General features: G+C 48.8%; 1 protein-coding gene, 1 long non-coding RNA gene and 7 other non-coding genes across 9 annotated transcripts; 8 read left to right on the forward strand and 1 right to left on the reverse strand.

Moving 5' to 3' along the window:
- The first annotated feature begins 8378 nt into the window (after positions 1-8378).
- Positions 8379-8451, forward strand: trnaf-gaa (transfer RNA phenylalanine (anticodon GAA)). Its single transcript has one exon. It is a non-coding gene; the product is annotated as a tRNA-Phe (tRNA).
- Positions 8452-13577: 5126 nt separating this feature from the next.
- On the forward strand, positions 13578-13650 carry trnaf-gaa (transfer RNA phenylalanine (anticodon GAA)). Its single transcript has one exon. It is a non-coding gene; the product is annotated as a tRNA-Phe (tRNA).
- Positions 13651-14096: 446 nt separating this feature from the next.
- On the forward strand, positions 14097-14169 carry trnaf-gaa (transfer RNA phenylalanine (anticodon GAA)). The gene has a single exon. It is a non-coding gene; the product is annotated as a tRNA-Phe (tRNA).
- Positions 14170-17748: 3579 nt separating this feature from the next.
- On the forward strand, positions 17749-17821 carry trnaf-gaa (transfer RNA phenylalanine (anticodon GAA)). The gene has a single exon. It is a non-coding gene; the product is annotated as a tRNA-Phe (tRNA).
- Positions 17822-21372: 3551 nt separating this feature from the next.
- On the forward strand, positions 21373-21445 carry trnaf-gaa (transfer RNA phenylalanine (anticodon GAA)). The gene has a single exon. It is a non-coding gene; the product is annotated as a tRNA-Phe (tRNA).
- Positions 21446-22031: 586 nt separating this feature from the next.
- trnaf-gaa (transfer RNA phenylalanine (anticodon GAA)) lies at positions 22032-22104 on the forward strand. The gene has a single exon. It is a non-coding gene; the product is annotated as a tRNA-Phe (tRNA).
- A 6928-nt stretch (positions 22105-29032) lies between these two features.
- On the reverse strand, positions 29033-48943 carry LOC134360033 (uncharacterized). The gene is made up of 3 exons (XR_010021234.1): positions 48874-48943; positions 47352-47434; positions 29033-29976 (listed from the first exon to the last, which is right to left on the reverse strand). It is a non-coding gene; the product is annotated as an uncharacterized LOC134360033 (long non-coding RNA).
- On the forward strand, positions 39321-39393 carry trnaf-gaa (transfer RNA phenylalanine (anticodon GAA)). The gene has a single exon. It is a non-coding gene; the product is annotated as a tRNA-Phe (tRNA).
- Positions 48944-49262: 319 nt separating the features above from the next.
- On the forward strand, positions 49263-57296 carry ran (RAN, member RAS oncogene family). The gene is made up of 7 exons (XM_063074055.1): positions 49263-49374; positions 49960-50004; positions 51763-51847; positions 53966-54091; positions 54171-54358; positions 55972-56142; positions 56894-57296. The coding sequence occupies exons 2-7, from the start codon at positions 49969-49971 to the stop codon at positions 56936-56938; spliced, it is 651 nt and encodes a 216-aa protein (XP_062930125.1). The 5' UTR covers positions 49263-49374; positions 49960-49968; the 3' UTR covers positions 56939-57296.
- The last annotated feature ends 86883 nt before the right edge of the window (positions 57297-144179 follow it).

Here is a 144179-nt window from a genome sequence, read left to right on the forward strand (position 1 = left end):
CTCAGTGCAGCTGTCAGGTAACAACCCCTCTGGGCAGATCCCTGTGGACCAGGCTATTGAAGCCACAGTGAACAAAGACACACAGACTCCTGGAGGCACATCACAGTTCAGCCTGAACACTGGAGCTATCAAGCGTTACTACATAATAGCTGAGCACCACAGTGCATTCCTGGGACAGTTAAGGGAGATGGTGCAAGGCAACAAATCAGAGCTTTGTCATGCGGAGCTACAGCAGCCAAGAATCCAGAAAGATGAGGAAGCAGTTTCAGCAGTGGTTAGCCTCATACATGAATGGGTCAACCCATTTGCAGAGAAGTGGGACCTCATTAGCATCTCTACGGTAAAGGCAGCCCCCAAGGATATTGCCTCCGACCTGATGAAGGCATATGAGATTGGTGAGCGATGTTGTACAACCTTCAAGGATGAGAGACTAGAGGAAGACCCACCAGCAAAGAATTTCCATGACCCAATGAAAACCAACAAGCTGAAAACATTCAGTGATATGTGTAAGAAGAGAGAAGTGAAATCAAATGGGAGGGCGATCATCTTGAAAGCAGACAGGTCTTTGTTTGGATGCATCACAGCGATGGCACAAGGGTGCAGTCTACGTATGGAGGATATCCTTTCTCATTCCATCGGACCATTGCCCTGGGCCCCGTCCACACCAGAAGGATTGCTGAGAAAGACAAATAAAGCTACTTTAGCCACAATCTTGCAGAAAAATGTAGCAGTAGAAGAGTAACTGCTAGGAAACTGCTACAGTGGTTGATGGAATGAACTTGGTTCAAAGAGTGATAGGTGATCAAGTTACTTTCAGAGATGTTGCCACAACAATTCTGGGTATAGCTCTGAGGGAAGGCAGTCAGGGTAGCAGAATAGATGTTGTGTTCAACACATACAAGGAGAACTCTATCAGGAATAGTGAAAGATCTCTATGGGGTGAAGAGACTGGTCATGAGTTGCAAGGTATCACAGGCACACAGATGGTGAGGCAGTGGAGGAGCTTCCTAACCAAAGTCAGTAACAAAAATCGTCTCATTAGCTTCATAGTCCATGAATGGAGGAAGGCGGAGTACAGAGCAAAGCTACAGGAGAAGATTCTGTATGCAACTGTGAATGACAAATGTTACAGAATCACTTCTCAAGACAGTGAGGAGGTGTCAGCTCTTCAGTGTCAACAAGAAGCAGATGGCCGCCTACTTCTCCATGCTGCCCGTGCCACGAGAAGGGCAAAAATCTGTACTGATCTGCTCAGAAGATACAGATGTCTTTATCATGTCTTTAGCATTTCCTGACAAGATTGAGGCCCCATTGTTCCAGAAGTGTGGCACTAGAACCCGTACAAATAGTCATAGTCATACTTTATTGATCCTGAGGGAAATTAGTTTTCGTTACAGTTGCACAATAAATAATTAAATAGTAATAAATCCATAAATAATTAAATAGTACTATGTAAATTATGCCAGGAAATAAGTCCAGGACCAGCCTATCGGCTCAGGGTGTCTGACCCTCCAAGGGAGGAGTCGTAAAGTTTGATGGCCACAGACAGGAATGACTTCTTATGACGCTCTGTGCTGCATCTCGGAGGAATGAGTCTCTGGCTGAATGTACTCCTGTGCCCAACCAGTCCATTATACCACGGTACCTGCTGAACCGTGTTTACGCCCACCTGGACAAGCCAGTGAGCACTGTGAGGGTCATGTTTTTTGACTTCTCCAGTGCGTTCAACACCATCCGCCCTGCTCTGCTGGGGGAGAAGCTGACAGCGATGCAGGTGGGTGCTTTCCTGGTGTCATGGATTCTTGATTACCTAACTGGCAGACCACAGTACGTGTGCTAGCAACACTGTGTGTCCGACAGAGTGATCAGCAGCACTGGGGCTCCACAGGGGACTGTCTTGTCTCCCTTTCTCTTCACCATTTACACCTCGGACTTCAACTACTCCACGGAGTCTTTTCATCTTCTGAAGTTTTTGGATGACTCTGCCATAGTTGGATGCATCAGCAAGGGAGATGAGGTTGAGTACAGGGCTACGGTAGGAAACTTTGTCACATGGTGTGAGCAGAATTATCTGCAGCTTAATGTGAAAAAGACTAAGGAGCTGGTGGTAGACCTAAGGACAGCTAAGGTACCATTGATCCCTGTTTCCATCCAGGGGGTCAGTGTGGACATGGTGGAGGATTACAAATACCTGGGAAACAAATTGACAATAAACTGGACTGGTCAAAGAACACTGAGGCTGTCTACAAGAAGGGTCAGAGCCGTCTCTATTTCCTGAGGAGACTGAGGTCCTTTAACATCTGTCGGACGATGCTGAGGATGTTCTACGAGTCTATGGTGGCCAGTGCTATCATGTTTGCTGTTGTGTGCTGGGGCAGCAGGCTGAGGGTAGCAGACACCAACAGAATCAACAAACTCATCCGTAAGGCCACTGATGTTGTAGGGATGGAACTGGACTCTCTGACGGTGGTGTCTGAAAAGAGGTTGCATGCCATCTTGGTCAATGTCTCCCATCCACTACATAATGTACTGGGTGGACACAGGAGTACATTCAGCCAGAGACTCATTCCTCCGAGATGCAGCACAGAGCATCATAGGAAGTCATTCCTGCCTGTGGCCATCAAACTTTACAACTCCTCCCTTGGAGGGTCAGACACCCTGTGCCGATAGGCTGGTCCTGGATTTATTTCATAATTTACTGGCATAATTTACATATTACTGTTTAACTATTTATGGTTCTATTACTATTTATTATTTATGGTGCAACTGTTCATCCTAGTTTGGCAAAAGATTAATCAAGGAAGGTAGTGCACCTGTGGCTGACAAGGGAAATTAGGGATAGTATCAATTCCAAAAAAGCATACAAATTAGCCAGAAAAAGTGGCTCACCTGAGGACTGGGAGAAATTCAGAGTTCAGCAGAGGAGGACAAAGGGCTTAATTAGGAAGGGGAAAAAAGATTATGAGAGAAAACTGGCAGGGAACATAAAAACTGACTGTAAAAGCTTTTATAGATATGTGAAAAGAAAAAGATTGGTTAAGACAAATGTAGGTCCCCTACAGACAGAAACAGGTGAATTGATTATGGGGAGCAAGGACATGGCAGACCAATTGAATAATTACTTTGGTTCTGTCTTCACTAAGGAGGACATAAATAATCTTCCGGATATAGTTGGGGACAGAGGGTCCAGTGAGATGGAGGAACTGAGGGAAATACATGTTAGTAGGGAAGTGGTGTTAGGTAAATTGAAGGGATTAAAGGCGGATAAATCCCCAGGGCCAGATGGTCTGCATCCCAGAGTGCTTAAGTAAGTAGCCCAAGAAATAGTGGATGCATTAGTGATAATTTTTCAGAACTCTTTAGATTCTGGACTAGTTCCTGAGGATTGGAGGGTGGCTAATGTAACCCCACTTTTTAAAAAAGGAGGGAGAGAGAAACCAGGGAATTATAGACCGGTTAGCCTAACATCGGTGGTGGGGAAACTGCTGGAGTCAGTTATCAAAGATGTGATAACAGCACATTTGGAAAACGGTGAAATCATCGGACAAAGTCAGCATGGATTTGTGAAAGGAAAATCATGTCTGATGAATCTCATAGAATTTTTTGAGGATGTAACTAGTAGAGTGGATAGGGGAGAACCAGTGGATGTGGTATATTTGGATTTTCAAAAGGCTTTTGACAAGGTCCCACACAGGAGATTAGTGTGCAAACTTAAAGCACACGGTATTGGGGGTAAGGTATTGATGTGGATAGAGAATTGGTTGGCAGACAGGAAGCAAAGAGTGGGAATAAATGGGACCTTTTCAGAATGGCAGGCAGTGACTAGTGGGGTACCGCAAGGCTCAGTGCTGGGACCCCAGTTGTTTACAATATATATTAATGACTTGGATGAGGGAATTAAATGCAGCATCTCCAAGTTTGCGGATGACACGAAGCTGGGTGGCAGTGTTAGCAGTGAGGAGGATGCTAAGAGGATGCAGGGTGACTTGGATAGGTTAGGTGAGTGGGCAAATTCATGGCAGATGCAATTTAATGTGGATAAATGTGAAGTTATCCACTTTGGTGGCAAAAACAGGAAAATAGATTATTATCTGAATGGTGGCCGATTTGGAAAAGGGGAGGTGCAACGAGACCTGGGTGTCATTATACACCAGTCATTGAAAGTGGGCATGCAGGTACAGCAGGTGGTGAAAAAGGCGAATGGTATGCTGGCATTTATAGCAAGAGGATTCGAGTACAGGAGCAGGGAGGTACTACTGCAGTTGTACAAGGCCTTGGTGAGATCACACCTGGAGTATTGTGTGCAGTTTTGGTCACCTAATTTGAGGAAAGACATCCTTGCCATAGAGGGAGTACAAAGAAGGTTCACCAGATTGATTCCTGGGATGGCAGGACTTTCATATGATGAAAGACTGGATGAACTAGGCTTATACGTTGGAATTTAGAAGATTGAGGGGGGATCTCATTGAAACGTATAAAATCCTAAAGGGATTGGACAGGCTAGATGCAGGAAGGTTGTTCCCTATGTTGGGGAAGTCCAGAACGAGGGGTCACAGTTTGAGGATAAAGGGGAAGCCTTTTAGGACCGAGATTAGGAAAAACTTCTTCACACAGAGAGTGGTGAATCTGTGGAATTCTCTGCCACAGGAAACAGTTGAGGCCAGTTCGTTGGCTATATTTAAGAGGGAGTTAGATATGGCCCTTGTGGGTAAAGGGATCGGGGGTATCGGGGGAAGGTTGGTACAGGGTTCTGAGTTGGATGATCAGCCATGATCATACTGAATGGCCTACTCCTGCACCTATTTTCTATGTTTCTATGTTTCTATGTAACGAAAACCAATTTCCCCCTGGGGTCAACAAAGTATGACTATGACTATGACTATGAGTATGACTATGTAGTGGATGGGAGACATTGTCCAAGATGGCATGCAACTTGGACAGCATCCTCTTTTCAGACACCACCGTGAGAGAGTCCAGTTCCATCCCCACAACATCACTGGCCTTACCAATGAGTTTGTTGATTCTGTTGGTGTCTGCTACCCTCAGCCTGCTGCCCCAGCACACAACAGCAAACATGATAGCACTGGGCACCACAGACTCGTAGAACATCCTCAGCATCGTCCGACAGATGTTAAAGGACCTCAGTCTCCTCGGGAAATAGAGATGGCTCTGACCCTTCTTGTAGACAGCCTCAGTGTTCTTTGACCAGTCCAGTTTATTGTCAATTTGTATCCCCAGGTATTTGTAATCCTCCACCATGTCCACACTGACCCCCTGGATGGAAACAGGGGTTATCGATGCCTTAGCTCTCCTCAGGTCTACCACCAGCTCCTTAGTCTTTTTCACATTAAGCTGCAGATAATTCTGCTCACACCATGTGACAAAGTTTCCCACCGTAGCCCTGTACTCAGCCTCATCTCCCTTGCTGATGCATCCAACTATGGCAGAGTCACCAGAAAACTTCTGAAGATGACAAGACTCTGTGCAGTAGTTGAAGTCCGATGTGTAAATAGTGAAGAGAAAGGGAGACAAGACAGTCCCCTGTGGAGCCCCAGTGCTGCTGATCACTCTGTCGGACACACAGTGTTGCAAGCACACATACTGTGGTCTGCCAGTCAGGTAATCAAGAATCCATGACACTAGGAAAGCATCCACCTACATCGCTGTCAGCTTCTCCCCCAGCAGAGCAGGGCGGATGGTGTTGAACGCTCTGGAGAAGTCAAAAAACATGATCCCCACAGTGTTCGCTGGCTTGTCCAGGTGGGCGTAGACACAGTTCAGCAGGTAGACGATGGCATCCTCAACTCCTAATAGGGGCTGGTAGGCGAACTGGTGACTTATAGGCTTGTAGACATCAGGAAGGTTGCTGCCACTGTTGGCATAGAGGTTTGTAGGGCTCTCATCGGGTTGCACACATATACAGGATGTGACACTGTAAGCGCTTTGCAGGCAAAGGGAAGCCAAGTGCCCTAAAACTTCTGACCAGCAACAGGGAAACTCAGGACACATTCTTAGAGCTGAGTCAGGAATGGGACCTCTCCCCAGAACTGATGGACAAACTGGAAGCATTTACATGTCTCCTGTATGCCCCAAAAGCATCAACCACCAAGGTGAAAGGGCTCAGGTATCACCTTTCCTGTGCCAAAAAAGGTGAAATCGAAAGTCATCAGCTCCCACCATGCAAGGACTGCTGAACAAAACATGCACAGCGAGCCAACTACCAGGCTGATATATGGAGAAGATGTTTGGAGAAGGACCCACGAGTGCCAAGTCCTGTTGGCAGAGGACGGAAGATGGAGAGAGAAGAGGAAGCTGAACAGTTGGTGGTGCACTGGATGGAAGGCCAGTCAGCACCCGATGCCGTCCTGAATCTACTGGCCTGTAACTGTCTGAAAAAATGTTCACTCCCAAGATGTATGTGTGTTCCAAATGAACTCAGGCGTACTGACATGTGTAGACTGGCAGATTGTGAGAACCAAGCATCCACCTCAGAGAGTGTGGAAAGTTCAGATAAAGATGTGGAAGACATCGAACACTTGGAAAATTATTATGATTATTAATAGGTTATGAAAGTATGGAAAACAGTATTTGATTAAATATATTCATTTTACAACCAAATGGAGCTTAGGTTATGGCTGTGTGGAACCCCATATTTGAATTATTGTACTGTAATTCTACATGCTATGACAAAAGCTTAAGATTGTTTTGATTTGATACAACAATATGGAAAATATCATGCCTGATAAAAACTCCAGAAATCTCTCCAAATGAGGTTTCTCTGACCTTTTGGGGGGGGGGAGATAACATTTTCTGCTGTACTGGTTAATATGGAATATATACAAAAAGTGATTACTTATTTGAATTCCTGAATAAATTCTCCAGAAATCCATGTGATTATGTGTGTCCTATGTTTTTTATTGACTTTTCCAAAATAACCAACAGACAAGTATTTTTCTGAAAATGAAATGATTCACTCTACTGAAATTGGGCACTGTACTGCGAGTGCCACAAATGACAGTTTTCAATGTAGAATTTTATAACAACATTTGATGAAAAGTGCTTGAACTCAGCTATCACTGTGACAAATTTCAATGCTGAGGGATCATGGATGACAAAATACCACTAGGTTGAATATGTATTTTGTACTTTATATTGGCCACTTTTCAGAAATGCTTATTTTAGGGTAGTGTTATAAAATGCATGATAGCACACATAAAGCTACCACTAGTGCGATGCTATCATATATTTCCTAACTATAGAGATGTATAGCTTGCCAAAAATCACTAAGAACATTAATTCCCCTCAGATGGTACCGACCAACCCCACTGGCTCACGGACTAAATGGTGAGTTACACAAGAGTGGAGAACAACAATACTGCAGTGTGTCAGCGGAAATAGCTCAGTTGGGAGAGCTAAAGGTTTCTGGTTCAATCCCAGGTTTCGGCACTGGGACTTACTTAATGGGCACCATGGTAACAGCAGTTAGTGCAACACTACTGCAGCTCATTTGATTTTGGGGTTCAATTCTGACGTCCTCTGTAAGTAGGTTTGAAGGTCCTTCCTGTGTGCGTATGGGTTTTTTCTGGGGTTTGCTCCCACAGTCCAAAGATGTACTGGTTAGTAGTTTAACTGATTATTTTAAACCATCCCACGACTGGGTTAGAGTTAAATCAGTGGATTCCTGGGCAGCATGAATCCACCGATTTAACCCTAACCTGATTGTGGGGCAGCACAGCCTGGTAGGACGGACTGGCATGTTCTGTACTGTGGCTCTGAATAAAATAAAATAATGATATTCTGTACTGGTGGGGGGGTCGAGGGAGAGGAGAACTACAATACCGCAGAAACAGCAATGGTGAGGTACAAAGCAGAGGAGTGTACAATGCTGCAGATAGAGGAATGGTCAGGTTTAAAGCACGCGGAAATACAATACTGCAGATGCTGCAATGGTGAGGTACACGACATTGGAGAACCACAATACTGCAGCTGTGTCAACCGAAATACCTCAGTTGGGCGAGCATTAAGGCTGATTTATACTTCTGCGTTCCTATACATTATTTCTGTTTTTGCATGATTTTAATCTATTCAGTATATGTAATATGGTAAATTGACTTATTTATTTATTATCATTACTTTCTTCTTCTTCTATATTATGTATTGCATTGAACTACTGCTGCTAAGTTAACAAATTTCAGGACAGGTGCCGGCGATAACAAACCCGATTCTGATTCTGAGATACTGGAAGGGTGAGGTTTAAAGAACTACAATACTGCAGAAGCTGGAATGGTGAGATACCATGCAGAGGGAAATACAATACCGCAGATACAGGAATGGTGAGGTACACGAGAGTGGAGAACAACAATACTGCAGCTGTGTCAGCCGAAATAGCTCAGTTGGGAGAGCGTTAGACTGAAGATCTAAAGGTCCCTGGTTCAATCCCGGGTTTCGGCACTGGGACTTATTTATTGTCACCGCGATAGCATAGCAGTTAGTGTGACACTATTACAGCTTGGAGAGTCAGAGTTTGGAGTTCAATTGTGGCATCCTCTGTAAGTTTGTACATCCTTCCCATGTACACAGTCCCTCTGTCCAAAGGCAGACTGGTTAGTAGGTTTATTGTATTTTTTAAACCGTACCACAATTAGGTTAGGGTTGAATCACTGGATTCCTGGGTGGAACAGCTGGGTGGCTCGTACGAGCCTGTTCTACGCTCTATCACTCAATAAAATAAAATAAATAATATTCTGTAGTGGGGAGGGTCGAGGTGAAGAGCTTTAATAAGAAGGTTTTTTCACACGAGTCGTTGATTGTAGTGCTGTGCACATACAGTAGAATCATTCCCCTTCAAGTCAGGCAAAAAGCTTTAAAAGCCCAGTCTGCATAAAAGAGGGGAGTGGTCATCATCAGAGTGGTCTGAGTCAGGGTGGTAAGTCTGTACAAAAGCGACGGGTTGCACATGAACCCAAGCAGGACCAATATTCTTGTCGGCAGGTTTACTAGAGCTGTTGGGAGAGGTTTAAACTAATATGGTGGGGAATGGGAACCAGTGTGATAGAGCTGAGGATGAGCCAGCAGGTTTACAAGTAGATGATGGGTATAACACGAATGTAAGGAAGGACAAGCCAGTGATTGGGTACAAATGCAGACCATGCAAAGAGTTCAATAGTATCACAGAGGCAAAATTGAAAAGGGTGAAGATTGCAGAACTGAAGATGCTGTATTTAATGCACTGAACATTCAGAATAAGGTGGATGAACTCGTGGCGCAATTGATCGGTATGAAGTTGTGGGCATCACTGAGTTGTGGCTGAAAGAAGGTCAAAGTTCGGAGCTTAACATCAATGGATAAACTTTGTATTGAAAGGACAGGCAGGAAGGCATAGGCAGTGGTGTGGCTCTGGTGGTAAGAGATGGAATTACATCTTTAGAAAGAGGTGACATAGGGTCAGAGAATGTTGAATCTTTGTGTGTGGGGTTAACAAACAGTAAGGGCAAAAAAAAACTATAATGGGAATCATATATAGGCCTCCAAATAGTAGCCAAGATGTGGGTTAAGATTGCACAGGGAGCTGAAAAAGGAATGGAATAAGGGTAATGTCACAATTGTAAATGAGGGCAAACTAGCCAATAATATAAAGCAGGAACAATAGTGCAGACTATTACCTAAATGGAGAGAAGGTTCAAACATCAGAGGTACAGAGGAACTTAGGAGTCCTTGTACAAGATTCCCAGAAGATTAATTTACAGATTGACAGGAAGCAGTGAATCTGTAGAATGCTCTGCCATAGACTGTGGTGGAGGACAAGTCCTGGGTATTTTTAAAGCAGAAATTAATAGAGTCCAGATCGGTCAGGGCATCAAAGGATATGATAAGAAGGTAGATGTATGGATTTGAGGGGATCCGGGATCAGCCATGGAATAACAGATCAAACTCGAGGGGCTGAATGGCCGAATACTGCTCCCATCTATTAGGGTCTCAGGCACAGAAAAGTTACAATACTGCAGATACAGCAACGATGAGGTACAAGGCTGAGGAGAACTACAGTTCTGCAGATACAGGAATGGTGAGGCACAAAACACAGGGAAGTACAATGTCATAGATACTGGAAGGATGAGGTTTTATGCAGAGGAGAACTAAAATACTCCAGATGCTGGAATAGTGAGGTACAAGGCTATTTGAATGAATTGCTTTAGCTTTACTGACGAAGGAGTGTATAATTTCAAATCAGCCATATATAGAATGTATGTCAATCTGCAATTTCTCTGGCTGTTTCTGATCTGTTGTCCTACTTTCATCTGAATCTGTAGATTAGAGAGCAGGTTTTAAGCTGGACAAATCGATTGTGGGCTTAGAGAGTCACCCAGAAAAATGTCTCCATTTATTCTGATAACAGTGTTTGTTCTTTTTTGGTTGTTAATAGATAGGGTGATCATAATGGCTAATGCTCCATCAGATGTTGTAGGAATTTGACAAGTATTGGGTGTAGTTCATATATATTCAGAACTTCAATTAACTGCCTGTCCTTTCCCAGTTTTCGATATTATTATTTCCTTTTCTTTCATTCTGAATTTGCAGTTTGTTTTCTATTCTGTTGTGTTTCTTGGATTTTTACTGTGAATGACCTCAAATGAATTTGTGTTGTATACGGTTACATATATGTACTTTGATAATAAATTTCCTTTGAACTTTGAATTCTGCCCAACCCTTTGCCCCTCACTGCTGGCCTAACCGAAAAGTTACACTGTGACTCCCCATTCGCATTTGTCTACAACAGCACTCGTTCCGCCTCCAGGGGGAAATTACTCTGAATTCCCTTTCCCCATCACTGAGAATCACCCTACTAGCCCTTCAACACTCCCCCCCACAGTAATTCACTACCCCCTCCTCTCTCCAGCTCCCTCACCTTACCTGTATGGCCTGGAATGCAGGTTCGCTTAAATGGAGGTGTTTGTTTGCCGTAGAATGTGGCAAGTTCCAACCCGAATAGTCTGTGTGCTGGACAGAGAGAGGCTCGGAGATGCTCCTTACTCTGGGGGATCACCTGGGAAATACCTGTCCCAGTCGACACTTCACTGACTGCTGCCAGGGTGTGGCTGCTGTGTGACATCACGGAGAGGGAGGTGTCCCATTGTGAGCTCACCAGAGTGGGGCTGGCTTGTGTTGGGGAGGGAGGGTATTGAGTAGTTGTCCCAACAACCCTCCCCATTGTTAAAACATAGTCTTGACCTGCCCTTTGCTCCACTACAGCATCTCCCAGTCCCTCTTGATGTTGTCCACCCCATTCAGTTCTGGAAAAGGCACGTCATTCTCTCTTCTTCCTCCACTCATCAGACAAAATCCTGAAAAAACACATACTATCAGAATCAAGGACAGTTACTACCCTGCTGTTATAAGATCATTGAACGGTCCCCTGTATGATAGGATGGATTTGACCTTCATAATCTATCTCACGATCCACCTTCCACCTCATTGTCTGTCTGCACTGCACTTTCTCTGTAACTGGAACACTTTATTCTGCATTCTGTTATCATTTTCCCTTGTACTCTCTCTTTCTTTTTCAATCTTTTTATTAGTTTCATAATAATAAACATAGCATAGTAACGTTACAAAGTTATTGGGAATACATTGTTGTAATTGACATAGTTAAATATAAACCCAGTTGACACTTAAATGTTAAAACTCCCAATCATACAGGATGCAGATGAACAATATCAAAGAAAAAAAATCTAAAAAAAATCGTGAACAAGGAAAAAAAATAAAACTATAACCCCCCCAAAAAAACTAACCTAAACAGTATTAATCAACTAAACTAAAAAAAGACATGGGCTGTTATGTAATATCATAAAAAAAGAAAACATTAGCGTCGATGACTCTGTTCCTCTCAACAAATATTACAAAGAAATAGAATAAGTTTGGAAAAGGTCAAATTACATCATATGAAAATGTTGAATAAATGGCCTCCGGTTTTTTTCAAATTTAATAGAGGGATCATAAACATCACTTATAATTTTTTTCCAAATTTAAACACAGCATAGTTTGAGAGAACCAATGAAATGTGGTAGGAGGATTAATCTCTTTCCAATTCAGCAAAATGGATCTTCTGGCCATTAATGTAAGAACCTTGTACTGTCTCAATTCACTGTTGTAATAAAATGATCTGTATGGATGGTATGCCAAAGAAAGAGTTTTACTGAACCTCAGTAGATGGAACAATAATAAAGCATTCTATATGGTTACTGTGTAGACAGAAGGAACTAGCTTAGCGAGACAACTGAGTAGCTCAGCACAGCATTGTGGGCCAAAGGGCCTGTTCCTGCAATATACTATGTTCTCTAAAAAAATGGCAGTGGAGCATACAATACCACAGATACAGCAACAGTGGGGCACAAGGCAGGTGAGTATACAAAGCAAAGATAGATGTACAAAGCACAAGGAAAATGCAGTTCTGAAGATGATAGAACGCTGATGTACAAAGCACAGGAGAAAATACAATATTGCAGATGATGCAACGGTGGGGTACAAAGAACAGGGGAATACAATACTGCAGATGCTGCAACAGTGAGATAAAGAACAGTGGAGAATAACAATACTGCAGATATGTCAGCCGAAATAGCTCAGTTGGGAGAGTGTTAGACTGAAGATCTGAAGGTCCCTGGTTCAATCCCAGTTTTTGGCACTGGGACTTGTTTATTGGGCACCATGGTAACAGCTGTTAGTGCAACACTATTGCAGCTCATTTGATTTCAGAGTTCAATTCTGACGTCCTCTGTAAGTAGGTTTGAAAGTCCTTCCCGTGTGCACATGGGTTTTTCTCCAGGGTGCTGCGGTTTGCTCCCACAGTCCAAAGATGTACTGGTTAGTAGTTTAACTGATTATTTTAAACCATCCCACGACTGGGTTAGAGTTAAATCAGTGGATTCCTGGGCGGCATGAATCCACCGATTTAACCCTAACCTGATTGTTGAGACAATAATATTACAGCTGAGAGCTACAGGGCAGCACAGGTTGGTGGGCCGGAGGGGGCTATTCTGCCCTGTAGCTCTCAGTAAAATAAAGCAAATAATATTCTATACTGGTGAGGGTCAAGGGAGAGGAAAACAATGGTGAGGTACAAAGCACAGGAAAAATATAATTCTACAGACACAGTGATATTGAGCTACAAGACAGAGGAGTACAGTATACAATACCGCAGATACAAGAATGGTGAGGTTAATGCAGAGGAGAACCACAATTCCACATTTACTGGAATGTTGAGGCTCAGAGCACAGGAGAAATACAATACTGCAGAGTCTGGAAAGGTGAGGTATGAAGCATGGGGAATACAATACCACTGATGCTGGAGCAGTGAGGTACGAGGCAGAGGAGAAATAAAATACCGCATACACAAGAATAGAGAGTTTTAAATCACAGTCAAACTACAATACTGCAGATGGTGGACCGGTGAGGTACAAAGCACATGGAAATACAACAGTGCAGATGCTGGAATTGTGAGGTACAATGTACAAGAGACATACAATACTGCAGATGCTGCAATGGTGAGGTACACGAGAGGGAAGAACAATACTGCAGCTGTGTCAGCCGAAATAGCTCAGTTGGGAGAGCGTTAGACTGAAGATCTAAAGGTCCCTGGTTCAATCCCGGGTTTCGGCACTGGAATTTATTTATTGGGCTCCACTTTAGTGTGACTCTGTTACAGCTTGTGTTGCCAGAGTTCGGAGTTTGGAGTTCAATTGCAACGTCCTGTGTAAGTGAGTTTGTAATTCCTTCCACTGTGCACATGGGTTTCCTGCCACAGTCCAAAGACATACAATTAGTAGGTGAATTGGTATTTTAAATCGTCACACGATTAGGGCGTGGTTAAATCAGAGGTTCCTGGTCAGCACAGTTTGGTGGGCCAAATGTTCCTGTTCTTCACTGGATCTCTCAATGAAATAAAACAAATAATTTTCTGTAATGGTGAGGTCGAGGGAGTGGAGGACGACAATACCGCAGATACAGCAACAGTGAGGTTTAAAGTGCAGGGGAAATACAATCCTACAGATACAGGAATGGTGAGGTACAACACAGAGGTGAACCACAAAAATGGAGACTCATCAGCCGAAATAGCTCAGTTGGGAGAGCGTTAGACTGAAGATCTAAAGGTCCCTGGTTCAATCCCGGGTTTCGGCACTGGTATATATTTATTGTCACTGTGATAGCATAGCAGTTAAGGCCAATTTATACTTGTGTGTTAAATCGACACCGTAGATGCGGTGTAGCCGCGCACCCTACGCTGTAGCCTGACGCGCACCTCCCCAAAAATGTAATTACGCGTCGCGGTGATGCAGACTGCAACAACTGTGATTGGTCCGCTTGGTAGCGTCGCATTTCCTCCAACGCTGCAATAGCTTCCCATTGGGCAACTGAAGGGCAGGGAAGGAACTCTGGCTGCAATGCTTTCCATAAAGCTTTACAGACCTCTGAAATTATAGAGGACCCTGTGCTTGACGCCAGTTTGTAGCTGGCTGCTACAGTCTGTTGACTTCCACCTGAAGCTAAAACTCGAATGGTGATTGCCAGTCTCTGAGTATACTGTGCGTACACTGATGCGAAATAAATGGTTGGAGACAATGAACCAAATTGTCAAATCTACCTGCCGACATCCGAAAATATTTGAAATGCATTTCCTCGTCTATGTCTCTCAGTGGCCGGACAAGCACAGAAAATTCACCCTCCTTCAGTTTCAGTCGCCATTGTTTGAAGTTGAAACTCAACACAGTGGCATAGAAACGCAACCGCCAACTAGTGTTTTGGCGGTGAATTGCAGAGCGACACAGACACACCAACGCACAAGTATAAATGCGTAGGCTACGGCGTAAGCTAGTTCGCACAAGTATAAATCAGCCTTTAGTCTGACACTATCCCAGCTCGTAGTGTCAGAGTTTGGAGTTCAATTGTAGCATTCTCTGTAAGTTTGTACATCCTTCCCTTGTACACAGTCCCTCTGTCCAAAGCCAGACTGGTTAGTAGGTTAATTGTATTTTTTAAACCGTACCATATTTAGGTTTGGGTTAAATCAGTGGATTCCTGGGTGGAACAGCTGGGTGGGCCGGGCAGGCCTGTTCTGTGCTCTATCTCTCAATAAAATAAAATAAATAATATTCTGTCGTAGTGAGGGACGACGCAAAGAGCTTTAATACGCAGGAGGTTTTTTCAACACGAGTCGTGATTGCAGTACTGTGCAGCTACAGTAGAAGCATTCCTGTTCAAGTCTGGTAAAAACCTTTAAAAACCCAGCTGCAAGGAGGCAGGTGTATGGAGTTGGGGGGGTGGGGGGAGTGCGAGATCCAGGATCAGCCATGGTGGAATGACAGAACAGACTCGGGGGGCTGAATGGCCTAATTCTGCTCCCATTTCTCATGGTCTAAGGCACAGGAAAGGTACAATACTGCAGATGCAGCAATGATGAGGTATAAGGCTGAGAAGAACTACAGTTCTGCAGATACAGGAATGGTGAGGTACAAAGCACAGGGAAGTACAATGTCATAAATACTAAAAGGATGAGGTTTTAGGGAGAGAAGATCTACATATGCTGGAATACTGAGATACAAGGCAGAGCGGAACCACAAAGCTGCAGATACAGCAACGGTGAGGACCCAGGCAGAGGAGGAGTAAAATACTGCAGATAGTTGAATAGTGAGGTACAAGGCAGGTGAGTATACAATACCGTAGATAGAGGAATGTTGGAGGGACAAAGCACAGGGAAATACAATACTGCAGATGATGGAACTGTGAGGTACAAAGCATAGGGAAATACAATATTGCAGATGCCGCACCAGTAAGATACAGAACAAAGGAGAACTACAATCCTACAGATGTGTCAGCTGAAATAGCTCAGTTGGGAGAGTGTTAGACTGAAGATCTAAAGGTCTCTGGTACAATCCCAGGTTTTGGATCTGGGACTCGTTTATTGGCACCGCGGTAGCGTAGTGGTTGGGGCATCTCCATTACAACTCGAGGTGTTGGAAGTTCAATTCCGGCGTCCTCTGCAGGTAGAATTGTAAGTAATTCCCATGTGCACATGGGTTTCCTCCGGGTGCCCCTGTTTACTTCTGCAGTCCTGTACTAGTTAGGAGGTTAATTAGTTATTTTAAATCATACCACAAATAGGTTAGGGTTAAATCGGAGGGTTCCTGCATGGTCTGTATCTCTTAATAAAATAAAATAAATAATATTCTGTAATGGTGAGGGATGAGTGAGAGAAGAATCAAAATACTACAGATACAGCAACAGTGAGTTACAGCCAGAGGAGAACCACAATTGCACAGATGCAGGAATGGTGAGTTACAAAGCCAAGGATATACAATACTGTAGATGCAGGAACTGTGAGGGGCAAAACATAGGGAAAGAATGCCAGAGATACTGGGAGGGTGATGTTTAAAGAACTACAATACTGCAGATGCTGGAATGGTGAGACCATACATAGCTGCTTAATGACTATCGCCCAGTAGCACTCACATCTACAGTGATGAAATGCTTTGAGAGGTTGGTCATGACTAGACTGAACTCCTGCCTCAGCAAGGACCTGGACCCATTGCAATTTGCCTATCGCCACAATGGGTCAATGCAGATGCAATCTCAATGACTCTTCACACGGCCTCAGACCACCTGGACAACACAAATACCTATGTCAGCATTTAATACCACCATTCCCACAATCCTGATTGAAAAGTTACAGAACCTGGGCCTCATTACCTCCCTCTGCAATTGGATCATCGACTTCCTAACCAGAAGACCACAAAATGTGTGGATTGGTGATAATATCTCCTCCTCACTGGTGATCAACACTGGCGCACCTCAGGCATGTGTGCTTAGCCCACTGCTCTACTCTCTCTATGCCCATGACTCTGTGGCTAGACATAGCTCAAATACCATCTGTAAATTTGCTGATGATACAACCATTGTTGGCAGAGTCTCAGATGGAGATGAGAGGGCGTACAGGAGCGAGATATGCCATCTACTGGAGTGGTGTGGTAGCAACAACCTGGCACTCAATGTCAGTAAGATGAAAGCGCTGATTGTGGAGTTCAGGAAGGGCAAGCCAAAGGAACACACATCAATCCTCAGAGGGATCTGAAGTGGAGAGAGTGAGCAGTTTCAAGTTCCTGGACGTGTTGTGGAGAGCATTCTGACAGGCTGCATCACTGTCTGGTATTTGGGGGGGGGGGGGCTACTGCACGGGACCAAAGGAAGCTGCAGTAGGTTGTGAATCTAGTCAGCTCCATCTTGGGTACTAGCCTACAAAGTACCCAGGACACCTTCAGGGGGCAGTGTCTCAGAAAGGCAGCATCCATTACTAAGGACCTCCAGCACCCAGGGCATGCCCCTTTCTCATTTTACCATCAGGGAGGAGGTACAGAAGCCTGAAGGCACACACTCAGTGATTCAGGAACAGCTTCTTCCCAGCTGCCATCCAATTCCTAAATGGACATTGAACCCTTGGACACTACCTTACTTTTTTAAAATATGCATTATTTCTGTTTCTTGCACAATTGTTATCTATGCCATATAGATAATACTGCAATATGATTTACTTATTTGTTATTACTATTTTGTTTCTATTTTCTGTATTGCATTGAACTGCAGCTGCGAAGTTAACAAATTTCATGACACATACTGGTGATAATAAACCCCATTCTGATTCGTATTATGAAATACAGGAAGGGTGAGGTTCAAGACAGTGGTGAACCACAAAATGCAGACATATCAGCCGAAATAGCTCAGTTGGGAGAGCGTTAGACTGAAGATCTAAAGGTCCCTGGTTCAATCCCGGGTTTCGGCACTGGGATTTATTTATTGTCACTGCGATAGCATAGCAGTTAGTCTGACACTATTACAGCTCCTAGTGTCAGAGTTTGGAGCTCAGTTGTGGCACCCCCTATAACTAAGCTTGTACGTCCTTCCCACGTACACAGTCCCTATGTCCAAAGCCAGACTGGTTAGTAGGTTAATTGTATTTTTTAAAGCGTACCACAATTAGGTTAGGGTTAAATTGGTGGATTCCTGGGTGGAACAGCTGGGTGGGCCGAACGGGCCTGTTCTGTGCTTTATCTCTCAATAAAATAAAATAAAATAAATAATATTCTGTAATGGTGAGGGACAAGGCGAAGAGCTTTAATAAGCAGGAGGTTTTTTCAGTGGGAGTCATTGATTGCAGTGCTGTGCAGACACAGAAGAAGCGTTCCTGTTCAGGTCCGGCAAAAAGCTTTAAAAACCCAGTCTGCATAAAAGAGGGGTCCTGTCTAGTGGAGCGGTCATCGTCGGAGTGGTCTGAGTCAGAGTGGTAAGGCTTTGGCTCATTAAGGCTTCAGAAAGAGCAGGCAGTAGCAAGCAAAGATGGTAATCTCACTGTATATAGGTATTCTCACTCCTTGTTTATTAATTAACTCTGAGAGAATGGGGATATGTCTACAGGGCCAGTGTTCTATTCTGGATGTCAAATGTGGGATTTCCAGGAGTTTATCGGTCTCCCCAATGGCCACACCTGCACCTGATGCATCGAGATGCAGCTCCTTAGAGACTGTGTTAGGGAACTGGAGCTGCAGCTCGATGATCTTCACCTTGTTAGGGAAAGTGAGGCAGAGATAGACAGGAGCTACAGGGAGGTAGTCACCCCAAGGCTAAGGGAGACAGATAAATGGGTGACTGTCAGGAGAGGGAAGGGAGAACATCAGATAGTTGAGAGCACCCCTGTGACCGGCCCCTTCAACAATGAATACACCTTTTTGAGTACTGTTGGAGTTGTGGGGGGGGGGGTGAGTGGGTGAGGCAAGAAACAGTGGCCATGCCTCTGGATCCTCTGCCTGTGGGTCAGGAGGTCAGGGAAATGAAGAGAATGGCAGCAGTGATAGGAGACTCTATAGTTAGGGGGACAGACAGGCGATTCTGTTGCCTCGACAAAGAACACAGATGGCAGTTTGCCCTCCAGGTGCCAGTGTTTGTGATATTTCTGAGCGCGCCCACAATATCCGACAAGGGAGGGTGAGCAGCCAGAGGTCGTGGTACAAATTGGTACCAATGACATGGGTAGAAAAGGGGACGAGGTCCTGAAAACAGAATACAGGGAGTTAGGAAGGAAGCTGAGAAGCAGGACATCAAGGGTAGTAATCTCGGGATTGCTGCCTGTGCCACGCGACAGTGAGGAGGGGAATAGAATGAGGTGGCAGATAAATGCCTGGGTGAAGAATTGGAGCAGAGTGCAGGGATTCAGATTTCTGGATAATTGGGAGCTCTTCTGCGGCAGATTTGACCTGCACAAAAGGGACGGGTCGCACTTGAATCTGCGGGGGACCAATATTCTTGTGGGCAGGTTTACTAGAGCTGTTGGGAGTGGTTTAAATTAATATGGTGGGGAATGGGAACCGGTGTGATAGAGCTGAGGATGAGCCAGCAGGTTTACAAGTCGATGATGGGTGTAACATGAATTTAAGGAAGGACAAGCCAGTGACTGAGTATAAATGCAGACAGAGCAAAGAGTTAAATTGTACCACAGAGGCAAAATTCAAAAGGGTGTAGAATGCGGGACTGAAGGTGTTGTATTTAAATGTGTGTAGCATTTGGAATAAGGTGGACAAACTCGTAGTGCAGTTAGAGATTAGTCAGTATGAAGCTGTGAGCATCACTGAGTCGTGGCCGAAAGAAGGTTATTGTTGGGAGCTTATCATCAAAGGATATACTTTGTATTGAAAGGACAGACAGGAAGGCACAGACGGTGGTGTGGCTCTGTTAGTAAGAGATGGAATTACATCTTCAGAAAGAGGTGACATAGGGTCAGAGAATGTTGAATCTTTGTGTGTGGGGTTAACAAACTGTAAGGGTGTAAAAACCATTATGGGAATCAAATGTAGGCCTCCAAATAGTAGCCAAGATGTGGGGTTGAGATTGCACAGGGAGCTGAAAAAGACATGTAATAAGGGTAATGTCACAATTGTAAATGAGGGCAAACTAGCCAATAATGTAAAGCAGGAACAATAGTGCAGACCGTTATCTAAATGGGGAGAAGATTCAAACATCAGAGGTGCAAAGGAACTTAGTAGTCCTCATGCAAATTTCCCAGAGTTAAATTTACAGGTTGCCAGAGAGCAGTGAATCTGTGGAATGCTCTGCCACAGACTGTGGTGGAGGACAAGCCCGTGGGTATGTTTAAAGCAGATGTTGATAGATTCCTGATCGGTCAGGGCATCAAAGGATATGTCAAGAAGACAGGTGTATGGAGTTGTGGGGGATCCAGGATCAGCCATGGTGGAATGACAGAGCAGACTCGATGGGCTGAATGGCCTAATTCTGCTCCCATCTCTTATGGTCTAAGGCACAGAAAAGGTACAATACTGCAGATAGAGCAACAGTGAGGTTTAAGGCTGAGGAGAACCACAGTTCTGCAGATACAGGAATGGTGAGGTACAAAGCACAGGGAAGACTATGACTATGATACTAGAAGGATGAGGTTTTACGCAGAGGGTAACGACAATACTGCAGATGCTGGAATAGTGAGGTACAAGGCAGAGGAGTATACAATTCCGCAGAGACAGGAATAGTGAGGTTAATGCAGAGGAGAAACACAATTCCACATTTACTGGAATGTTGAGGCTCAGGGCACAGGAGAAATACAATACTGCAGAGTCCAGAAAGGTGAGGTACGAAGCACAGGGGAATACAATACCACTGATGCTGGAGCAGTGAGATACAAGGCAGAGGAGAAATAAAATACCACATACACAAGAATAGAGAGTTTTAAAGCACAGTAGAACTATAATACTGCAGATGCTGAAATTGTGAGGTACAATGTACAAGAGACATACAATACTGCAGTTGCTGCAATGGTGAGGTACACGAGAGTGGAGAACAACAATACTGCAGCTGTATCAGCCGAAATAGCTCAGTTGGGAGAGCGTTAGACTGAAGATCTAAAGGTCCCTGGTTCAACCCCGGGTTTCAGCACTGGGACTATTTATTGGGCCCCACTTTAGTGTGACTCTATTTTACAGCTTGTGTTGCCAGAGTTTGGAGTTTGGAGTTCAATTGCAACGTCCTGTGAGAGTGAGTCCTTCCACTGTGCACATGGGTTTCCTCTGGCTGCTCTGGTTTCCTGCCACGGTCCAAAGACATACTGATTAGTAGGTGAATTGGTATTTTAAATCGTCACACGATTAGGGTGTGGTTAAATCAGAGGTTCCCGGTCGGCACAGCTTGGTGGGCCAGAAGTTCCTGTTCTTCACTGGATTATTCCGTAGATATAGCACAGTGAGGTTTAAACCTCAGGGGAAATACAATCCTGCAGATACTGGAACGGTGAGGTACAAGTCAGAGGTGAACCTCAAAAAGGCAGATATGTCAGCCGAAATAGCTCAGTTGGGAGAGCGTTAGACTGAAGATCTAAAGGTCCCTGGTTCAATCCCGGGTTTCGGCACTGGGACTTATTTATTGGGCACCATGGTAACAGCAGTTAGTGCAACACTGTTGCAGCTCATTTGATTTCAGAGTTCAATTCTGACGTCCTCTGTAAGTAGGTTTGAAAGTCCTTCCCGGGTGCACATGGGTTTTGTTCCGGGGTGCTGGGGTTTGCTCCCACAGTCCAGGTGGTTAGTAGTTTAACTGATTATTTTAAACCATCCCACGACTGGGTTAGAGTTAAATCAGTGGATTCCTGGGCAGCATGAATCCACCGATTTAACACTGACCTGATTGTTGAGACAATAATATTACAGCTGAAAGCTACAGGGCGGCACAGGTTGGTGGGCCGGAGGGGCCTGTTCTGCCCTGTAGCTCTCAGTAAAATAAAATAAATAATATTCTGTACTGGTGAGGGTCGAGGGAGAGGAGAACTACAATACCGCAGATACAGCAATGGAACACAGTACAAAACAGAGGAGTGTACAATGCCACAGATAGAGGAAAGGTCAGGTTTAAAGCATGTGGAAATACTGTACAATACTGCAGATGCTGCAATGGTGAGGTACATGATAGTGGAGAACAACAATACTGCAGCTGTGTCAGCCGAAATAGCTCAGCTGGGAGAGCGTTAGACTGAAGATCTAAAGGTCCCTGGTTCAATCCCGGGTTTCGGCACTGGGACTTACTTATTGTCACCGCGATAGCATAGCAGTGTGTTGACAGTCCTTGACGAGGATGGTATGGACACCATCCAAAGTATCTGAAACTGGAGTATTTGAAGCAAGAATCAAGACACGCTATCAAACTGCATCAAGATCTCAACAAGAGAAACGCTAGACAATATTACTAGTAGGCTTGCAAATGAGCACCGAACCTCAGTTCAGCTGCTCTTCAAATGCTCAATTCTTGGTGCCCAAAACATGGTGGGACATCCTGAAATCTTAAAGGGGTCACGCCATCTCTCCATACTCTGGAGAGTTAGTGTCTAAATCCTGGAAGCTGGCAAGTTTGGAAGTGTCTTGTAACAGGACCCTGACTCCCGATGGTTTTGGCTACTTGGAGAGATGGTGATGGTAGTCTTGGATGAGAGCCGGATCCAAGAAGTCTCCCTGAGGCACTCAGCACTTTTCCTCGGGTCTAAATCCTTTCCAGTCAATGATGTGATAGGTAGATAGATAGGTATACTTTATTGATCCCGAGGGAAACTGGGTTTCGTTACAGCCGCACCAACCAAGAATAGAGCATAAATATAGCAATACAAAAACCACAAACAATCAAACAACAAGATGCAAACTATGCCAGATGGAAAATAAGTCCAGGACCAGTCTATTGGCTCAGGGAGTCTGAGCCTCCACGGGAGGAGCTGCAAGTTTGATGGCGACAGGCAGGAACGACCTCCCGTGCCGCCCGGTGTTGTATCTCGGTGGAGTGTGGCCGAAGTCCAACAGTAAAAAGTTCAATATCCGGTCTACAAACACGTTCCTCAATCATAATATAATCTAGATTTCCCCCTTTTTTTGTTAACCAGAACAGTAAGCACCCAACTCCTTTACGCTTACCGCTCTCAGTGCACTTCCGGTCCACCCGAATCGTCTGGAAGCCCTCCATGGAAAAGTTTTGATCGGGTATGTCCTCGTGCAGCCCCGTTCCAGTGAAACACATAACACCGCGCTCCCAAAATATTCTCTGACGCCTGGCTAGTGCCGTGAACTCGTCCATTTTATTACCCACCGAACTCCTCTTCTCCATAACTCTGTTGTCTCGACCCGGTCCTCTTTCCTTGACTTTGTGATCCCCCTCTGCATCCTCTGTGTGAACACCCCAAACACAAAGTGGGCCCAAAAGTCTTCTCACCATGAAGACCTGACCCCCATCGATAAACCTGGGTGGCGGCAGGGCTGATGGTGGTGGGGCTACAGGGCTGGTGCAGACAGATTTTAATTTAAACATGTGGAAGTTGGGATTGATCTTTAGGGTCTTGGGGAGCGGCTTGTAAGCCACCAGGTTTAGTTTCCTCAGGACTTTAAATGGTCCAATGAACTTGGGCGCCAACTTTCTAGACTCCGCTTGGAGAAGCAATCTTGAGTGGGCGGCCAGACCTGGTGCCCAGGCTGCAAAGCTGGTCCTTGCTTTCTCTTTTGGTTTGCTTTGGTTTCTGCCTTCCAGGTAGAGGAGAGCAAAATCTCTCTTGCTGTACTCTATTGTAGCATTGGATGAGATCTTCAGCTGCAGGGACCGCAACCTCAGCTTCCTGTTCCAGGAAAAGCAGCAGAGGACAACCAAACTGGCAGTAGGATGGTGACATGCTGTGTGCAGAATGCCGTAAGGTGTTGTCTGAGACCTGTCCACGTCAAATGGTCTCACCACTCAAGTCTTTGAGACCAGGTATCTTGGTGTACCTTCTAAACCCTGGTTGGTCTGGTCCGCTCTGCCAGGCCGTTGGACTGAATGAAATACGACGTGAATTGTGGACCACAATCCGAGACAATGTCCACTGGGAATCCATGGATCCTGAAGACCTGGTCTAGGACAATCTTAGCCATCTCCAACACAGATGGTAGCTTCTCCGAGGCAATGAACTTGCACGCTTTTGAAAACCGATCGACAATGTTCAAGCTGACAGTCTTCCCCTTGGATGGTGGAAGATCCACGACAAAGTCCATGGAGACACGTGTCCATAGTCTGTCCAGAACAGGTCGGGGTTGGATGGGCCCTTGAGGTCAGGTATGGGGCTTCTTGTTCCGGTTGCACACCTTGCATGCCTGCTGAACCTCTCATCATTCGGGGCCACCAATACCTCCACTTGATAAACTTGATGCTCCTGGTAATCCCTGGGTGAGCGGCCATTCTCAATGAATGCCCCTTTTGGAGTACCAAGGACTGGAAGGAACTTGGGAAGGGCAGCCAGCCTGGAAGTAGTACCTGGGACCGGAAGGAACTTGGGAGGGGCAGCCGGGATGGAACTTGGGAAGGGCAGCCGACCTGGAAGACCTAATTAGTTTTACTTATTTTTTATAATGCTCACGTTATAACAGTATTTGTGTATTTATTTTTCATTTTTTTCAGGATCTACTGGGAAAGTCTCAAAGATCGACCGGTCGATCCCGAGTGACCAGTTGGTGACCCCTACTATAATCAATGCATGGCTACAGGCTCCCGGCTCCCATCCTTCTTCGGTATGAAGAAGCCACCTGCACTGGCCAGCGAGGTGGAGGGTCGAATGAACCCCATAACAAGAGCTTCCTTTGTGTGTTCTTCCAATGTGCTTCTCTCTGGACCAGAGAGCACGTGTAATCGACCATGTGGAGGACGTGCCAGGCAGAAGGTCTATAACAGTCGTAGGGCTGCTGTGGTGTAGGGGTCGAGGCCTTTCCCTTGCTGAAGGCCACTTACAGGAAAGAGCTTCAACCGGTCTGGGTGTTGCAAATTCTTCTGAACCGTCCTTCAAGGACGATTCCTGAGGCTTCTTAGGTGGCTGGGGTGGTTCAACCCACCCTCGAGACTTCTCCCTAGGTTCACTGGACTCCATAGTATCCTCTAGCGATGGCAAAGGAGTGTTACAGATGTCCCTTGAGCCCCTGAGAACAGGCTCCAATGGTAACACTCACAACACACTGGAGGAACTCAGCAGATCGGGCAGCATCTGTGGAAACGATCAGTCGATGTTTTGGGCCGGAACCCTTCATCAGGACTGAAGAGGGAAGGGGCAGTGGCCCTATAAAGAAGGTGGGGGAGGGTGGGGAGGAGAAGGCTGGTAGGTTCCAGATGAAAAACCAGTAAGGGGAAAGATAAAGGGGTGGGGGGGGGCGAAGCAGGGAGGTGGTAGGCAGGAAAGGTGAAGGAGGAATAGGGGAAAACACAATGGGTAGTAGAAGGAGGCAGAACCAAGAGGGAGGAGATAGGCAGTTGGAGGAGGGGGCAGAGTGAAATAGGGACAGAGGAAGGGAGGGGGAGGGAATTAAGGGAAGCTGAAGGATTCTATGTTCATACCAAGGGGCTGGAGACAAGTATATGAGGTGCTGCTCCTCCAACCTGAGTTTAGCCTCATCATGGCAGTAGAGGCGGCCATGTATGGACATATCTGAATGGGAGTGGGAAGCAGAGTTGAAGTGGATGGCTACCGGGAGATCCTGTCTGTTCTGGCGGATGGAGCAGAGGTGATCCTCCCTTTAATCAGGACCCGACAGCTGGATCCCTTTGGCTTCAGGTCGCCTCGCACTGAAGTCTGTCCCCTTGCTGGTTGTAGGTCTTTGGAGACTCTGGGGGTCAGAATACCACACCGCAAACAAACCCTCTTGCGATAACTGGACCAAGCAATGACTCTCCCCTCCCTGCATGGATGGGTTATACTGGGACAGCCAAGGGTAGCCAAGGGTCAGGGGCATGAGTGGCAAGTCAATACTGTAGAAACTGATGCTCCCCCGCCCCCCCGGATCCCCAATCCTCATCAGCGAGACCACAGTCTGGATCTGCCTGGTGGGCAGCCATCAAGGCAGTTGCGGGCTAGGACTGCATCAACTCTCGCAGCGGTATATCGAGCCGCTGGGCAGTTCCCAAATCCATAAAATTACCCGCTGTCCCGAGTCCACACAACAAAACCTCAATTTACCCCAGGTGAACTCTGCCTTCGGCACAAAACCAGAATCTGTGGGATTGGGATTAATGGCTGCCGTCCAGTCCTCCCGATATGGGACAGTTTCAGCAGTCCTTCAGGCGGCTGCAGCTTCAGATGCTTAGCCCGCAGGCGACCGGCTTCCCTGCAGTAATAGGGGCAGCTTTGATTCCGACACTGGGACCTCCCATCAGCGGAGAACCTTGTGTAACTGACCTGCATGGGCTGGGCAGAGGGTTATGGTCTGAGATTTGGGGTCGAACCGCTGCAATAGTTGGTATACGGTGGCCTGGAGGTCGAGTATCTCCGCCGGGAAACCCTCTCCCAGTGGCTGGCCAGTTATACTGTGACGAGAGTCCTTGACAAAGATGGTTTAACCCAAATGCTGGAGTATCTGAGGCACAGTATCAAAGCAAATCACAAACTGAACACAAAAAAAAAACTAGAGGATATCACGAGCAGGGTTACAATTGAGCATCGAAACTCACTTCAGGTGCTCTTTAAGTAATCAATTCTTGGCGCACTAAACATGATTGCCAATTAGCGGGACTGTATAGAAACCTTAGAGGGTCCGCACCAACTATCCAGTTGCTGGGCATGGGTGAGAGAGCACAAGTCCGGGTATTTTTAGCGTTTTTAAGGGGTACAGGGTTTTTTTATAGGATATGATGGATAAACAGGAATAGGGTACTAGGATGGTCAAAGATGGGAGGGTAAAGTGTGTGTGTGTGTGTGTGTGTGTGTGTGTGAGAGAGAGAGAGAGAGATTGGGTGAAGGGATTTAGAATATATGTCTAGTGCACATTCCGGAGCAGAGGGTGGCGGTAATGCACCATTAAGCTGGATGCCAACCGCCGTAAAAGAAGATACAGACAGACAGACAGCCAACTATCCATATTCCGGAGAGTTAGAGCGTCCAAATTCCGGAAGCTGGCACCGTTGGGCGCGTTTCTTATCAATTGGTCAGCGCATCTCTATAGTAGCTCGAAGTTCAGTTAGCACATCCTCTGTAAGCAAGATTGTAGATCATTCGCGTATGTACATCATTCCTCCAGATGGTCCAGTTTCATCCCACAGTCTAAGGATATATTGTTTAGTGGGATCACTGGTCATTTTAAACTGTCCCGTGATTAGGTGAGGATTAAAGCGGTGACTTGCTGGGCGGCGCAGCTTGGTGGGCGGAAACGCCTGCTCTGCTATTTATCTCGAAATAAATAAATAAATTTCCGGTGATGTAAAAAAAAAGTCAGATAAATACAATACCACAGATGCTGGAATGCTGAGGTACAACTCAGAGGAGAAGTATAATACCACAGATATTAGAATGGTGAGGTTTAAAGCACAGGAGAAATACAATACTGCAGATGCCTGAAAGGTGAGGTACAATGTGCAGAGAATCAGATTTAATATCACTGGCATATGTCATGAAATTTGTTAACTTTACAACGGCAGTACAATGAAATACATGATAAGTAAATATACGGGAAAAATCCTGAGTTACAGTAAGTATATGTACATAAACACAATACTGCTGATACTGGAATTGTGAGACACAAGGCACAAGGGAAATACAATGCTGCAGATGCTGGAATGGTGAGGAAAAAGGCAGAGGAGAATGACGGTCCTGTAGATATGTTAGCCAAAATAGCTCATTACACACCCCTCCAACCAAAATAGTTATGTCCCCATGACTTTGAAATAATTTGTCATCCTGTCATTAATAACACGGTTTTCAAAGGAATTTCATGATGTCAGAACCTCCAATCCATTTGTAAAGAGTAGTGACATATCTCACTAGGGGGATAGCCATAGCGCTCAGTTCCCCCAATGTTACATAGGCCAGCCTATGTGGGGGTCTCCTGATTCTTTGAGACCTCCTTACCCCATCATCTACTTCTTCAGATTCTGACACTCCGTGGGATATTTCTAGTCCACATGGCAAGGACTCCCCCGGTCTATCACTCGAGCCCTCCTGCAACTCAGTTCCCTCTGCCACTTGGCTCAGCCCCCCTTCATCCCCTTCACGGTCCTGCCGAAACCCAGTCTGTCCACAGATAGTCCCCCCGATTTCACATGACTCAGCGTGAGAAGGGTTGGGAATCTCTTCCTCAATCAGTGGGGAATTAGCAAAAGGCAGCATATACCACACCTCCATTTCCTCATCCTGTGAGTCCGTATCCCTCTCAGGGGCAGGTCAGGTCTAATCTCTCCTGCTGTTAGTCCTTCAGTCTCTCCATGTCACCGCAGAGTCCTCTTACCAGGTGTAGGCTCCAGGTCTGGCTCTGGGTCAACCTGCGCCTCTTGTCCCGGGGCAGAGGGCAGTTCCGATGGAGAATCCTGTCAGTCCCATTCCCATCCTCTGGTTTCACCCCGAAAACTGGTACGTTTGGCATCTGACTCTCCACTACATAGGGTGTAGCCGCCCAGCGGTCAGCCAACCTATGCTTCCCAGGTAGCCCCAAATTCCTTATGAGGACCTAGCATGAGTTGGGAGAACCTAACCTTTTGATCATACCTCCTCTTATTTTCTTGATTCTGCTTGGCAGCCGCGACCTCAGCTAATTCATAAGCCTTTTTCAGCTCCCTTCTCATAGCAGACACATACTTCAGGTGAGGCTTTGGTGGTAGGTCTTCCTCGTCAGTCGCAAAACAGAGGTTGATGGGCAACCTCGCCTCGTGCCCAAACATCAGACAATATGGAGATAATATGGTAGCTTCATTTCGTGTACAGTTGTGCAGTGGACCAGGTGAACAATATATTGACTCCACTTGTTCTGTTGAGCTCCAAGGCCCCGAGCATGTCTAGCTAGGTCTGATTGAACCCCTCAGGCTGGGGATCACCCTGCGAGTGATAAGGATTAGTCCTTGACTTCTCGACTCCAAACATACCCAGTAACTCAGTAGGTCGGGCAGCATCTGTGGAAACGATCAGTCAATGTTTCGGGCCGGAACCCTTCGGCCGACCCGCTGAGTTCCTCCAGCGTGTTGTGAGTGCTGCTTTGACCCCAGCATCTGCAGATTATTTTGTGTTTACGATACCCAGTAACTCATGTATGAGCCTACTCCCTGATCACTATGCATCTGCCTGGGGAGGTCATAGTCAATGAAATACCTCTCCCATAACACTGTGGCTACTGTGGATGCCCTCTGATCCTTGGCAAGGAAAGCTTGCGCATATCTGGTGTAGTGATCCGTAATGACCAAAACATTCACCATGTTGTTGGCATCAGGCTCTATTGACAGGAAATTCATTCACACCAGGTCAAGGGGCCCTGCACTCTGCAAATGGGACAATAGAGTGGCCCTCGTAGGCAGCGTCTTCCTCTGAATGCATCGAATGCAGGGCCTGCATTACTCTTCGACCTCCGGCTTCATTAGGGGCCAGTAAAACTGATCTCCGAGCAATCCATAACCACATACCGTAATCACTTTACTGGACAATAGTTTAACACAGACTTAAACACACAACCCACTGGATCAATGCTCAGGGCAATCACACAGCATCCAATGAAATCGATCCCGGACGAGCCCCCACGATGAAACACTCCAGTTCCATCGGCTGCGTATGTCTAGGGGGGACAATCTCCAGCCCCGTCAAACAGGGGAAATTGAGGCGCGAGCCCATCCCGAAACCCGTTTGTGTGAATGCTGCGTGATTCGTTACCCGGTTACAAATCAGTACCACAAAATGGACAGTACACCACATACAATTAAATGATTTAACTTTATAATTCTTAATTTGACTAAAGGGTTAGTAAAGAAAAAACAAAAAAAGAAAAGTGCCCATTTTAATGAAACAGTCTAGTGTGCACAAGTTGGAGCTCATGGTTTCCCCTTCGCCGATCTTCCCTCGATCTCCCCGGGCTTCGTCGAATCACGGCCCCACTCTGGGTCGACTCCTATGACCTCTTCTCTCCGGCGTCTTCTCTCTTCTCCCTTAACAAAAGCCCCAAGACTAACCTTAGTGTTCCTCACCAAAGAAACCTCCCCTAAATCCGACCATCCTAATTGGATGGTACACAATTCTCCTATCTCTTATCTTTAACAGTAACCCAAACAAGCAGCGTACACTGAACAATACAGCATAACAGAGAAAAAAATGAACCATATGAACCAGGGCATTATGTTAGGTTTGGGTTAAATCAGTGGGGTGCCTGTTTTGCGCTATATCTCTCAATAAAATCAAATAAACAATATTCTGCAATGGTGAGGGATGATGGAGGGGAGAACTAAAATACTGCAAATACCGCAATAGTGAGGTACAAAGCATAACAGGAGCAAACTACTTTAGATAACTGAATAGTGAGGTACAAGGCAGAGGAGTATACAACACCACAGATACAGGAGCAGTGAGGTACAAAGCACAGGGAAAGCCAATACTGCAGATACTGGAATGGTGAGGTACAAGGCAGAGGAGAAATGCAATACCACAGACACTAGAATGGTGAGGTAGAACCCAGAGGAAAAGACAACTGCATATAGAAATATAAAAACCTACAGCACAATACAGGCCCTTCGGCCACAAAGCTGTGCCGAACATGTATTTACTTAGAAATTACCTAGGGTTACCCATAGCCCTCTATTTTTCTGAGCTCCATGTACCTGTCTAGGAGTCTCTTAAAAGACCTTATCGTATCTGTCTCCACCACCATCGCTGGCAGCTCATTCTTTGCACGCACCACTCTCTGCGTAAAATCTTACCCCTGACTTCTATTTCCAAGCACCTTAAAACTATGCCCTCTCATGCTAGCCATTTCAACCCTGGGAAAAAGTCTCTGACTATCCACACTATCAATGCCTGTCATCATCTTAAACGCCTCTATCAGATCACCTCTCATCCACCGCTGCTCCAAGGAGAAAAGGCCGAGTTCACTCAACCTATTCTCATAAGGCATGCTCCCCAATCCAGGGAGTATCCTTGTAAATCTCCTCTGCACCCTTTCTATGGTTTCCATATCCTTCCTGTAGTGAGGCGACCAGAACTGAACACAGTACTCCAAGTGGAGCCTGACCAGGGTCCTATACAGCTGTAACTTTACCTCTCAACTCTTAAACTCAATCCCACGGTTGATGAAGGCCAATGCACCGTATGCTTTCTTTAACACAGAGTCATCCTGTGCAGCAGCTTTGAGTGTCCTATGGACTCAGACCCCAAGATCCCTCTGATCCTCCACACTGCCAAGACTCTTACCATTAATACTACATTCTGCCATCATATTTGACCTACCAAAATGAACCACCTCACACTTATCTGGGTTGAACTCCATCTGCCTCTTCTCAACTCAGTTTTGCATCCTATCAATGTCCCACTGTAATCTCTGACAGCCCTTCACACTATCCACAACACCTCCAACCTTTGTGTCATCAGCAAATTTACAAACCCATCCAATTTCTCATCCAGGTCATTTATAAAAATCACAAAGAGTATGGGTCCCAGAACAGATCCCTGAGGCACACCACTGGTCACTGACCTCCATGCAGAATATGACCCATCTACAACCACTCTTTGCCTTCTATGGGCAAGCCAGTTCTCGATCCACAAAGCAATGTCTCCTTGGATCCCATGCCTCCTTACTTTCTCAATAAGCCTTGCATGGGGTACTTTATCAAATGCCTTGCTGGAATCCATATACACTACATCTACTGCTCTACCTTAATCAATGTGTTTAGTCACATCCTCAAAAAATTAAATCGGGCTTGTAAGGCACGACCTGCCTTTGACAACCACACTGACTATTCCTAATCATATTATACCTCTCCAAACATTCATAAATCCTGCTTCTCAGGATCTTTTCCATCAACTTGCCAACCACAGAAATAAGACTCACTGGTCTATAATTTCCTGGGCTATCTCTACTTCCATTCTTGAATAAGGGAACAACATCTGCAACCCCCCAATCCTCCAGAACCTCTCCCATCCCCATTGATGATGCAAAGATCATTGCCAGAGGCTCAGCAATCTCCTCCCTTGCCTCCCACAGTAGCCTGGGGTACATCTCACCCGGTCCCAGTGACTTATCCAACTTGATGCTTTCCAAAAGCTCCAGCACAACCTCTTTCTTAATGTCTAGATGCGCAAGCTTTTCAATCTGCTGTAAGTCATCCCTACAATCGCCAAGATCCTTTTCCTTAGTGAATATTGAAGCAAAGTACTCATTAAGTACTTCTGCTATCTCCCCCGGTTCCATACACACTCTTCCACTATCACACTTGATTGGTCCTATTCTCTCACGTCTTATCCTCTTGCTCTTCACATACTTGTAGAATGCCTTACACTGCAAATACTGGAATGGTGAGATACAAGGCACAGGGAAATACAATACCACAGATGCTGAAATGGTGAAGTACAACACAGAGGAGAACCACAATACTGTAGATACGTTAGCTGAAATAGCTCAGTTGGGTGTCGGACCTCTGAGTTCAATTACGATATCCTCTGTCGACAAGTTTGAACGTCATTCACGTATGTGCATGAATTTCCTATGGATGGTCCAGTTTCATCCCACAATCCAGAGACATACAGGTTAGATGGTTAATTGGTCATTTTACAGAATGTTATTTATTTTATTTTATTTAGAGCTGTAATGAAGTTGTAGCTCTAAATGAAATAAATAAAATAAATTTATCTACAGTAACCAAATACTGCAGCTATAGGAACAGGGAGGTGCAAAGCACTGGGAAAGACAATATTGCAGATGCTGGAATGCTGAGGTACAAGACAGAGGAGAAACTGCAGCTACGTCAACTGAAATAGCTCATTTGGGAGAGCATTAGTCTGAAGATCTAAAAGTCCCTGGATCAATTCTAGGTTTCAGTATTGGCACTGTATCAGCATATCTGTTACTGTAATTTTATTTATTATATTTTATTTAGAGCTGCAACTATTACAGCTCTAAATAAAATTCTGCAATGGTGAGGGACAAAGTAAAGGAGAAGCAAAATACTGCAGATACGGGAGTAGTGAGATATGAATCACAAGAGAAATACAATACTGCAGATACTGAACTTTTGAGATCCAAGACAGAGAAATACAATACCCCAGATACTGGAATGGTGAGGCACCAAGAGAATTACGATACTGCATTCTGGAATGGTGAGGTACAAGACAGAGGTGAGCCACACTGCTGTAGATACATCAGCCGAAATAGCTCAGTTGGGAGAGCGCTAGACTGAAGATCTAAAGGTCCCTGGTTCAATCCTGGGTTTTGGCACTGGGACTTATTTATTGGGCACCGCGATAGCTCGTGGCGTCAGAGTTCGGAGTTCAATTCCAGCATCCTCTGTAAGTAAGTTTCTACGTCCTTCCCCATGAGCACATGGGTTAACTCCCCACAATCCAAAGACCTACTGGTTAGTAGGGTAATTGTTTTGGGTTAAATCAGTGGGTGCTGGGCAGCATGGCTTGATGGGCCAGAAGGGCCTGTTCCAGCTGTATCTCTAAATAAAATAAAATGACAGAAATTCTGGAATGGTGCGGCACAAGGTAGAGGAGAATTACAAACAAAGATCTGCAGATGCTGGAAATCCAAGCAACGCACACAAAATACTGGAGCAACTCAGCAAGCCAGGCAGCACCTATGGTAAAAATGTACAGTCGACGTTTCGGGCCAAAACCCTTCGGCAGGACTGGAGAAAAAAAGCCGAGGAGTAGATTTAAAAGGTTGGGGGGCGGGGGAGGAGAGAGAGAAGCACCAGGTGACAGGTGAAACTGGGAGGGGGTGGGATGAAGTAGAGAGTTGGGAAGCTGAGTGGTGAGATGAGAGAAAAGGGGATGGGAAATGGAGAAGGGAGGGCAGGTGGCTGGGGGGCATTATTGGAAATTTGAGAAATCAATGTTCATGCCATCAGGTTGGAGGCTACTCAGACAGAATATGAGGTGTTGTTCCTCCAACCTAACTGTGGCCTCGGATACAGGAATGGTGAGGTACAAAGCACAGAGGAGAACCACAATACTGCAGATGCTGGGACAGTGAGGTACAAGGCAGAGGAGAACCACAATACTGTAGAGATGTCAGCTGAAATAGCTCAGTTGGGAGAGCATTAGACTGAAGGTCTCGGGTTCAATCCAGGGTTCTGGCACTAGACATTTATTGGGCACAACATCAGCATATCAGTTAGCACAACTCTTACAGCTCAGGGTGTTGAATCTCTGAGTTCAATTATGACGTAAGCAAGTTTGTATGTCATTTCCAAACATACATGGGCTTACTCTGGATAGTCTGGTTTTATCTCTCAGCCCAAAGTCCTACTGGTTAGTCGGTTTGCTGGTCATTTTACACTATCCCATGATTAGCTGAGGATTAAGTCGGTGTGTGGCTGGGTGACGCAGCTTGGTGGACTGGTAGGTCCTGCTGAGCGATGTGTCTCAAAATAAAATAAATAAGTAAAATTCTGGAATGATGCGAGGTAAAGGAGAACCGCAGTATCACAGATACAGGAATATACACAATACTTCAGAGGGTGTAATGGTGAGGTAGATAGCACAGGGAAATACAATACTGCAGATGCTGGAATTCTGAGGTAGAAAGCACAGGGAAATACAATACTGCAGATGCTGGAATGCTGAGGTACAACAAAGAGGAGAAATATAATACCACAGATATTGGAATGGTGAGGTTTGAAGCACAGGAGAAACACAATACATGTACTGCAGTTGCCTGAAAGGTGAGGTACAATGCGCAGAGAATCAGAATCAGATTTAATATCATGGGCGTATGTCATAAAATTTGTTACCTTTACAGTGGCAGTGCAATGAAATACATGATAAGTAAATATAGAGAAAAAACTGAATTACATTAAGCATATAGGTACATAGATAAAACACTGCTGATACTGGAATGGTGAGACATAAGGCACAGGGAAATACAATACTGCAGATACAGCAATGGTGAGACACAAGACACAAAGAAATACAATACTGCAGATGCTGGAATGATGAGGAAGAAGGCAGAGGAGAAGTACAATCCTACAGATATGTCAGCTGAAATAGCTCAGCTGGGAGAGCATTAGACTGAAGAGCTAAAGGTTTCTGGTTCAGTCCTGGGTTTCAACATTGGTATTTATTTAATGCATATTGGTTTGCACAACTCTATTTCAGCTCGGGTGTCAAGCTCTGTTCAATTATGACATCCACTGTAAACAAGTTTATACGTCATGTCTGTAAGTGCATAGATGGTCTGGCTTCATCCCACAACCCAAAGACGTACTTCTTAGTTCATTGGTCATTTTACACTATCCCATGATTAAGTGAGGATTAAATTGGTGGGTTGCTGGGCAGTGCAGTTTGGTGGGCTGGAAGGTCCTGTTGCACGATGTACCTCAAAATAAAATAAACGAGTAAAATTCTAGAACAGTGCAAGGTAAAGAAGAACCGCAATATCGCAGATACAGGAATATACACAATACTTCAGAGGGTGTAATGGTGAGGCACAAAGCACAGGGAAATACAATACTGCAGATGCTGGAATGGTGAGGTACAAATCACAGGGAAATACAATACTGCAGATGCTGGAATGGTGAGGTACAAGACAGGAGAACCACAGTATTGTAGCTGAATCAAAATAGCTCAGTTTGGAGAGTGTTAGATTGAAGATCTAAAGGTCCCTGGTTCAATCCTGGGATATTGTGATTCTCTTCTTCCTCATACCTCTCCGTTTCTATATCTACAGTATTGTACCTTTCCTGTGCCCTGTAGTTCAACATTGCTGTATCTGCGGTATTATATTTTTCCTGTGCTTAGTACCTCACCATTGCTGTATCTGCGGTATTGTAGTTCTCCTCTGCCTTGTTCCTCACCGTTCCAGCATCTGCAGTATTTTACTTACAGAAGACACCCATTTGGACTCCAAACTCAGATGGCCCGAGCTGTAATAGTGTCACATTAACTCGTCTTCCTAACGAGAAGATTGCAAACTGTGCGAATTGGAAATAACATCTCTATCTCACTGACAATTAAAACTGGCGCGCCACAGGGATGTGTGCTTAGCCCACTGTTCTACTCTCTCTAGACCCATGACTGTGTGGCTAGGCAAAGCTCAAACAGCGTATATAAATTTGCTGATGATACAACCATTGTTGACAGAATTTCAGATGGTGACAAGAGGGTATACAGGAGTGAGATGTACCAGTTAGTTGAATGGTGTCTCAGCAACACCCTTACATTCAATGTCTGAAAGACCAAAGAGCTGACTGTGGACCTCAGGAAGGGTAAGACGAGGGAACACATACCAATCCTTGTAGTGGGATCAGAAGTGGAGAGAGTGAGCAATTTCAAGTTCCTGGGTGTCAAGATCTCAGAGGATCTAACCTGGATGCAACATATTGCTGCAGCTATAAAGAAGGCAAGATAGCAACTACATTTCATTAGGATTTTGGGGGGATTTAGTATGTCAAATGAAACATTTGAAAACTTATACAAATGTACCATGGAGTGCATTCTGACTGGCTGCATCACTGTCTGGTATGGGGGGGGGGGTGGGGCTACTTCACAAGATCTGAACAAGCTGCAGAAACTTGTAAAATTAGTCAACTGTATCAAGGGTACCAGCCTATGTAGTATCCAAGACGTCTTCAAGGAGTGGTGCCTTAGTCAGGTGGCATCCATCATTAAGGATCCCCACCACCAAGGACATGCCCTCTTAAAACTGTTACCATCGGGGACGTACCAAAGCCTAAAGACACACTCAGCGATTCAGGAACAGCTTTTTTCCTACTGCCATCCGATTTCTAAAAGGACATTGAACCCATGAACACTACCTCTCTACTTTTTTTTATTTCTGTTATTTTGCACTATTTAACTTTAACCTTACTAATTAATAGAAATATATATACTTAATGTAAGCTTTTTTCTCTATATTTATTTATCATGTATTTCATCGTACTGTTGCCATAATGTTAACAATTTCATAACAAATGCTGGTGATATTAAATCTGATTCTAACGGCTATGCACAATAATTAAGTACCAGTGATGAAACCCGGTATTAAGACCATAAGACTATAGGAGCAGAATTAGGACATCTGGCCCATCGAGTCTTCTCCGCCATTCAATCGTGGCTGATCCTTTTTTTCTCTTCCTCAACCCTATTTCCAAACCTTCTCCCCATAACTTTTGATGCCATGTCCAATCAAGAACCTATCAATTTCTGCCTTAAATATACTTAATGAACTGGCCTCCACAGCTGCATGCAGCAACAAATTCCACAAACCTACCACCCTCTGGCTAAAGAAATTTATCCGCATCTCTGTTTTGAATGGACACCCCTCTATCCTGAGGCTGTGCCCTCTAGTCCTAGACTTCCCCATCATGGGAAACATCCTTTCCACATCTACTCTGTCTAGACTTTTTACCATTCAAAAGGTTTCAATGAGATCCCCCTCATCCTTTTAAATTACAGACCCAGAGCCATCAAACGTTCCTCCTATGATAACCCTTTCTTTCCTGGAATCATCCTTGTGAACCTCCTCTGGACCCTTTCCAATGCCAGCACATCTCTTCTAAGATGAGGAGCCCAGAAACTGTTCACAACACTCAAGGTGAGGCCTCACCAGTGCCTTATAAAGCCTCAGCATCACATTGAATCAGGGACCTTTAGAATGGGGATGGGAAGTGGAACTAAAATGGGTGGCCACTGGGAGATCCTGCTTTTTCTGGCAGACAGAGTGTAGGTGCTCAGCAAAGTGGTCTCCCAATCAAAGGAGTCTGTTGGGGTCATATATTGTGTCCAGTGCTCCCCATGTGGCCTCCTGTTTATCAGTGAGACCGGAAGTAGATTGGGAGACCGCTTCACCAAGCATCTACGCTCCGCCCACCAAAAAAAGTGGGATCTCCCAGTAGCCACCCGTTTTAATTCCACTTCCCTTTCCTATTCCAATGTGTCTATACATTGCCTCCACCACTGTCGTGGTGAGGCCACACTCAGGTTAGAGGAACAACACCCTATATTCTGTCTGGGTAGCCTCCAACCTGATGGCATGAACATCAGTTTCTCAAACTTCCGGTAACGCCCCCACCCCCCCTTTCACCATTCCCCATCCCCTTATTTCCTCTCTCACCTTATCTCCTTGCCCACCCATTGCCTCCCTCTGAAGCTCCTCCCCCTTTTCTTTCTTTCCTGGCCTGCTGTCCTCTCCTATCAGACTCCCCCTTCTCCAGCCCTGTATCTCTTTCACCAATCAACCCCAGCTCTTTACTTCATCCCTCCCCCTTCAGGTTTCACTTATCACCTTGTGTTTCTCTCTCCCCTCCCCCCATCTTTTAAATCTACTCCTCAGCTTTTTTTCTCCAGTCCTGCCGAAGGTCTCAGACCGAAATGTCGACTCTTTTCCTAGATTCTGCCTGACCTGCTGAGTTCCTCCTGCATTTTGCGTTGTGTTATACTGTATTTCCATGTTCTGTACCTCACCATTCCAGAAGCTGCAGTATTGTATTTCCCTGTGCTTTGTATCTCACCATTCCGGCAGCTGCAGTACTTTATTTCCCTGTGCTTTAGCTCATCATTCCAGCAGCTGCAGTATTGTATTTCCCTGTGCTTTGTATCTCACCATTCCAGTATCTACAGTCTTAGCCACCCCGATAGTGGAGCGGTTATTGTGACATTATTACAACTCACAGCTTCGGAGTTTGGAGTTCAATTCCAACAACCTGTGTAAGCAAGTATGTACACCATTCCCATATGTGCATGGGTTTCCTCTATGTGCTCTGGTTTCCTCCCACTGTCCTAAAACATAATAGGTTAATTGATCACTGTAAATTGTCTCTTGATTGGGTTTGGGTTCAATCGGTGGGTTTATGAGAGACGCGGATTGATGGGCCGGAAGGGCCTGTTCTGTGCTGTATCTCTAAATAAATAAAGTAAATAAAATGCTGGAACTGTGAGGTACAAGGCAGAGGAGTATACAATATAACAGTGAGGTACAAAGCAAAACAATACTGCAGATACAGCGATGGTGAGGTACAAGGCACAGAGAAATACAATGCTGCAGATGCTGGAATGGTGAGGTACAAGGCACAGAGAAATACAATACTGCAGATACAGCAACGGCGAGGTACAAGGCACAGAGAAATACAATTCTGCAGCTGCTGGAATGGTGAGGTACTGTACTAAGCCCAGGGGAAATACAATACTGCAGATGCTGGAATGGTGAGGTGCAAGGGACAGAGAAATACAATACTGCAGATGCTGGAATGGTGAGATACAAGGCACAGAGAAATACAATACTGCAGATACAGCAACAGTGAGGTACAAGACAGAGGAGAACTATAATCCAACAGCTGTGTCAGCCAAAATAGCTCAGTTGGGAGAGCGTTAGACTGAAGATCTAAAGGTCCCTGGTTCAATCCCGGGTTTCGGCACTGGGACTTATTTATTGGGTCCCACTTTAGTGTGACTCTGTTGCAGCCTGTGTTATCGGAGTTTGGAGTTCAATTGCAACGTCCTGTGTGAGTGAGTTTGTAATTCCTTCCACTGTGCACATGGGTTTCCTCCGGCTGTTCTGGTTTCCTGTCAAGGTCCAAAGACGTACAATGAGTAGGTGAATTGGTATTTTAAATCGTCGCAAGATTAGGGTGTGGTTAAATCAGAGGTTCCAGGTCAGCACAGCTTGGTGGGCCAGATGTTCCTGTTCTTCACTGTATCTCTCAATGAACTAAAATAAATAATATTTATTATCAGGTTACTGGCACCTTAAAACCAGTCGCTTCAGACAGATGGGACTTGTCAGCCGTGGTTGGCAGCTCATCAGAGAAAGACAACTCTGACCTCAAACCTGCACTACTTTGTGGCTACACCGACTCATGGGGAAGGCTTGAAGAGTAAACTTTCTTACTTACTGCCCTTTGTGCTTTTGGTGCTTAGGGCAGCAATGAAGGTCCCCCATCTCTGTCTGTACTGTCCCTCACAGATGTAGAAGGATTCTTCATTGCTGTTTATTAACAATTTCTTTTGACCAGTCAGGGTTGTTAGCTCAGAGCTGAACCCCCGATCCTGGTGGACTGGTGGACCACTCAGTCTGGCCTCTACACTTTGACCTGTTTGGCATGGGTGACCCTTCCAAGGGCCAAAGCATAAAGCCCTGACTCCAGCCAACGTAGCTCTCTGGGTCCTTGAGGCATGCAAGTCCCCAAACCCAATGACAAGGCTGTGGTTCTCCTAGAGGTTGAGGGTAAACCCACAGGAAAAATCTGAAGCTGGAGTCCCTAAGGCAGTCCTAACGTTGAGTTCAATGCTGACTGGCAACCCCTGGGACACCACTCTATATTGGTTCATCAGATGTGTGAAGAGGGGAGGCTGCTAATTGGTGTCCATTTTGTACTGTCCTGTCTTGTGTATCACATAGACAGCCAGGACACAACATCCACCATTGACCTTAACAAAGGCCCATCAATGGGTCAGTTCTACTGAGCTCCACATTCACTCTCACCCTGTTCCCTACCCTTTCCGTGACAGATTAATCCAGAGTACCTCCTTTAAATCCCTGCTACTTCTTACTCGTCAGATACTTATCCAGCTCTCTTCTGGATACTACAATTGAATCTGCCTCCATTGAAACCATTGCTCCATCTCCCAACAGGTTAACTTGCAGGTTGAGTCAGTGGCAAGGAAGGCAAATGAAACATTGGCATTCATTTCAAGAGGACCAGAACATAAAAGCGGGGATGTAATACTGAGGCTTTATAAGACATTGTCAGACTGCACTCAAGTATTGTGAGTGGTTTTGGGCGCCCCACACAGACTTCCAATCTGCGCCTTGTAAGGCATGAAAATGCCCGACGCAGGCCTCTCATGGTCTGAGTTGACGTTTCCCTTTTGGCCCCTTATTTAACAAAAGATCTGCTGGCCTTGGAGAGGAGGCTCACGAGAAAGGTTCCAGAAAAGAAAGGGTTAATGTACGAGGAGTATTTGATGGCTCTGGGCTTGTACTCGCTGAAGTTAGAAGAATGGGGGTGGGGGGGAATCTCATTGAAACGTATTGAATATTTGAAGCCTAGATAGAGTGGAAGTGGGGAGGATATTTCCTATAGTGGGTGATTGTAGGACCAGAGGGCACAGCCTCAGAATAGAGGGACGTCCATTTAGAACAGTGGTGAGGAGGAATTTCTTCCTCTTCCACAGAGGGCGGTGAATCTGTGAAATTCACTGCCACAGATGGCTGTGGAGGCCAAGTCATTGGGTATATTTAGAGCTCAGGTTGATAGGTACTTGATGTGTCAAGGTGTCAAAGGGTATGGGGGGAAGACAGGAGAATGGCCATTTGTGTCTGCTCTGCCTCTCTACCCCATTCTCCTGCCTTCTCCCTGCTTCCATCAAGGCCCTCTTCCTGCACTTGTTTCCGTCTTCTTACAATGTCTGAGCCTGTTGCTGCATTACAACCTATTTCTCATCAGCAGCTACTGAACTTTCCCAATCCACTTGGGAACTTCTTTCCTTCTTTTGAACATTACCAGTCTGCCAAATTAGTTCAAGATTGTTTAATGTCATTTCCTGTACACAAGTGTGAAGGAGAACAAAATAATTGTTTCTCTGGATCTGATGCAGCACAAAAAAAAACAGAAAGATAAAGAACACAACAATAATAATAATAAAAAACACAATAAATATAAATATATAGGATAGAAATAGAAATATACATAGATTGATTGTATGTCCATAAAGTGACACTGGGCACAGGAGTGTCTGTACAGAAGGTGACTCTACAGGAAATGATGAAGTGGTGGTGGTTGGGTGTGTGGAGGGGTGGGTTAGTGGGTGGAGGTGTCGATCAGCCTTACTGCTTGGGGAAGGGAACTGTTTTTGAGTCTGGTGGTCCTGGTGTGGATGGAATGTACCCTCCTCCCTGACGGGAGTGGGACAAACAGTCCGTGAGCAGGGTGGGTGGGATCCTTCATGATGTTACTGGTCATTTCCCACCACCTTTCTGTATAGTGTTTGTGTGTGTGTGTGTGTGTGTGTGTGTGTGTGTGTGTATTCTTTATTTTATTTTATTTTTTGAGAGTTAAGACTTGCAGCACCAGGTTCAGGAACAGTTGCTACCCCACAACCATCAGGCTCTCGATCAAAGGGGATAACTTCACTCAATTTCACTTGCCCCATCATTGAAATACTCCCACAACCAATGGGCTCAATTTCAGGGGCTCTTCAACTCAGGTTTTTGATATTTATTGCTTATTTATTTATCATTACTATTTCTTTTTCTGTATTGTCTTCTACACTCTGGTTGAATGCCCTAGTTGTGTGGTCTTTAATTGATTCTGTTATAGTTATTATTCCATAGATTTGCTGAGTATGCCCACAGGAAAATGAATCTCAGGGTTGTATATGGTGACGTATCTGTACTTTGATAATAGATTTATTTTAAACTTTGGAGAATGGAGAACCAGCACGCTAGCCTCCATCGGTCAGGAAATGGAGAATACTGTGTAATTCAGTGCATCCCCAAAGACCTTATAGGGGCACCATGGAAATGTGTTATCTAAATGTCTCATGGTTTGGTACAGCAACCGCTGTGCCCAAAGAAACAGCAGAAAGTTGTGGACACCCCTTAGCACATCACGGAAATCAGCCTCCCCTCCAGAGACTCTGCACTTCTTGCTGCCTCAGTTAAGGGAGGGAACGTCCCTCCCTCCCCTCAGTAAAGCAGCCAGTATAATCAAAGACTCCACGCTCCCTGGACATTCTATCTCTGCCCCTCTCCTATCGGGCAGAAGATACCACAGCCTGAAAGCACGTGTCACCTGGCTCAAAGGGCAGCTTCTCTCCCTCTGTTATCAGACTCTCGAATGAACCTCACATATTCTCCGTTTCCCATTATACCTTGTCATGACCTTTTGCACTGTATTTGTCTGTGTGCATTGCACTTTCTTCTGCGCTGCTTTACAATATTCTGCATTCTGTTTTTTTTTAGACTTCTCAAATCTAAATCAGAATCAAGTTTAATATCACTGGCATATGTCGTGTGTCCTGATGGAGGGTTTCGGCCCGAAACATCAGCTGTTTATTCATCTCCATAGATGCTGCCTGACCTGCTGAGTTTGTGTGTGTTACTCCAGATTTCCAGCGTCTGCAGAATCTCCTGTGTTGTAAAATTCGTTGCTATGCAGCAGCAGTGCATGGCAACGTGTAATAATAAAACAATCTATAAATTACAATAAGAAATAAATTAAAATAATTTAATTAAATGATTAGTGCAAAGAGAGAGCAGAAAGAAGTGATGCATCTCCTTTTGAAGATTTTTAAGGGTGAGAGGTGAAATATTTAATCTGAGGAAGAACTTCTTCACTCAGAGGGTGGTGAGTGTGTGGAACGAGTTGCCAGTGCCAGTGGTGCATGCGAGCTCGATTTCAATGTCTAAGAGATGTTTGGATAGGTACATGCAGGGGGTATGGAGGGCTACGGTCAATGGGAGTAGACAGTTTAAATGGTTCAGCACAGACTAGATGGGCCAAAAAGCCTGTTTCTGTGCTGTACTTTTATATGGTTCGATTTCAACTTTAATTTCCTGCTGGAAGGAGGGGACCTGTGTAGTATTTCTGGATGAATTGAAGCCTGTCAGGAACTAATTGACCACGGTAAATGACTACAGAATCAGAATCAGACCGAGTTTGTAAATCTGGTGGGAGCAAAGGATGTTGAGAATGGTGAGGGTGGAGCGCCGTGGGAGGGATGTGGGACAGGTGGCAGGGGGGTAGCCCTGCTGCAGACTCACCCAGCCCTCAGACACCTGGTAAGGTCACTTGATTCCAAACAATTGGTTTATTGATCATTACAGAATGTCTCTCTGGTGATTCCCACTCCCTCCCCTCTCCCTTCCCCTTTATCCAACCGTATTTCCCCTCTCCCTGCTCCCTCCCACTCTCAGTCCACAATAGAGACCCATATCAGAATCCGGTTTATCATCACTCACATATGCCATGAAATTCGCTATTTTTGTGGCCGCAGTACAGTGCAATACATAAAATTACTACAGGACTGTGCAAAAGGCTTAGGCACCCTAGCGGGTAAGACTTTTGCACGGGACTGTGTGTACAAGTACTGATTAGTCGTGATAAGCTTAAGTAGTAAAATAAGCAGTGCAAAAAGAGAAAGTTAAGGAAAAGTAGAAAAGAGAGCAAAAGAATAGTGAGGTGGTGCCCATGGGTTCACTCCCCATTCAGAAATCCAATGACAGAGGGGAAGAAGTCTGCATGCACTCAGCCTATCCATACAAGGGTATAATGATGAGGCTTTTTAAGGCATTGGTCAGACCGCACTTGGAGTGCTGTGAGCAGTTCTGGGCCCTTTATCTAAAAAAGGATGTGCTGGCATTGGAGAGGGTCCCGGTGAGGTTCACAAAAATGATCCCAAGAATGAAAGTGTTAACATATTAGGAGTGTTTGATGGCTCTTGTCCATGTGTGTGCAGTTTTGGGCTCCTTATTTTAGAAAGGATATACTGACATTGGAGAGGGTGCAGAGAAGATTCACGAGAATGATTCCAGGAATGAAAGGGTTACCATATGAGGAACGTCTGGCAACTCTTGGGCTGTATTCCCTGGAGTTCAGGAGAATGAGGGAAATATTCCAACTGTTAAAAGGCCTGAACAGATTAGATTTGGCTAAGTAAATGGTAGGGGAGTCTAGGACAAGTGGGCATGACTTCAGGATTGAAGGATGTCTATTTAGAACAGAGATGCAGATAAATTACTTTAGTCAGAGGGTGGTAAATCTGTGGAATTTGTTGCCACGAGCGGCTGTGGAGACCAAGTCATTGGGTGCATTTAAAATAGAGATAGATTAGCCAGGGCATCAAAGGGTACGGGCAGAAGGCAGGGGAGTGGGGATGACTGGAAGAATTGGATCAGCCCATGATTGAATGGCAGAGCAGACTCGATGGGCTGAATGGCCTACTTCTGCTCCTATACCTTATGGTCTTAACACACCGGGGTTTACAAGAATGAGGGGAGATCTCATTGAAACCTATCGAGTATTGAAAGGCCAACATTGAGTAGATATGGAGAGGATGTTTCCTACAGTGGAAGAGTCTACGACTGGAGGGCACAGCTTCAGAATACAAAGATGCTGCTTTAGAACAGAGGTAAGGAGAAATTACTATAGCTAGAGTGTAGGTGCCAAGGGACTTGGGAGTCATCGTGCAGGATTCCCTCAAGGTTACCATGCAGGTGGCAAGGAAGGAAAATGCAGTGTTACCATTCACTTCAAGAGGAGGAGAATATAAAAGCAAGGATGTGACGTCGAGGCTGTACCAGGCATTGGTCAGACCGCCCCTTATCTAAGAAAGGATGTGCTGGCATTGGACAGGGTTCACAAGAATGATCCCAGAAATGAAAGGGTTAATATATGAGAAGTGTTTGATGGCTCTGGGAATTACAGCTAAAGGAATCCGATTCCGAGAATTGAAGATCAGCTTTGCTAGCCCTCTACGTATTAGGAATTTGTTCTGGTGTGTTGGTCAGGTGCGACATGCAACAACAATCAACATTCAACAACTATAAAGAATTATGTAAAAGGTTAAGGTACAGATATGGAATAAAATGTGCATAAATATACAAGTACCTGTACGTAATCTGATTAACCTTTCTAGTGAGCCCCCCACTCCCCAGCCTCCTCTATCAATTACCTCAGCCACTGCACTTTAAACCGCTGTTTACATTGTAAACGCATGCTGGTATTTATGTATTTGTGCACATTTGTTGCATGTTGTGCCCATCAAGATTTTTCCTCTCAGGTTAGTGAGACTGTAGAGGTTATAGGTTAAGGGTAAAAAGTGAAATTCCAGATGATGGGTCTTGGCCTGAAATGTCGATTCTTTATTCCTCTCCATGGACGCTGCCTGACCTGCTGAGTTCCTCCAGCATTTCAGGACATAAGACACAGGAGCAGAATCAGACCATTCAGCCCATTCCATCGAGTCTGCTCCGCCATTCCATCAGGCTGATTTATTATCCCTCTCAACCCCATTCTCTTGCCTTCTCCCAGAAACCTTTGATGCCTTGACTAATCAAGAACCTATCAAACACCTCTTTAAGTATTCCCTATGGCTCGGCCTCCACGGCCGTCTGTGGCAATGAATTCCACAGACTCACCACTCTCTGGCTACAGACGTTTCTCCTCATCTCCCTTCTAACTGGACGTTCCTCTGCTCCGAGTCTGTGCCCTCTGGTCCTGGGACTCCACCACCTGAGGAAATATCTTCTCCATATTCACTCCATCTAGGCCTTTCAATGTTCGATAGGTTTCATGGAGATTCTGAATACTGTACATTGTGTGTGATGGAAGAAGAGCCTGTGGGGGGAACGCTTTCACTCAGAGGGAGGTGTGAGTGCGGAACGTGCTGCCAGTGGGAGTGGCGGATGTGGGTTCAATTGTCCGGGGGCAATATTTTCACAGAGAGTGGTGGGTGTGTGGAATGTGCTGCCAGGGAGTGGTGGTAGAGACAGGTACATTAGACATTTAAGAGACTTGTAGATAAGCACATGGATGATAGAAAAAGGCTGATTATGTAGGAGGGGAGAGTTAGATTGATCTTGGAGTAGGTTAAAGGTTTGGTAGAACATTGTGGGCCGACAGGCCTGTCCTGTGCTGTAATTTTCTTTTATGTTGCATGTAATATTTAAGAGAAGTTTGGATAGTGTATGTTAAGGGACTGGAGAGCTATGGTGTGAGTTCAGAAAATTCAAAAGTTCATTTATTATCAAAGTATACAACTCTGAAATTCTTCTTCTCCAGGTAGCCACGAAACCAAGAAAGAAAAGAAAAGCAGCACGATCATCAGTCCCCAAATCCCTCCTCCCCACACAAAAAACAGAACAGCAACATTGACACCCCCCCAAAATCCCACTCCCTGCATAAAATAATGAACAAAAATGGCACACGCACATTGACCCTCCCAACACCCCCTCCCCGCACAAAAAAACCCAAGAAAGATTGGGCAAGAAACAAAGAATATGAAAAAAGCTATACGACTGAAAATCTACAGTCCAAGTCCACATCCAAAACACAGAAAACCTGAGCAGAGTGGCAGACCACTCCTGCTCCGTAGCAGAGCGGCAGACCACTCCCGCTCCGTAGCAGAGCGATCAAAAGACAGGCAGCTGGCACTCACCCTCGTGTTTCCGTCCCCCTCGTCACTTTAATCGGTAAACACGGGAAGCTTTAATTGGCAAAATGGAGTTGAACATCAGCGCACGCGCTGTCCCGTAGCCTTCTGACCATGAGTGGTATTGCAACAGCAATTTTGCACTCAACGTCGGTAAGATCACTCAAGCAGCAGCGGGCGCGAAGCTGTTTCCCACTTAGTCGCATTGACCTGAACTCACCTTGACCTTCACCTGGACTTCCGGTCAATATGGCATCTGGGTACAACAGCAAAAGGAGGTCCAGGGAACACACATCAGTCCTCCTGGAGGGATCAGAGGTGGAAAGAGTGAGCAATTTCAGGTTCTTGGGTGTCAACATCCCTGGAGGTCTATCCTAGACCAATTACACTGCTGTAAGTACAAAGGCACAGCAGTGGCTATATTTCATTAGGAGTTTCAGGAGAATTGGCATGTCACCAAAGACTTGCAAATTCTTAGATGTACCGTGGAAAGCATTCTCATGGGCTCTGTCACTGTCTGGTATGGGGGGGACCACTGCACAGGGTCAGAAAGAGCCACAAAGTCGCAAACTTAGCCAGCTCCAACGTGGGCACCAGCCTCTCCAGCATCGAGGGCATCTTCAAAAGGAGATACCTCAAAAAGGTGTCATTCATCATGAGGGACCCCCATCACCCAGATCATGCCCTCTTCTCATTGCTGCCATCAGGGAGGAGCTACAGGAGCCTGAAGACACACACTCAACATTTTGGAATAGCTTCTTCTCTGCCATCATCACATTTCTGAATGGACATAGAACCCATGTACACTAAATAAATATTTTTTGCACTACTTATTTAATTTTATGTTTATACATATTTCTTATGGCAATTTATAGTTTTAAAATGATTATGTATCAATGATTCCTGTGAGATCGCGGTGCGTTCCAATGTAGTCGCCTCTATGGGGTCAACCAAAGGTGTTATTGTCTTTTTAAACATTTTTTTTATGATTGCAAGACCTTCCTGGACATTAAGAACTTGAAAGCACTGCAGGTCTGCCCCATCAGCGGGTCGCTTGTTCGTGGAGAAACAGAAGGAGCTGGACTCGGAGCGCACCGTGGTGCCGTCTGCATCAGAGAGGCATCGGAGGAGTTGGCACCTGAAGGCAGTGCGCAGTCTGACTGTGATGGTCTCAGTCGCTTTTCTGGGGATCGAAAAACCCTGTAGGACATCGTTAATGTGGAATGCTGCAAGCTGATCCACTGGTTTATTGCCGAACGGCGGGGCCAGATGGTGGGGGGGCTGCGTGACCTCAGCCTTAGCGATGACTGGGCCTCAAGCTGAGGTATCGCCTGTTGACACGAGACCTGTCAAGAGCTGGGGCCCCCCCACTGGAGGTGGTGTGGTGTAGCATCCATTGATTGCTCCGCAGAACACAACCTGTATCATCTTCAACTCAGGGACAAGGAATATTTTCTGTCTGTATGACTGCTACCTTAAATGTTCCACATGCGCCTTGTGCTGTGTTTTGCACCTTGGCTCCAGAGTATTGCTGTTTCATTTGGCTGTATTCATATACAGTTGAATGACAAATTAAGTTTAAACATAAACTGCTGGGGCAGACAATGTATTTCAGGATGTACAGTATGCCAGTGATATTAAACCTTATTCTGATGAACTAAAGGGCCTGTTACAGTGCTCTATGACTCTGAACATGCACCATTGCTGTGCAGCAAGACACAGAGCAGTGATGCATGACTTACGTGGTTGCCCATCTGCCTACTGCACGATGTGCGGGTCCCGAGTCCCCCAGGCACCGACAATGCCGCCCAGCGACCAGTGCGCATGCTCAGTCCCGCTCTGCCGCCCAGCCCGCACTCCCTACCTAGTGCGCATGCTTGATCGCTCTCCCTTCCCTGCCGCACTCCCTGATGCGCGCATGTGCTCTCCTCTCCGCAGCGGCCGCCACGGAGGTGCGCATGCTCAGTCCTTACACTTACAGTCCCCTCCCCTTTCACTCCTGACAGCGGTGCGCATGCTCAGCCCCTCCACTTACATTACCCCCCCACATCCTCTGTTGCCTGAGGTGCGCATGCTCTCTGCTCGCGCGCCGCCGCGCCCTCCCACCTGCCCCAATAGTGCGCATGCTCGCTCCCGCCCCCGTGCGGTCGTGAGCGCGCCGGCCTGGGGAGTCACGTGGCGCAGGCGGCAAAAGGCTATTAGACGGTCGGGCGTCCATTTTGAGGGAGAGACTCTTCTGGAAGGTGGGCGCATGTGGTGGTTCCGTGTGTGATCCGGGTGGTGAGAGGCTTCAGGAACGTCGCCATCCCACCCCTCATTCCTTTTCAGGGATACCCTGCCGGTTTCCGACCCCGACACCCGCCGCCTCGGCTCGCTCCCGGCCTCGCCGCCGCCGTCGTTTCCCGCCGACCAGGGCCCAGCGCGCCTTATCAGGCCTCGGCGGCCCCGCCCGACCGCGGGCCTCTTTCATCTCCTCTCTTCCCGCTGCGGTAAATCTCCTCGGCTCCCTCCCTCCGGCTCCTCAAGGCCATCCCCGGAGTCACATAGACAAAGGAGGGAAGTGGTGGTTCCGCGGCCTACATACACACCGGCGGCGGGTTTCCCGCGCAGCTTCGGCGCCTCCTCCCCTATTCCTCCTTCCCTTTCTTGGTGCGCGGTGTGCGTGCGTGTGGGGGGTGGGGTGGAGAGGGCTCGGAGTCGGTGTGAAGGTTCAGGCCGGCGGCGAATCTTTGTTACCGGGGTTTGGGGGGAGAGGGAAGCGCGGGTTGCGCTCCATATCGGCCGCTGCCTCACCGTCTCTGCTCTCTTTCTCGCTCTCCCTCCGGCAGCTACGAACCATGGGCGAACAGGGAGAACCTCAAGTTCAGTTCAAGGTAAGGGATGTTTTTCCCCTCCAGCTCTCCAAATCAGGTCTCTGGTACCCCACATGTCCCCACATCCTGTCCCGGCACCCGGTGATCTCCCCACGTCCGGGCATCATCCTGTCCCCGGCCGCCGGTGCCCGATAACTGAATTACGGTAATACATAATAGTTAAATTAGTGCAATGATAAAAATATTGAGGTATTATACATGGGTTTACGTTATTGACTTGATATTTTGTGTTCTGTAGGATGTATCAGAATCAGGTTTGATATCACCGGCTGTGAAGTTTGTTAACTTTGTGGCAGCAGTACACTATAATATATAATAGGAAAAAGGAAATTAGTTCTATATATATATATATATATATATAATAGTTCAAAAATAAAAACGGTGGTAGTACTTAATTATTGAGCTAATGGGTTCATATTGAGGTAATATTTTGTGTTGTTTGAGATATATCATTCAGTTTTATAATCACTGGCATTTGTTAGGAAATTTGTTATGCAACAGTACATAATAACTAAATTAGTTTTTTATGTAGTTAAATAGTGCAAAAAGAACCAAAAATAGTAGTGTTTCGTGGGTTCAATGCCCATTCAGAGGATGGCAGAGGGAAAGAAGCTGTTCCTTAGTTGTTAAATGTGTGCCTTCATCCTCATGGCACCAATGAGAAGAGGGCGCGGAATGTCCTGGGTATTTTTAATTATGGATGTTGTCCAATGTCTCTAAGAGCATTTTCTGTAGATCTTTTATTTAAATCAATAATCACCTTAACAGTATCCATAATCTATCAGATGAATACTATATCTTATTATTGGATTGAAAAAAGGGTTAAAATATGTGGGGATAAGTTGGATTTTAATGAAGCATTTTGTTCAGTCATAGAATAAAAATTTAATATTACTGGCATATGGCCTGAAATTTGTTTTGTCAGCAGTACATGGTGGTGCAAAATATTACTATGCATTACAATAAGTATGTAAAATAGTGCACAAGTAGAAAAACTGAGGTAGTGTTTATTAAATAGTTAAATTAGTACAAAAACAGGAAAGGAAAAAATTGTGTTCTTTGGTTCAATGTCCATTCAGAAATCGATGGCAGAGGGGGAGGTGTTCCTGAATTGTTGAATGTGTGCTGTACCACCTCCCTGAATGCAGCAATGACAAGAGGGTGGGGGAAGTCAGGGCCGACGAGTCGTATCTTGTTCATAGTCTGTGCTGTGACTACGTGCTTATAGATACATCCCTGGTAATGTCAGCTGCTGGGTGACTGAGCCCCTCGGTGTTTTTCAGATTCTGTAATTTATAAATTCTTTGGCTTCTGATCTTATTGAGAGAAATTGAGCTGTGGCATGAGTGTGTCTGCAGTGTTTGATCAGTTCCTCCCTCCCCCTCCACCAAGCTCACACCATCTGAAAGTTGCTGAAGATTGGGTCAGTAATTAAATTAACTAGTCAAGTAGAATACACTAACCAGGTTGGTATGACATTTTTAAAACTTTGCAGTAAGCTATTTATGACAATCAAGAAGTGAGCTAATGGAGAAATTGAATAAAATGACCTTCCAGAAACAGTAATGAGAGTTCTTTTGACAATTGTGAATATACTTGACTCTAGATTTGGCCTCATTTATTCCAGAATGATGTCAGTCGTGTTAATTAGGAAGAGGAACACTTCCTGGTTAACAAGTGTAGTCAGAGCAAATTTGCTCTGTAGGTGGAGACTGGTCTGTTCTTTTAATATTATTTAATTCTGTCACTTTCCTCCAGCTTGTACTTGTCGGAGATGGTGGCACTGGTAAAACAACTTTTGTGAAGCGCCATTTGACTGGTGAATTTGAAAAGAAGTATGTAGGTACGTATATTGACAATACTGTTCAATTTTTTTTATACCCAAACTAATTCACAGCTAGTCTGGCAGACCTGTGTCCATTTCCATGCCTTTAACCCTTTCTCAGGGCATGCAAGTTTTTCACTTTCTTGTAATTAAGTTTTTTCCCTTAAAGCTGATTCACTGCCCTTCTGGGGAAGCACTCTACATCAGTTTCCTGCAGTTTTTAATGTCCTAAATTCTGTCCTTTTGACCGACTGGAACAAGTGACAAGACCATTTACTCACTCGGTCCTGCTGACCTCTTCACTGATTTGAACATGTAGCCATGTTACTGCTGCTCTGACAATCACATAAGCTCCTCAAAAGCTGCTCTTGGTACCATTCTGATAAATTTAACGCCTTCACATCAGTAGTGTGCCAATGTGATTTGCTTTACAGATCACTCGAGTGCTGTACAGTTCTCAGTCCCTGGATAATTCTTTTTGGCAGTATTCTCAATTGATTACTTCAAAGAGTTAAACAGATGTATTATTTAGTTTGTGCTGCTTTTTATTCTGAATAATAGCAGATTTCATCAACATTGTCGCTATACCAATCTACGCTGTCCAGAAACTGGATGTCATTCTAGCTGTTTAATGCATATTACATAAAAACAAGAGGGTATATAATGGAGCAAAAATTAGTGGGAAGTTAGAGGATTAGGAAGCTTTTAAAATCGAACAGAAGGAGACTAAAAACCCCATAACAAGAGAACAGATGAAATATGAAGGTATGTTAGCCAATAATATCAGAGATTGTTTTTTAGATTATAAAAAGTAAAAGATGAGAGTGGATACTTGACCACTGGAAACTGATGCTGGAGCGGTAGTAATGACAGACTGAAGTATTTTCTGTCAGTCTGCTGGAAGTTGAGCAGAATGTCAGAAATGAGTATCAGGGCAAAAGTGAGTCTAGTTGCTATTACTAAGGAGAAGGTGCTTGGGAAGATGAAAGGTAGATAAGTCACCTGGATCAGATGGACTAACTTGTGAGTTCTGAAAGGTAGTGACCATTAGTAAGGATCTGTCAACAATCACTAGTTTCTGGAATGATACCTGAGGACTGGAAAGTTGCGGATATTACTCCAGCTCACAAGAAGGGAGTGAGGCAGAAGAATGAAAATTATAGGTCAGTTAGCCCGACTTCAGTGGTTGGAAAGATGGTAGAGTCCATTTATCAAGGATGGGGTTTGGGGTACTTGGAAGCATATGATAAATAGACAAAGTAAGCATAGTTTAATTAAGGGAAAACTTTGCCTGATGAATCGGTTGGCATTTTGAGGTAAAACAAGACAGGCTAGACAAAAAAGAGCCAGTGGATTTTCAGAAGGCTTTTGACAAGATGCTGCTCATGACTCTTTAACAAGGTGAGAGCCAATGGTATTACAAGATAGATAAATAGTATGGATGGAAGATTCACTGCCTGTCAGGAGACAGAGTGGGAATAAAGTGTGCCTCTTCTGGTTGGCTGCTGGTGACTAGTGTTGCACAAGGGTTAGCGTGCTTATTTTGGTCCCCTTAAAAGAAAAAGCAGCTGCTGTTGGAGAAGGTTCAGAGAAGGTTTTTGAGTGATCCCAAGAATGACAAGGTTAAAATGTAAGGACTGTTTGGCTCTGGGCCTGTACTTGCTGCCGTTTAGAAGAACGATTGGTGGGGGGGGGGGGGTCCTTATTGAAAACCTACATATTGAAAAGTGCTCAATAGAATGGATGTTTCCTATACTGGGATATCTAGGACTAGAGGGCACAGCCTCAGAATAGAGAGACATCTATTTAGAATGGTTATGAGAATTACGTGCGACTGGAGGCTGGGTAATGGGGATATTTAAAGTGGAGATTGATAGGTTCTTGATTAGTCAGGGCATCAAAAGTTAAGAGGACAATAAGGTTGAGAGGGGTAAGAAATTAGCCATGATGAAATGGCAGAGCCAACTTGATAGGCTGGCCTAATTCTGCCTCTGTCTTGTTTTATGCATTGAATTCTCTGCAAAGTCAAGCCAAGAATTGTTAGTTGAAAGCCCCAGATGCTCATCACATAATTGTAGGAGTGTGATGTTTATCTCCTTGTGATTTTGGAGTAATATTGTGCTTTTTGCTTTGCAGCAACTTTGGGAGTTGAAGTTCACCCATTAATATTCCATACCAACAGAGGAGCTATCAGATTCAATGTGTGGGATACTGCTGGTCAAGAGAAATTTGGCGGTCTCCGGGATGGTTATTATATTCAAGGTAAGAGTTCACATGATGCAGCTCCTGACAGCCATAGTTTTGAGTATCTTAGGTTCTTACTCCCTGTTTCTTTTAACAGCTCAGTGTGCCATTATCATGTTTGATGTAACCTCACGGGTGACATACAAGAATGTGCCTAACTGGCATCGAGATCTGGTGCGTGTGTGTGAAAACATCCCCATCGTGCTGTGTGGCAATAAAGTTGACATTAAAGACAGAAAAGTGAAGGCAAAGTCTATTGTCTTCCACAGAAAGAAGAACCTCCAGGTATACTATCCTCCTGATTTTTACTCTCGTTGGAGTTTTGTTGTCTGTGTATTACTGAATGTTTTAATGTTCCAACATCTATTCATCAGACATCTTTAAATTTTGAGTGGGCACTTTGATTTGGAAAAGATTTGATTCTAAAACTTCTCACTTGAACAATGTTTTTGCCATATCTCCAGATAGACTATAACATTTTATTGATATACAGCATGGAGCAGGCCCTTTGAACCATGCTGCCCACAACTCACCTAATAAATCCTAGCCTAATCACAGGACAGTAAGTGGTCTGTGGAAGGAAACCCATGTGGTCACGGGAAGAATGTACAAACTCCTTCCAGGCAGCAGCGGGGCATGATCCCTGGTAGCTGTTGTGCTAACCACTATGCTGGCCATTAGAACATGGCTGTTGAGACTAAATTTTGGAAAAGCTGCTGTTTTGTGGATCTATTGAGGAATGATTGTGGGTTCATAAAGATGAAGTTGGTAAATTTTAAAATTGATTGTTTTTAGTTTGCTTTTACAGGCGTAATAGGGGAGAAAATTGGTTGTGATATACTCAAGGTTCGGTTGCAGTCAGGTGCAAGCTTGGGGGTGGAGGGTTGGGTAGGAGTACATAGAACATAGAATAGTACAGCACAGTACAGGCTCTTCGGCCCACATTGTTGTGCTGACCCTCAAACCCTGCCTCCCATATAAGCCCCCACCTTAAATATAGAAGATACAAGCTGAGTCATAGATAAGTACAGTTCAGAAACAGATTCTCAGCCCATGCCGGACATTTGAACTGCCTACTCCCATGGACCTGCATCTTGACCATAGTCCTCCATATGCTTCCCATCCATGTACTTAGCCAAGGTTCTCTTAAAAGTTGAAATCGAGCTTGCATGCACCACTTGTGCTAGCAGCTTGTTCCACACTCTCACCACTCTCTGAGTGAAAAACTTTCCCTTCATGTTCCCATTGGCCCTTTGTTTTGAAAGTTGGATATTGACATTTGTCATCTTGCTCTAATTTGTTTTGCAAATTGACATCAATTTGGGGGAAACATTTCAAAGTTAAAAGCTTATGTTCTGAGGCTTTTCAGTGCAGAGCATTTGCTTGGCAAAACCTATGGTTGTGGCTTTACTCAGAAGTGCAGCATATGTGGTTGGATGGCCTACAACTTGGAAGGTTGGTCTGCAGTTACTTAGAATTGACCACTGATTTGAATTTTGTCTGACCAGAACCAAACCACTGCTGTTATTGAAGCTATTGAATGCTGTTGGGAGTTGGTAGGTTCTTGTGGGATTCAGAAGGGTTTTTGTCATAGTTTTCGGTATTATCCAGTTTGGGCATCAGGACTAAAAGTTCCAGGAAACTGAGAAATAGTTGGAATTTGCTGTCAGGTGGGAGGTAGGGAGATGATTTTGTGGAAAAATTGGGGGTAGACTTTTCAAATGTGATTGTGTATCAGTTTTTAGTTGATCTGTTTTTAATTTGGGTTAATATTACTGTTGCTCATTGGTGAAGTTTATCAGAAAGGAATGGTGCATTGCAGTTGGAGGCTGTTCATCCCATTTTGAAGGTGGGGAGCTCTGCTCTCTGCACACTGATATTTGCTTGCTTCCCTGCAGTACTATGACATTTCTGCCAAAAGTAACTACAACTTTGAGAAGCCGTTCCTGTGGCTTGCCAGGAAGCTCATTGGAGATCCCAACTTGGAGTTCGTTGCTATGCCAGCCTTGGCACCACCAGAGGTTCAGATGGACCCGGCACTAGCTGCACAATATGAAGAGGATCTCAAGGTACAGTATCTCTATCCTGAACAACTTTAATGTTTGTGGCTTACAGTACATCTGGCCTTTAAATGCCTGCAGGAAAACAATCCTGAAGTAGTATATGGTAACATCTGAACCCTTTGATAATACTTTTACCTTGAGTTTGACAATGAGCTGAGATAGAACCTCAGTGCACCACTATGAAATGCCTTGCAGCAATTGAGCTAATATGCCAAGGCACATATCATGGTGTACACCTTGGCATATTAGCTTGCTGTAAGGCATTTCATAGTGGTGCAGAAATTATCCCTAACACTTGGGGATAATTTAAAATATTAGCCAAAAATATTTGTGGTTTGAAAGTAGAATCTGTTTATTGGTTTCTCAATAAACTGTTGAAGCACTTGGATAATCTTGATTGATGATCTTGGATTGATATTCTGGAGTAAAAACGCCAATTTGATGGTCTCTGAATTTCTTGATGTTTGTATCAGGTTTTACTGATTCAGGTTGATCCTAATCAGTATAAACTTACAAAATTAAACTGCAGAAGTACTGGGATTTGTAATGTTTTGAAATCTACAAAATCTTGAAACAAAAAAATCCACATCCAATTTACAGTGTACTTGGATGTTTAAAAAATTGGATGTGATTAATGGCTGGCTGAATTCCTTTTGGAATAGGGCTACTTGGGGTTTTCTTTCCTATGTCTGAATGCAACCAGTGTCTAGTGAAATGCATTCTTCTACAATGTCTGCTTTTGTTTTTCATGCACCAGATTGCTCAAGACACTGCGTTACCAGATGAGGATGATGACCTGTGAATTGGTGGCTGGGGTCAAACACAGCAGCCTAGTTTTATAGGCAGCTGTCCTGTGATGCGGTGTTTGCCAGTTAATTAGAACAGCTTAAGTGCTTATAATCTTTAGGAGGCTAAAGGAGTTGAAATTGGAAGAGAATGCTGTGCGTATGACCATATTCTTCACAATTAGATCTGTGTACTTGATACTAAAACTGTTGATAAACTGCAACATTTGAGTGTATGCATAATTTAATTTATGATACTGGTAAAATCACGATACATCGTTACAAGTTGTATGTTAATGTCATTCCTACTTTTTTGTTAACCTTTTTTGTTTAGATCATACAGTTGTGATCTTAATAAAGTTGTATTCCAAATGACTCCATGAATTGTGGCATTAAAGTGCTCGGCATTACTTCCAACGTTCCGTGTTTTTAACCTGTATTTAATCTGCCAACCTTAGTGATGCTTGCAAGGTTACTTTTCTAGTAGTGAAAGGAATTCACATGGAGGGTAACCTTTGTCATTAGTGGCTATAGTAACCAACCAATCCAGTACATATTGACTTAAACTGTTGAGGTTTTAGTTTTTCCAGCAATTTCTCAAGTAATAATTCCTCACTGCAGTTTTGAAATGGTCGATGCTGAAAAATATACAGCCAATAGCAATTGCTGGAGTTTTGTTTATTTTAGAAATACAGTGCAGAATAGGCCCTTCCAGATGTTTAAGCTCTGTTGTAAGCACCCCACCGATGTAACCCTATTACTCCTTTGCCCAACTCATCTGTGTTGCTGAAAGGGCTAGTCTCATCAGTTCATGGTGCTCTAACCTTCTCCTGTACAGTCGGCCCTCTATCCGTGGATTCAACCAATCATGGATCTGGATTGGAAAAGAAAACACGGAGGTTCTCTCTCCAGCACTCGTCATTTGAGTATTGTTCGCCTCGCGTCTCATTCGGTCGCTACTTGTGTTATGTGCACCCTTTGTTTCTGTGGAAAAAATGGCTCCTAAAAAGCAATTAAGTGGTCAAAGCAATTCCTCAAAGGCTAAGAGGGAGAGTAAAGTACAGTGATCTAGAGATGATTAAAGTATTACTCGTTTGAGCATTGTTAGTCTTGCATCCTGTTTGCTACTTGAGTGGGGGGAGGGAGTTTAAGGCTGGTAAGGGATGACTGGCTAGCTATGTAGAGCGCTACAGCCTCAGAACTTAAAGATCACGGGAGAATTGGCATCGGCTGATGCTGAGGCAGCATCAGCGTTCCTAGAAGAGCTACGATGGCTGCGTCTGTACTGAGCATGTACAGACCTTTTTCTTCATTCCCTAAACAATACAGTGTAACAACTATTTACATCGCATTTACATTGTATTGGGTATTATAAGTAATCTAGAGATGATTTAAAGTATATGAGCGTAGGCTATATGCAAATACGCCATTTTATATATGGGACTTGAGCATCTGCGGAATTTGGTATCCATAGGGGTTCCTGGAACCAAACCTCCACTACGGAGGGCCAACTGTACCTGCTTTTCAATGTTTAGATATACAGCACAAAATATACTGGACCACCCAACAACCTACCAATTTAACTAGTCTAATTGGGACAATTTACAATAATCAGTGTACCTAATAACCTGTAGGTCTTTGGACTATGGGAGGAAATGAACACACAAAGGAAACCGACGTATTTCAGAATTATGTTTAATATGACGGGCATATGTCTTGAAATTTGTGGGGTAGCAGTATTTTGCAATAAATAATTAATTTTTTCTAATAATATATTAAACAGTTAAATAGGTAGTGAGGTAGTGTTCATTGTCCATTCAGAAATGGGAGTGGGGAAAAAGCTGTTTATTGTGATCAGTCTCCTGTACCTCCTTCCTGATAATTGTAATGAGAACATGGTGATGGTGTACTTGATGGATGCTGAGGCATCGCTCCTTGTCTTGGATACTATGGAAACTATATATACTGTGACATACCAGACTCCCAAGAAATAGCTATTGTGCCTTAGTAGCTGCATTGTTGGGTTGGGCCCAGGATAGATTCTTAGATATTGACCATTGGCGGAACATAGGGATGTCTTAGAGGTGATGCCAGAATTGAACTCTGAACTCTGCCATCCTAAGCTGTCATAGTATCGCATTAATGGCTGCACTCCATGATACCCCATAGGTGAAGGGGTCAGAATCTGAGTTTCAGACATGGATCTTCAGGCAGGGGTCAAATGGGTTTGATAATGTTTATTTTGGAGGGAATTGGAAGTGCAGTGGTTGGCTTCTTTATAGCTGGGAGGGTAATTAGTGCTGCTGCTGCAAAGACAAATTTCATGACACATGCTGGTCGTATTAAACCTGATTCTGAAACGTGTGCTGTTTCCTCCTATAGTCAGGAGTAGAATACCAAAAAAGTAACCAGGATATGGGATACAATGGAGATAGATAGGGCAATAGGATAGTGGTAGGGGATTTCAATATGCTGATGAGGGAAAATCATGTTGGAGCTGGATCCCAAGAATAAATTTGTAGACTATCTATAAGATAGGTTTTTAGAGCATCCTGTGGATGAGCACACTAGGGAACAGCTGTTCTGAATTGGGTGTTCTGTATTGAATCAGATTTGATTAAGGGAGCCTTTGATTGTATTTATCCTGCAGTTAAGGAGAAGATCTAATCAGGTGTATCAGTATTACAGTGGAGTAAAAGGAGAGAGGAGCTGGCCAAAGTTGATTTGGAAGGGGCCACTAGCAAAGATGACGGCAGAACAGAAATGGCTGGAGTTTCTGGAAGAAATTCAGAAGGTTGGAGGATAGATAAATCCCCAAAAAAGTAGTTTTCTAAGGGCAGGATGATAGCCGTGGCTGATGAGGGAAGTCAAAGACAGCATAAGAGCAAAAGAGAGGGCATATAATGTTGCAAAAAACAGGGAAGTTAGAGGATTGGGAGGCTTTTAAAAACCAACGGAAGGCAACTAAAGCCTTAAGGAGGAGAGAGAAGGTAAAATATGAAGGTAAGCTAGACAATAATATCAGAGGATACCAAAGGTATTTTGAAATGTATTAATAGTAAAAGGCAAGGGTGGATATCAAACTGCTGGAAAATGATGGTGGAGAGGTAGTTAACTCGGATAATGAAATGGTTGTGTGTCGGTATTCATTATGGAAGTCATCAGCAGTATGCCAGAAATTAGTGCTGGGGCAGAAAGTGAGTGCTTTTGCTATTTATTACTAAAGAGAAGGCACTTGGGTTTGGATGGGAGAATGGGCAAAGAAGTACCAGATAGAATATAATGTATGGGTTGTCTACATTGTAGAAAGAATCAAAGTGTAGTATTTGGTGTCAATGTAGCATAGAACAGTATTGCACAGAAACGGCCCCGTTGGCCCATAATAATGTGCTGAACCAATTAAATTACTAATCAATGGTTCAAAGGTTTATGTAATATCAAAGCATGTATGCATATACAACTCTGAAATTTGTCTTCTCCAGATAGCCACAAAACAAATCATGAAAGTTCTGAGAGGAGCATCAAACCCATCTCACCCCCTTCACACAAAAGAACAGCATCCTGATCAACAGCCCCCCAAAACCCCCTCCTATGGCATAAGATGGAACAGGAACATCACCCCCAAAATAACCCCTCCCCCACACAAATACTAACAGAACATCAACCCCCAAACACCCTCCTCTCGTACAACAAAACAGAAAAGGAACGAGCGATTAAAAAAAAGTACAGAATATAATGCATGATATCATCCTCTGACATTCATTGAAAGAGACACCACATGAGTGTAGAGGCCTGCCACAGTGATCCACACAGCGATAGGCTGCTCATAGAAACCTCCAGCAGCAATCAAAAAGAAGATAGTTGGCGCTGAAGTCGTGCTTGCTATCCACATTCATCTTGATGTTTCACTTCTTTGACGCTTTAACTGGTGAAATGGAGTATTGGCCCGTGTTCACTTCCCGGAATCTTGGAGACAGCAAAGAGCTGGCTACTTAAACATCTCCAAAGTGTAAATCGCAGGCTCTTAGAGTCCCATAAACACATTTAAAGTGGAAAAACAGACATAAGAGAAGTTCGATGGCTCCATTTAATATCAGAGAATGTATACAGTATACAACCTGAAATTCTTACTCTTCACAGACATCCATGAAAACAGAAGAGTACCACAAAGAATGAATGATAGTAAATATTAGAGCCCTAAAGTCCACTCTCTGTCCTCCCATGCGCAAGCAGCAGCAAAGCATCAACCCTCCCCTGCCCCACCTCCACTTATTCCAGCAGAAAGCACAAGGACCCACAATCAAGCAAGCAAGCAATTGCAAAGCAACCAAAGAGAAACCATGATCTGCAGTCCAACAAAAACTAATCGTTCACCTGACAATTCAGCATGTCATAGGCTCTCTCTCCCTAATAAAGGGGGCAGAGAGGTGTCACCACAGCGAAAGGGGAGACCAATGAAAACAAATAACCTGCTGTTTTACCATGTTAAAGTCTGCTGCATCACCTTTATTCCAAGCTCTCTGACTTGAGAGTCAGCAGCAAACTTTCCCTCACCATTGAGAGAGGAAGAGAGAGAGTGATTCCCTGATCTGTTGTGATGTTAACTTTCTCCGTGACACCTCTCCAGCGACACCGGCGTGGAATCCACAGGGCTGTAGAACCTTGCCCTGCACATCTTCCACGATGCATCCTTATTATATTGAAAAATGGCCGGTCAGTGAGCTGTGGGAATAGGAAGCACGCTGTAAAGAACTGCAGTTTGAGTGCACCTGTAGATCACGGACTCTGACAGAACTACATCCACCTTGAAAAGGAAAACAAATGACATTAAAAGAAAGAAAGAAAGCTGTTTCGCAGATGAGCTTGAAGAAATCTGCCAAATAGCAAACTAAACTAATCTACACACTTCCATATCCTTCCATTTTCCTCATTCATGTGCCTATCTAAATATCTGTTGTTAATGTATCTACCTCTACCACCACATGTTTACTAACCCTAACTGGTACATCTTTGGAATGTACCGTGGAGAGCATTCTAACTGTCTGCATTACCTTCTCCTTTGGGGTGGGGGGATGCTACTGCCCAGAATTGGAAAAAGTTGTAAACTCAGCCAGCTCCATCATGGGCACCAGGGAGTGATGCTTTAAAAAAATGGCACCCATCATTAGGGACCCCCATCACTCCGGACCATCATTGTTGCCATCAGGGAGGAGATACAGGAGCCTGAAGACACACACTCAACGATTCAGAAACAGCTTCTTCCTCTCTGCCATCCGATTTCTGAATGGACATTGAACCCATGAATACTACCTCACATCATTTTTTCTCCTTTTGCACTATTTATTTAATTTAACTTTTTAAATATATAAATATATATACTGTAATTTAGTTTTTTATTACATTGTACTGCTGTTGCATAACAACAAATTTCATGGACATTTGCCAGTGATATTAAATCTGATTCTGATTCCGAAGCTGGAACACCCGGATGAAAAGCACGCAGTCCACGGGGAGAATGTACAAACTCCTTATAGACAGTGGCGGGATTTGGACGCTGATCACTGGCGCTGATCCAGTGCGCTGGATTGGGGTGTTGTGTAAAATTAGACTACCATCAGGCAGGGGTACAGGAGCCTTAGATGCCACACCACCAAAGTTCAAAGTAAATTTATTATCGAAGTACATATATGTCACCATGTACAAACGTGAGATTCATTTTCTTGTGGCCATTCACGGTAAATGCAGAAAAATACAATAGAATCGATGAAAGACCACACCTAACAAAACCGGACAACCAATGTGCAAAATGCGGCAACTTATGCAAATACAAAACCAATAAATAAATAAACGAATAAATAAATAACACTGAGAACATGAGATGAAGAGTCCTTGAAAATGAATTCATCGGTTTTGTAATCTGTTCAGAGTTGTGGTGAGTGAAGTTATCCACACTAGTTCAGAATGAGTCTGTAGGTTGTAGAATCAATTCAGTGTTGAGGTGAGTGAAGATATCCACGCCGATTAGGAGTCTGATGGTTGAGAGGTAATAATTGTTCCCGAACCTCATGGTATGGGTTCTGAGGGTCTTGTACCACCAGGAAGGTGGCAGCAGTGAGAAGAGAGCATGTCCTGGGTGGTGGGGGTCCTTGGTGATGGATCACAAGACAAGACTAGACAAAGGAGCAGAAGTAGGCCATTCGACCCATCGAGTCTGCTCTGCCACTCCACCATGAGCTAAACTATTCTCCCATCTGCTGGCTTTTTCCCCATATCCCTTCATACCCTGACTAATTAGGGTGATGCAAATTGGATGCTGCTTTTCATGTAGAAGTTCTCAATGGTGGGGAGGTCTTTTCCTGTGATGGACTGGGCCGTATCCACTACTTTTGTAGGATTTTCCATTCAAGGGCAGTGGTGTTTCCGTAACAGGCTGTGATTCTGCCAGTCAATATACTCCCCACCACACATCACTCCTGCAACAAGAAGGGAGATCCACGGCTCGCTGTTTCAATGTTACAGTGTTCTTTCTCTGAGCCCCCGACTCAACGACCAGCAGACTATCACTCACTATCAAAAGAGAGAAAGAGGATTGCTTGAGTGCAGGGGCCTTCTTCTGACAGCAGCGCACACCGCTCACTGTCTCAATGTTTCTTCCAGTCTTCGGCGGTGCTTCTGTCAGCGACATTTGTGAGGAACCGGGTTGTCCACGGGGCAGCACCCCGAAGGCGCATATCTTCCGGGCTGTAGCTAGAGATATCGTATGGCCAGGACAACCGGTGAGTCCCAGAATGAGAACTCACCATCCATGAGAACTACAGCTTGAGCTGCAGCTGTAGATCAGGGACTCTGATAAGAACCCAGCCACCTTGAAAAGAAAATACATGAGAAAAGAAGAATAAGCTGTTGCATGGTTAATGTGCGTGGAGCGTTTGATGGCTTTGGGCCTGTACGCACCTGAGTTTAGAAGAATGAGGGAGAGATCTCATTGAAATCTTTCGAATATTGATAGGCCTTGATAGAGTGGATATGGAGAGGATATTTCCTACAGTGGAGGAGTCTAGAACCAGAGGACACAGCCTCAGAATAGAGGGACATCCATTTAGAAAAGAGTTGAGGTGAAACTTCTTTAGCCAGAGGGTGGTGAATCTGTGGAATTCATTTCCACAGATGGAATCAAGTTAATAGGTATATTTAGATTAGTAAGTTATGGGGAGAGGGCTGAAGAATGGTGTTGAAGAGGGATAAAATCAGCCACGATGGAATGGTGGAGCAGACTTGATGGGCTGAATGGTCTAACTCTGCTCCAGAGTTTGGTCTTACCAGACACTTGATTCAAGCCCTCAGTGAATTCTATCAATTCAAGTCAAGTTTATAGTCATTTAACAATATACACATATACTGGCAAACAAGACAACATTTCTCTGGGCCAGGGAATAAAGCACAGTGGTACACAGAGCACATATATAACACACAATAACTTAGGAAAGTAAAAATTAGATCTACAAATGAATTGCACGTAGATAAAGTAAAGGGCATAAATTAAATATTGTAAGGTATGGAACAGATTAACCAGTGACACTTTGAATGCAATACAGCAGGGAGTTCAGGAGCTCAATGACCTAAGGGAAGAAACTGATTCCCACCTTGGCCGTTCTTGCGCATTACAGGCCCTTGGGCCCACAATGCTGTGCCAACCACGTAACTCACTCTAGAAGCTGCCGAGAATTACTCTACTGCATGGCCCTCTAGTTTTTATCCAGGACTCGCATGGGTGACAGTAGTGAAAACTGGGAGGGTGCTATTGGCACAATGAAGGGAGCCAAGACCAAGACCAAAATTTACGAAGGACAGTCAGGCATGGAGGACCTTCATTGCTGCCCTAATCACTAGCGGCATAACGGCTAGTAGGTATGTATGTGGAAGCATATAGTGAAACGTGTCATTTGCTTTAGCAATCAACACAACCTAACGATGTTACTTTCTTGTGACAGTGCTCCATGTAAATATGCTCAATGGTGGTGAGGGCTTTACCTATGATGGACTGGGCTGTGTCCACCATTTTGTATAGACTTTTCCATTCCTGGGCATTAGTCTTTCTGTACCAGGCTGTGACACAGCCAGTCAGGACGCTCCTAACTATAAAAGTTCTGAAATAACGTGCGGAATCTGCGCAAACTTCGAAGAAAGTAGAGCGGTGTATGTCTGCTCCCTTTGTAGATGTTTAGAGAACCCAGTGTCCTTACATGAAAAAAAAGTCAGACTACCAGAAGGACTCGGGGGTAGGAGGAGTCAGGCACTGAGCACAGAAAATCACTCTCCCTCCTATCGCACAGGCCATGGAGATGGTGATGGAAAATAGACAGGTTTGTGTATCTGGTCTCTGATCAGCTTGATGGCGGTGGAAGCATTGTCAGTAATACCTCCCATCCGTCCAACAATCTCTTTGACCCCCAACCCCCATCATCAGGCCGGAGATACCATAGCATTAGGACAAGAACTGTTAGGAGGGGAAACAGCTTCTTCTCCAGGCCATGGGACTACTGAACTTCCAGGTCTCATTACGTATGAAGCATCAGTAATATTATACTGTTTACTTTGTTAACTTGTGTCGTAGATACACCCTAAGATTTGTTAATTTTTTATGGTAAAATTACATTATCTGTTATGTTGGTAAGCAACACGCACAAAAAGCTGGTGGAACTCAGCAGGTCAGGAAGCATCTATGGAAATGAGTGAATAGTTGCCATTTTGGGCTGACAGTCTTCTTCAGGACTGCAAAGGAAGGGGGAAGATGCCAGAATAAAAAGGTGGGGGAAGGGAAAGGAAGACAATCTAGAAGGTCATAGGTGAAGCCAGGAGGGTGGGGGAGAGCAGAATGAAGTAAGAAGCTGGAAGATGATTGATGGAAAAGGTAAAAGGCTGGAGAAGAAAGATTCTGATAGGGGAGAAAAGTAGATTATGGGAGAAAGTAGAGAGTTGGTAAATGTTTTGAGCATTAATTGGGGACTATGTGTGGGATTATCTTGGGGATTTTCAGATTAGCCCCACAGTGGCCTGGCCAGGAGTTCCACCTTGGGAATTCCCAGAGATGGGAATAGATTTGACATTACTGGGGGAACGGCGGGATCTTGTGGGTGGTGAGAGGGTGTCTGGTCATTTACGACACCAGTAATTTTCCTTTTGCCCATCATCACTGATTGTTCCAAAGACCCAATTAGTAATCACGTGGGCCCAGGGATATTTATCCCATCGTTTAATGTTGAGCTGGGGAAAAGGCCGACAGATGGGCCATCCATCTATACGGCAGAATTTATGGCCATTATCATTAGTCTGCAATGTTCAGCCAAACAGGGTCGTGATCTGCTCAGACTCTACCTCGGTACTGTAGACTTTGGAATTATAGTGTTCAAGGAGACCTATCTGTTGATGGAAGTGTGTTATAATCTATATATTCTGGAGAGTGCAGGAATAGTAATACAGTTTCAAAGTTCGAAGTGCATGTATTATCAAAATATATCTAGTATACACAGCCTTGAGATTTGTCTCCTGACAGGCAGCCACAAAACAAGAAACCCAACAGAACCCAGTAAAAAGACCATCAAACAGCTGACGTGCAGAGAAAGGAAGAACAAAAGATGGAAACAGTAAACACAAGCAAACAGCATTCAGAACAGAAGTCCACAGACCCATCGCTCAGCGCAGAGCCAAGTAAAAATCACGGAGCAGTGAGCTGAACCGGCCATCCTTTGTCTTGGGCCCGACACCCTGACCTTTTCCAGCATCTAAATCATTGTCCAAGCATCATGTTTAATGGACTCAATATGCTCTGGGGCCTGGACCCCACTGCCTCAATTTGGCCTGTACCCGACCTTTCCAATTCGGCCCGGTGCCTAATTTGACGTCTAAACATCGTGTTCAGTCGCTTCGGTATGCTTTGAGATCTAGACCCCACTGCCTTCATTCAGCCTGTACCCAACCTTTCTGATTCGGCCCGGCACTGAAATCAATCGAATCTTGGGTCTTCCTTTCCCTTGGTGACCGGCCGCTGCCTCGCTTCAGTTCTGCCACCTTGATTTGCCTCCGAGTCCAAAGGGAAGTTACAGACTATTGCTCGCGTTGATCGTTTACCAGAAAAAGAGTGACAAGTTGTTTTCCTTGTTTTATCGGCCACTGCACAGAAGTCGCTGAGGTTCCCCAGCGCCAACTTAAACCAGAAGATTTAAGTTTTTTTGGGTACCTGCACATGTGGGTGTATCGGAATGAAAGGGCAGATGTTACAGCAAAATAGGCACTTACTATGTCAGAGGTACGGTGGATATTACAGTCAATATAGGAAAGTATGAAGCCAAATCTTATATTAGGTTGGCTGGATTTGGGAAATGGCTGAAATTGTGGGAGAGGAGTGGGACAGGGAGGCTGTATTACAATATGTTTCCATCAGTTCATGGGAGGCACCCTTTAGGAAGGAATAGGAGAGAAGATGTGTGGTTGGCGAGACTGAGGTTTGGACATACAGGTTTGCATTCCACTTTGGCACTTGTTGGTAAGAGTGGGAATAGGTGGTGTGATTTTCGTAAGGTCCCAGAGACAGTGGAACATGTGATCATGGTGTACCACAGATATTCTTTAGACGTAGAGGCAATTATTGGGTAGATCTGGGGTGCTGAGGTTACAGAATATTCTGGCACTTGAGGTGGGGATAGTTAAGTCATGTAGGGCCCTGGTGAACTTTTTAGTTTAAAACAGGCTTGGAAGGGAAGATCTGATCCCTGTCACACTCCGTTACAGAAGGTGGCGCTATAACACCTTCCTGACAGGCGTGAGCTGGCGTTAGCACTAAAGGAGAAAGAAGAAGGTGGAAGAAAGGAGAAGTGAAGGACAGGTGAGGAGAAGAGGTAAGAGGCCAGAGTGGGGAATGGGAGAAGAGGGAAGAGGGAGGGTGAAAAGTTGCTAGAAGTTGGAGAAATCAATATTCATGCCATCAGGTTGGAAGCTACCCAGACAGAGTATGAGGTGCTGCTCCTCCACCCTAAGGGTGGCCTCATCGTGGCAGAGGAGGAGGCCGTGGACCGACATGTCGGAAGGGGAATGGCGATAGAAATTAAACTGATGGAAGAATTGGGAAGGGTCTGGTCAGGCACTGAGCACAGCAAGCCTCTCTCCCTCCTGTGGCACAGGCCACTACAATGCTGTTGGCAAGGGTTCCCACCCTGGGATCTTCGGACCCCTTGCTTAATGGTTTTGGCCCATGGCATAAAATAAGGGTTGGGAACGGCTGTGATGTTGGGAAATAGATGGGGTTTGTGTCTGTGGATTGATGGGGGGGGGGGGGCGGTGGTGGCTGGTGACTGCAATGCCCGCGATGGACAGCAGATGGTGGCATTGCACAAGGAACCACCACCTGCTCCTTAGCTCCGCTCTACGTGCACCTCCGATCCGTCCCAGAATTATTTTTCATTTTGCTTTCCTGACATTTTACTGGTGAGCTTCTCTCACTTGCAGTTTTTTTCCCCTAGCTTTTCCTGTTTCTTTTCATGGCTTTTCTAGTCCATGCTGAAATATTATTCTGTTTAGTCGCATTGTCCTGCAGTTTTTTTCCCTGCTTTTCCGCACACTGTCACCAATATGCATTGAAGTAAAGGCTACCAGTTATGTAGCTCTGTCCTGTGTCCCAGTGGTCGTCCGTCATGACCGACGATGACAGGAGACCTGTGTGGGAGAGTTTTTAAAGTTGCACTCTCTCTGTTCTATATTTGATATTTCAGTAATATTTGAGCAATCTTCGACCTTGGATGTCGAGGAGAGGGGAGGGGTTTGGTGTGTTTTTCCTTGAATGGGTTCCATGGTTTCCATGTTTCATGGCTATCTGGAGAAGATGGATATCAGGGTTGTATACTTCATACATACTTTAGTAATAAATATACCTTGAATCTTTGAATCCTAAATGAGATTATAGATTAGCTTTATTGTCACATGTACAGTACAGTGCAAAAGTCTAAGGTACACACACAAACATATATATATATATATATATATATAAAATACATACACATATATATATCAAACTAGAGTGTCGAAGACCTTTGCACAGTACTGAAGGAATTTTATGTATTGCACTGTACTGCTGTCGCAAAAAACCCCACAAATTTCATGGCGTATTTGAGTGATGATAAAGCTGATTCTGGTACGGGTCTCTGTTGTGGACTGAGAGTGGGAAGGGGGCAGGGAGAGGGGAATCATGGTTGGGAAAAGGGGAAGGGAGAGGAGAGGGAGTGGGAAACACCAGAGAGACATTCTGTAATGATCAATAAACCAATTGCTTGGTGTCTCAGGCTGGGTGTGTCTGTGTGTTTGCACCCGCATCCCCCTCACCTTGTCTCTGCCACCTGTCCCATGCCCCTCCCACGGAGCTCCACCCTCGCCATTCCAACGTCCCACAGAGCCTCATCCTTGCCATTCCCACGTCCCACGGGGCTCCACCCTCGCCATTCCCACATCCCACGGAGCCTTATCCTCGCCATTCCCACATCCCACGGAGCTCCACCCTCGCCATTCCCACGTCCCACAGAGCCTTATCCTCGCCATTCCCACGTCCCACGGGGCTCCACCCTCACCATTCCCACGTCCCACGGGGCTCCACCCTCACCATTCCCACGTCCCACGGAGCCTCATCCTCGCCATTCCCACGTCCCACGGAGCCTCATCCTCGCCATTCCCACGTCCCACGGAGCTCCACCCTCGCCATTCCCACGTCCCACAGAGCCCCACCCTTGCCATTCCCACGTCCCACGGGGCTCCACCCTCACCATTCCCACATCCCACGGAGCTCCACCCTCACCATTCCCACAACCCACGGAGCTCTACCCTCACCATTCCCACATCTCACGGGGCTCCACCCTCACCATTCCCACGTCCCACAGAGCCTCATCCTTGCCATTCCCACGTCCCACGGGGCTCCACCCTCACCATTCCCATGTCCCACGGAGCCTCATCCTCGCCATTCCCACGTCCCACGGAGCTCCACCCTCACCATTCCCACATCCCACGGAGCCTCATCCTCGCCATTCCCACGTCCCACGGGGCTCCACCCTCACCATTCCCACGTCCCACGGAGCCTCATCCTCGCCATTCCCACATCCAACGGAGCCTTATCCTTGCCATTCCCACGTCCCACAGGGCTCCACCCCCACCATTCCCAATATCCTTTGTTTCTGCCAGATTTACAAACTGTTTTTTGCTCTACATTGACAAATACAGTGCTGTGCAAAAGCCTTAGTCACCCAAGCTATAATATATGTGCCCAAGACTTTCAACAGTACAGTACATTGAAACATGCAGTAAAATGCATCATTTGCCTCAACGGCCAACACAGCCCAAGGGGGTGCTGAGCAGTCTGCAGGTTTCACCAATATAAAACTCACCAACTCTTACCCGTACGTCTTTGGACTTAGGGAGCTTCCAGAGGAAACCCACACCATCACGGCAGAATGTACAAACTCCTTACAGACAGTATTGGGGATTGAACCCTGATGGCGGCCAATACGATATTGTGCTGTGCCGTCAAACAGCATGTCAGGCTTCTGAGCTGTTCCATATGTCCCCAGAGCAGTAGGAACGAGGCTCAGGGAAAACAATTACAAATGTTTTGGCAGGAGGATTGGATTACAAATGGAGAGAGAAATTTTCAAATCAGTAAGTTGTTAGGTTCCTGAATGGGCCATTATATTCTGGAATGGGCTGTTATATTCTGGATTGAGCTATTATTGAATTGAATTGAATTGAATTGAATTGAATGATCTTTATTGTCATTATACATAGGTGCAATGAAACTCTGTATGGCTTCCTCTCAGGCAATTAAATAAAGCGGTAGATAAAAACAAGACAGTAATAGAAAAACAGTATTAAATAGATAAGTAGCAGAAAATAAGTTGCAGCAGCACCAGAATATCACAGTAATGCACAAAGTGCCGTTAGTGCAAATATTTGAGTCCTTAATAATCAGAATGAACCATTATATTCTAGTACAGCTGTTATGTTCTGGATTGAGCTGTTATATTCTGGTACAGGCTGTTGTATTCCAGAGCAGACTGTTATATTCCAGAATGGACCGTCATATTCTGGTCTGGGCTGTAATATTCCGAAAAGGTCTTAATATTCTGGAACAGGTTGTTATATTCCAGAACAGGCTGTTATTCTGGAACAGACAGTTATATTCTGTCACATGCATTCTCAGAGGCTGGATTCAGGAGTAACTTTCAACAAGAAATTGGTAAGCGGTTGGAATAGATGTTTGTTTAGGAGTGGAGTGATTGGGTCATACCTGGCCCAATTCCAAATATCTCATTAGCTAGTCAATCAAGGAAGGGACTGAAGTGAGTAATGAGTTTGTTTTCTTTCTTATTCAAAGATGTAGCTCTCTCAATCTCTGAATCTCTGCCGGTCTTTGAATGGGAGAGAGACTTTGGTGGGAGAAGACTAGGACTTTATTCCTTACAACATAGAACATTGAGAGGAGATTTGATAGAGGTGTACAGAATTATGAGGGGTATAGATATGGTAATTGTAAGCAGGCTTTTTCCACTGAGGTTGGGTGGGACTACAATCAGAGGTCATGTGTTAAAGGTGAAAGGTGAAAAGTTAAAAGGAGCATGAGGGGAAACTTCTTCACCCAGAGGATGGTGGGAGTGTGGAATGAGCTGCCAGCGCAAGTGGTGCATGCAAGCTCGATTTCGATGTTTAAGGGAAGTTTTGGATAGGTACATGGATGGCAGGGGTATGGAGGGTTATGGCCCTGGTGCAGGTCAATGGGAGTAAGCAGTTTAAATGGTTTGGCGTGGACTAGATGGGCCGATGGGCCTGTTTATGTCCTGTACTTTTCTATGACTATAACTCCACATTTCTATCTTGAGTAATTTTTATGTTCCTTCTGTGCTGCATAACTGTAGACTGCCTGTCCGTGCTCTTCAGGTGAGATGCCTCCATCTGAGATTCAGCAGTACGTAGTGTCTTCGGCGGAGGGGAAAACAGTTTTGTGGTTACTGCACTGACACAGCTCTCCTTCGCCGTTGCTGGCTGGGTCTTGTTTACTGCATTCCTGGATGTGTATTGGACCCAAATGCTGCATGGCTTCGATAATATTAGAAAATAGAACACATTTCTGATTCGTATTCAGACTTACCACGCGTACATTGGAGCGCGCGGTGAAACGCGTCATTTGCGTTAACAAGCAACACAACCCAAGGTTGTGCTGGGGGCAGCCCGCAAGTGTCGCCACACATTCCGGCTGAACGCGGTATTCCCACGATACTCAGCAGAACAACACAGAACACAAGACAAATCTCAGAGCTGCATACTGCATGCATAGTTTGATCATCAGAACCAGAATCAGGTTTAGTGTCACTGGCATTGAACATAGAACAGTACAGAACAGGAACAGGCTATTCGGCCCACAATGTTGTGCTGAGCCAGCAAAAAAGCAAATCAAAATTACCCAAACACTAATCCCTCCTATCTACACCATGTCCATATCTCTCCATCTTCCTCACATCCATGTGTCTATCCAAACGTCTCTTAAAAGTCTGTAATGTACTTGTCTCTACCACCATACCAGGCAGAAGATTCCAGACATCCTCCAGTCTCTGAGTAAAAAATTTACCCCTCACATCCCCTTTGAACCGACCCCTTGTCACATTCAATGCATGCCCTCGGGTATTAGACATTTCACCCCTGGGAAACAGATACTCTCTGTCCACTCTACCTATCCCTTTCATAATTTTATAAACCTCTATCAGATGTCCCCTCAGTCTCCGACGCTCCAGAGAAACAACCCAAGTTTGTTATGAATTTTGTTAACTTTGCAGCAGTAGTACAATGCAATACATGATAATAATGAGACAAACTGAATTACAGTAAGTATATATAAATTAAATAGTTATTAAATAGGTAGTGCAAAGAAAAGTAGAAATTAAAAAAAGTAGTGAGGCAGTGTTCATGGGTTCAATGTCCATGCAGAAATCAGATGGCAGAGGGGAAGAAGCTGTTCGTTCAGGCTCCTGTATCTCCTTCCTGATGGTAGCAGTAGAAGAGGGCATGTCCTGGGTGACGAGGTCCTTAACGATAGACACTGTCTTTTTGAGGCATCGCTCCTTGAAGATGTCCCGGATACTACGGAGGCGAGTGCCCATGATGGGGCTGACTGATTTTACAAGTTGCTGCAACTTACGTTGAACCTGTAGCAAGCACTGCCCCCCGCCGCCCCCCCCGTACCAGACAGTGATGCAGCCAGTCAGAATGCTCTCCATAATATATCTGTAGAATTTAGTGAGTGTTTTTGGTGACAGACTAAATCTCCTCAAACTCCTAATGAAATATAGTGACAATAAATGAACTTTAGGCTTTGAACAAGGCCCTCCTTCTCCCACCAAACCCACTCACACTGATAGCTCATTTAACTCCAAGACAGGCCTGTGGGCCTCCAGTCTCTAGGCCTTTGGCCAATGGACCTTAACATCCACACTTCTGATTGACCTTTGGCCTCTGACCTTTGGTATAGACCCCCAGATGAACTCTACGTGCACCGACTGATCGCCCCTTCGTCCCTCCTGAGCGTATGGCCTTTGAGCCCAGAGTAGAGACGTTGGCTGCAAATGTTCTTCATCACCCATCCATGCCATGGGTCCTCAAGCACGGAGTGAAGGCTTGGACTTCTAATATCCTTCATCATCCTTTCACACCACTGGACTTCAAACGCTTCGCACAGGGTAGAACCCTGACCTCTAAGCTGTCCACATCCCTGTCCCCAAATCCTAATCTGACCTCTGACCTATATCACTGTCCCTAAATCCTAATCACTGACCTATATCACTGCCCCTAAATCCTACCCTGATCTCTAACTCCCCTCCCTGTCCCCACAACATCTCTACAAGAGAATGGTACAAGGTCATCAGTCCAATACGTTGTCAGGCTTGGGTTGTCTTCCCTGGAGTGCTGGAGGCCGAGGGGAGAACTGATAGAGGTTTATAAGATCATGACAGGCACAGACAGAGTAGACAGACAATATCTTTGTGGCTAGGCACAGCTAAAATGCCATCTATAAATCTGATGATGATTCACCATTGCTGGCAGAATCTCAGATGGTGACAAGAGGGCGTACAGGAGCGAGATATACCAGCTAGTTGAGTGGTGTCACAGCAACAACCTGGCACTCAACGTCAGTAAGACCAAAGAGCTGATTGTGGACTTCAGGAAGGGTAAGACGAGGAAACCCAAACCAATCCTCATAGAGGGATCAGAAGTGGAGAGAGTGAGCAATTTCAAGTTGCTGAGTGTCAAGATCTCCGAGGACCTAACCTGGTCGCAACATATTGACTCAAAGATTTAAAGTGCATTTATTTTCAAAGAATGTATAAGTTATACACCTGAGATTTGTCTGCTCTGCTTGCTTCAGCTATAAAGGAGGCAAGACAGCGGCTATATTTCATTTGGAGTTTGAATAGCTTTGATCTGTCACCTAAAACACTTGAAAACTTCTACAAATGTACCATGGAGAGCATCCTAACTGGCTGCATCACTGTCTGGTACGGGGGGGGGTGGTGGGTGGTGGGGGCTACTGCACAGGATCAAAGCAAACTTCAGAGAGTGTAAACTCAGTCAGATCCATCATGGGCAGCAGCCTCTGTAGTATCCAGGACATCTTAAAGGTGCCATGCCTCAGAAAAGTGGCATCCATCATGAAGGACCCCCATCACCCAGGACCTGCCCTCTTCTCCTCGTTACCATCAGGGAGGAGGAGGAGATACAGGAGCCTGAAGACACACACTCAGCGATTCAGGAACAGCTTCTTCCCCTCTGCCATCCGATTTCTGAATGGACACTGAACCCATGAACACTACCTCACTACTTTTTTATTTCTTTTTTTGCACCATTTAATTTAACTGTTATATATATATATAGTTAGCAATTTTCACGCCATGTACTGTACCGGTAATGTTAAACCCAATTCTGATACTAACTCTTTCCCCAGGGTTGAAATGTCTAACACCAGAGGGCATGTATGTAAGGTGAGACGGGGTAAGTTCAAAGGAGATGTGAGGGTCAGTTTTTCACACAGGTGCCTGGAATGCGCTGCCTGAGGTGGTGGCAGAGGTAGAAACATTAGAGACTTTTAAGAGACGCTTAGATAGGGACGTAAATGTGAGGAAGATGGAAGGACGTGGGCATTGTGTAGGCACAAGGGATTAGTTTAGTTGGCCATTTGATAATAAATTCAATTGGTTCAGCACAATGTTGTGGGCTGAAGGGCCTTTTCCTGTGTTGTATTGTTCTGTTCTATTTTAACCTACTCCAAGATCAATGTAACCCTTCCCTCCCACGTAGCCCTCCAGTTTCCTATCATCCATGTGCCTGTCTGAGTCTCTTAAGTATCTCCCTCCATCACCGCCCTTCACAGTTCCTTCCACACACCGCTCAAAGATTCAAAGTACTGTATGTGACAGAATACAATGCCGAAATTCGCCTCCCGCAGGCAGCCACGGAACAAAGAAACACCATGGAAACCCGTTCAAGAAAACGTCAGACACACAATGTGCAACAAAGAGAGCACATTGAGCAAACGGCCAAAAGGGAGCGAACAACACATAGAATATCAAACGTCAAACCAGGAGTCCGGTGGTATTCAGTTCAGTTTATTTTAGCGCCGTGCTGTTAGCCCACTGCAGGCCACAAGGACGTTCTTCGCCAAAGTGTCCCGGTCCACATCGATCGCCCCGATCAAACCGCTCAGAAACAGCAAAATAGAAGAGTAACCAGAATCCAGGAACACGTGCGACATGAACCTCAAAGTACCCCAAAACGAGTCCACAGCCTCGCTGATCAATTCTTTCAATGTGGATCCCAAGACTCCTGCTCTTTCCCCCGACAGTAGCTAGCGAGAGAGAGAGAGGAACACTGGTCCAGCGCAGGCAGACGGCACTGAACACCCGCCCGTCCTCTTCTGTCATCCTCACCAATTTCAACTTTGCTCGGGATCTCAGTCGGAGAGAAGCAATGGAGTCAATCATGGGCTCGTACCCTCGACACTTCGATCGGAGAGAAGCAATGGAGTACTCTCAGCACCTCAATGGGAGAGAAGACACACTACAACAAAAATTGAAAAAGGCAAACAGAACTCGGATCCACGGCACCCACTACATCATCATGTGCCAGTGTCCAACTAGCTAAAATCGAGGAAAAGCTTTGCTACAGTGGAGGAACTACCACACGGAACATCCCACCAAACGTACAGGATTGACCTCTGGCAACAAACAGAAGCCAGAATCCCACCAAACAATACAGTGCAAGACCCCACAGAAATGTTACCAGACGGGGCACTGCTTGACAGACGGAAGGGGTGCACTCTCAACAGAGCGAGAGCGGGAGTTTGTAGGACGGGAGATAACATGGTGAAGTGGGTTTTAAAGACCAGCGAATCCGGTGAGTGTGGCGAAAGGGTGCAGAGCATTGAACACGTTCTGCGCAACTGCCCACTCTCACCTGATTTAGCTGACACTGACCTGCTCAACATCAACCAAACAACACCAGAGTGGCTGGCGGTCTGGTGTGACAAGCTATAACGATGAATGGGAGAGAAGTACTGGAGTCCATAATGGGCTCACACCCTTGGCACCTCAATCCGAAAGGAGCAAAGGAATCGATCACAGGCTCACACCCTCGACGCCTCATTGGAGAGAAGCAATGGAGTTGATCACGGGCTAGTGCCTCATCTCCAGGCTATCCGGCTTTTATTTAAATTGCTCTAAAGTAATATTGTAGTCAGAGCACAGAGCTCTGAGCTGTTGGTCTTCAAGCTTTTCAGTTTAGTGCCAAGGCCAGTGAATTGTCACACTGGGATTAAATAGATAAAGATTTCAAAGTTTCCAAGTCAAGTTTATCGTCAGCTGCCAAATATATATACACACAGGTGCAATGAAAAACTTACCGGCAGCAACATCAAGTTCTTCTAATCTCTGAGTGCCACGGCTTGTAGATTGCCGGTTCAGCAGTGTCTCAGCATGTGCTGGTGCATCCACAACGCGGCCCATCTCATCTTCCACCGAGCGAGCAGTACTGACAGGCGGGCACAGCCTCCAGCCTGGAACAGACTGCAGCTCTCTCCCACACAGTGCGCACATGGGCTCCACTATGTCTGCAGCCACGCTCTCCCAGTGGATCTCGGCGCTGGCCGCAGCCTCAGCCTGCTGGGCCCTGGGGATGAAAGAAAGAGGCCGAGCCTCCCGTACATGTTATTCTTATACCCCTGGGGTGGCTGAAAACGAACACTGGTGCCGTGGCACATAAGGCAACCGCTGGGAAAGTGCTGCTGCACACTTCAAATCGATGACCGGCACGGTGGAAGAGGCTTTCGACTGACAAGTAAGCTAACCGTCCACATGACAGCGGCCCCAGGGCATGAGGGCCGGGTCCGCGCAACAACCAAGGCCACACAGCTCCCCCACCGCCGGTTACGCCAATCACCCAGTGAACCAGATCAGCAGAGTCCTACATCACAGGCACGCAGCATCAGCTAAGCAGCATTCACAAGAAAAACAGAAATTAAACACATTTTTTACAAGAGAAAAACACTAAAATCAAAGACCACTTCAGTATAAAGTGATCAAAGTGTCACTGTGTTACTAAGATTTGCGTAGTGACTAAAGTTTTCCTTGTAGTGAATGGCTGAAGGCGCACACACGTTTTTCAATCAGCGCACAAAGGAAATTAATGTGCGCACCAGAGGCCAGTTACCTAAAATAATGTAGTAATTAATAATTATACTTATTGAAAATAATCTTTTATCTAAATGTTTCTGTTAACTAGTTAGTCGGTTTTTCAAATACCACAATGCACGTCACTAATTTACGTCTCCTCACCTTTCCTGTTCCGGGATCTGGGAGACAACGTTTCGTGGAGTGACAAAGTTAAAGTTTTGCTAAGCCAACAACTTGAAGAAAACGTCGCAGTAGATACAAGTTCGCTGTTGACTTTTATAAATAGTCTTTGTGTTCATTTAGAAGAAAGGTTTCCTGAAGATGAGGTACAAGAATGGTTAGTTTTTGATTTCTCCACAATTGCAGATTGTGACTTGACATTTGGCGATGAACAAGTTAATGCCTTATGTCTAAAATATCATGATTTTCTAGCTGAAAATACTGTAATAGCTCGACAGTTTAATGATTTCAAATTTTCCGTGCAAGAAAAAATTAAATCCAAACTGATTTCAAACTTTGCTCAAATGGTGGCATTTGTACTTCAAAATGAACAGTTTTGCGACCTTGCACAGTTGATGGACATTGGGGGAAATTTTCTTGCGTCTAGTGCGGACTGTGAGTGAGGTTTTAGCCAAATGAATCAACTCAAAAACAAGCTGAGAAACTGTTTAGGTGAATGTCATTTGGATATGTTAATGAGAATCAAAAGCTATCAATTGGATGGAAGTTCTGTTAGTCTAGATAGAGTTTACAAAGAATGGGTAAATGCCAAAGACGGGAGAGAAAAAAGGGAGAGAAAAAATAACTGAGTGACTTAAATAGGTATGTTATTTTGTTGTTATTTTGTTGTTATTCTGTGCAGTTTTATGTCAAGTATTTTGTAAACCTACATAAACTGTGCCATATGTGCATTCAATGCGCACATAGTTTTGTCACAGGAAAAAATTTGCACAACATAAGATTTTTGCGCACACTGACTACTGAAAATTAGAGGGAACATTGGTGAAGGGAAGTAGCTATTCCTAAACCTGGTGATGATGTTATGTGAAATGTGAAAGACTAGTAGAGATTTCAGTATCTAAACTGGTTGGTCTGATTTCAGTAGCCTAATTTGAGACCACAAGACATAGGAGCAGAATAAAGCCATTCGGCCCATCGAGTCTGCTCTGCCACTGCATCATAGCTGTTCCATTTTCCCTCTCAGCATCAATCTCCTGCTTCTCACTATATCCCTGCATGCCCTGACCAATCAAGAATGTGTCAACTTCTGCTTTAAATATACCCAGTGACTTGGCCTCTATGGCCACCTTAAGCATTAAACTCCATAGGTGCATCAATCTCTGGCTAAAGAAATTCATCCTCACCTCTGCTCTGGATGGATGTGTCCTCTGGTCTTAGACTCCCCCACCATAGCAAGCATCCTCTTCACATCCGCTTTAATTGGCGAACAACGGAAGCTTTAATCGCAAAATGGAGTTGAACATTGGCTCGCACGCCGTCCTGCAGACTGCTCACCACAAGGTTCACTCACCGTAAGGCTGCCTCTGCCTCCTGGAAGCCCCTCAGAGACTGCAGAGCGCTGGAATGCCCAAACGATCTCCAAACAGCAAATCACAGGCTCCAGCTGCTCCAGAATCACATCCAAGATGGAAAGCAAATGTGAAAGACAAAAGAAGTGAAATATATGGCTTCATGATATATCCAGAAGATGTTGACTGAAAGATGTTGTATGGAGGTGCCATCTTGGCTGGACGATTCTCTTGCTGTGATCTTTCCTGTAATACCATGGGCTCGTAGTTTGTTAAGCAGCTCAAGTGTGGAACCTTTTCAATGGTCTTCTGGAAATGCAAGTACATAACATCAACCAATTCTCCTTTGTCTATCCTGCTTGATATTTCTTCAAAGAATTCCAAAGATTTGTCAGGCAAAATTTTACCTTGAGGAAACCATGCTGACTATGGTCTATTTTATCATGTGGCTCCAAGTACCCTGAAACCACATCCTTAATAATCGACTCTAACATCTTCCCAGCCACTGAGGTCAGACTAAGTGGCCTATAATCTTCATTTCTTCTGTCTTCTTGAAGAGTGGATTGACATTTGCAATCTTCCAGTCTTCCACAAGAATCTAGTGATTCGTGAAAGATTATTACTAATGCTTCCACAACCTCTTCAGCCACCCTGGGGTGTACACCATCTCGGTCCAGGTGATTTATCTACCTTCAGACCTTTTAGTTTCCCAAACACCTTGGGGAGTGGTGTAGGGTGAGGGGAGGGGGAATAGGGCTGAGGATGGGGCAGTTGGTTTACAAGCAGAGAGTGTCAGGAAGGACAGGCCAATGATAGGACAAAATTGCAGTCTGTGGGGAAAGTTGCAGTGTAAAAGGAGGAAATAATTGAAAAGAGTGATGGATACAGGACTGAAGGTGTTATATTTGTATGCACGCAGTATACGGAGTAAGGTAGATGGAGTGAGAGGAGCTAACGATGGCACGCGAGATCTATGACAAAATGTGCTGTTGATTGCGGTATGTACTTTTCAATCGAACACAAAAGAATTCCTCAAAGTGTGGTTTTCTGCAGCTGAAATATACACTCTGTAAGATCCAGTGTGGGGTGCAGTGGGGCTACCACTTATTCTTCTAAACCAGTAGTTTTCAGCCTGGGGTCCATGATTAAACAATTCTACAATGAACCGAGTAGACCTCAATTCTATCTATGAGCCAATTCAAGGCTAAATCCCAGACTCCAACACACGAAGTTTGCCACACAGTCAAACGGTGACGAGATTTCCTCCCCACTTCACAACTGGGTTTCCAAAATGACGACCAATCAGCTGATTAGTACATCTATAAAGACCAAGCAATCGGAGGACACACCGCAATCAACAGCGCACTGACGATATCTCCTTGCATGGAGAAGAAATGTTTGCAAGAAAATTGCCAAGATCGGAGGACAACTGAGGTAACGACATTCCAGTGATAACTATTACACGTACAGTAATGTACAAAGGTCTCAGGCACCTGTTACGTACCCCGTAACTGGGTTGCCAAACCAGCAGAAATGGATCACTCAGTTGGAATCTGGATTACTAGAACTAAGAAAGTTTTATTAAAGAAACAAGCAACGCAGTAATCGAAAGGATAATAAATGCAACAGTTCAGCAATGTTAACCACACATGTGCACAGAATTAAGATAACAGCATCAATCAAGCTCTATCGTTGTCTAGGGGTAAATGACCAAATTTCAAAGTGACTCAAAGTTCAGTCCAGTTTAGTAACTCAGTTCGCAGTAATCGTTGCCATGGCGATGGACAACATGGGGGAAGAGAGAGATAGAACAGGAACAACTGATCATTCAGACACGGCTTCACTCACAGACCGGCGATATGGCTCACAAGCAACTTTTGGGCGGGTCCTTGGTGATGTCACCTGAGGTCACCGACTGTGACCCCTCCTCCAGATGCGGTCGATCCTCTGCAGTGAACCCGGCACCCAGGCAAGGGCGGACACACACCGGGTTCCCGCTGATCGTACCTTTCCACCCTGGCCGTTGTCTGATACTTCTCACCCACTCGTGAGAGGTGCACCGCTTCCAGGGTCTCGTTACCTCGGGTGGCGTGTGTGTCCTGTCTTAGCGGACCTGTCCCTTTTTATCCCCCTGCTGGGGCATCGCCTGTCCATCACTTCAAACAGTTCAAGGTTCAAAGGGGGAGCCGCTCCAGACAGCTCTCTCTCCCCCGTCCCTTCATTACACATCTCCAGACGCTGCTCCATTGTTCCTTATCTCTCCTTCCCCTGAGGGCAGGTGGCAGACCACTTGCAGATGTCACTGATGCTAACCCAGGCCAGCAAACATCCTAATTTTATGTGTATTCTCGTCACACACCCTATGACCAAGACTTTTGCACAGTACTGTATGAAATAACCAGATTCAAGTGGTATGACACCTGCTGCAGAAAATCTTAGAATCTTCTAGAAAAAAAGAGAATATGATAATTACTAGAACAGTCAAATGTACATATGTACCGTAGGTGTGAAGTATGGTGGTTGGGTAGTGATTAGGGTAATGATTTACAGTGCCAGTGTCCCAGGTTCTTTTCCTGCCACTGTCTGTAAGGGGTTTGTACGTTCTCCCTGTGACCATGTGGGTTTCCTCTGGGTGCTCTGGTTTCCTCCCACGGTCCAAAAACATAAGGGTTAGGGTTAGGAAATTGTGGGCATGGCATGCTGGTGTCGGAAACATGGCGACACTCGCAGGCTGCCCCCCCAGCCCAGCACACTCTCGGACCACGCTGATCATTGATACAGACAATGCGTTTCACTGTATGTTTCAATGTCCAGGTGAGAACTGGAGATCATCGAAATCAAAGTAAACATACGAAAGTTAAACTGCAAGAAAAATAATGACGCTACACCGACTCCAGTACTGTTGTCGGATTCAGAGCAGACCCTGATCTTCACCTCTGGTGTCCGGGCGATGGGTCAGGCTCAGAGTGGGTCGGGTGGCCCTGATGGTCCGAAGCTAGGACACCGTGTTTCCGTGGGAATGCTTCCCCACCATCCTTCCTCATCTTCCGGAAACATTATCCGTGAGGGAAACCCTCCACCTTCCCTGGAAACTCCGGACATCCCTCCAAAATATTAATGCATATTTTGAATGTGAATTCAAGAAAGATTCAAGTTCAGGCTCTGGGCTGCAGGTAATGGAAACTGTGAGCAGCGTAATTGAAAGCTGACTACATGTTAAACCATTTAACTGGTGGGGATGGGCCAGCTGGCACAGGGCAGTGCTCGGCTGTTGTACAAGAACATAAACTGAGTTACATATCTGTAAGTTCTGGCCCCTTGACAATCATGTTAGAGGAGGGACACTTCAGCATGGCCAACTCACACCCCTCACTCCCCTCCATCACTACCGACCCACAATCACCTCCTTACCCTCACTATCCTACCTCCCCTCCCTCCCCTAAGATACAGGAGCAGAATTAGGCCATTCGGCCCACCGAGTCAGCTCTGCCGTTTCAACATGGCTGATCCATTTTCCCTCTCAGCCCCAGTCTCCTGCCTTCTCCTCGTGTCCCTTCATGCCCTGACTAAACCTCCGCTTTAAATGTACCCAATGACTTGGCCTCCACAGCCGCCTGTGGCAATGAATTCCACAAATTCACACACTCTCTGCCTAAAGAAATGTCTCCTCGTCTCTGCTGCAAATGGACGTCCCTCTATTCTGAGGCTGGGCCCTCCGTTCTTAGACTCCCTCACCAGAGGAAATGTCCTTCGTACATCCACTCCACTGAGGCCTTTCGACGTCCCATAGGTTTCAATGAGAATCCCCCCTCATTCTTCTGAATTCCAGTGAGTGGCGTCCCAGAGCCATCAAACACTCTTCATACGTTAAGCCTTTCAAGCCTGGAATCATTTTTGTGAACCTCCTTTGAACCCTCCTCAAAATCAGCACACCATTTCTTAAATGAGGGGCCCAGAACTGCTCTCAGTACTCCAAGTGGGGCCTCACCAGGGCTTTATAAAGCCTCAGCATTACATCCTTGCTTTTATATTCTAATCCTCTGGAAATGAATGCTAACATTGCATTTGCCTTCCTCACCACAGACTCAACTTACAAATTAACCCTTACAGAATCCTGCTTGAGGACTCCTAAGTCTAGGTGACCTATCTGCCTTCAGTCCTTTCAGCTTCTCCTCAGTAATAACAATTGCATTCACCTTTGTCCGCCGATACTCTTGAAATTCCAGCATACTGCTAGTAGCTTCCACCATGAAGTCTGATGCAAAGTACTTATTCTGTTCATCCACCATTTCCTTGTCCCCTATTACTACCTCTCCAACATCGTTTTCCAGCAGTCTGACATCCACTCTCACCTCTCATTTATTCTTTATATATTCACAAAAAACTTTTGATATCCTCTTTGACATTATTGGCTAGTTTATCTTTATATTTCACATTTCCCACCCCCAAGGGTCTTTAGTTGCCTTCTGTTGGTTCTTAAATCTTTCCCAATCTTCTAACTTCCAACTAATTTTTTGCTCTATTATATGTCCTCTCTTTGGGTTTTATGTTGGCTTTGACTTCCCAAGTCAGCCATGGTTGTGTCATCCTGCCTTTAAAATACTTCTTTTTTGGCACGTCTCTATCCTGCACCTTCCAAATTGCTCCCAGAAACTCTAGCCGTTGCTGCTCTACCGTCACCCCTGCTGTTGTCCTCTTGCGATCAACTTTGACCAGCTCCTCTCGTGCTTCTGTAAATCCCTTTACTCTACTGTAATATTAATACATCTGACTTGAGCTACTCCTCAAACCGCAGGGTGAATCCAATCATAATATGATCACTGCCTCCTGAGGGTTCCTTTACCTTCAACTCCTTAATCAAGTCCGGTTCATCACACAACACCCAATCCAGAATAGCTGAACACCTAGTGGGCTAAACCACAAGCTGCACCAAAAAGCCATCTCAGGCATTCTACAACTTCCCTCTTTTAGGATCAGCGCCACCTGATTTTCTCTATCAAGCTGCACATATTGAAATCCCCATGAGTGTTGCAACACTGCCCTTTTGGCAAACCGGTTGTATCTCCCGTTGTAATTTTGGAGCTCTGTACATAACTCCCATCAGGGTCTCTTTACCCTTGCAGTTTCTTAACTCGACCCACAATGACTCTACGTTTTACGATTCAGTGTCACCTCTTTCTAAGGATTTCATTATTTTACCAACAGAGCCACTCACCCCTCTGCCTGTCTGTTTTATCTTTCATTACAATATGTACCCTTGGATGTTAAACTCCCAACTATAATCTTCTTTCAGCCACGACTCATACCTCTGTCTGTCTCTCTCCCTCCCCTCCCTCTCGCTCTCTCTCTCTCTCTCTCTCTCTCTGTCTGCCCTCCCTCTCTCTCTCTGTCTGTCTATATGACGATGGTGACCACCAGGTTTTATGGCCCACACTCTGCCCGGGTCCTGTTTCGAGGAATAACCCGATGGTTTGAAAAGGCAGGGTGTTGGGACTGGAGGTGAGGGTTGGGGTCGTTCTGCTTAGCCCTTCATTTTCCTTTCAACCATGAGCTTACCTCTTTCACCTCCCGCCTCTGACGCACCACCACTGTCATCACCCCCACCCCCAAACATCCATCCAATCACCCTAAAATGATGACCCCCACCTGATATTAGCCATTTCTGCCCTGGGAAAAAGTCTCTCTGGCTGTCAATGCCTCTTATCATCCTGTACACCTCTATCAAGTCACCTTTCCTCCTCCTTCACTCCAGAGAGAAAAGCCCTAGCTCACTCACCCTCTCCTCATAAAACATGCTCTCTAATCCAGGCAACACCCTGGTAAAACTCCTTTGCCCTTCTCTAAGGCTTCCACATCCTTCCTACAATGAGGTGACCAGAACTGAACACAATATCACAAGCATGGTCTACACAAGACTCCAAGTGTAACCTAGCAGGGGTATCTCTGCACTGGGCACAAGGGGCCACAGGGCAGGCGGTTGGCACAGCTGATTGGGGCAAATGATCAGGATAGATGATCAGGCCAGCTGATTGGGATAGGTGATTGGATCAGGTAATTGGCACAGATGATTGGGACAGGTGAACAGGGCAGGTGATTGGGTCAGGTAATTGAGCGATGTTTGGTGTAGGTAACTGGGACAGTTGATTGGGCCAGGTGATGGAGACATGTGATTGGAGCAGGTGATTGGGACAGATGATTGGAGTAGGTGATTGGGGCAGGTGATTGGGACAGGTGATTGGGACATGTGATTGGAGCAGGTGATTGGGGCAGGTGATTGGAATAAGTGATTGAGGAAGGTGATTGAGACAGATGATTGAGGAAAGTGATTAGGGAAGGTGATTGGAGCTGGTGATTGGGACAGATGATTGGAGTAGGTGATTGGGGCCGGTGATTGGGGTAGTTGATTGGGGCAGGTGATTGGGGCAGGTGATTGGGACAGGAGACTGGAGCACGTGATTGGGACAGGTGATTGGGGCAGGTGATTGGGACAGGTGATTGGAGCAGGTGATTGGGCAAGGTGATTGGAGCAGGTGATTGGGACAGTTGATTGGGGAAGGTGATTGGAGCAGGTGATTGGGACAGATGATTGGAGTAGGTGATTGGGGCAGGTGATTGGGCAAGGTGATTGGAGCAGGTGATTGGGACAGATGATTGGAGCAGGTGATTGGGACATGTGATTGGAGCAGGTGATTGGGGCCGGTGATTGGGGTAGTTGATTGGGGCAGGTGATTGGGGCAGGTGATTGGGCAAGGTGATTGGAGCAGGTGATTGGGATAGTTGATTGGGGAAGGTGATTGGAGCAGGTGATTGGGACAGATGATTGGAGTAGGTGATTGGGGCAGGTGATTGGGCAAGGTGATTGGAGCAGGTGATTGGAGTATGTGATTGAGACAGTTGATTGGGGCAGGTGATTGGGACAGGTGATTGTAGCAGGTGATTGATGAAAGTGATTGACAGAGATGATTTGGACAAGAGGGAGATGATGTGGGCTGGGGTGGGAGGTTATTGAAATGGGGGAGAATCTGGAGCTCAGCCCCAGGAAGTGAGGAGTGAGACTGAGACCAGGAGTAGACTTAGTGGGATTCAGGCTGTGGAGTGGTGTCAAAGCGTAGAAAACCAAAGTGTGACTACAACTACAACCTGACTTCCTGACTCTTGTATTCCACGGCCCCACATTCTGAATGCAGGGCTTGGAGGAAGGATTCCAGGGTTTGCTGTTGGTCAACAGGAAGCAAGGCCACTGAAGCTAGTGGATCGCTTCCTCTGTGATTCCCTCGCCCATTCGTCCTTCCCCACTAATCTTCCTCCTGGCGCACACTGGCAAGTGGCCAAAGTGCTACACTCACCCATTCACCTCCTCCCTCACCTCCAATCCAGGGCCACAAACAATTCATCTGCTGGGGTCATCTATTGTGCCCAGACCTCCCAGCCTTCTTGACGTTGGTGAAACCTGTTGTAAATTGGGGTCCGGTTTTGTCGAGCACCTCTGCTCCACCTGCCTGAAGGGGAACTTCCCAGTGGTGAAGCATTTTAATTCCGATTCCCATTCCCCTTCTGGCCTGTCGGTCCGTGGTTCCCCCATGCCAAGATGATACCAGTCTCAGGGTGGAGGAGCAGCATCTTATATTCCATCTGGGTAGTCTCCAACTTGATGCCATGAATATTGATATCTCCTGGTAAAAATGTATTTCCCTCCCCCTCCCCTCTTCTTCTATTCCTCACTGGCTTTTAACTCTTCTCACCTGCCTGTCACCTATCCCTGGGTCCTGTCCTCCTTCCCTTTCTCCTATGGTCCACTCTCCTCTCCTGTCGGCTTCCTTCCTCTCCGGCCATTTACCTTTCCCATCCACCTGGCTTCACCTATCACCTTCCAGCCATCCTCCTTCCCCTCACCCCACCTTTTAATTCTGCCATCTTCCCCTTTCCTTACTAGTCTTGAAGAAGTGTCTCAACCTGAGATGTCGACTGTTTATTCACTGCCATAGATGCTGCCTGACCTGCTGAGTTCCTCCAGCATTTTGTGTGTGTTGCATTGACTACAGATATTCAGACGCTGGAATGGTGGGACTACACAGAGATCCCTGGGGGACTTTGGGAGTTTCAGAGTCTGAGATCACCCACAGGTCTGACCACCACACTGACACTTCTGAAGAAAATCTAATTTCTTGTGGTGATGAATGTGGTGTTTGACTGTTCCATCGGAATGATTACTGGAAGAATTTTCAGAAATCTGAAGTGTAAAGCTACTTTGGAGTCCCCGTGCAGGATTCCCTGAAGATTAATTTGCAGGTTGAGCTGGTGATGAGGAAGGCAAACGTAATGTTAGCATTCATTTCGAGAGGACTAGAATATAAAAAGAACAGTTTAATGCTGAGGCTTTATAAAGCACTCGCAAGGCTTCACTTGGAGTGTTGTGAGCAGTTTTGGGCCCCTTATCTGAGCAAAAGTGTTCTGTCATTGGAGAGGGTCCAGATTCATAAGAACGATCCCAGGAATGGAAAAGTTAATATATGAGGAACGTTTGATGGATCTGGGCCTGTACTCGCTGGAGTTTAGAAGAATGAGGAGGGGATCTCACTGAAACCTATTCAATATTGAGAGGCCTTGATAGTGTAGATGTAGAGAGGGAGTTTCCTATGGTGGGGGGGAGTCTAGGACCAGAGGACACAGCCTCAGTATAGAGGGGTGCCCTTTTAGAACAGAGATGAGGAGGAATTTCTTCAGCCACAGGATGGTGCATCTGTGGAATTGGTTGCCACGGACAGCCGTGGAGGCTGGGTCATTGAGTATATTTAAAGCCGGTTGATGGGTTCTTGGTTAGTCAGGGAGTCAAAGGTTACAGGGAGAAGGCAGGAGAATGGGGTTGAGAGGGATAGTAAATCAGCCATGATGGAATGGCCCGGCAGACTCGATGGCCCGAATGGCCCAGTTCTGCACCTATCTCTCATGGTCTGATTACGCAATTGTTGTACAGCGAGTACATAACGCACTTGTAAATCCATGACTGAAGGAAAATAAAAGGGGGATGGATGTATAACCATATAACAATTACAACATGGAAACAGGCCATCTCGGCCCTTCTAGTCCATGCCGAACTCTTACTCTCACCTAGTCCCACCAACCTGCACTCAGCCCATAACCCTCCATTCATTTCCTGTCCATATAGTTGTCCAATTTAACTTTAAATGACAACATCGAACCTGCCTCAACCACTTCTGCTGGAAGCTCACTCCACACAACCACCACTCTCTGAGTAAAGAAGTGCCCCCTCGTGTCACCCCTAAACTTTTGCCCTTTAACTCTCAACTCATGTCCTCTTGTTTGAATCTCCCCCACTCTCAATGGAAAAAGCTTATCCACGTCAACTCTCTCTGTCCCCTTCATAATTTTAAATACCTCTATCAAGTCCCCCCTCAACCTTCTACATTCCAGAGAATAAAGACCCAACTTGTTCAACCTTTCTCTGTAACTCAGGTGATGAAACCCAGGTAACATTCTAGTAAATCTTCTCTGTACTCTCTCTATTTTGTTGACATCTTTCCTATCAGTGGTAAGTTTCTTTGCACAATAGAGTGGTGGGTGTGTGGAATACACTCCCAGGGCTGGTGGTAGAGCACATACATGGAAGACATTTAGGAGCCCATGGATGGTAGAGAAGTGGAGGGCTATGTAGCAGGGAAGGATTACATTGACTGTGGAGTAGATTAAAAGATCAGTACATTGTAAGCCGAAGGGCCTGTACTGTGCTGCAGTGTATTTTTATTGAGATACAGCACTCAACAGGCCCTTCGGGCCCTCCGAGCCGTGTTGCCTGGCAATCCCCCAATTTAATCCCAGCCTAATCACAGGACAATTTACAACAACCAATTCACCTACCAACCGGTACGTCTTTGGACTGTGGGAGGAAACCAGAGCACCCGGAGGAAACACAGCCACAGGGAGAGAACATACAGACTCCTGACAGGCAGAGGCGGGAACTGAACCGGCGTCCTGATGTGAGGGCTCAGAATTTCCTGTCATGACCTCAGCAGGTCTCCGCAGATGCTGCGCGCGCTCCTGAGCATTTCCAGCTGATCAGACCAGCCGGCTGGACGGAGAGGAGCGTGTGCCGAAAGACCAAACGTGCTGGTGGTAAATGGAGACAAGAGGACATTCAGTGATTATATCAGGTCTCCAGAGCCACATTCACAGCCACACTGAAAGACACAAAGTTGGCTAATCACTTCCACATTTCCAAATGTATAAAACATACAACAGACGTTAATATTTACAAAGTTCAGCAGGGTAGAAAGAGCCTCCCAAGAGTGAGCAGTCAACTGGTCTGTGTATCGTTCAATAAATGATTCATGAAAACTTAATTTTTCTCAATCAACAATCAACCCGCTAATTCTTCCAGCATTTTGTGTGTGTTGCATTAAATGCAGATATTCAAATGCTGGAATGGTGGGACTACACAGAGATCCCTGGGGGACTTTGGGAATTTCAGAGTCTGAGATCACCCACAAATCTGACCACCACACTGACACTTCTAAAGAAAATCTAATTTCTTGCGGTGATGAAGATGATGTTTGACTGTTTTATCAGAAGAAATTTCAGAAATCCGAGGCCTGAAGAGACTTGGAAGTCCCTGTGCAGGATTTCCTAAAGGTTAACTTTCAGGCTGAGTCAGTGGTGAAGAAGGCAAATGCAAAGTTAGCATTTATTTTGAGAGGACTGGAACATAATAGTAGGGAAACAGCTGAAAAAATATTTGCAGATAATGGAGGGCCTCTTCACCTCCACAGCACCTAGTCCGTCCAAACCCCTCCTCCCTACTCCGGCTCCCTGTAACCCACCCAGTACAATCTCACTCTGTGGTTCAAATGGTTCAATTTAATACCAGAGAAAGCACACAGTAAACACCCTGAAATTCTCACTCTTCACAGACATCCACAAAACAGAAAAAACCCAGGGAATGAATGATAGAAACATCAGAAACTAAAGGCCCCCCTCCCATACAAAAACAACAGGAAAACTGTCGGCCCTCTCCCCTCCCCCCACTTGCACCAGCAAGGTGGTGAAACCACTCCCCCCACCATGCAAGAAATAGTAAAGCCCCCACCAAGCCCACGATCAAAAAGCTACAGTCCATCCCAACGCTTAGACAGGCTCTCTCTCACTAGCGAGGGGGATAGAGGTCACTCCTGTAACAAACGAGAGCGGGAAGCACCAGCTCACTGTTTCAATGTTACAATCTTCGACGTCGCTTGTCCGAGCCTCTGGACTCCAGGACTGACGGACTCTCACTTACCATCAAGAGAGAGAGAACGAGAGAGGGGATCGCTTAAGTGCAGGGGCTTTCCTCCAGCAGCTGGGCAAACCGCCTCCTGTCACGATACTTCTTTCAGACTCCCGCCACGCATCAGTCAGTGACATCAATGAAGAACCAGCTTGACCATGGGTCTGCACCCGGGGGTGCACGTGGAGATATGGAAAAGCCAGGCTGCACTGCCAGGCTGAGAACCAACTGTCCATGGAGAACCAGACCCTGAGCTGCAGCTGTAGATCATGGACTCCGACAGGACCCCAGCCTCCTTGAAAAGAAAAGGGGGACTTGAGAAAAGAAGATGAAGTTGTTTCCTGGATGAACGAGAAGAAGCCACCTGGTTCTGCAAAAAACCTCTGGCACCAACTTCTCTACCTCCTCCCCTCTCACCATCCACTCCCCCATACCTGATCCACTCCAATCTCACTCCCCGTACCCCACCCAGTCCAATCTCACTCCCCCGTATCTGATCCACTCCAATCTCACTCCCTGTACCCCACCCAGTCCAATCTCACTCCCCCGTACCCCACCCAGTCCAATCTCACTCCCCCTGTACCCCACCCAGTCCAATCTCACTCCCCGTACCCCACCCAGTCCAATCTCACTCCCCGTACCCCACCCAGTCCAATCTCACTCCCCCGTACCTGATCCACTCCAATCTCACTCCCTGTACCCCACCCAGTCCAATCTCACTCCCCCGTACCCCACCCAGTCCAATTGCACTGCCCCTGTACCCCATCCAGTCCAATCTCACTCCCCCTGTACCCCACCCAGTCCAATCTCACTCCCCCCTACCCCACCCAGTCCAATATCACTCCCCCGTACCCCACCCAGTCCAATCTTACTCTCCCTGGACCACACACAGTCCAATCTAACTCCCCCGTACCCCACCCAGTCCAATCTCACTCCCCCGTACCCCACCCAGTCCAATCTTACTCTCCCTGGACCACACACAGTCCAATCTCACTCCCCCATACCCCACCCAGTCCAATCTCACTCCCCCTGTACCCCACCCAGTCCAATCTCACTCCCCCGTACCCCACCCAGTCCAATTGCACTGCCCCTGTACCCCATCCAGTCCAATCTCACTCCCCCGTACCCCACCCAGTCCAATTGCACTGCCCCTGTACCCCATCCAGTCCAATCTCACTCCCCCGTACCCCACCCAGTCCAATCTAACTCCCCCGTACCCCACCCAGTCCAATCTTACTCTCCCTGGACCACACACAGTCCAATCTCACTCCCCTGTACTCCAACCAGTCCAATCCAACTGCCCCTGTACCCCACCTAGTCCAATCTCACTCCCCGGTACCCCACCCAGTCCAATCTCACTCACCCTGTACCCCACCCAGTCCAATCTCACTCCCCCATACTCCACCCAGTCCAATCTCACTCCCCCGTACCCCACCCAGTCCAATCTTACTCTCCCTGGACCACACACAGTCCAATCTCACTCCCCGTAACCTACCCAGTCCAATCTCACTCCCCCCGTACCCCACCCAGTCCAATCTCACTCCCCCGTACCCCACCCAGTCCAATCTTACTCTCCCTGGACCACACACAGTCCAATCTCACTCCCCTGTACTCCAACCAGTCCAATCCAACTGCCCCTGTACCCCACCTAGTCCGATCTCACTCCCCGGTAACCCACCCAGTCCAATCTTACTCCCCCTGTACCCCACCCAGTCCAATCTGACTCCCCCGTACCCCACCCAGTTCAATTGCACTGCCCCTGTACCCCACCCAGTCCAATCTCACTCCCCCTGTACCCCACCCAGTCCAATCTCACTCCCTCTGTACCCCACCCAGTCCAATCTCACTCCCCCATACCCCATCCAGTCCAATCTCAGTCCCCCTGTACCCCACCCAGTCCAATCTCACTCCCCCATACCCCACCCAGTCCAATCTCACTCCCCCGTACCCCACCCAGTCCAATCTTACTCTCCCTGGACCACACACAGTCCAATCTCACTTCCCCGTACCCCACCCAGTCCAATCTCACTCCCCCGTACCCCACCCAGTCCAATCTCACTCTCCCGTACCCCACCCAGTCCAATCTTACTCTTCCTGGACCACACACAGTCCAATCTCACTCCCCTGTACTCCAACCAGTCCAATCCAACTGCCCCTGTACCCCACCTAGTCCAATCTCACTCCCCAGTACCCCACCCAGTCCAATATCACTCACCCTGTACCCCACCCAGTCCAATATCATTCCCCCTGTACTCCACCCAGTCCAATCTCACTCCCCCTGTACCCCACCCAGTCTTATCTCACTCCCCGGTACCCCACCTAGTCCAATCTCACTCCCCCTGTACCTCACCCAGTCCAATCTCACTCCCCCAAACCCCAACCAGTCCAAACTCAATCCGCTGTACCCCACCCAGTCCAATCTCACTCCCGTGTACCACACCCAGTCCAATTTCACTCCCCGTACCCCACCCCGACCAATGTTACTCCACCGTATGCAACCCAGTCCAATCTCACTGCTCAGTACCCCATTGAGTCCAACCTCACTCCCCGTACCCTACCCAGTCCAAATCCACTCCCCCTGTACCCCATCCAGTCCAATCTCACTCCCCATACCCTTTCCAGTCCAATCTCACTCCCCCTGTTCACCAACCAGTCCAATCTCACACCCCTGTAACCCATTTAGTACAATCTCAATCCCCCTGTACCCCACCCAGTCCAACCTCTCTCCCTGTACCCCACCCAGTCCAATCTCACTCCCCTTGTACACCAACCAGACCAATCTCACACCCCTGTACCCCACCCAGTACAATCTCAATCCCCCTGTACCCCACCCAGTCCAATCTCTCTCCCTGTACCCCACCCAGTCCAATCTCACTCCCCCTGTACACCAGCCAGTCAAATCTCACTCCCTGTACCCCATCCTGTCCAAAATCTCTCCCCTGTACCCCATCCAGTCCAATATCACTCCCTGTACCCCGCCCAGTCCAATCTCAGTCCCCCTGTACTCTACCCAGTCCATTCTCACTCCCTGTACCCCACCCAGACCAATCTCTCTCCCCCGTACCCTACCCAGTCCAATCTCACTCTCCCTGTCCGGACCCAGTCCAATCTCACTCCCCTGTACCCCACCTAGTCCAATCACACTCCCCCTGTACTTCACCCAGTCCATTCTCACTTCCCATACCCCACCCGGTCCAATCTCACTCCCTGTACCCCACCCAGTCTAATCTCACTCTCCCTGTCCCGACCCAGTGCAATCTCACTCTCCCTGTCCCGACCCAGTGCAATCTCACTTCCCATACCCCACCTGGTCCAATTTCACTCCCTGTACCCCACCCAGTCCAATCTCACTCGCCCTGTACCCCACCCAGTCCAATCTCACTCGCCCTGTACCCCACCCAGTCCAATCTCACTTCCTGTACCACACCCAGTCCAATCTCACTCGCCCTGTACCCCACCCAGTCCATTCTCACTCCCTGTACCCCACCAAGTCCAATCTCTCTCCCCCGTACCCCACCCAGTCCAATCTCACTCTCCCTGTCCCGACCCAGTCCAATCTCATTCCCCCTGTTCACCATCCAGTCCAATCGCACTCCCCCTGTTCACCACCCAGTCCAATCGCACTCCCCCTATTCACCACCCAGTCCAATCGCACTCCCGCTGTACCCCACCCATTCCAGTCTCTCTCCCCCTGTACCCCTCCCAGTCCAATTTCACTCCCCCTGTACCCCACCCAGTCCAATCTCACTTCCGCTCTACCCCACCTAGTCCAATCTCACTCCCCTGTACCCCACCCAGTCCAATCTCACTCCCCCTGTACCCCACCCAGTCCAATCTCACTCCCCTGTACCCCACCCAGTCCAATTTCACTCCCGCTGTACCCCACCCAGTCCAATCTCACTCCTCCTGTACCCCACCCAGTCGAATCCCACTCCTCCTGTATCCCACCTAGTCGAATCTCACTCCCCTGTGCCCTACCCAGTCGAATCCCACTCACTGTAACCTACCCAGTCTAATCTCACTCCCCCTGTATCCCACCCAGCACAATTTCACTCCCCCTGTACCCCACCCAGTCCAATCTCACTCCCTGTACCCCACCCAGTCGGATCTCACTCCCCTGTACCCCACCCAGTCCAATCTCACTCCCCCTGTACCCCACCCAGTCCAATCTCACTCCCTGTGCCCCACCCAGTCGGATCTCACTCCCCCTGTACCCCACCTTGTCCAATCTCACTCCCCCTGTACCCCACCCAGTCCAATCTCACTCCCCCTGTACCCCATCCAGTCCAATCTCACTCCCCCTGTACCCCACCCAGTCCAATCTCACTCCCGCTGTACCCCACCCAGTCCAATCTCACTCCCCCTGTACCCCACCTTGTCCAATCTCACTCCCCCTTTATGTAACCCTGTGGTTTTGGAGAACGGTGTACAGCCCCACTGTAGGAAAGATGTTGAGCTTTTGGAGAGGCTGTAGAGAGTTTCACCAGGATGTTGCCTGGTTCAGGGGGCGTGTGTAACGAGAGGTTGGATAAACTTGGTTTGTTTTCTACTGAGCGGCAGAACTTGAAGAGAGCCCCAGGATGACAGACTTGTCGGCGTTTTGGAGGCTTGCATGCTTCAATGACCTGGAGAGCCGTGTTGTTTGGAGTCAGGGCTTTTTGCTTTGACTCTTAGTAGGGTCAGCATTGCTAAACAGGTCAAAGTGCAGAGGCCAAGCTAAGAGTGGTCCACTGGTCCTCCAGGTTCGTGGGTTCAGCTCAGGGTTAGCAAAATTATTACAGAAACAGCAACGAAGAAACTTTCTACATCTGAGTGTGGCGGTATTCCTGAGACTCCAATGGGGCTTGCATGACCGACGGTAGTGAAAACCGAGAGGAAGCTGCTGACACGATGCAGGAAGTCTTGAACACCGCCAGAGATGGAGGCCCTTCATTACTGCCCTAAACGCCAGCCCAGCAGTGTAACGGGCAGGAAGCAAGTCAGTAACTGCAGAGGGTGGAGAGCCAGAATCTCTTTTCCCAGGGTAGAAGTTGGAATCAGGTTTATTGTCTCTGACGTACAATATGTGCTGGGAAATTTATTGATATGCCGTAGCAGTACAGTGCAATACATTTTTAAAAACACTATAAGTTATAATAAGAAATATATTAAAAATTATGTAAGTAGTGCAAAAAGGAGGAATAATAATGAGGTATTCTTCATGGGTTCGATGTCCATTCAGAAATCGGACAGCAGAGGGGAAGAAGCTGTTCCTGAATCGCTGAGTGTGTGTCTTCAGACTCCTGTACCTCCTCCCTGACGGTAGCGATGAGAAAAGGGCACGTTCTGGGTGGTGCGGCTCCTGCATGATGGATGTCGCCTATTTGAGGCATTGCCTTTTGGAGATGTTCTCTGTGCTGGAGAGGCTGGTGGCCACGATGGAGCCGGATGAGTTTACAACTCTCTGCAGCTTTTTTCGATCCAGTGCAGTGGCCCCTCTATACCATGTTCTCCGCGGTATATGTGCAGAAACATGTACGACTGGGGTTGCAAATCACAGGCATAAAAGACTCTGCAGATGCTGCAGATCCGGGCAATACACACAAAATGCTGGAGGAACTCTACAGGTCAGGCAGCGTCTATGCAACTGAATAAACAGCCAACATTTCGGGCCGAGACCCTACTTCAGACTGGTCCTGTTGGCGGGTCCCGGCCCGAAACGTCGACTGTTTATTTCTCTCCATAGACGCTGCCTGACCCACTGAGTTCCTCCAGCATTTTGTGTGTGTTATGTTAGGAGCTCCTGTTCACACAGTGTATGATGTACGGGCGACTGACGACAGTGGCAAGACAAGGGATTCGCTGTACTGTATATTATTCAATCCCACGCTGTTATAGTGTTAGAGTTCCAGAGGTTCTGATCAAGCTGCATCCTCTGTCTGTTCTGCTCATGACCATGTGGGTTTCCTCCACAGGCATACGGGTTAGGGTTAGTCAGTTGTGAACCTGCTACGCTGTTGTGAGAAGCACGGTGAGACGCCCGGGCTGACCCCAGCACAACCCAGGACTGTGTCGGCCTTCAAGGCCGCGGGCCAAATGGGCTCTGCTGTACTGTGCTTGCGGAAAAGGTTTGATGTAGAGAGAGGTCGGAGTGAAGAACGGATCTGCATTGGAGAGTTTGCCAGGCAGAGCGGCCGGTGCGAGAACGAGTAAGCGCTGCGCACCGTCAGCGAAACGCTTCACAGCGCCAGGGTGGGAGATGGTTGAGATCAGTTCACTTGAGCTTTGTAAGCATTTAGTTGGCATGTGCACGTTCCCTGTTATGGGCGTGCGCACGAGGGTGCTGGTTGGGAGGGACGTAAGGAGTTGGTACGTTCCTTCCCGTGTCCGCGTGGGATTTCTTCGGGTGCACCGGTTTCCTCCCACAGTACCGATCAGCGTTAGTGAGTGTGGGCACTCTACGTTGGCATGGAAACACGGCTACACTTGTGGGCTGCCCCCAGCACATCCTCGGAATGTGTTGTTTCTGACACAAACAGCACATATGTTTTGATAGACCTGTGGCAAATAAAGTTAATCTTTATATAAAAATCATTGTGCAGTGGGAGTGTTTAGTGTCAGGATACGCTAAAGAATCACAGACTGGACAGGACGCAGTTGGAGTATCACAGACTGGACAGGGATGGCTGGAGAATCACAGCCAGACCGGACAGGGGACGGCTGGAGAATCATAGACTGGACAGGACACTGCTGGAGAATCACAGACTGGACAGGACACGGTTGGAGTATCACAGACTGGACAGGACACAGCTGGAGAATCACAACTGGACTGGATACGGCTGGAGAATCACAGACTCGACAGGGGACATTGCAGAATCACAGACTGGACAGGACACGGCTGGAGAATCACAGACTGGACACTGGACGGCAGGTGAATCACAGACTGGACAGGACACGGCTAGTATACCACAGACGGTCAGGGGACAGCTGGAGTATCACAGACCGGACAGGACACGGCTGAAGAATCACAGACTGGATAGGTAACGGTTGAAGAATCACAGACTGGACAGGATACGGCTGGAGAATCACAGACTGGACAGGCATGGCTGGAGAATCACAGACTGGACAGGACACGGCTGTAGAATCACAGACCGGACAGGGGACGGTTGGAGAATCATAGACTGGACAGGACACTGCTGGAGAATCACAGACTGGACAGGACACAGTTAGAGAATCACAGACTGTACTGTACACGGCTGGAGAATCACAGACTGGACAGGGATGGCTGTTGAATCACAGACTGGGCAGGATACAGGTGGAAAATCGCGGACTGGACAGGGGACGGCTGGAGAATCACAGACTGCACAGGGATGGCTGTAGAATCACAGACTGGACAGGACACGGCTAGAGTATCACAGACTGGACAGGATACGGCTGGAGAATCGCACACCGGACAGAGGACGGTTGGAGAGACACAGACTGGACAGGACACGGCTGGAGTATCACAGACTGGACAGGATACGGCTGGAGAATCGCACACCGGACAGGGGACGGTTGGAGAATCAGAGGCTGGACAGCACACGGCTGGAGAATCACAGACTGGACCGGACACAGCTGGAGAATCACAGACTGGACAGGACATGGCTGGAGAATCACAGACTGGATGGGGCACGGCTGGAGTATCACAGCCTGGACAGGATACAGCTGGAGAATCAAAGACTGGACGGGATACAGCTGGAGAATCACAAACTGGACAGGATGCGGCTGGAGAATCACACACCGGACAGGGGACGGTTGGAGAATAAGAGGCTGGACAGCACACAGCTGGAGAATCACAGACTGGACAGGACACAGCTGCAGAGTCGGAGACTGGATGGGAGACGGCGGGAGTATCAGAGACTTCACAGGGATGGCTGGAGAATTACAGACTGGACAGGACACAGCTGGAGAAACACAGACTGGGCAGGACACGGCTGAAGAATCACAGACCGGACAGGGGACGGTTGGAGAATCAGAGACTGGGCTGGACACGGCTGCAGAATCACAGACTGGACAGGGATGGCTGTAGAATCACACACTGGATAGGGCACGTCTGGAGAATTACAGACTGGACAGGCGACTTCTCGAGTATCAGAGACTGCACAGGACACGGCTGCAGAATCACAGACTGGACAGGATACAGCTGGAGAATCAAAGACTGGAGAGGATACGGCTGGAGTATTACAGACTGGACAGGCGACGGCTGAGGTATCACAGACTGGACAGGACACAGCTGGAGAATCACAGACTGGACAGGACACGGCTGGAGAATCACAGACTGGACAGGACACGGTTGGAGAATCACAGACCGGACAGGACACGGCTGGAGAATCACAGACTGGACAGGGATGGCTGGAGAATCACAGACTGGACAGGACACGGCTGGTGTATCACAGACTGGACAGAAGACGGCTGGAGAATCACAGACTGGACAGAACACGGCTGGTGTATCACAGACTGGACAGAAGACGGCTGGAGTATCACAGACTGAACAAGAAACGGCTGGAGAATCATAGACCGGCAGGATAGGGCTGGAGAAACACAAACCGGACAGGACCAGGCTGGAGAATCACAGACTGGACAGGACGAGACTGGAGAATCACAGACTGGACAGGACACAACCTGAGAACCACAGACCGGATAGGACACGGCTGGAGAATCACAGACCGGAGAGTATACGGCTGGAGAATCACAGACTGTAGAGGACACGGCTGGAGAATCACAGACTGGACAGGAACGGCTGGAGAACCACAGACCAGACAGGGGACGGTTGGAGTATCACAGACTGGACAGGGATGGCTGGAGAATCATAGGCAAAGCAGGACATGGCTGGAGTATCAGAGACTGGACACGATCGGCTGCAGAATCACAGACTGGAGAGGACATGTCTCGAGTATCACAGACCAGACAGGACACGGCTGGAGACTCACAGACCGGACAGGGGACGGTTGGAGAATCACAGAGTTGACAGGACACGGCTGGAAAATCAGAGTCTGGACAGGACAAGGCTGGAAAATCACAGACCGGACAGGACATGGCTTGCGAATCACCGACCGGACAGGAGACGATTGGAGAATCAAAGACTGGACAGGACACGGCCTATGAATCACAGACAGGGCAGGATACGTCTGGAGAAACACAGACTGGACAGGGGACGGCTGGTGAATCACAGCCTGGACAGGGACGGCTGCAAAATCACAGACAGGACAGGACACGGCTGGAGACTCACACACCGGACAGGGGACGGTTGGAGAATCAAAGGCCGGACAGGACACGGCTGGAGAATCACAGACTGGACAGGACACGGCTGCAGAATCGGAGACTGGATAGGAGACGGCGGCAGAATCAGAGACTGCACAGGGATGGCTGGAGTATCACAGACTGGACAGGACACGGCTGGAGTATCACAGACTGGACAGGATACAGCTGGAGAATCACAGGCTCGACAGGGGAAAGCGGGAGAATCACAGACTGGATAGGACACCGCAGGAGAATCACAGACCGGCAGGACAGGGCTGGAGAAACACAAACCGGACAGGGCGAGGCTGGAGAATCACAGACTGGACAGGACGCGGCTGGAGAATCACAGATTGGACAGGACACAGCCTGAGAACCACAGACTGGACAGGGGACGGTTGGAGATTCATAGACTGGACAGGACACGGCTGGAGTATCACAGACTGGACAGGATACAGCTGGAGAATCAGAGGCTCGACAGGGGAAAGAGGGAGAATCACAGACTGGACAGGAAACCGCTGGAGAATCACAGACCGGAGAGGATACGGTTGGAGAATCACAGACTGGAGAGGACACAGCTGGAGAATCACAGACTGGACAGGAACGGCTGGAGAATCACAGATCGGACAGGGGGCGTTTGGAGTATCACAGACCGGACAGGGATGGCTGCAGAATCACAGGCAAAGCAGGACGCGGCTGGAGTATCATAGACCGGACACGACTCGGCTGCATAATCACAGACTGGAGAGGACATGTCTGGAGTATCACAGAGCGGACAGGACACGGCTGGAGAATCACAGACCGGACAGGGGTCGATTGGAAAATCACAGAGCGGACAGGGCACGGCTGCAGAATGACAGACTGGACAGGACACGGATGGAGAATGACAGACCGGACAGGGGATTGTTGGAGAATCACAGTCTGGAAAGTCGACGGCTGGAGAATCACAGACTGGACTCTGGACGGCTGGAGAATCACAGATTGGAAAGGAATGATTGGAGAATCACAGACTGGGCAGGACACGGCTGGTGTATAACAGACTGGACAGGGGACAGCTGGTATATCACAGACTGGACAGGACACGGCCAGAGAATCACAGACACGACAGGACACAGCTGGAGAATCGCAGCGAAGACAGGGGACGGCTGCAGAATCACAGACTGTACAGGAGACGACTGGAAAGTCACAGACCGGAGAGGATACGGCTGGAGAATCACAGACTGGACAGGATACTGCTGGAGAATCACAGACTGGACAGGACACGGTTGGAGAATCACAGACTGGACACTGTACGGCAGGTGAATCACAGACTGGAGAGGACACGGGTAGTGTACCACAGACTGGTCAGGGGACAGCTGGTGTATCACAGACTGGACAGGACACGGCTGGAGAACCATAGACTGGCCAGGATACCGCTGGAGAATCACAGACTGTACATTAAACGGCTGGAGATTCACAGACTGGACAGCACACGGTTGGAGAATCACAGACTGTACTGGACACTGCTGGAGAATGAGAGACGGGACAGGCATGGCTGTTGAATCACAGACTGGGCAGGATATGGCTGGAGTATCACAGACTGGACAGGATACAGCTGGAGAATCACAGGGTCGACAGGGGAAAGCGGGAGAATCACAGACTGGACAGGACACCGCTGGAGAATCACAGACTGGAGAGGGGACGGTGGAGAGTCAGTGGCTGGACAGGACACGGCTGGAGAACGACAGACTGGACAGCACACCGCTGGAGAATCACACACCGGACAGGGGACGGTTGGAGAGTCAGATGCTGGACAGGAAACGGCTGGAGAATGACAGACTGGACAGTATACAGGTGGAGAAACACAGACTGGACAGGACACGGCTGGAGAATCACACACCGGACAGGGGACGGTTGGAGAATCAGAGGCTGGACAGAACACGGCTGGAGTATCACAGACTGGACAAGACACAGCTGCAGAATCGGAGACTGGGTAGGAGATGGCGGGAGAATCAGAGACTGCACAGGGATGGCTGGAGAATTACAGACTGGACAGGACACGGCTAGAGAAACACAGACTATACAGGCGACGGCTGGAGTATCACAGACTGGGCAGGACACGGCTGAAGAATCACAGACCGGACAGGGGACAGTTGGAGAATCAGAGACTGCACAGGGATGGCTGGAGAATTACAGACTGGACAGGACACGGCTGGAGTATCACAGACTGGACAGGACACCGCTGGAGAATCACAGACTGGAGAGGGGACGGTGGAGAGTCAGTGGCTGGACAGGACACGGCTGGAGAACGACAGACTGGACAGCACACCGCTGGAGAATCACACACCGGACAGGGGACGGTTGGAGAGTCAGATGCTGGACAGGAAACGGCTGGAGAATGACAGACTGGACAGTATACAGGTGGAGAAACACAGACTGGACAGGACACGGCTGGAGAATCAAAGACTGGACAGGATACAGCTAGAAAATCACAGACTGGACAGGATACGGCTGGAGAATCACACACCGGACAGGGGACGGTTGGAGAATCAGAGGCTGGACAGAACATGGCTGGAGAATCACAGACTGGACAAGACACAGCTGTAGAATCGGAGACTGGGTAGGAGATGGCGGGAGAATCAGAGACTGCACAGGGATGGCTGGAGAATTACAGACTGGACAGGACACGGCTAGAGAAACACAGACTATACAGGCGACGGCTGGAGTATCACAGACTGGGCAGGACACGGCTGAAGAATCACAGACCGGACAGGGGACAGTTGGAGAATCAGAGACTGCACAGGGATGGCTGGAGAATGACAGACTGGACAGGACACGGCTGGAGTATCACAGACTGGGCAGGACACGGCTGAAGAATCACAGACCAGACAGGGGACGGTTGGAGAATCAGAGACTGGGCTGGACACGGCTGCAGAATCACAGACTGGAGAGGATACAGCTGGAGAATCACAGACTGCACAGGGATAGCTGGAGAATCAAAGACTGGAGAGGATACGGCTGGAGTATTACAGACTGGACAGGCGACGGCTGAGGTATCACAGACTGGACAGGACATGGCCGGAGAATCACAGACGGGACAGGACACGGTTGTAGAATGAAAGACCGGACAGAACACGGCTGGAGAATCACAGACTGGACAGGGACTGCTGGAGAATCACAGACTGGACTGGACACGGCTGGTGTATCACAGACTGGACAGGACACGGCTGGTGTATCACAGACTGGACAGGACACGGCTGGAGTATCACAGACTGAACAAGACACCGCTGGAGAATCATAGACCGGCAGGACCAGGCTGGAGAATCACAGACTGGACAGGACGAGACTGGAGAATCACAGACTGGACAGGATGAGACTGGAGAATCACAGACTGGACAGGACACGGCCTGAGAACCACAGACCGGATAGGACACGGCTGGAGAATCACAGACCGGAGAGTACACGGCTGGAGAATCACAGACTGTAGAGAACACGGCTGGAGAATCACAGACTGGACAGTAACGGCTATAGAATCACATACCGTACAGGGGACGGTTGGAGTATCACAGACTGGACAGGGATGGCTGGAGAATCACAGACAAAGCAGGACACGGCTGGAGTATCAGAGACTGGACACGATTCGGCTGCAGAATCACAGACTGGAGAGGACATGTCTCGAGTATCACAGACCAGACAGGACATGGCTGGAGAATCACAGACCGGACAGGGGACGGTTGGAGAATCACAGAGTTGACAGGACACGGCTGCAGAATGACAGACTGGACAGGACACGGCTGGAAAATCAGAGACTGGACAGTACAAGGCTGGAAAATCACAGACTGGACAGGACACGGCTTGCGAATCACCGACCGGACAGGAGACGATTGGAGAATCAAAGACTGGGCAGGACACGGCCTGAGAATCTCAGACAGGACGGGATACGGCTGGAGAATCACAGACTGGACAGGGGACGGGTGGTGAATCACAGCCTGGACAGTGCCGGCTGCAAAATCACAGACAGGACAGGACGCGGCTGGAGAATCACACACCGGAAAGGGGACGGTTGGAGAATCAGAGGCTGGACAGGACACGGCTGGAGAATCACAGACTGGACAGGACACCGCTGCAGAATTGGAGACTGGAAAGGAGACGGTGGCAGAATCAGAGACTGCACAGGGATGACTGGAGTATCACAGACTGGACAGGACACAGCCTGAGAACCACAGACTGGACAGGGGACGGTTGGAGAATTATAGACTGGACAGGGACGGTTGCAGAATCGCAGACTGGACAGGACACGGCTGGAGTATCACAAACGGGAGAGGACACGGTTGCAGAATCACAGACCGGACAGGGCAAGGCTGGAGAATCACAGACAGGACAGGGATGGCTGGAGAATCACAGAATGGACAGGACACGGCTGGTGTATCACAGACTGGACAGGACACGGCTGGAGAATCACAGACTGGATAGGACACGGTTGGAGAATCACAGATTGGACAGGACACAACCTGAGAACTACAGACTGGACAGGGGACGGTTGGAGAATCATAGACTGGACAGGGACGACTGCAGAATCGCAGACTGGACAGGACACGGCTGGAGTATCACAGACTGGACAGGACACGGCTGGAGAATCACAGACTGGATAGGACACGGTTGGAGAATCACAGATTGGACAGGACACAGCCTGAGAACTACAGACTGGACAGGGGACGGTTGGAGAATCATAGACTGGACAGGGACGACTGCAGAATCGCAGACTGGACAGGACACGGCTGGAGTATCACAGACTGGACAGGATACAGCTGGAGAATCCTAGGCTCGACAGGGGAAAGCGGGAGAATCACAGACTGGATAGGACACCGCTGGAGAATCACAGGCTGGACAGGGATGGCTGGAGAATCACAGACTGGACAGGACACGGCTGCTGTATTACAGACTGGACAGGACACGGCTGGAGAATCTCAGACCAGCAGGACAGGGCTGGAGAAACACAAACCGGACAGGACGAGGCTGGAGAATCACAGACTGGACAGGACACGGCTGGAGAATCACAGATTGGACAGGACACAGCCTGAGAACCACAGACTGGACAGGGGACGGTTGGAGAATTATAGACTGGACAGGGACGGTTGCAGAATCGCTGACTGGACAGGACACGGCTGGAGTATCACAGACTGGACAGGATACAGGTGGAGAATCATAGGCTCGACAGGGGAAAGCGGGAGAATCACAGACTGAACAGGACACCGCTGGAGAATCACACACCGGAGAGGGGACGGTTGGAGAATCAGTGGCTGGACAGGACACGGCTGGAGAACGACAGACTGGACAGCACACGGCTGGAGAATCACACACCGGACAGGGGACGGTTGGAGAGTCAGATGCTGGACAGGAAACGGCTGGAGAATGACAGACTGGATAGGACACGGCTGCAGTAGCGGAGACAGGATGGGAGACGGCAGGAGAATCAGAGACTGGACAGCACACGTCTGGAGTATCACAGACTGGCCAGGGGACGGTTGGAGAATCAGAGACTGGGCAGGATACGGTTGCAGAATCACAGACTGGACAGGGCACGGCTGGAGAATTACAGACTGGGCAGGCGACTTCTCGAGTGTCAGAGACTGCACAGGACACGGCTGCAGAATCACAGACTGGACAGGACACAGCTGGATAATCACAGACTGCACAGGGATGGCTGGAGAATCAAAGACTGGAGAGGATACGGCTGGAGTATCACAGACTGGACAGGACACGGTTGTAGAATCACAGACCGGACAGGACACGGCTGGTGTATAACAGACTGGAAAGGGGGCAGCTGGTGTATCACAGACTGGACAGGACACGGCCCGAGAATCACAGACAGGACAGGACACAGCTGGAGAATCGCAGCGAGGACAGGGGACGGCTGTAGAATCACAGACTGGACAGGACACGGCTGGAGTATCACAGACTGGACAGTATACAGGTGGAGAATCACAGACTGGACAGGACATGGCTGGAGAATCACAGATGGACGGAGCACGGCTGGAGTATCACAGACTGGACAGGATACAACTGGAGAATCAAAGACTGGACAGGATACAGCTGGTGTATCACAGACTGGACAGGACACGGCCGGAGAATCACAGACAGGACAGGACACAGCTGGAGAATCGCAGCGAGGACAGGGGACGGCTGCAGAATCACAGACTGGACAGGAGACGGCTGGTGTATCAGAGACTGGACAGGACACGGCTGGAGTATTACAGACTGGACAGGACACGGCTGGAGAATCAGAGACTGGACAGAACACAGCCTGAGAACCACAGACGGGACAGGGGACGGTTGGAGAATCATAGACTGGACCGTACACGGCTGGATAATCATAGACTGGACAGGGACCGCTGCAGAATCGCAGACTAGACAGGACACGGCTGGAGTATCACAGACTGGACAGGATACAGGTGGAGAATCACAGGCTCGACAGGGGAAAGCGGGAGAATCACAGACTGGATAGGACACCGCTGGAGAATCACAGGCTGGACAGGGATGGCTGGAGAATCACAGACTGGACAGGACACGGCTGCTGTATTACAGACTGGACAGGACACGGCTGGAGAATCACAGACCGGCAGGACAGGGCTGGAGAAACACAAACCGGACAGGACGGGGCTGGAGAATCACAGACTGGACAGGATACGGCTGGAGAATCACAGATTGGACAGGACACAGCCTGAGAACCACAGATTGGACAGGGGACGGTTGGAGAATTATAGACTGGACAGGGATGGTTGCAGAATCGAAGACTGGACAGGACACGGCTGGAGTATCACAGACTGGACAGGATACAGGTGGAGAATCACAGGCTCGACAGGGGAAAGCGGGAGAATCACAGACTGAACAGGACACCGCTGGAGAATCACACACCGGAGAGGGGACGGTTGGAGAGTCAGTGGCTGGACAGGACACGGCTGGAGAACGACAGACTGGACAGCACACGGCTGGAGAATCACACACCGGACAGGGGACGGTTGGAGAGTCAGATGCTGGACAGGAAACGGCTGGAGAATGACAGACTGGACAGGACACGGCTGCAGTAGCGGAGACAGGATGGGAGACGGCAGGAGAATCAGAGACTGGACAGCACACGTCTGGAGTATCACAGACTGGGCAGGGGACGGTTGCAGAATCACAGACTGGACAGGGCACGGCTGGAGAATTACAGACTGGGCAGGCGACTTCTCGAGTGTCAGAGACTGCACAGGACACGGCTGCAGAATCACAGACTGGACAGGACACAGCTGGATAATCACAGACTGCACAGTGATGGCTGGAGAATCAAAGACTGGAGAGGATACGGCTGGAGTATCACAGACTGGACAGGACACGGTTGTAGAATCACAGACCGGACAGGACACGGCTGGTGTATAACAGACTGGAAAGGGGGCAGCTGGTGTATCACAGACTGGACAGGACACGGCCCGAGAATCACAGACAGGACAGGACACAGCTGGAGAATCGCAGCGAGGACAGGGGACGGCTGGAGAATCACAGACTGGACGGAGCACGGCTGGAGTATCACAGACTGGACAGGATACAACTGGAGAATCAAAGAATGGACAGGATACAGCTGGTGTATCACAGACTGGACAGGACACGGCCGGAGAATCACAGACAGGACAGGACACAGCTGGAGAATCGCAGCGAGGACAGGGGACGGCTGCAGAATCACAGACTGGACAGGACACGGCTGGAGTATCACAGACTAGACAGGACACGGCTGGTGTATCACAGACTGGACAGGACACGGCTGGAGAATCACAGACTGGATAGGACACGGCTGGAGAATCACAGTCTGGACAGGACACAGCCTGAGAACCACAGACGGGACAGGGGACGGTTGGAGAATCATAGACAGGACAGGACACGGCTGGATAATCATAGACTGGACAGGGACGGCTGCAGAATCGCAGACTAGACAGGACACGGCTGGAGAATCACAGACCGGCAGGACAGGGCTGGAGAAACACAAACCGGACAGGACGGGGCTGGAGAATCACAGAGTGGACAGGATACGGCTGGAGAATCACGGATTGGACAGGACACAGCCTGAGAACCACAGACTGGACAGGGGACGGTTGGAGAATTATAGACTGGACAGGGATGGTTGCAGAATCGCAGACTGGACAGGACACGGCTGGAGTATCACAGACTGGACAGGACACCGCTGGAGAATCACAGGCTCGACAGGGGAAAGCGGGAGAATCACAGACTGAACAGGACACCGCTGGAGAATCACTCACCGGAGAGGGGACGGTTGGAGAGTCAGTGGCTGGACAGGACACGGCTGTAGAACGACAGACTGGACAGCACACGGCTGGAGAATCACACACCGGACAGGGGACGGTTGGAGAGTCAGATGCTGGACAGGAAACGGCTGGAGAATGACAGACTGGACAGGACACGGCTGCAGTAGCGGAGACAGGATGGGAGACGGCAGGAGAATCAGAGACTGGACAACACACGTCTGGAGTATCACAGACTGGGCAGGGGACGGTTGGAGAATCAGAGACTGGGTAGGACACGGCTGCAGAATCACAGACTGGACAGGGAACGGCTGGAGAATTACAGACTGGGCAGGCGACTTCTCGAGTGTCAGAGACTGCACAGGACACGGCTGCAGAATCACAGACTGGACAGGACACAGCTGGATAATCACATACTGCGCAAGGTTGGCTGGAGAATCAAAGACTGGAGAGGAGACGGCTGGAGTATCACAGACTGGACAGGACACGGTTGTAGAATCACAGACCGGACAGGACACGGCTGGAGAATCACAGACCGGCAGGACAGGGCTGGAGAAACACAAACCGGACAGGACGGGGCTGGAGAATCACAGACTGGACAGGACACGGCTGGAGAATCACAGATTGGACAGGACACAGCCTGAGAACAACAGACTGGACAGGGGACGGCTGGAGAATTATAGACTGGACAGGGACGGTTGCAGAATCGCAGACTGGACAGGACACGGCTGGAGTATCACAGACTGGACAGGATACAGGTGGAGAATCACAGATTGGACAGGACACAGCCTGAGAACTACAGACCGGACAGGGGACGGTAAGAGAATCATAGACTGGACAGTACACGGCTGGATAATCATAGACTGGACAGGGACGGCTGCAGAATCGCAGACTAGACAGGACACGGCTGGAGTATCACAGACTGGACAGGATACAGCTGGAGAATCCCAGGCTGGACAGGGGAAAGCGGGAGAATCACAGACTGGATAGGACACCGCTGGAGAATCACAGACTGGACAGGGATGGCTGGAGAATCGCAGACTGGACAGGACACGGCTGGTGTATTACAGACTGGACAGGACACGGCTGGAGAATCACAGACCGGCAGGACAGGGCTGGAGAAACACAAACCGGACAGGACGGGGCTGGAGAATCACAGACTGGACAGGACACGGCTGGAGAATCACAGATTGGACAGGACACAGCCTGAGAACCACAGACTGGACAGGGGACGGTTGGAGAATTATAGACTGGACAGGGACGGTTGCAGAATCGCAGACTGGACAGGACACGGCTGGAGTATCACAGACTGGACAGGATACAGGTGGAGAATCATAGGCTCGACAGGGGAAAGCGGGAGAATCACAGACTGAACAGGACACCGCTGGAGAATCACACACCGGAGAGGGGACGGTTGGAGAGTCAGTGGCTGGACAGGACACGGCTGGAGAACGACAGACTGGATAGCACACGGCTGCAGTAGCGGAGACAGGATGGGAGACGGCAGGAGAATCAGAGACTGGACAGCACACGTCTGGAGTATCACAGACTGGGCAGGGGACGGTTGGAGAATCAGAGACTGGGCAGGACACGGCTGCAGAATCACAGACTGGACAGGGCACGGCTGGAGAATTACAGACTGGACAGGACACGGCTGGTGTATTACAGACTGGACAGGACACGGCTGGAGAATCACAGACCGGCAGGACAGGGCTGGAGAAACACAAACCGGACAGGACGGGGCTGGAGAATCACAGACTGGACAGGACACGGCTGGAGAATCACATATTGGACAGGACACAGCCTGAGAACCACAGACTGGACAGGGGACGGTTGGAGAATTATAGACTGGACAGGGACGGTTGCAGAATCGCAGACTGGACAGGACACGGCTGGAGTATCACAGACTGGACAGGATACAGGTGGAGAATCATAGGCTCGACAGGGGAAAGCGGGAGAATCACAGACTGAACAGGACACCGCTGGAGAATCACACACCGGAGAGGGGACGGTTGGAGAGTCAGTGGCTGGACAGGACACGGCTGGAGAACGACAGACTGGATAGCACACGGCTGCAGTAGCGGAGACAGGATGGGAGACGGCAGGAGAATCAGAGACTGGACAGCACACGTCTGGACTATCACAGACTGGGCAGGGGACGGTTGGAGAATCAGAGACTGGGCAGGACACGGCTGCAGAATCACAGACTGGACAGGGCACGGCTGGAGAATTACAGACTGGGCAGGCGACTTCTCGAGTGTCAGAGACTGCACAGGACACGGCTGCAGAATCACAGACTGGACAGGACACAGCTGGATAATCACAGACTGCACAGGGATGGCTGGAGAATCAAAGACTGGAGAGGATACTGCTGGAGTATCACAGACTGGACAGGACACGGTTGTAGAATCACAGACCGGACAGGACACGGCTGGTGTATAACAGACTGGAAAGGGGGCAGCTGGTGTATCACAGACTGGACAGGACACGGCCCGAGAATCACAGACAGGACAGGACACAGCTGGAGAATCGCAGCGAGGACAAGGGACGGCAGTAGAATCACAGACTGGACAGGACAGGGCTGGAGTATCACAGACTGGACAGTATACAGGTGGAGAATCACAGACTGGACAGGACATAGCTGGAGAATCACAGACAGGACAGGACACGGCTGGAGAATCATAGACTGGACAGGGACGGCTGCAGAATCGCAGACTAGACAGGACACGGCTGGAGAATCGCAGACTGGCAGGACATGGCTGGAGAAACACAAACCGGACAGGACGGGGCTAGAGAATCACAGACTGGACAGGACATGGCTGGAGAATCACAGATTGGACAGGGCACAACCTGAGAACCACAGACTGGACAGGGGACAGTTGGAGAATCATAGACTGGACAGGGACGGTTGCAGTATCGTAGACTGGACAGGACACGGCTGGAGTATCACAGACTGGACAGGATACAGGTGGAGAATCATAGGCTCGACAGGGGAAAGCGGGAGAATCACAGACTGAACAGGACACCGCTGGAGAATCACACACCGGAGAGGGGATGGTTAGAAAGTCAGTGGCTGGACAGGACACGGCTGGAGAACGACAGACTGGACAGCACACGGCTGGAGAATCACACACCGGACAGGGGACGGTTGGAGAGTCAGATGCTGGACAGGAAACGGCTGGAAAATGACAGACTGGACAGGACACGGCTGCAGTAGCGGAGACAGGATGGGAGACGGCAGGAGAATCAGAGACTGGACAGCACACGTCTGGAGTATCACAGACTGGGCAGGATACGGCTGCAGAATCACAGACTGGACAGGGCACGGCTGGAGAATTACAGACTGGGCAGGCGACTTCTCGAATGTCAGAGACTGCATAGGACACGGTTGTAGAATCACAGACCGGACAGGACACGGCTGGTGCATAACAGACTGGACAGGGGGCAGCTAGTGTATCACAGACTGGACAGGACACGGCCGGAGAATCACAGACAGGACAGGACACAGCTGGAGAATCGCAGCGAGGACAGGGGACGGCTGTAGAATCACAGACTGGACAGGACACGGCTGGAGAATCACAGACTGGACGGAGCACGGCTGGAGTATCACAGACTGGACAGGTTCCAGCTGGAGAATCAAAGACTGGACAGGATACAGCTGGTGTATCGCAGACTGGACAGGACACGGCCGGAGAATCACAGACAGGACAGGACACAGCTGGAGAATCGCAGCGAGGACAGGGGACGGCTGCAGAATCACAGACTGGACAGGACACGGCTGGAGTATCACAGACTGGACAGGACATGGCTGGAGAATCACAGACTGGACGGAGCACGGCTGGAGTATCACAGACTAGACAGGATACAGCTGGTGTATCACAGACTGGACAGGACACGACCGGAGATTCACAGACAGGACAGGACACGGCTGGATAATCATAGACTGGACAGGGACGGCTGCAGAATCGCAGACTAGACAGGACACGGCTGGAGTATCACAGACTGGACAGGACACAGCCTGAGAACTACAGACCGGACAGGGGACGGTTATAGAATCAAAGACTGGACAGGATACAGCTGGTGTATCGCAAACTGGACAGGACACAGCTGGAGAATCACAGGCTCGACAGGGGAAAGTGGGAGAATCACAGACTGGATAGGACACCGCGGGAGAATCACAGACTGGACAGGACACAGCTGGAGAATCGCAGCGAGGACAGTGGACGGCTGCAGAATCACAGACTGAAGAGGACACGGCTGGAGTATAACAGACTGGACAGTATACGGCTGCAGAATCACAGACTGGACAGGGCACGGCTGGAGAATTACAGACTGGGCAGGCGACTTCTCGAATGTCAGAGACTGCATAGGACACGGTTGTAGAATCACAGACCGGACAGGACACGGCTGGTGCATAACAGACTGGACAGGGGGCAGCTAGTGTATCACAGACTGGACAGGACACGGCCGGAGAATCACAGACAGGACAGGACACAGCTGGAGAATCGCAGCGAGGACAGGGGACGGCGTAGAATCAGAGACTGGACAGGACACGGCTGGAGAATCACAGACTGGACGGAGCACGGCTGGAGTATCACAGACTGGACAGGTTCCAGCTGGAGAATCAAAGACTGGACAGGATACAGCTGGTGTATCGCAGACTGGACAGGACACGGCCGGAGAATCACAGACAGGACAGGACACAGCTGGAGAATCGCAGCGAGGACAGGGGACGGCTGCAGAATCACAGACTGGACAGGACACGGCTGGAGTATCACAGACTGGACAGGACATGGCTGGAGAATCACAGACTGGACGGAGCACGGCTGGAGTATCACAGACTAGACAGGATACAGCTGGTGTATCACAGACTGGACAGGACACGACCGGAGATTCACAGACAGGACAGGACACGGCTGGATAATCATAGACTGGACAGGGACGGCTGCAGAATCGCAGACTAGACAGGACACGGCTGGAGTATCACAGACTGGACAGGACACAGCCTGAGAACTACAGACCGGACAGGGGACGGTTATAGAATCAAAGACTGGACAGGATACAGCTGGTGTATCGCAAACTGGACAGGACACAGCTGGAGAATCACAGGCTCGACAGGGGAAAGTGGGAGAATCACAGACTGGATAGGACACCGCGGGAGAATCACAGACTGGACAGGACACAGCTGGAGAATCGCAGCGAGGACAGTGGACGGCTGCAGAATCACAGACTGAAGAGGACACGGCTGGAGTATAACAGACTGGACAGTATACAGCTGGAGAATCACAGACTGGACAGGGCACGGTTGGAGTATCACAGACTGGACACCGTACACCTGGAAAATCACAGACCGGACAGGGCACGGTTGGAGTACCACAGACTGGACACCGTACAGCTGGAAAATCACAGACCGGACAGGTCACGGAACGAGAAACACAGACCGGACAGGGGTCGGTTGGAGAATCACAGACTGGACAGTCGACGGCTGGAGAATCACAGACTGGACAGCACACGGCTGGAGTATCACAGACTGGGCAGGGAACGGTTGGAGAATCGGAGACTGGGCAGGACACGGCTGCAGAATCACAGACTGGACAGGGATAGCTGGAGAATCACACAGTGTACAGGGCACGGCTGGAGAATTACAGACCGGGCAGGCGACTTCTCGAGTGTCAGAGACTGCACAAGACGCGGCTGGAGAATCACTGACGGTACAGGAATGGTTGGAGAAACACAGACTGGACACTGTACGGCAGGTGAATCACAGACTGGACAGGACACGGCCAGTGTACCACAGACTGGTCAGGGGACAGCTGGTGTATCTCCGACTGGACAGGACACGGCTGGAGAATCACAGACTGGACAGGTCACGGAACGAGAAACACAGACCGGACAGGGGTCGGTTGGAGAATCACAGACTGCACAGGGATGGCCGGAGAATGAAAGACTTGAGAGGATACGGCTGGAGAATGACAGACTGGACAGGCGACTGCTGAGGTATCACAGACTGGGAAGGACACGGCTGGAGAATCACAGACTGGAAAGGACACGGCTGCAAATTCACAGACGGGACAGGACACGGTTGTAGAATCACAGACTGGACAGGGATGGCTGGAGAATCACAGACAAAACAGGACGCGGCTGGAGTATCATAGACTGGACACGACTCGGCTGCATAATCACAGACTGGAGAGGACATATCTGGAGTATCACAGACCGGACAGGGGTCGGTTGGAGAATCACACTGGACAGGACATCGCTGTAGAATGACAGACTGGACAGGACACGGCTGGAAAATCACAGACTGGACAGGACACGGATGGAGAATGACAGACCGGACAGGGGACGGTTGGAGAATCACAGACTGGACAGTCGACGGCTGGAGTATCACAGACTGGACAGTATACAGCTGGAGAATCACAGACTGGACAGGGATAACTGGAGAATCAAAGACTGGAGAATATGCGGCTGGAGTATTACAGACTGGACAGGCGACGGCTGAGGTATCACAGACTGGACAGGACACGGCCAGAGAATCACAGACTGGACAGGACACGCTGGAGAATCACAGACGGGACAGGACACGTTGGTAGAATCACAGACCGGACAGTATACAGCTGGAGAATCACAGACTGGACAGGACATGGCTGGAGAATCACAGCCTGGACGGGACACGGCTGGAGTATCACAGACTGGACAGGATACAACTGGAGAATCAAAGACTGGACAGGGTACAGCTGAGAATCACAGGCTCGACAGGGGAAAGTGGGAGAATCACAGACTGGATAGGACACCGCTGCAGAATCACAGACCGGAGAGGATACGGCTGGAGAATCACAGACTGGAAAGGACAGAGCTGGAGAATCACAGACCGGACAGGGGACGGTTGGAGTATCACAGACTGGACAGGGATGACTGGAGAATCACAGACAAAACAGGACGCGGCTGGAGTATCATAGACTACACACGACTCGGCTGCATAATCACAGACTGGAGAGGACATGTCTGGAGTATCACAGACCGCACAGGACACGACTGGAGAATGACAGACCGGATAGGGGTCGGTTGGAGAATCACAGACTGGACAGGACACCGCTGCAGAATGACAGACTGGACAGCACACGGCTGGAAAATCACAGACTGGACAGTCGACGGCTGGAGAATCACAGACTGGACTCTGGACGGCTGGAGAATCACAGACTGGAAAGGAATCGTTGGAGAATCACAGACTGGGCAGGACACCGCTGGTGTATATCAGACTGGACAGGGGACAGCTGGTGTATCACAGACTGGACAGGACGCGGCCGGAGAATCACAGACAAGACAGGACACAGCTGGAGAATCGCAGCGAGGACAGGGGACGGCTGCAGAATCACAGACTGAACAGGACACGGCTGGAGTATCACAGACTGAACACCGTACAGCTGGAAAATTACAGATCGGACAGGGTATGGAACGAGAAACACAGACCGGACAGGGATCGGATGGAGAATCACAGACTGCACAGGGATGGCCGGAGAATCAAAGACTTGAGAGGATACGGCTGGAGAATGACAGATTGGAAAGGCGACTGCTGAGGTGTCACAGACTGGGAACGACACGGCTGGAGAATCACAGACTGGACAGGACACGGTTGTAGAATCACAGAGTGGACAGGGATGGCTGGAGAATCACAGAGAAAACTGGACGCGGCTGGAGTATCATAGACTAGACACGACTCGGCTGCATAATCACAGACTGGAGAGGACATGTCTGGAGTATCACAGACCAGACAGGACACGGCTGGAGAAACACAGACCGGACAGGGGTCTGTTGGAGAATCACAGACTGGACAGGACACGGCTGGAGAATCAGAGACTGGACAGCAGACGGCTGGAGTATCACAGACTGGGCAGGGAACGGTTGGAGAATCGTAGACTGGGCAGGACACGGCTGCAGAATCACAGACTGGACAGGGATAGCTGGAGAATCACACACTGTACAGGGCACGGCTGGAAAATTACAGACTGGGCAGGCGACTTCTCGAGTGTCAGAGACTGCACAGGACGCGGCTGGAGAATCACTGACGGTACAGGAATGGCTGGAGAAACACAGACTGGACACTGTACGGTAGCTGAATCACAGACTGAACAGCACACGGCCAGTGTACCACAGACTGGTCAGGGGACAGCTGGTGTATCACAGACTGGACAGGACACGGCTGGAGAATCACAGACTGGACAGGTCACGGAACGAGAAACACAGACCGGACAGGGGTCGGTTGGAGAATCAAAGTGTGGACAGGACACGGCTGCAGAATGGCAGACTGGACAGGACACGGCTGGAAAATCACAGACTGGACAGGACACGGCTGGAGAATCACAGATTGAGCTCTGGACGTCTGGAGAATGACAGACTGGAAAGGAATAGTTGGAGAATCACAGACTGCACAGGACACGGCCGGAGAATCGCAGACCGTAGAGGACACGGTTGGAGAATCACAGACTGTACATTAAACAGTTGCAGATTCACAGACCGGACAGGACACGGTTGGAGAATGACAGGCTGGACAAGACACGGCTGGAGAATCACAGACAGGACAGGACACGGCTGGAGAATCACAGACTGGACAGGGATGGTTGAAGAATCACAGACTGGACAGGACACGGCTGGTGTATCACAGACTGGACAGGACACGGCTGGAGAATCACTGACGGTACAGGGATGGCTGGAGAAACACAGACTGGGCACTGTACGGCAGGTGAATCACAGACTGGACAGGACCAGGCCAGTGTACCACAGACTGGTCAGGGGGCAGCTGGTGTATCACAGACTGGACAGGACACGGCTGCAGAATGACAGACTGGACAGGACACGGCTGGAAAATCACAGACTGGACAGGACACGGCTGGAGAATGACAGACCGGACAGGGGACGGTTGGAGAATCACAGACTGGACAGTCGACGGCTGGAGAAACACAGACTGGGCACTGTACGGCAGGTGAATCACAGACTGGACAGGACACGGCCAGTGCACCACAGACTGGTCAGGGGACAGCTGGTGTATCACAGACTGGACAGGACACGGCTGCAGAATGACAGACTGGACAGGACACGGCTGGAAAATCACAGACTGGACAGGACACGGCTGGAGAATGACAGACCGGACAGGGGACGGCTGGAGAATCACAGACTGGACAGTCGACGGCTGGAGAATCACAGACTGGAAAGGAGTGGTTGGAGAATCACAGACTGGGCAGGACACGGCTGGTGTATAACAGACTGGACAGGGGACAGCTGGTGTACACAGACTGGACAGGGATGGCTGGAGAATCGCAGACAAAGCAGGACACGGCTGGACTATCAGAGACTGGACACGAGACGGCTGCAGAATCACGGACTGGTGAGGAAATGTCTGGAGTGTCACAGTCCGGACAGGACACGGCTGGAGAATCACAGGCAGGACAGGGGACGGCTGGAGAATCACAGACTGGAAAGGGATGGTTGGAGAATCACAGACTGGGCAGGACACAGCTGCAGCATCGGAGACTGGATAGGAGACGGTGGGAGAATCAGAGAATGCACAGGAATGGCTGGAGAATTACAGACTGGACAGGAGACGGCTGGAGAAACACAGACTGGGCAGGACACGGCTGAAGAATCATAGACCAGACAGCGGACGGTTGGAGAATCAGAGACTGGGCTGGACACGGCTGCAGAATCACAGACTGGACAGGGATGGCTGTAGAATCACACACTGGACAGGGTACGTCTGGAGAATTACAGACTGGACAGGCGACTTCTCGAGTATGAGAGACTGCACAGGACACGGCTTCAGAATCGCAGACTGGACAGGATACAGCTGGAGAATCACAGACTGCACAGGGATAGCTGGAGAATCAAAGACTGGAGAGGATGCGGCTGGAGTATTACAGACTGGATAGGCGACGGCTGAGGTATCACAGACTGGACAGGACACGGCTGGAGAATCAAAGACTGGACAGGGATGACTGTAGAATCACACACTGGACAGGGTACGTCTGGAGAATTACAGACTGGACAGGCGACTTCTCGATTATCAGAGACTGCACAGGACACGGCTTCAGAATCACAGACTGGAAAGGACACGGCTGGAGAATCACAGACCGCACAGGGGACTGTTGGAGTATCACAGATGGACAGGGATGACTGGAGAATCACAGACAAAACAGGACGCTGCTGGAGTATCATAGACTGGACACGACTCGGCTGCATAATCACAGACTGGAGAGGAAATGTCTGGAGTATCACAGACCAGACAGGGGTCGGTTGGAGAATCACAGACTGGACAGAACACCGCTGCAGAATCACAGACCGGAGAGGATACGGCTGGAGAATCACAGACTGGAAAGGACACGGCTGGAGAATCACAGACCGGACAGGGGACGGTTGGAGTATCACAGACTGGACAGGGATTGCTGGAGAATCACAGACAAAACAGGACGCTGCTGGAGTACCTTAGACTGGACACGACTCGGCTGCATAATCACAGACTGGAGAGGACATGTCTGGAGTATCACAGACCGCACAGGACACGGCTGGAGAATCACAGACTGGAAAGGACAGGGCTGGAGAATCACAGACCGGACAGGGGACGGTTGGAGTATCACTGACTGGACAGGGATGACTGGACAATCACAGACAAAACTGGACGCGGCTGGAAACCATAGACTGGACACGACTCGGCTGCATAATCACAGACTGGAGAGGACATGTCTGGAGTATCACAGACCGCACAGGACACGGCTGGAGAATCACAGACCGGACAGGGGTCGGTTGGAGAATCACAGACTGGACAGGACACGGCTGGAAAATCACAGACTGGACAGGACACGGCTGGAGAATGACAGACCGGACAGGGGACGGTTGGAGTATCACAGACTGGACAGGGATGACTGGACAATCACAGACAAAACCGGACGCGGCTGGAGTACCATAGACTGGACACGACTCGGCTGCATAATCACAGACTGGAGAGGACATGTCTGGAGTATCACAGACCGCACAGGACACGGCTGGAGAATCACAGACCGGACAGGGGTCGGTTGGAGAATCACAGACTGGACAGGACACCGCTGCAGATTGACAGACTGGACAGAACACGGCTGGAAAATCACAGACTGGACAGGACACGGCTGTAGAATGACAGACCGGACAGGGGACGGTTGGAGAATCACAGACTGGACAGTCGACGGCTGGAGAATCACAGACTGGACTCGGGACGGCTGGAGAATCACAGACTGGAAAGGAATGGTTGGAGAATCACAGACTGGGCAAGACACGGCTGGTGTATATCAGACTGGACAGGGGACAGCTGGAGTATCACAGACTGGACAGGACACGGCCGCTGTATCACAGACAGGACAGGACACGGCCGGAGAAGCACAGACTGAACAGGACACGGCTGGAGTATCACAGACTGGACAGTATACAGCTGGAGAATCACAGACTGGACAGGGCACCGTTGGAGTATCACAGACTGGACACCGTACAGCTGGAAAATTACAGACCGGACAGGTCACGGAACGAGAAACACAGACCGGACAGGGGTCGGATGGGGAATCACAGACTGCACAGGGATGGCCGGAGAATCAAAGACTTGAGAGGATACGGCTGGAGAATGACAGACTGGACAGGCGACTGCTGAGGTATCACAGACTGGGAAGGACACGGCTGGAGAATCACAGACTGGGCAGGGATAGCTGGAGAATCCCACACTGTACACGGCACGGCTGGAGAATTACAGACTGGGCAGGCGACTTCTCGAGTGTCAGAGACTGCACAGGACGCGGCTGGAGAATCACTGACGGTACAGGAATGGCTGGAGAAACACAGACTGGACACTGTACGGCAGGTGAATCACAGACTGAACAGGACACGGCTAGTGTACCACAGACTGGTCAGGGGACAGCTGGTGTATCACAGACCGGACAGGACACGGATGGATAATCACAGACCGGACAGGGGTCGGTTGGAGAATCAAAGAGTGGACAGGCCACGGCTGCAGAATGGCAGACTGGACAGGACACGGCTGGAAAATCACAGACTGGACAGGACACGTCTGGAGAATGACAGACCGGACAGGGGACGGTTGGAGAATCACAGACTGGACAGTCGACGGCTGGAGAATCACAGACTGGACTCTGGACGGTTGGAGAATCACAGACTGGAAAGGAATGGTTGGAGAATCACAGACTGGGCAGGACACGGCTGGTGTATATCAGACTGGACAGGGGACAGCTGGAGTATCACAGACTGGACAGGACACGGCCGGAGAATCACAGACAGGACAGGACACAGCTGGAGAATTGCAGCGAGGACAGGGGACGGCTGCAGAATCACAGACTGAACAGGACACCGCTGGAGTATCACAGACTGGACAGTATACAGCTGGAGAATCACAGACTGGACAGAGCACGGTTGGAGTATCACAGACTGGACACCGTACAGCTGGAAAATTACAGACCGGACAGGTCACGGAACGAGAAACACAGACCGGACAGGGGTCGGATGGAGAATCACAGACTGCACAGTGATGGCCGGAGAATCAAAGACTTGAGAGGATACGGCTGGAGAATGACAGACTGGACAGGCGACTGCTGAGGTATCACAGACTGGGAAGGACACGGCTGGAGAATCACAGACTGGGCAGGGCTAGCTGGAGAATCCCACACTGTACACGGCACGGCTGGAGAATTACAGACTGGGCAGGCGACTTCTCGAGTGTCAGAGACTGCACAGGACGCGGATGGAGAATCACTGACGGTACAGGAATGGCTGGAGAAACACAGACTGGACACTGTACGGCAGGTGAATCACAGACTGAACAGGACACGGCTAGTGTACCACAGACTGGTCAGGGGACAGCTGGTGTATCACAGACTGGATAGGACACGGATGGATAATCACAGACTGGACAGCTCACGGAACAAGAAACACAGACCGGGCAGGGGTCGGTTGGAGAATCAAAGAGTGGACAGGACACGGCTGCAGAATGGCAGACTGGACAGGACACGGTTGGAAAATCACAGACTGGACAGGACACGGCTGGAGAATGACAGACCCGACAGGGGACGGTTGGAGAATCACAGACTAGACAGTCGACGGCTGGAGAATCACAGACTGGACTCTGGACGGCTGGAGAATCACAGACTGGAAAGGAATATTTGGAGAATCACAGACTGCACAGGACACGGCCGGTGAATCACAGACCGGACAGGACACGGTTGGAGAATCACAGACTGTACATTAAACAGCTGCAGATTCACAGACCAGACAGGACACGGTTGGAGAACCACAGACTGGACAAGACACGGCTGGAGAATCACAGACAGGACAGGACACGGTTGTAGAATCACAGACCGGACAGGACACGGCTGGAGAATCACAGACTGGACAGGGATGGTTGGAGAATCACAGACTGGACAGTCGACGGCTGGAGTATCACAGACTGGACAGGACACGGCTGGAGAATCACTGACGGTACAGGGATGGCTGGACAAACACAGACTGGGCACTGTACGGCAGGTGAATCTCAGACTGGACAGGACACGGCCAGTGTACCACAGACTGGTCAGGGGACAGCTGGTGTATCACAGACTGGACAGGACACGGCTGCAGAATGGCAGACTGGACAGGACACGGCTGGAAAATCACAGACTGGACAGGACACGGCTGGAGAATGACAGACCGGACAGGGGACGGCTGGAGAATCACAGACTGGACAGTCGACGGCTGGAGAATCACAGACTGGAAAGGAGTGGTTGGAGAATCACAGACTGGGCAGGACACGGCTGGTGTATAACAGACTGGACAGGGGACAGCTGGTGTATCACAGACTGGACAGGGATGGCTGGAGAATCGCAGACAAAGCAGGACACGGCTGGACTATCAGAGACTGGACACGAGACGGCTGCAGAATCACGGACTGGTGAGGAAATGTCTGGAGTGTCACAGTCCGGACAGGACACGGCTGGAGAATCACAGGCCGGACAGGGGACGGCTGGAGAATCACAGACTGGAAAGGGATGGTTGGAGAATCACAGACTGGGCAGGACACAGCTGCAGAATCGGAGACTGGATAGGAGACGGTGGGAGAATCAGAGAATGCACAGGGATGGCTGGAGAATTACAGACTGGACAGGAGACGGCTGGAGAAACACAGACTGGGCAGGACACGGCTGAAGAATCATAGACCAGACAGCGGACGGTTGGAGAATCAGAGACTGGGCTGGACACGGCTGCAGAATCACAGACTGGACAGGGATGGCTGTAGAATCACACACTGGACAGGGTACGTCTGGAGAATTACAGACTGGACAGGCGACTTCTCGAGTATGAGAGACTGCACAGGACACGGCTTCAGAATCGCAGACTGGACAGGATACAGCTGGAGAATCACAGACTGCACAGGGATAGCTGGAGAATCAAAAACTGGAGAGGATGCGGCTGGAGTATTACAGACTGGATAGGCGACGGCTGAGGTATCACAGACTGGACAGGACACGGCTGGAGAATCAAAGACTGGACAGGGATGGCTGTAGAATCACACACTGGACAGGGTACGTCTGGAGAATTACAGACTGGACAGGCGACTTCTCGATTATCAGAGACTGCACAGGACACGGCTTCAGAATCACAGACTGGAAAGGACACGGCTGGAGAATCACAGACCGCACAGGGGACTGTTGGAGTATCACAGATGGACAGGGATGACTGGAGAATCACAGACAAAACAGGACGCTGCTGGAGTATCATAGACTGGACACGACTCGGCTGCATAATCACAGACTGGAGAGGAAATGTCTGGAGTATCACAGACCGCACAGGACACGGCTGGAGAATCACAGACCAGACAGGGGTCGGTTGGAGAATCACAGACTGGACAAAACAGGACGCTGCTGGAGTACCTTAGACTGGACACGACTCGGCTGCATAATCACAGACTGGAGAGGACATGTCTGGAGTATCACAGACCGCACAGGACACGGCTGGAGAATCACAGACTGGAAAGGACAGGGCTGGAGAATCACAGACCGGACAGGGGACGGTTGGAGTATCACTGACTGGACAGGGATGACTGGACAATCACAGACAAAACTGGACGCGGTTGGAAACCATAGACTGGACACGACTCGGCTGCATAATCACAGACTGGAGAGGACATGTCTGGAGTATCACAGACCGCACAGGACACGGCTGGAGAATCACAGACCGGACAGGGGTCGGTTGGAGAATCACAGACTGGACAGGACACGGCTGGAAAATCACAGACTGGACAGGACACGGCTGGAGAATGACAGACCGGACAGGGGACGGTTGGAGAATAACAGACTGGACAGTCGACGGCTGGAGAATCACAGACTCGAAAGGACAGGGCTGGAGAATCACAGACCGGACAGGGGACGGTTGGAGTATCACAGACTGAACAGGGATGACTGGACAATCACAGACAAAACCGGACGCGGCTGGAGTACCATAGACTGGACACGACTCGGCTGCATAATCACAGACTGGAGAGGACATGTCTGGAGTATCACAGACCGCACAGGACACGGCTGGAGAATCACAGACCGGGCAGGGGTCGGTTGGAGAATCACAGACTGGACAGGACACCGCTGCAGATTGACAGACTGGTTAGAACACGGCTGGAAAATCACAGACTGGACAGGACACGGCTGTAGAATGACAGACCGGACAGGGGACGGTTGGAGAATCACAGACTGGACAGTCGACGGCTGGAGAATCACAGACTGGACTCGGGACGGCTGGAGAATCACAGACTGGAAAGGAATGGTTGGAGAATCACAGACTGGGCAGGACACGGCTGGTGTATATCAGACTGGACAGGGGACAGCTGGAGTATCACAGACTGGACAGGACACGGCCGCTGTATCACAGACCGGACAGGACACGGATGGATAATCACAGACTGGACAGCTCACGGAACAAGAAACACAGACCGGACAGGGGTCGGTTGGAGAATCAAAGAGTGGACAGGCCACGGCTGCAGAATGGCAGACTGGACAGGACACGGCTGGAAAATCACAGACTGGACAGGACACGTCTGGAGAATGACAGACCGGACAGGGGACGGTTGGAGAATCACAGACTGGACAGTCGACGGCTGGAGAATCACAGACTGGACTCTGGACGGTTGGAGAATCACAGACTGGAAAGGAATGGTTGGAGAATCACAGACTGGGCAGGACACGGCTGGTGTATATCAGACTGGACAGGGGACAGCTGGAGTATCACAGACTGGACAGGACACGGCCGGAGAATCACAGACAGGACAGGACACAGCTGGAGAATTGCAGCGAGGACAGGGGACGGCTGCAGAATCAGAGACTGAACAGGACACCGCTGGAGTATCACAGACTGGACAGTATACAGCTGGAGAATCACAGACTGGACAGGGCACCGTTGGAGTATCACAGACTGGACACCGTACAGCTGGAAAATTACAGACCGGACAGGTCACGGAACGAGAAACACAGACCGGACAGGGGTCGGATGGAGAATCACAGACTGGAAAGGAATGGTTGGAGAATCACAGACTGGGCAGGACACGGCTGGTGTATATCAGACTGGACAGGGGACAGCTGGAGTATCACAGACTGGATAGGACACGGCCGGAGAATCACAGACAGGACAGGACACAGCTGGAGAATTGCAGCGAGGACAGGGGACGGCTGCAGAATCACAGACTGAACAGGGCACCGCTGGAGTATCACAGACTGGACAGTATACAGCTGGAGAATCACAGACTGGACAGGGCACCGTTGGAGTATCACAGACTGGACACCGTACAGCTGGAAAATTACAGACCGGACAGGTCACAGAACGAGAAACACAGACCGGACAGGGGTCGGATGGAGAATCACAGACTGCACAGGGATGGCCGGAGAATCAAAGACTTGAGAGGATACGGCTGGAGAATGACAGACTGGACAGGCGACTGCTGAGGTATCACAGACTGGGAAGGACACGGCTGGAGAATCACAGACTGGGCAGGGATAGCTGGAGAATCACACACTGTACACGGCACGGCTGGAGAATTACAGACTGGGCAGGCGACTTCTCGAGTGTCAGAGACTGCACAGGACGCGGATGGAGAATCACTGACGGTACAGGAATGGCTGGAGAAACACAGACTGGACACTGTACGGCAGGTGAATCACAGACTGAACAGGACACGGCTAGTGTACCACAGACTGGTCAGGGGACAGCTGGTGTATCACAGACTGGATAGGACACGGATGGATAATCACAGACTGGACAGCTCACGGAACAAGAAACACAGACCGGACAGGGGTCGGTTGGAGAATCAAAGAGTGGACAGGACACGGCTGCAGAATGGCAGACTGGACAGGACACGGTTGGAAAATCACAGACTGTACATTAAACAGCTGCAGATTCACAGACCGGACAGGACACGGTTGGAGAATCACAGACTGGACAAGACACGGCTGGAGAATCACAGACAGGACAGGACACGGTTGTAGAATCACAGACCGGACAGGACACGGCTGGAGAATCACAGACTGGACAGGGATGGTTGGAGAATCACAGACTGGACAGTCGACGGCTGGAGTATCACAGACTGGACAGGACACGGCTGGAGAATCACTGACGGTACAGGGATGGCTGGACAAACACAGACTGGGCACTGTACGGCAGGTGAATCTCAGACTGGACAGGACACGGCCAGTGTACCACAGACTGGTCAGGGGACAGCTGGTGTATCACAGACTGGACAGGACACGGCTGCAGAATGGCAGACTGGACAGGACACGGCTGGAAAATCACAGACTGGACAGGACACGGCTGGAGAATGACAGACCGGACAGGGGACGGTTGGAGAATCACAGACTGGACAGTCGACGGCTGGAGAATCACAGACTGGACTCTGGACGGCTGGAGAATCACAGACTGGAAAGGAATGGTTGGAGAATCACAGACTGGGCAGGACACGGCTGGTGTATAACAGACTGGACGGGGGACAGCTGGTGTATCACAGACTGGACAGGACACGCCGGAGAATCACAGACAGGACAGGACACAGCTGGACAATCGCAGCGAGGATAGGGGAAGGCTGCAGAATCACAGACTGGACAGGACACGGCTGGAGTATCACAGTCTGGACAGTATACAGCTGGAGAATCACAGACTGGACAGGGCACGGTTGGAGTATCATAGACTGGACACCTTACAGTTGGAAAATCACAGACCGGACAGGAAAGAGCTGGATAATCACAGACTGGACAGGAGACGACTGGAAAGTCACAGATCGGAGAGGATACGGCTGGAGAATCACAGACCGACAGGGGACGGTTGGAGTATCACAGACTGGACAGGGATGGCTGGAGAATCACAGACAAAGCAGGACACGGCTGGACTATCAGAGACTGGACACGAGACGGCTGCAGAATCACGGACTGGTGAGGAAATGTCTGGTGTGTCACAGTCCGGACAGGACACGGCTGGAGAATCACAGACTGGACAGGAGACGGCTGGAGAAACACAGACTGGGCAGGACACGGCTGAAGAATTATAGACCAGACAGCGGACGGTTGGAGAATCAGAGACTGGGCTGGACACGGCTGCAGATCACAGACTGGACAGGGATGGCTGTAGAATCACACACTGGACAGGGTACGTCTGGAGAATTACAGACTGGACAGGCGACTTCTCGAGTATCAGAGACTGCACAGGACACGGCTGCAGAATCACAGACTGGACAGGGATAGCTGGAGAATCAAAGACTGGAGAGGGTGCGGCTGGAGTATTACAGACTGGATAGGCGACGGCTGAGGTATCACAGACTGGACAGGGCACGGCTGGAGAATCACAGACTGGACAGGACACGGCTGGAGAATCACAGACGGGACAGGACACGGTGGTAGAATCACAGACCGGACAGAACACGGCTGGAGAATCACAGATTGGACAGGACACGGCTGGAGTATCACAGACTGGACAGTATACAGCTGGAGAATCACAGACTGGACAGGACATGGCTGGAGAATCACAGCCTGGACGGGGCACGGCTGGAGTATCACAGATGGACAGGATACAACTGGAAAATCAAAGACTGGACAGGGTACAGCTGAAGAATCACAGGCTCGACAGGGGAAAGCGGGAGAATCACAGACTGGATAGGACACCGCTGCAGAATCACGGACCGGAGAGGATACGGCTGGAGAATCACAGGCTGGAAAGGACACGGCTGGAGAATCACAGACCGGACAGGGGACGGTTGGAGTATCACAGACTGGTCAGGGGACAGCTGGTGTATCACAGACTGGAGAGGACACGGCTGCAGAATGACAGACTGGACAGGACACGGCTGGAAAATCACAGACTGGACAGGACACGGCTGGAGAATGACAGACCGGACAGGGAACGGTTGGAGAATCACAGACTGGACAGTCGACGGCTGGAGAATCACAGACTAGACTCTGGACGGCTGGAGAATCACAGACTGGAAAGGAATGGTTGGAGAATCACAGACTGGGCAGGACACTGCTGGTGTATAACAGACTGGACAGGGGACAGCTGGTGTATCACAGACTGGACAGGACACGCCGGAGAATCACAGACAGGACAGGACACAGCTGGACAATCGCAGCGAGGACAGGGGACGGCTGCAGAATCACAGACTGGACAGGACACGGCTGGAGTATCACAGACTGGACAGTATACAGCTGCAGAATCACAGACTGGACAGGGCACGGTTGGAGTATCACAGACTGGACACCTTACAGCTGGAAAATCACAGACCGAACAGGAAACAGCTGGATAATCACAGACTGGACAGGAGACGACTGGAAAGTCACAGATCGGAGAGGATACGGCTGGAGAATCACAGGCCGGACAGGGGACGGCTGGAGAATCACAGACTGGAAAGGGATGGTTGGAGAATCACAGACTGGGCAGGACACAGCTGCAGAATCGGAGACTGGATAGGAGACGGTGGGAGAATCAGAGAATGCACAGGAATGGCTGGAGAATTACAGACTGGACAGGAGACGGCTGGAGAAACACAGACTGGGCAGGACACGGCTGAAGAATCATAGACCAGACAGCGGACGGTTGGAGAATCAGAGACTGGGCTGGACACGGCTGCAGAATCACAGACTGGACAGGGACGGCTGTAGAATCACACACTGGACAGGGTACGTCTGGAGAATTACAGACTGGACAGGCGACTTCTCGAGTATCAGAGACTGCACAGGACACGGCTGCAGAATCACAGACTGGACAGGATACAGCTGGAGAATCACAGACTGCACAGGGATAGCTGGAGAATCAAAGACTGGAGAGGATGCGGCTGGAGTATTAAAGACTGGACAGGCGACGGCTGAGGTATCACAGACTGGACAGGGCACGGCTGGAGAATCACAGACTGGACAGGACACGGCTGGAGAATCACAGACTGGACAGGACACGGTAGTAGAATCACAGACCGGACTGAACACGGCTGGAGAATCATAGACTGGACAGGACACGGCTGGAGTATCACAGACTGGACAGTATACAGCTGGAGAATCACAGGCTCGACAGGGGAAAGCGGGAGAATCACAGACTGGATAGGACACGGTGGTAGAATCACAGACCGGACTGAACACGGCTGGAGAATCATAGACTGGACAGGACACGGCTGGAGTATCACAGACTGGACAGTATACAGCTGGAGAATCATAGGCTCGACAGGGGAAAGCGGGAGAATCACAGACTGGATAGGACACCGCTGGAGAATCACCGACCGGAGAGGATATGGCTGGAGAATCACAGACAAAACAGGACGCTGCTGGAGTATCATAGACTGCACACGACTCGGCTGCATAATCACAGACTGGAGAGGACATGTCTGGAGTATCACAGACCGCACAGGACACGGCTGGAGAATCACAGACCGGACAGGGGTCGGTTGGAGAATCAAAGACTGGACAGTCGACGGCTGGAGTATCAAAGACTGGACAGGATACAGCGGGAGAATCACAGACTGGACAGGATACGGCTGGAGAATCACACACTGGACAGGAACGATTGGAGAATCAGAGGCTGGACAGCACACGTCTGGAGAATCACAGACTGGGCAGGACACAGCTGCAGAATCGGAGACTGGATAGGAGACGGTTGGAGTATCACAGACTGGACAGGGATGGTTGGAGAATCACAGACAAAACAGGACGCGGCTGGAGTATCATAGACTGGACACGATTCGGCCGCATAATCACAGACTGGAGAGGACATGTCTGGAGTATCACAGACCGCACAGGACACGGCTGGAATATCACAGACCGGACAGGGGTCGGTTGGAGAATCATAGACTGGAAAGGACACCGCTGCAGAATGACAGACTGGACTGGACACGGCTGGAAAATCACAGACTTGAGAGGACACGGCTGGAGAATGACAGACCGGATAGGGAACGGCTGGAGAATCACAAACTGGACTCTGGAAGGCTGGAGAATCACAGACTGGAAAGGACACGGCTGCAGAATGACAGACTGGACTGGACACGGCTGGAAAATCACAGACTTGACAGGACACGGCTGGAGAATGACAGACCGGATAGGGGACGGCTGGAGAATCACAAACTGGACTCTGGACGGCTGGAGAATCACAGACTGGAAAGGACACGGCTGGAGAATCACAGACCGGATAGGGGACGGTTGGAGTATCACAGACTGGACAGGGATGACTGGAGTATCACAGACTGGTCAGGGATGACTGGAGAATCAGAGACAAAACAGGACGCTGCTGGAGTATCTTAGACTGGACACGACTCGGCTGCATAATCACAGACTGGAGAGGACATGTCTGGAGTATCACAGACCGCACAGGGGACGGTTGGAGAATCACAGACCGCACACGGGACTGTTGGAGTATCACAGACTGGACAAGGATGACTGGAAAATCACAGACAAAACAGGACGCTGCTGGAGTATCATAGACTGGACACGACTCGGCTGCATAATCACAGACTGGAGAGGACATGTCTGGAGTATCACAGACCGCACAGGACACGGCTGGAGAATCACAGACCGGACAGGGATCCGTTGGAGAATCACAGACTGGACAGAACACCGCTGCAGAATCACAGACCGGAGAGGATACGGCTGGAGAATCACAGACTTGAAAGGACACGGCTGGAGAATCACAGACCGGACAGGGGACGGTTGGAGTATCACAGACTGGACAGCGATGACTGGAGTATCGCAGACTGGACAGGGATGGCTGGAGAATCACAGACAAAACAGGACGCTGCTGGAGTATCTTAGACTGGACACGACTCGGCTGCATAATCACAAATTGGAGAGGACATGTCTGGAGTATCACAGACCGCACAGGACACGGCTGGAGAATCACAGACCGGACAGGGGACGGTTGGAGAATCACAGACTGGACAGTCGACACTGGAGTATCACAGACTGGACAGGATACAGCTGGAGACTCAAAGACTTGACAGGATACAGCGGGAGAATCACAGACTGGACAGGATACGGCTGGAGAATCACACACTGGACAGGAACGATTGGAGAATCAGAGGCTGGACAGCACACGCCTGGAGAATCACAGACTGGGCAGGACACAGCTGCAGAATCGGAGACTGGATAGGAGACGGCTGGAGTATCACAGACTGGACAGGGATGACTGGAGAATCACAGACAAAAAAGGACGCGGCTGGAGTATCATAGACTGGACACGATTCGGCCGCATAATCACAGACTGGAGAGGACATGTCTGGAGTATCACAGACCGCACAGGACACGGCTGGAATATCACAGACCGGACAGGGGTCAGTTGGAGAATCACAGACTGGAAAGGACACCGCTGCAGAATGACAGACTGGACTGGACACGGCTGGAAAATCACAGACTTGAGAGGACACGGCTGGAGAATGACAGACCGGATAAGGGACGGCTGGAGAATCACAAACTGGACTCTGGACGGCTGGAGAATCACAGACTGGAAAGGACACGGCTGGAGAATCACAGACCGGACAGGGGACGGTTGGAGTATCACAGACTTGACAGGGATGACTGAAGTATCACAGACTGGACAGGGATGGCTGGAGAATCACAGACAAAACAGGACGCTGCTGGAGTATCTTAGACTGGACACGACTCGGCTGCATAATCACAGACTGGAGAGGACATGTCTGGAGTATCACAGACCGCACAGGACACGGCTGGAGAATCACAGACCGGACAGGGGACGGTTGGAGAATCACAGACCGCACAGGGGACTGTTGGAGTATCACAGACTGGACAAGGATGACTGGAGAATCACAGACAAAACAGGATGCTGCTGGAGTATCATAGACTGGACACGACTCGGTTGCATAATCACAGACTGGAGAGGACATGTCTGGAGTATCACAGACCGCACAGGACACGGCTGGAGAATCACAGACCGGACAGGGATCCGTTGGAGAATCACAGACTGGACAGAACACCGCTGCAGAATCACAGACCGGAGAGGATACGGCTGGAGAATCACAGACTTGAAAGGACACGGCTGGAGAATCACAGACCGGACAGGGGACGGTTGGAGTATCACAGACTGGACAGCGATGACTGGAGTATCACAGACTGGACAGGGATGGCTGGAGAATCACAGACAAATCAGGACGCTGCTGGAGTATCTTAGACTGGACACGACTCGGCTGCATAATCACAAATTGGAGAGGACATGTCTGGAGTATCACAGACCGCACAGGACATGGCTGGAGAATCACAGACCGGACAGGGGACGGTTGGAGAATCACAGACTGGACAGTTGACGGCTGGAGTATCACAGACTGGACAGGATACAGCTGGAGAATCAAAGACTGGACAGGATACAGCGGGAGAATCACAGACTGGACAGGATACGGCTGGAGAATCACACACTGGACAGGAACGATTGGAGAATCAGAGGCTGGACAGCACACGTCTGGAGAATCACAGACTGGGCAGGACACAGCTGCAGAATCGGAGACTGGATAGGAGACGGTTCGAGTATCACAGACTGGACAGGGATGGCTGGAGAATCACAGACAAAACAGGACGCGGCTGGAGTATCATAGACTGGACACGATTCGGCCGCATAATCACAGACTGGAGAGGACATGTCTGGAGTATCACAGACCGCACAGGACACGGCTGGAATATCACAGACCGGACAGGGGTCGGTTGGAGAATCACAGACTGGAAATGACACCGCTGCAGAATGACAGACTGGACTGGACACGGCTGGAAAATCACAGACTTGACAGGACACGGCTGGAGAATGACAGACCGGATAGGGGACGGCTGGAGAATCACAAACTGGACTCTGGACGGCTGGAGAATCACAGACTGGAAAGGATACGGCTGGAGAATCACAGACCGGACAGGGGACGGTTGGAGTATCACAGACTTGACAGGGATGACTGGAGTATCACAGACTGGACAGGGATGGCTGGAGAATCACAGACAAAACAGGACGCTGCTGGACTATCTTAGACTGGACACGACTCGGCTGCATAATCACAGACTGGAGAGGACATGTCTGGAGTATCACAGACCGCACAGGACACGGCTGGAGAATCACAGACCGGACAGGGGACGGTTGGAGAATCACAGACCGCACAGGGGACTGTTGGAGTATCACAGACTGGACAAGGATGACTGGAGAATCACAGACAAAACAGGACGCTGCTGGAGTATCATAGACTGGACACGACTCGGCTGCATAATCACAGACTGGAGAGGACATGTCTGGAGTATCACAGACCGCACAGGACACGGCTGGAGAATCACAGACCGGACAGGGATCCGTTGGAGAATCACAGACTGGACAGAACACCGCTGCAGAATCACAGACCGGAGAGGATACGGCTGGAGAATCACAGACTTGAAAGGACACGGCTGGTGAATCACAGACCGGACAGGGGACGGTTGGAGTATCACAGACTGGACAGCGATGACTGGAGTATCACAGACTGGACAGGGATGGCTGGAGAATCACAGACAAAACAGGACGCTGCTGGAGTATCTTAGACTGGACACGACTCTGCTGCATAATCACAGACTGGAGAGGACATGTCTGGAGTATCACAGACCGCACAGGACACGGCTGGAGAATCACAGACCGGACAGGGGACGGTCGGAGAATCTCCAGACTGGACAGTCGACGGCTGGAGTATCACAGACTGGACAGGATACAGCTGGAGAATCAAAGACTGGACAGGATACAGCGGGAGAATCACAGACTGGACAGGATACGGCTGGAGAATCACACACTGGACAGGAACGATTGGAGAATCAGAGGCTGGACAGCACACGTCTGGAGAATCACAGACTGGGCAGGACACAGCTGCAGAATCGGAGACTGGATAGGAGACGGTTGGAGTATCACAGACTGGACAGGGATGGCTGGAGAATCACAGACAAAAAAGGACGCGGCTGGAGTATCATAGACTGGACACGATTCGGCCGCATAATCACAGACTGGAGAGGACATGTCTGGAGTATCACAGACCGCACAGGACACGGCTGGAATATCACAGACCGGACAGGGGTCGGTTGGAGAATCACAGACTGGAAAGGACACCGCTGCAGAATGACAGACTGGACTGGACACGGCTGGAAAATCACAGACTTGACAGGACACGGCTGGAGAATGACAGACCGGATAGGGGACGGCTGGAGAATCACAAACTGGACTCTGGACGGCTGGAGAATCACAGACTGGAAAGGACACCGCTGCAGAATGACAGACTGGACTGGACACGGCTGGAAAATCACAGACTTGACAGGACACGGCTGGAGAATGACAGACCGGATAGGGGACGGCTGGAGAATCACAAACTGGACTCTGGACGGCTGGAGAATCACAGACTGGAAAGGAATGGTTGGAGAATCACAGACTGGGCAGGACACCGCTGGTGTACCACAGACTGGTCAGGAGACAGCTGGTGTGTCACAGACTGGACGGGTCACGGAACGAGAAACACTGATCGGACAGGTGTCGGTTGGAGAATCACAGAGTGGACAGGGGTCGGTTGGAGAATCACAGAATGGACAGGACACTGCTGCAGAATGGCAGACTGGACAGGGGATGGTTGGATAATCACAGTCTGGACAGTCGACGCCTGGGGAATCACAGACTGGAATCTGGACGGCTGGAGAATCGCAGATTGGAAAGGAATGGTTGGAGTATCACAGACTGGACAGTATACAGCTGGAGAATCACAGAGTGGACAGGACATGGTTGGAGAATCACAGACTGGACGGAGCACGGCTGGAGTATCACAGACTGGACAGGATACAGCGGGAGAATCACAGACTGGACAGGATACGGCTGGAGAATCACACACCGGACAGAGGACGGTTGGAGAATCAGAGGCTGGACAGCACACGGCTGGAGAATCACAGACTGGAGAGGACACAGCTGCAGAATTGGAGACTGGATAGGAGACGGTGGGAGATCAGAGAATGCACAGGGATGGCTGGAGAATTACGGACTGGACAGGACACGGCTGGAGAAACACAGACTGCGCAGGACACGGGCTGAAGAATCACAAACCGGACAGGGGACGGTTGGAGAATCAGAGATTGGGCTGGACACGGCTGGAGAATCACAGACTGGACAGGGATGGCTGTAGAATCACACACTGGATAGGGCACGTCTGGAGAATCACAGACTGGACAGGCGACTTCTCGAGTATCAGAGACTGCACAGGACACGGCTGCAGAATCACAGACTGGACAGGATACAGCTGGAGAAACACAGACTGCGCAGGACACGGGCTGAAGAATCACAGACTGGACAGTATACAGCTGGGGAATCACAGACTGTACAGGACATGGCTGGAGAATCACAGCCTGGACGGGGCACGGCTGGAGTATCTCAGACCGGAGAGGATACGGCTGGAGAATCACAGACTGGACAGGAGACGGCCGGAGAATCACCGGCCGGACAGGGGACGGCTGGAGAATGACAGACTGGAAAGGGATGGTTGGAGAATCACAGACTGGACCGGACACGGTTGTTGTATCACAGACTGGTCGGGGTCAGCTGGAGTATCACAGAATGGACAGGACACGGCTGGAGAATCACCCACCAGACAGTGGAGGGTTGGAGAATCAGAGGCTGGACAGGATACGGCTGCAGAATCAGAGACCAGTTAGGAGCCGGCAGGAGAATCAGAGACTGGACAGGTCACGGCTGGAGAATGACACACTGGACAGGACACGGGTGCAGAATCGGAGACTGGATGGGAGACGGCAGAGAATCAGAGATTGGACAGCACACGGCTGGAGTATCACAGACTGGGCAGGGAACGGTTGGAGAATCGGAGACTGGGCAGGACACGGCTGCAGAATCACAGACTGGACAGGGATAGCTGGAGAATCACACACTGTACAGGGCACGGCTGGAGAATTACAGACAGGGCAGGCGACTTCTCGAGTGTCAGAGACTGCACAGGACGCGGCTGGAGAATCACTGACGGTACAGGGATGGCTGGAGAAACACAGACTGGACACTGTACGGCAGGTGAATCACAGACTGGACAGGACACGGGTAGTGTACCTCAGACTGGACAGGTCACGGAACGAGAATCACAGACCGGACAGGGGTCGGTTGGAAAATCACAGACTGGACAGGACACGGCTGGAGAATGACAGACTGGACAGGGGACGGTTGGAGAATCACAGAATGGACAGTCGACGGCTGGAGAATCACAGTCTGGGCTCTGGACGTCTGGAGAATCACAGACTGGAAAGGAATGGTTGGAGAATCACAGACTGCAAAGGACACGTCCGGAGAATCACAGACAGGACAGGACACAGCTGGAGTATCACAGACCGGGCAGGACACGGCTGGAGAATCACAGATTGTACATTAAACGGCTGGAGATCCACAGACTGGACAGGACACGGTTGGAGAATCACAGACTGGACAGGACACGGTTGTAGAATCACAGACCGGACAGGACACGGCTGGAGAATCACAGACTGGACTCTGGACGGCTGTAGAATCACAGACTGGAAAGGAATGGTTGGAGAATCACAGACTGGACAGGATACAGCTGGCTAATCACAGACTGGACAGGAGACGACTGGAAAGTCACAGACCGGAGAGGAGACGGCTGGAGAATGACAGACTTGACAGGAACGGCTGGAGAATCACAGACCGACAGGGGGCGGTTGGAGTATCGCAGACTGGACAGGGATGGCTGGAGAATCACAGACAAAGCAGGACACGGCTGGACTATCAGAGACTGGACACGAGACGGCTGCAGAATCACGGACTGGTGAGGATATGTCTGGAGTGTCACAGTCCGGACAGGACACGGCTGGAGAATCACAGGCCGGACAGGGGACGGCTGGAGAATCACAGAATGGACAGTCGACGGCTGGAGAATCACAGACTGGGCTCTGGACGTCTGGAGAATCACAGACTGGAAAGGAATGGTTGGAGAATCACAGACTGCAAAGGACACGGCCGGAGAATCACAGACAGGACAGGACACAGCTGGAGTATCACAGACCGGGCAGGACACGGCTGGAGAATCACAGATTGTACATTAAACGGCTGGAGATTCCCAGACTGGACAGGACACGGTTGGAGAATCACAGACTGGACAGGACACGGTTGTAGAATCACAGACCGGAGAGGACACGGCTGGAGAATCACAGACTTGACTCTGGACGGCTGTAGAATCACAGACTGGAAAGGAATGGTTGGAGAATCACAGACTGGACAGGATACAGCTGGATAATCACACACTGGACAGGAGACGACTGGAAAGTCACAGACCGGAGAGGATACGGCTGGAGAATGACAGACTTGACAGGAACGGCTGGAGAATCACAGACCGACAGGGGGCGGTTGGAGTATCGCAGACTGGACAGGGATGGCTGGAGAATCACAGACAAAGCAGGACACGGCTGGACTATCAGAGACTGGACACGAGACGGCTGCAGAATCACGGACTGGTGAGGATATGTCTGGAGTGTCACAGTCCGGACAGGACACCGCTGGAGAATCACTGGTCGGACAGGAGACCGCTGGAGAATCACAGACTAGAAAGGGATGGTTGAAGAATCACATACTGGACAGGACACGGCCAGTGTACCACAGACTGGTCAGGGGACAGCTGGTGAATCACAGACTGGACAGGACACGGCTGGAGAATCACAGACTGTACATTAAACTGCTGGAGATTCACAGACTGGACAGGACACGGTTGGAGAATCACAGACTGGACAAGACACGGCTGGAGAATCACAGACAGGACAGGACACGGTTGTAGAATCACAGACCGGACAGGACACTGCTGGAGAATCACAGACTGGACAGGTAAGGTTGAAGAATCAGATACTGGATAGGACACGGCCAGTGTTCCACAGACTGGTCAGGGGACAGCTGGTGAATCACAGACCGGACAAGACACGGCTGCAGAATCACAGACTGGACAGGTCACGGAACGAGAAACACAGACCGGACAGGGGTCGGTTGGAGAATCACAGAGTGGACAGGACACGGCTGCAGAATGGCAGACTGGACAGGACACTGCTGGAAAATCACAGACTGGACAGGACACGGCTGGAGAATGACAGACCGGATAGGGGACGGTTGGAGAATCACAGACTGGACTCTGGACGTCTGGAGAATCACAGACTGCAAAGGAATGGTTGGAGAATCACAGACTGCACAGGACACGACCGGAGAATCACAGACAGGACAGGACACAGGTGGAGTATTACAGACCGGACAGGACACGTTTGGAGAATCATAGACTGTACATTAAACTGCTGCAGATTCACAGACTGGACAGGACACGGTTGGAGAATCACAGACTGGACAACACACGGCTGGAGAATCACGGACAGGACAGGACACGGTTGTAGAAACACAGACAGGACAGGACACGGCTGGAGAATCACAGACTGGACATGGATGGTTGAAGAATCACAGACTGGACAGGACACGGCTGGAGAATGACAGACCGGACAGGGGACGGTTGGAGATTCACTGACTGGACAGGACACAGCTGGAGAATGACAGACCGGACAGGGGACTGTTGGAGAATCACCCACTGGACAGTCGACGGCTGGAGAATCACAGACTGGAAAGGAATGTTTGGAGAATCACAGACTGGACAGGATACAGCTGGATAATCACAGACTGGACAGGAGACGACTGGAAAGTCACAGACCGGAGAGGATACGGCTGGGGAATGACAGACTGGACAGGAACGGCTGCAGAATCACAGACCGACAGGGGACGGTTGGAATATCGCAGACAGGACAGGAATGGCTGGAGAATCACAGACAAAGCAGGACACGGCTGGACTATCATAGACTGGACACGAGACGGCTGCAGAATCACGGACTGGTGAGGATATGTCTGGAGTGTCACAGTCCGGACAGGACACGGCTGGAGAATCACAGACTGGAAAGGGATGGTTGGAGAATCACAGACTGGACCGGACACGGCTGGTGTATCACAGACTTGACGGGGACAGCTGGAGTATCACAAACTGGACAGGACACGGCTGGGGAATCACAGACTGGACAGGCGTCTTCTCGAGTGTCAGAGACTGCACAGGACACGGCTGCAGAATCACAGACTGGACAAGACACAGCTGGAGTATCACAGACTGGGCAGGGAACGGCTGGAGAATCGGAGACTGGGCAGGACACGGCTGCAGAATCACAGACTGGACAGGGAACGGTTGGAGAATCGGAGACTGGGCAGGACACGGCTGCAGAATCACAGACTGGACAGGGATAGCTGGAGAATCACACACTGTACAGGGCACGGCTGGAGAATTACAGACTGGGCAGGCGACTTCTCGAGTGTCAGAGACTGCACAGGACGCGGCTGGAGAATCACTGACGGTACAGGGATGGCTGGAGAAACACAGACTGGACACTGTACGGCAGGTGAATCACAGACTGGACAGGACACGGGCAGTGTACCTCAGACTGGACAGGTCACGGAACGAGAATCACAGACCGGACAGGGGTCGGTTGGAAAATCACAGACTGGACAGGACACGGCTGGAGAATGACAGACCGGACAGGGGACGGTTGGAGAATCACAGAATGGACAGTCGACGGCTGGAGAATCACAGTCTGGGCTCTGGACGTCTGGAGAATCACAGACTGGAAAGGAATGGTTGGAGAATCACAGACTGCAAAGGACACGGCCGGAGAATCACAGACAGGACAGGACACAGCTGGAGTATCACAGACCGGGCAGGACACGGCTGGAGAATCACAGATTGTACATTAAACGGCTGGAGATCCACAGACTGGACAGTACACGGTTGGAGAATCACAGACTGGACAGGACACGGTTGTAGAATCACAGACCGGACAGGACACGGCTGGAGAATCACAGACTGGACTCTGGACGGCTGTAGAATCACAGACTGGAAAGGAATGGTTGGAGAATCACAGACTGGACAGGATACAGCTGGCTAATCACAGACTGGACAGGAGACGACTGGAAAGTCACAGACCGGAGAGGAGACTGCTGGAGAATGACAGACTTGACAGGAACGGCTGGAGAATCACAGACCGACAGGGGGCGGTTGGAGTATCGCAGACTGGACAGGGATGGCTGGAGAATCACAGACAAAGCAGGACACGGCTGGACTATCAGAGACTGGACACGAGACGGCTGCAGAATCACAGACTGGTGAGGATATGTCTGGAGTGTCACAGTCCGGACAGGACACGGCTGGAGAATCACAGGCCGGACAGGGGACGGCTGGAGAATCACAGACTGGACAGTCGACGGCTGGAGAATCACAGACTGGGCTCTGGACGTCTGGAGAATCACAGACTGGAAAGGAATGGTTGGAGAATCACAGACTGCAAAGGACACGGCCGGAGAATCACAGACATGACAGGACACAGCTGGAGTATCACAGACCGGGCAGGACACGGCTGGAGAATCACAGATTGTACATTAAACGGCTGGAGATTCACAGACTGGACAGGACACGGTTGGAGAATCACAGACTGGACAGGACACGGTTGTAGAATCACAGACCGGACAGGACACGGCTGGAGAATCACTGACTGGACTCTGGACGGCTGTAGAATCACAGACTGGAAAGGAATGGTTGGAGAGTCACAGACTGGACAGGATACAGCTGGATAATCACACACTGGACAGGAGACGACTGGAAAGTCACAGACCGGAGAGGATACGGCTGGAGAATGACAGACTTGACAGGAACGGCTGGAGAATCACAGACCGACAGGGGGCGGTTGGAGTATCGCAGACTGGACAGGGATGGCTGGAGAATCACAGACAAAGCAGGACACGGCTGGACTATCAGAGACTGGACACGAGACGGCTGCAGAATCACGGACTGGTGAGGATATGTCTGGAGTGTCACAGTCCGGACAGGACACGGCTGGAGAATCACAGGCCGGACAGGAGACTGCTGGAGAATCACAGACTAGAAAGGGATGGTTGAAGAATCACATACTGGATAGGACACGGCCAGTGTACCACAGACTGGTCAGGGGACAGCTGGTGAATCACAGACTGGACAGGACACGGCCGGAGAATCACAGACTGTACATTAAACTGCTGGAGGTTCACAGACTGGACAGGACACGGCTGGAGAATCACAGGCTGGACAAGACAAGGCTGGAGAATCACAGACAGGACAGGACACGGTTGTAGAATCACAGACCAAACAGGACACTGCTGGAGAATGGCAGACTGGACAGGACACTGCTGGAGAATCACAGACTGGACAGGTAAGGTTGAAGAATCAGATACTGGATAGGACACGGCCAGTGTACCACAGACTGGTCAGGGGACAGCTGGTGAATCACAGACTGGACAAGACACGGCTGCAGAATCACAGACTGGACAGGACACGGAACGAGAAACACAGACTGGACAGGGGTCGGTTGGAGAATCACAGAGTGGACAGGACACGGCTGCAGAATGGCAGACTGGACAGGACACGGCTGGAAAATCACAGACTGGACAGGACACCGCTGGAGAATGACAGACCGGATAGGGGACGGTTGGAGAATGACAGTCTGGACAGTGGACAGCTGGAGAATCACAGACTGGACTCTGGACGTCTGGAGAATCACAGACTGGAAAGGAATGGTTGGAGAATCACAGACTGCACAGGACACGACCGGAGAATCACAGACAGGACAGGACACAGGTGGAGTATTACAGACCGGACAGGACACGTTTGGAGAATCATAGACTGTACATTAAACTGCTGCAGATTCACAGACTGGACAGGACACGGTTGGAGAATCACAGACTGGACAACACACGGCTGGAGAATCACGGACAGGACAGGACACGGTTGTAGAAACACAGACAGGACAGGACACGGCTGGAGAATCATAGACTGGACATGGATGGTTGAAAAATCACAGACTGGACAGGACACGGCTGGTAGACTGGACAGGACACGGCTGGAGAATGACAGACCGGACAAGGGACGGTTGGAGATTCACAGACTGGACAGGACACGGCTGGAGAATGACAGACCGGACAGGGGACTGTTGGAGAATCATCCACTGGACAGTCGACGGCTGGAGAATCACAGACTGGAAAGGAATGTTTGGAGAATCACAGACTGGACAGGATACAGCTGGATAATCACAGACTGGACAGGAGACGACTGGAAAGTCACAGACCGGAGAGGATACGGCTGGGGAATGACAGACTGGACAGGATCGGCTGGAGAATCACAGACCGACAGGGGACGGTTGGAGTATCGCAGACAGGACAGGGATGGCTGGAGAATCACAGACAAAGCAGGACACGGCTGGACTATCATAGACTGGACACGGGACGGCTGCAGAATCACGGACTGGTGAGGATATGTCTGGAGTGTCACAGTCCGGACAGGACACGGCTGGAGTATCACAAACTGGACAGGACACGGCTGGAGAATCACAGGCTGGACAGGCGACTTCTCGAGTGTCAGAGACTGCACAGGACACGGCTGCAGAATCACAGATTGGACAAGACACAGCTGGAGTATCACAGACTGGGCAGGGAACGGTTGGAGAATCGGAGACTGGGCAGGACACGGCTGCAGAATCACAGACTGGACAGGGATAGCTGGAGAATCACACACTGTACAGGGCACGGCTGGAGAATTACAGACTGGGCAGGCGACTTCTCGAGTGTCAGAGACTGCACAGGACGTGGCTGGAGAATCACTGACGGTACAGGGATGGCTGGAGAAACACAGACTGGACCATGTACGGCAGGTGAATCACAGACTGGACAGGACACGGCCAGTGTACCACAGACTGGTCAGGGGACAGCTGGTGTATCACAGACTGGACAGGACACGGCTGGAGAATCACAGACTGGACAGGTCACGAAACGAGAAACACAGACCGGACAGGGTTCGGTTGTAGAATCACAGAGTGGACAGGACACGGCTGCAGAATGGCAGACTGGACTCTGGACGTCTGGAGAATCACAGACTGGAAAGGAATGGTTGGAGAATCACAGACTGCACAGGACACGGCCGGAGAATCTCAGACCGGACAGGACATGGCTGGAGAATCACAGACTGTACATTAAACGGCTGCAGATTCACAGACTGGACAGGACACGGTTGGAGAATCACAGACTGGACAAGACCCGGCTGGAGAATCACAGACAGGACAGGACACGGTTGTAGAATCACAGACCGGACAGGATACGGCTGGAGAATCACAGACTGGACAGGGATGGTTGAAGCATCACAGACTGGACAGGACACGGCTGGTGTATCACAGACTGGACAGGACCCGGCTGGAGAATCACAGACTGGACAGGACACGGTTGTAGAATCACAGACCGGACAGTACACGGCTGGAGAATCACAGACTGGACAGTCGACGGCTGGAGAATCACAGACTGGGCTCTGGACGTCTGGAGAATCACAGACTGGAAAGGAATGGTTGGAGAATCACAGACTGCAAAGGACACGGCCGGAGAATCACAGACAGGACAGGACACAGCTGGAGTATCACAGACCGGGCAGGACACGGCTGGAGAATCACAGATTGTACATTAAACGGCTGGAGATTCACAGACTGGACAGGACGCGGTTGGAGAATCACAGACTGGACAGGACACGGTTGTAGAATCACAGACCGGACAGGACACGGCTGGAGAATCACAGACTGGACTCTGGACGGCTGTAGAATCACAGACTGGAAAGGAATGGTTGGAGAATCACAGACTGGACAGGATACAGCTGGATAATCACAGACTGGACAGGAGACGACTGGATAGTCACAGACCGGAGCGGATACGGCTGGAGAATGACAGACTTGACAGGAACGGCTGGAGAATCACAGACTGACAGGGGGCGGTTGGAGTATCGCAGACTGGACTGGGATGGCTGGAGAATCACAGACAAAGCAGGACACGGCTGGACTATCAGAGACTGGGCACGAGACGGCTGCAGAATCACGGACTGGTGAGGATATGTCTGGAGTGTCACAGTCCGGACAGGACACCGCTGGAGAATCACAGGTCGGACAGGAGACCGCTGGAGAATCACAGACTAGAAAGGGATGGTTGAAGAATCACATACTGGACAGGACACGGCCAGTGTACCACAGACTGGTCAGGGGACAGCTGGTGAATCACAGACTGGACAGGACACGGCTGGAGAATCACAGACTGTACATTAAACTGCTGGAGATTCACAGACTGGACAGGACACGGTTGGAGAATCACAGACTGGACAAGACACGGCTGGAGAATCACAGACAGGACAGGACACGGTTGTAGAATCACAGACCGGACAGGACACTGCTGGAGAATCACAGACTGGACAGGTAAGGTTGAAGAATCAGATACTGGATAGGACACGGCCAGTGTTCCACAGACTGGTCAGGGGACAGCTGGTGAATCACAGACCGGACAAGACACGGCTGCAGAATCACAGACTGGACAGGTCACGGAACGAGAAACACAGACCGGACAGGGGTCGGTTGGAGAATCACAGAGTGGACAGGACACGGCTGCAGAATGGCAGACTGGACAGGACACGGCTGGAATTTCACAGACTGGACAGGACACGGCTGGAGAATGACAGACCGGATAGGGGACGTTTGGAGAATGACAGTCTGGACAGTCGACGGCTGGAGAATCACAGA

Source organism: Mobula hypostoma, chromosome 21 (genome assembly GCF_963921235.1).
Source record: "Mobula hypostoma chromosome 21, sMobHyp1.1, whole genome shotgun sequence".
Lineage (NCBI taxonomy): Eukaryota > Metazoa > Chordata > Chondrichthyes > Myliobatiformes > Myliobatidae > Mobula > Mobula hypostoma.

Coding starts and splice junctions, on each gene's coding strand:
- ran (XM_063074055.1), top strand. CDS start 49,969: ATGGGCGAACAGGGAGAACCTCAAGTTCAGTTCAAG. Junction 50,005..51,762: donor AACCTCAAGTTCAGTTCAAG/GTAAGGGATGTT, acceptor ACTTTCCTCCAG/CTTGTACTTGTCGGAGATGG. Junction 54,092..54,170: donor GGATGGTTATTATATTCAAG/GTAAGAGTTCAC, acceptor TTCTTTTAACAG/CTCAGTGTGCCATTATCATG.